General features: G+C 43.1%; 8 protein-coding genes, 1 long non-coding RNA gene, 1 other non-coding gene and 3 pseudogenes across 14 annotated transcripts; 10 read left to right on the top strand and 3 right to left on the bottom strand.

Moving 5' to 3' along the window:
- Window positions 1-3,028: 3,028 nt before the first annotated feature.
- Window positions 3,029-3,734, top strand: LOC122453397 (interferon beta-2-like). Its single transcript, XM_043487401.1, has one exon. The coding sequence runs from the start codon at window positions 3,174-3,176 to the stop codon at window positions 3,732-3,734; it is 561 nt and encodes a 186-aa protein (XP_043343336.1). The 5' UTR covers window positions 3,029-3,173.
- A 3,851-nt stretch (window positions 3,735-7,585) lies between these two features.
- On the top strand, window positions 7,586-8,291 carry LOC122453396 (interferon beta-2-like). The gene has a single exon (XM_043487400.1). It carries the CDS (start codon window positions 7,731-7,733, stop codon window positions 8,289-8,291), a length of 561 nt encoding a protein of 186 aa, XP_043343335.1. The 5' UTR covers window positions 7,586-7,730.
- Window positions 8,292-33,642: 25,351 nt separating this feature from the next.
- Window positions 33,643-35,552, top strand: LOC122453403. Its single transcript, XR_006273036.1, has 3 exons — window positions 33,643-33,704; window positions 35,115-35,201; window positions 35,518-35,552. It is a non-coding gene; the product is annotated as an uncharacterized LOC122453403 (long non-coding RNA).
- Window positions 35,553-37,448: 1,896 nt separating this feature from the next.
- LOC122452950 (interferon alpha-3-like) lies at window positions 37,449-39,210 on the top strand. Its single transcript, XM_043486761.1, is given in 4 exon segments — window positions 37,449-37,452; window positions 38,461-38,698; window positions 38,700-38,726; window positions 38,728-39,210. Coding segments are annotated over 4 exon segments (627 nt in total). The 3' UTR covers window positions 39,086-39,210.
- Window positions 39,211-45,163: 5,953 nt separating this feature from the next.
- LOC122453398 (interferon beta-2) lies at window positions 45,164-46,018 on the top strand. Its single transcript, XM_043487402.1, has one exon. The coding sequence runs from the start codon at window positions 45,264-45,266 to the stop codon at window positions 45,822-45,824; it is 561 nt and encodes a 186-aa protein (XP_043343337.1). The 5' UTR covers window positions 45,164-45,263; the 3' UTR covers window positions 45,825-46,018.
- Window positions 46,019-62,320: 16,302 nt separating this feature from the next.
- On the bottom strand, window positions 62,321-68,265 carry LOC122452949 (interferon tau-like). The gene is made up of 2 exons (XM_043486760.1): window positions 68,245-68,265; window positions 62,321-63,119 (listed from the first exon to the last, which is right to left on the bottom strand). Exons 1-2 carry the CDS (start codon window positions 68,263-68,265, stop codon window positions 62,655-62,657), a joined length of 486 nt encoding a protein of 161 aa, XP_043342695.1. The 3' UTR covers window positions 62,321-62,654.
- Window positions 68,266-68,365: 100 nt separating this feature from the next.
- On the top strand, window positions 68,366-69,043 carry LOC122452948 (annotated as a pseudogene).
- Window positions 69,044-70,523: 1,480 nt separating this feature from the next.
- Window positions 70,524-85,602, bottom strand: LOC122453393. 5 transcript variants are annotated; one of them, XM_043487396.1, is made up of 4 exons: window positions 83,273-84,143; window positions 82,718-82,774; window positions 74,975-75,022; window positions 70,524-71,145 (listed from the first exon to the last, which is right to left on the bottom strand). In XM_043487396.1, exons 1-4 carry the CDS (start codon window positions 83,437-83,439, stop codon window positions 71,091-71,093), a joined length of 327 nt encoding a protein of 108 aa, XP_043343331.1. In that variant the 5' UTR covers window positions 83,440-84,143; the 3' UTR covers window positions 70,524-71,090. The 5 variants fall into 5 exon arrangements, 3 of the variants coding, with proteins under 3 accessions (XP_043343331.1, XP_043343329.1, XP_043343330.1); XM_043487394.1 differs by lacking the exon at window positions 70,524-71,145 and adding an exon at window positions 72,865-74,860; XR_006273034.1 differs by lacking the exons at window positions 70,524-71,145; window positions 74,975-75,022; window positions 82,718-82,774 and adding exons at window positions 72,865-73,668; window positions 84,822-85,602 and having other exon boundaries at window positions 83,273-84,106.
- Window positions 76,199-76,751, top strand: LOC122453401 (annotated as a pseudogene).
- Window positions 81,527-82,087, top strand: LOC122453400 (interferon beta-2-like). The gene has a single exon (XM_043487403.1). It carries the CDS (start codon window positions 81,527-81,529, stop codon window positions 82,085-82,087), a length of 561 nt encoding a protein of 186 aa, XP_043343338.1.
- An 18,030-nt stretch (window positions 85,603-103,632) lies between the features above and the next one.
- LOC122452947 lies at window positions 103,633-104,227 on the top strand (annotated as a pseudogene).
- Window positions 104,228-115,705: 11,478 nt separating this feature from the next.
- LOC122453394 (interferon beta-2-like) lies at window positions 115,706-116,266 on the top strand. Its single transcript, XM_043487397.1, has one exon. It carries the CDS (start codon window positions 115,706-115,708, stop codon window positions 116,264-116,266), a length of 561 nt encoding a protein of 186 aa, XP_043343332.1.
- Window positions 116,267-120,601: 4,335 nt separating this feature from the next.
- On the bottom strand, window positions 120,602-120,744 carry LOC122453413. The gene has a single exon (XR_006273038.1). It is a non-coding gene; the product is annotated as a U4 spliceosomal RNA (small nuclear RNA).
- Between the last annotated feature and the right edge of the window lie 16,719 nt (window positions 120,745-137,463).

Here is a 137,463-nt window from a genome sequence, read left to right as displayed (position 1 = left end):
TGGATCGTGGTAAAGCCAATCGTCTCATCGCGGCCACTGTGTTCCACTATGTTGCAATTTGTGCGGAACTCTCTCCCATCAACTCACTGGAAATGGTCTCCTAGCCAACGCGGATTTCACCGTTTTACCAACGCCTCGCACCTCCCCACCCCCACGCGCAGTTGTGGTAAAGACAATAGTCTCATCGCGGCCACTGTGTTCCACTATGTTGCGCTTTGTGCGGACTCTCTCCCATCGACTCACTGGAAATCATCTCCTAGCCACCGTGGAATCCACCGTTTTCGCAACGCCCCGCACCTCACCCGCCCCACTCTCGACTTGGTAAAGCCAATAGTCTCATAGCGGACACTGTGTTCCACTAGCTGCAATTTGTGCGGAACTCTGGTCCATCAACTCACTGGAAATCGTCTCCTCGCATCGCGGATTCCACCGTTTTCACAAGCTGCGCACCTCCCCACCCCAACTCCAGATCCTGGTAAGGCCAATAGTAACATCGCGACCACTATGTTCCACTATGTTGCAATTTGTGCGGAACTCTCTCATCGACTCACTGGATCCTAGCCACCGCGGATATCACCGTTTTAACAACGCGTGGCACCTCCGCATCCCCACGCGCAGTTGTGGTAAAGCCAATAGTCTCATCGCGGACGCTGTGTTCCACTATGTTGTAATTTGTGCGGAACTCTGGCTCATCAACTCACTGGAAATCGTCTCCTCTCCACCGCGGATTTCACCCATTTCGCAACGCGCCTTAACTGTCCACCCCAACACCCGATCGTGGTAAAGCCAATAGTTTCATCGCGGCCACAGTGTTCCACAATTTTGCAGTTTGTGCGAAACTCTCTCCCAACAACTCACTGGAAATCGTCTGCTAGCCATCGGGGATTCCACCGTTTTTGCCAAGCCCCGCACCTCCCCACCCCCACCCGCGATTGTGGTAAAGCCAATCGTCTCATCCCGGCCACTGTGTTCGATTATGATGCAATTTGTGCAGACTCTCTCCCATCGACTCCCTGGAAATCCTCTCCTAGCCATCGCGGAATCCACCGTTTTCGGAACGCCCCGCACCTCACCCGCCCCACTCTCAACGTGGTAAAGCCAATAGCCTCATCACGGACACTGTGTTCCACTATGTTGCAATTGTGCAGAACTCTGGCCCATCAACTCACTGGAAATCGTCTCCTCTCCACCGCGGATTTCACCCATTTCGCAAGGTGCCTTAACACTCCACCCCAACCCTGGGTCGTGGTAAAGACAATAGTCTCATCGCGGCCATTGTGTTCCACAATTTTGCAATTTGTGCGGAACTCTCTATCATCGGATCACTGGAAATCGTCTGCTAGCCACCGCAGATCCCACCGTTTCCGCAATGCCACGCACCTCCCCACCACCACGCCCGATCGTGGTAAAGCCAATAGTGTCAACGCGGCCACTGTGTTCCACTCTGTTGCAATTTGTGCGGAACTCTCTCCCAAAGATTCACTGGAAATCGTTTCCTAGGCATCGCGGATTCCACCGTTTTTGCCAAGCCCCGCACCTCCCCACCCCCACCCGCGACTGTGGTAAAGCCAATAGTCTCATCGCGGCCACTCTGTTCGACTATGATGCAATTTGTGCGGACTCTCTCCCATCCACTCACTGGAAATCCTCTCCTAGTCACCGTGGATTCCACCGTTTTCACAACACCCCGCACCTCCCCACCCCCGCCCCGCTCCTGGTAAGTCCAATCGTCTCACCGCGGCCACTGTGTTCCACTATGTTCCAATTTGTGCGGAACTCTCTCTCATCGGATCACTGGAAATCGTCTGCTAGCCACCGCAGATTCTTCTGTTTTCGCAATGCCACGCACCTCCCCTCCACCACGCCCGATAGTGGTAAAGCCAATAGTCTCAACGCGGCCACTGTGTTCCACTGTGTTGCAATTTGTGCGGAACTCTCTCCCATCGACTCACTGGAAATCGTCTCCTAGCCACCGCGGATATCACCGTTTTACCAACGCCTCGCACCTCCCCATCCCCACGGCGCAGTTGTGGTAAAGCCAATAGTCTCATCGCGGCCACTAAGTTCGACTATGATGCAATTTGTGCGGACTCTCTCCCGTCGAGTCACTGGAAATCATCTCCTAGCCACCGCGGTTTCCACCGTTTTCGCAACGCCCCGCACCTCACCCGACCCACTCTCCACGTGGTAAAGCCAATAGTCTCATCGCGGCCACTGTGTTCCACTAGTTGCAATTTGTGCGGAACTCTGGTCCATCAACTCACTGGAAATCGTCTCCTCTCCACCGCGGATTTCACCTATTTCCAACGCGCCTCAACTCTCCACCGCAACCCCGAATCGTGGTAAAGCCAATCGTCTCATCGCGGCCACTGTGTTCCACTATTTTGCAACTTGTGCAGAACTCTCTCCCATCGATCACTGAAAATCGTCTCCTAGCCACCGCGGAATCAACCGTTTTCGCAAGGCCCCGCACATCCCCACCTCCAGCCCGATCCTGGGAAAGCCAATAGTCTCATCTAAGACACTGTGTTCCACTTTGGATCCAAGGCCCTTCCATGGTCGCACAGTGAATAGTCTGTGAGTCCCCGCGGGATTCCACCGTGCTCGCAACGCCCGGAACTTCTCCACCCCAATCCCCGATCGTGGTAATGCCTTAGTCTTCGCGCCCAATGTGTTCCACTCTGTTCCAATTTGTGCGCCACACGCACTGCCAACCGTCTCCTAGCCACCGCGGGATTCCACCGTGTGAGACACGCCGCAGCAGGGCCCCGCAGCGAAGAGTCTCACAGCCGCCGGGCTCCTGGTGCGCAACGCCCCCCCCGCCCCCACCGTCGCCGCACAGCCAATAGTCAGCGCGGCCGCTGTGGCTCCACTTGGTGCACAGCGCCCCCCCCCCCCCCCCCCCCCCCCCGTCGTTCCACAGCCAACAGTCTCCTAGCGCGCGGGGTTGCAGCGTGATCGCAGTGCCGGCCGCTCCCCTCCGCCCATCGTGGCGGTGCAGCCAATAGTCTCAACGCCGGTACCTTGTTTCATTTGTCAGCAACGCCCCCACATCGTCGGGTAACATATAAAAAGCCCACACTCAAGGAGGAAGGACATTCACTCTGCAAAGCGTTGAAGGCTCAGCTTCAGCATCTGCTAGCAGAATAGGTTGCCCTGTGCCTGTTTTCATCATGACCTACCGGTGCCTCCTCCAGATCGTTCTCCTGCTGTGTTTCTCCACCACAGCTCTCTCCACGAACTACAGCTTGCTTCGATTCCAGCAAAGGAGGAGCGTTGCGGTGTGTCAGAAACTCCTGCGGCAGTTACCTTCAACTCCTCAACATTGCCTCGAGGTCAGGATGGACTTCCAGGTCCCTGAGGAGATGAGGCAAGCACAGCAGTTCCGGAAGGAAGATGCCGTATTGGTCATCTATGAGATGCTCCAGCAGATCTTCGGAATTCTCACCACAGACTTCTCCAGCACTGGCTGGTCTGAGACTGTCATTGAGGACCTCCTTGTGGAACTCCAAGGGCAGATGGACCATCTGGAGCCAATCCAGAAGGAAATCATGCGGAGGAAAAACTTCACTACGGGAGACATGACCGTTCCTCACCTGAAGAACTATTACTTCAACCTCGTGCAGTACCTGACGTCCATGGAGTACAACAGCTGTGCCTGGACAATCGTGCGAGTGCAAATGCTCACGAACTTTGCTTTCCTGAAGAGCCTAACAGGGTACCTCCATGACTGAACATCTCCCCACCTGTGGCTCTGGGAATGGACAATGTGACTTTGATGTGAGACTCTTCAGCCAGCAGAGTCTCTTGAAGTAGCTGACAATGCAATGCACTGAATTTCAATGGACAGTTAACGACTGTAAGCTGTTTTAAATGATTTATGCATTATTTACTCATTTAAACGTTTATATGGGAAATAAATACTTTATGAAACAAAAGTCAACGTGGTAGTTTCAATGTCAACCTGATTTATGTGACAACACATATTAAAAATTGCAGAGACACTGTGTTCGACTATGTGGCAATTTCTGCGGACTCTCTCCCATCCACTCCCCCTGCCCCTCAACCCCTACCCTGGTAAAGCCAATATCTCATCAAGGACACTGTGTTCGACTATGTTGCAATTTGTGCGGAACTCTCTCCCAACGACTCACTGGAAATCGTTTCCTAGCCACCGCGGATTCTAACGTTTTCTCAACGCGGATTCCACCGTTTTTGCCAAACCCGCACCTCCCCAACCCCACCCGCGATTGTGGTAAAGCCAATAGTCTCATCGCGGCCACTCTGTTCGACTATGTTGCAATTTGAGCGGACTCTCTCCCAACGACTCACTGGAAATCGCCTCCTAGCCACCGCGGATTCTAACGTTTTCTCAACGCCCAGCATCTCCCCACCGACACCATGGATCGTGGTAAAGCCAATCGTCTCATCTCGGCCACTATGTTCCAATATGTTGCAATTTGTGCAGAACTCTTCCCCATCGACTCACTGGAAATCGTCTCCTAGCCACCGCGGATTCTACCGTTTTCTCAACGCCCAGCACTTCCCCGCCGCCACCATGGATCGTGGTAAAGCCAATCGTCTCATCGCGGCCACTGTGTTCCACTATGTTGCAATTTGTGCGGAACTCTCTCCCATCAACTCACTGGAAATGGTCTCCTAGCCAACGCGGATTTCACCGTTTTACCAACGCCTCGCACCTCCCCACCCCCACGCGCAGTTGTGGTAAAGACAATAGTCTCATCGCGGCCACTGTGTTCCACTATGTTGCGCTTTGTGCGGACTCTCTCCCATCGACTCACTGGAAATCATCTCCTAGCCACCGTGGAATCCACCGTTTTCGCAACGCCCCGCACCTCACCCGCCCCACTCTCGACTTGGTAAAGCCAATAGTCTCATAGCGGACACTGTGTTCCACTAGCTGCAATTTGTGCGGAACTCTGGTCCATCAACTCACTGGAAATCGTCTCCTCGCATCGCGGATTCCACCGTTTTCACAAGCTGCGCACCTCCCCACCCCAACTCCAGATCCTGGTAAGGCCAATAGTAACATCGCGACCACTATGTTCCACTATGTTGCAATTTGTGCGGAACTCTCTCATCGACTCACTGGATCCTAGCCACCGCGGATATCACCGTTTTAACAACGCGTGGCACCTCCGCATCCCCACGCGCAGTTGTGGTAAAGCCAATAGTCTCATCGCGGACGCTGTGTTCCACTATGTTGTAATTTGTGCGGAACTCTGGCTCATCAACTCACTGGAAATCGTCTCCTCTCCACCGCGGATTTCACCCATTTCGCAACGCGCCTTAACTGTCCACCCCAACACCCGATCGTGGTAAAGCCAATAGTTTCATCGCGGCCACAGTGTTCCACAATTTTGCAGTTTGTGCGAAACTCTCTCCCAACAACTCACTGGAAATCGTCTGCTAGCCATCGGGGATTCCACCGTTTTTGCCAAGCCCCGCACCTCCCCACCCCCACCCGCGATTGTGGTAAAGCCAATCGTCTCATCCCGGCCACTGTGTTCGATTATGATGCAATTTGTGCAGACTCTCTCCCATCGACTCCCTGGAAATCCTCTCCTAGCCATCGCGGAATCCACCGTTTTCGGAACGCCCCGCACCTCACCCGCCCCACTCTCAACGTGGTAAAGCCAATAGCCTCATCACGGACACTGTGTTCCACTATGTTGCAATTGTGCGGAACGCTGGCCCATCAACTCACTGGAAATCGTCTCCTCTCCACCGCGGATTTCACCCATTTCGCAAGGTGCCTTAACACTCCACCCCAACCCTGGGTCGTGGTAAAGACAATAGTCTCATCGCGGCCATTGTGTTCCACAATTTTGCAATTTGTGCGGAACTCTCTATCATCGGATCACTGGAAATCGTCTGCTAGCCACCGCAGATCCCACCGTTTCCGCAATGCCACGCACCTCCCCACCACCACGCCCGATCGTGGTAAAGCCAATAGTGTCAACGCGGCCACTGTGTTCCACTCTGTTGCAATTTGTGCGGAACTCTCTCCCAACGATTCACTGGAAATCGTTTCCTAGGCATCGCGGATTCCACCGTTTTTGCCAAGCCCCACACCTCCCCACCCCCACCCGCGACTGTGGTAAAGCCAATAGTCTCATCGCGGCCACTCTGTTCGACTATGATGCAATTTGTGCGGACTCTCTCCCATCCACTCACTGGAAATCCTCTCCTAGTCACCGTGGATTCCACCGTTTTCACAACACCCCGCCCCTCCCCCCCCCCGCCCCGCTCCTGGTAAGTCCAATCGTCTCACCGCGGCCACTGTGTTCCACTATGTTCCAATTTGTGCGGAACTCTCTCTCATCGGATCACTGGAAATCGTCTGCTAGCCACCGCAGATTCTTCTGTTTTCGCAATGCCACGCACCTCCCCTCCACCACGCCCGATAGTGGTAAAGCCAATAGTCTCAACGCGGCCACTGTGTTCCACTGTGTTGCAATTTGTGCGGAACTCTCTCCCATCGACTCACTGGAAATCGTCTCCTCGCCACCGCGGATATCACCGTTTTACCAACGCCTCGCACCTCCCCATCCCCACGGCGCAGTTGTGGTAAAGCCAATAGTCTCATCGCGGCCACTATGTTCGACTATGATGCAATTTGTGCGGACTCTCTCCCGTCGAGTCACTGGAAATCATCTCCTAGCCACCGCGGTTTCCACCGTTTTCGCAACGCCCCGCACCTCACCCGACCCACTCTCCACGTGGTAAAGCCAATAGTCTCATCGCGGCCACTGTGTTCCACTAGTTGCAATTTGTGCGGAACTCTGGTCCATCAACTCACTGGAAATCGTCTCCTCTCCACCGCGGATTTCACCTATTTCCAACGCGCCTCAACTCTCCACCGCAACCCCGAATCGTGGTAAAGCCAATCGTCTCATCGCGGCCACTGTGTTCCACTATGTTGCAACTTGTGCAGAACTCTCTCCCATCGATCACTGAAAATCGTCTCCTAGCCACCGCGGAATCAACCGTTTTCGCAAGGCCCCGCACATCCCCACCCCCAGCCCGATCCTGGGAAAGCCAATAGTCTCATCTAAGACACTGTGTTCCACTTTGGATCCAAGGCCCTTCCATGGTCGCACAGTGAATAGTCTGTGAGTCCCCGCGGGATTCCACCGTGCTCGCAACGCCCGGAACTTCTCCACCCCAATCCCCGATCGTGGTAATGCCTTAGTCTTCGCGCCCAATGTGTTCCACTCTGTTCCAATTTGTGCGCCACACGCACTGCCAACCGTCTCCTAGCCACCGCGGGATTCCACCGTGTGAGACACGCCGCAGCAGGGCCCCGCAGCGAAGAGTCTCACAGCCGCCGGGCTCCTGGTGCGCAACGCCCCCCCCGCCCCCACCGTCGCCGCACAGCCAATAGTCAGCGCGGCCGCTGTGGCTCACTTGGTGCACAGCGCCCCACCCCCCACCCCCCCCCCCCGTCGTTCCACAGCCAACAGTCTCCTAGCGCGCGGGGTTGCAGCGTGATCGCAGTGCCGGCCGCTCCCCTCCGCCCATCGTGGCGGTGCAGCCAATAGTCTCAACGCCGGTACCTTGTTTCATTTGTCAGCAACGCCCCCACATCGTCGGGTAACATATAAAAAGCCCACACTCAAGGAGGAAGGACATTCACTCTGCAAAGCGTTGAAGGCTCAGCTTCAGCATCTGCTAGCAGAATAGGTTGCCCTGTGCCTGTTTTCATCATGACCTACCGGTGCCTCCTCCAGATCGTTCTCCTGCTGTGTTTCTCCACCACAGCTCTCTCCACGAACTACAGCTTGCTTCGATTCCAGCAAAGGAGGAGCGTTGCGGTGTGTCAGAAACTCCTGCGGCAGTTACCTTCAACTCCTCAACATTGCCTCGAGGTCAGGATGGACTTCCAGGTCCCTGAGGAGATGAGGCAAGCACAGCAGTTCCGGAAGGAAGATGCCGTATTGGTCATCTATGAGATGCTCCAGCAGATCTTCGGAATTCTCACCACAGACTTCTCCAGCACTGGCTGGTCTGAGACTGTCATTGAGGACCTCCTTGTGGAACTCCAAGGGCAGATGGACCATCTGGAGCCAATCCAGAAGGAAATCATGCGGAGGAAAAACTTCACTACGGGAGACATGACCGTTCCTCACCTGAAGAACTATTACTTCAACCTCGTGCAGTACCTGACGTCCATGGAGTACAACAGCTGTGCCTGGACAATCGTGCGAGTGCAAATGCTCACGAACTTTGCTTTCCTGAAGAGCCTAACAGGGTACCTCCATGACTGAACATCTCCCCACCTGTGGCTCTGGGAATGGGCAATGTGACTTTGATGTGAGACTCTTCAGCCAGCAGAGTCTCTTGAAGTAGCTGACAATGCAATGCACTGAATTTCAATGGACAGTTAACGACTGTAAGCTGTTTTAAATGATTTATGCATTATTTACTCATTTAAACGTTTATATGGGAAATAAATACTTTATGAAACAAAAGTCAACGTGGTAGTTTCAATGTCAACCTGATTTATGTGACAACACATATTAAAAATTGCAGAGACACTGTGTTCGACTATGTGGCAATTTCTGCGGACTCTCTCCCATCCACTCCCCCTGCCCCTCAACCCCTACCCTGGTAAAGCCAATATCTCATCAAGGACACTGTGTTCGACTATGTTGCAATTTGTGCGGAACTCTCTCCCAACGACTCACTGGAAATCGTTTCCTAGCCACCGCGGATTCTAACGTTTTCTCAACGCGGATTCCACCGTTTTTGCCAAACCCGCACCTCCCCAACCCCACCCGCGCTTGTGGTACAGCCAATAGTCTCATCGCGGCCACTCTGTTCGACTATGTTGCAATTTGAGCGGACTCTCTCCCAACGACTCACTGGAAATCGCCTCCTAGCCACCGCGGATTCTAACGTTTCTCAACGCCCAGCATCTCCCCACCGACACCATGGATCGTGGTAAAGCCAATCGTCTCATCTCGGCCACTATGTTCCAATATGTTGCAATTTGTGCAGAACTCTTCCCCATCGACTCACTGGAAATCGTCTCCTAGCCACCGCGGATTCTACCGTTTTCTCAACGCCCAGCACTTCCCCCGCCGCCACCATGGATCGTGGTAAAGCCAATCGTCTCATCGCGGCCACTGTGTTCCACTATTGTTGCAATTTGTGCGGAACTCTCTCCCATCAACTCACTGGAAATGGTCTCCTAGCCAACGCGGATTTCACCGTTTTACCAACGCCTCGCACCTCCCCACCCCCACGCGCAGTTGTGGTAAAGACAATAGTCTCATCGCGGCCACTGTGTTCCACTATGTTGCGCTTTGTGCGGACTCTCTCCCATCGACTCACTGGAAATCATCTCCTAGCCACCGTGGAATCCACCGTTTTCGCAACGCCCCGCACCTCACCCGCCCCACTCTCGACTTGGTAAAGCCAATAGTCTCATAGCGGACACTGTGTTCCACTAGCTGCAATTTGTGCGGAACTCTGGTCCATCAACTCACTGGAAATCGTCTCCTCGCATCGCGGATTCCACCGTTTTCACAAGCTGCGCACCTCCCCACCCCAACTCCAGATCCTGGTAAGGCCAATAGTAACATCGCGACCACTATGTTCCACTATGTTGCAATTTGTGCGGAACTCTCTCATCGACTCACTGGATCCTAGCCACCGCGGATATCACCGTTTTAACAACGCGTGGCACCTCCGCATCCCCACGCGCAGTTGTGGTAAAGCCAATAGTCTCATCGCGGACGCTGTGTTCCACTATGTTGTAATTTGTGCGGAACTCTGGCTCATCAACTCACTGGAAATCGTCTCCTCTCCACCGCGGATTTCACCCATTTCGCAACGCGCCTTAACTGTCCACCCCAACACCCGATCGTGGTAAAGCCAATAGTTTCATCGCGGCCACAGTGTTCCACAATTTTGCAGTTTGTGCGAAACTCTCTCCCAACAACTCACTGGAAATCGTCTGCTAGCCATCGGGGATTCCACCGTTTTTGCCAAGCCCCGCACCTCCCCCCCCCCACCCGCGATTGTGGTAAAGCCAATCGTCTCATCCCGGCCACTGTGTTCGATTATGATGCAATTTGTGCAGACTCTCTCCCATCGACTCCCTGGAAATCCTCTCCTAGCCATCGCGGAATCCACCGTTTTCGGAACGCCCCGCACCTCACCCGCCCCACTCTCAACGTGGTAAAGCCAATAGCCTCATCACGGACACTGTGTTCCACTATGTTGCAATTGTGCGGAACTCTGGCCCATCAACTCACTGGAAATCGTCTCCTCTCCACCGCGGATTTCACCCATTTCGCAAGGTGCCTTAACACTCCACCCCAACCCTGGGTCGTGGTAAAGACAATAGTCTCATCGCGGCCATTGTGTTCCACAATTTTGCAATTTGTGCGGAACTCTCTATCATCGGATCACTGGAAATCGTCTGCTAGCCACCGCAGATCCCACCGTTTCCGCAATGCCACGCACCTCCCCACCCCCACGCCCGATCGTGGTAAAGCCAATAGTGTCAACGCGGCCACTGTGTTCCACTCTGTTGCAATTTGTGCGGAACTCTCTCCCAACGATTCACTGGAAATCGTTTCCTAGGCATCGCGGATTCCACCGTTTTTGCCAAGCCCCACACCTCCCCACCCCCACCCGCGACTGTGGTAAAGCCAATAGTCTCATCGCGGCCACTCTGTTCGACTATGATGCAATTTGTGCGGACTCTCTCCCATCCACTCACTGGAAATCCTCTCCTAGTCACCGTGGATTCCACCGTTTTCACAACACCCCGCACCTCCCCACCCCCGCCCCGCTCCTGGTAAGTCCAATCGTCTCACCGCGGCCACTGTGTTCCACTATGTTCCAATTTGTGCGGAACTCTCTCTCATCGGATCACTGGAAATCGTCTGCTAGCCACCGCAGATTCTTCTGTTTTCGCAATGCCACGCACCTCCCCTCCACCACGCCCGATAGTGGTAAAGCCAATAGTCTCAACGCGGCCACTGTGTTCCACTGTGTTGCAATTTGTGCGGAACTCTCTCCCATCGACTCACTGGAAATCGTCTCCTAGCCACCGCGGATATCACCGTTTTACCAACGCCTCGCACCTCCCCATCCCCACGGCGCAGTTGTGGTAAAGCCAATAGTCTCATCGCGGCCACTATGTTCGACTATGATGCAATTTGTGCGGACTCTCTCCCGTCGAGTCACTGGAAATCATCTCCTAGCCACCGCGGTTTCCACCGTTTTCGCAACGCCCCGCACCTCACCCGACCCACTCTCCACGTGGTAAAGCCAATAGTCTCATCGCGGCCACTGTGTTCCACTATGTTGCAGTTTGTGCGGAACTCTGGTCCATCAACTCACTGGAAATCGTCTCCTCTCCACCGCGGATTTCACCTATCTCGCAAGGCGCCTTAACTCTCCACCCAACCCCAGATCGTGGTAAAGCCAATAGTCTCATCGCGGCCACAGTGTTCCACAATTGTGCAATTTGTGCGGAACTCTCTATCATCGGATCACTGGAAATCGTCTGCTAGCCTCCGCGGATTCCACCGTTACCGCAACGCCACGCACCTCCCCACCACCACGCCCGATCGTGGTAAAGCCAACAGTCTCAACGCGGTCACTGTGTTCCACTATGTTGCAATTTGTGCGGAACTCTCTCCCAACGACTCACTGGAAATCGTTTCCTAGGCATCGCGGATTCCACCGTTTTTGCCAAGCCCCGCACCTCCCCACCCCCACCCGGGATTGTGGTAAAGCCAATAGTCTCATCGCAGCCACTCTGTTCGACTGTGATGCAATTTGTGTGGACTCTCTCCCATCGACTCACTGGAAATCCTCTCCTAGCCACTGCGGATTCCACAACCCCCCGCACCTCCCCACCCCCACCCGGATCCTGGTAAATCCAATTGTCTCATCAGGGCCACTGTGTTCTACTATGTTGCAATTTGTGAGGAACTCTTGCCCATCAACTCACTGGAAATCGTCTGCTAGCCACAGCGGATTCCACCGTTTTCGCAACGCCACGCACCTCCCCACCCCAACGCCCAATCCTGATAAGGCCAATAGTAAGATCGCTGCCACTGTGTTCCACTATGTTGCAATTTGTGCAGAACTCTCTCCCATCGACTCACTGGAAATCGTCTCCTAGCCACCGCGATTTCACCGTTTTCGCAACGCCCCGCACCTCACCCGCCCCACTCTCGATGTGGTAAAACCAATAGTCTTACCGCGGCCACTGTGTTCCAGTATGCTGCAATTTGTGCGGAACTCTCCCATCGACTCACTGGAAATCGTCTCCTAAGCATCGCGGATTCCACTGTTTTTGCAACGGCCGGCACCTCCCCACCCCCACCCGCGATTGTGGTAAAGCCAATAGTCTTACCGCGGCCACTGTGTTCCACTATGTTGCAATTTGTGCGGAACTCTCTCCCAGCGACTCCCTATAAACCGTCTCCTAGCCACCGCAGGATTCCAACGTGTGAGTCACGCCCCGGCAGGGCGGCGCAGCGAATAGTCTCTGAGCCGCCGCGCTCCTGGTGCGCAACGCCCCGCCCCGCCCCGCCCCCAGCGCCGCCGCACAGCCAATTGTCTGCGCGGCCGCTGCGTTTCACTAGGTGCACAGCGCCCTCCCAACGTTCCACAGCCTACAGTCTCCTAGCGCGCGGGGTTGCAGCGTGATCGCATTGCCGGTCGCTCCCGCTCCCTTGTTTCATTTGTCAGCAACGCCCCCACATCGTCGGGTAACCAATCGTTCCATGCCCACCTTCTAGTTTCACTTTGGACACAACGCTGTCCATCTTCGCATCGCGGATAATCCCCATCACCGCTGCCCGGTCCCTTTCTCTGAGGGTGGCTGCGTCGCACCGGAAACGAGCCCCAACAGTAAAATCAGCCCCAACTCGTTAGAAGCCCCGCCTGGGGGTTCTTTTCCTCAAACAGGCCTGGTTCGGGTTGACGTTTGCAAAGAAAGCTCCTTCTACTTGGTCCCTGCAAACTCGGCAATTCTCCTGGCTCTGTTGAAGCTGCTCCCTCCATCTTGAGCTGTGCTGGCCACCATGAGCCATCACCATAGAGGCCAAGTGAGCACTCGCCTAGCCCAATCTTAGCTGTGCTATGACTGCAAAAGTATGCGCCGTATTTTGAAGGAACGATGAAAAAGAGGAATGTAACTATCTCATGATTATTTTGATATTGGTATGTGTTGAAATCATAACATTTGGATATTTTGTGTTCAATAAAATACACTGTTAAAACTAACTTCACTTGTTTCTTTGTAGTCTTTTGAGGTGGCAACTAGAAAAATTTAAATTGCCTGTGTGGCTTCAATGATTTTTCTTCTCAGCTGTGCTGAATACATTCTCTGGTTATATATCAGAAAATCACAGAAAGAACAAATAATCACTATTTAGTTGCAGAAATTAAATATAATTCCTATTGAAATATTAGTATATTTCTATAAGTTTATTTTTTCCTATATAATTTTACATAGTGGCATTGTATCTACAATTTTATGCCCTGCTTTTGAATATAACTAGGTGATTTTTACCTTCTAGTGATACCAAAAAATATATTCCTTATAGAAAAAATTTTAATGTGAGAAAAGAAAGGGTAAAAATTTAGTTTGTTTAAATTCTTTGAAACTAGATTCTGAAAATACCTAAGAATCCTATCTCACAGATATTCTTTCATTGTGGGCAAAATTTCATGTTCAAACAGTTTTAAAGGCACAAAGTGAAGAGGAAAGAATTTTCCTGCTTGCTGCATCCTTACCTTAATATTCAAAATCAGATATTAGATTAGATCATTAGATTAATTGATATTACTTCATTATGTTATTAATTATAATATAATTAATCATATGAGTATAATTAATAATATTAATTATGATGATAATATTATTAATAATTAGACTATTCAAAGTATGTACAAAAGAAATATACATTGGCCCTCAGTTATGGTCAAAAGGCATTCTACAAGAGAAATCATGAACTTTAATACATGGCCTGTGTAACATTCATTTGCCTGCATCAAGATAACACTTAACCTGTACTTTGGTGTATTCTGGATAGTTTTTGCCAAATCAAGCAATAAATTAAGGTTGATAAAGATATGCAATATCTGGCTGCTTATGGTTAAGGCCTAAAAAAATTCACACAAACTTACGTCTTACAAAAAATAAATTATTTCCTACAATCATTAAACTCTTAGAAAAAAGGACCCTTTCACAAAATCTAACACTATGAAAAAAAAACAAAAGAGATCTTTTCCCAATGAAAGAACCCTGTAATAATACAGGGTCGCACCAGAAACGAGCCCCAATCTGTAAAATCAGCCCCAACTCGTTAGAAGCCCCGCCTGGGGGTTCTTTTCCTCAAACATGTCCTGGTTCAGGTTGACATTTGGAAAAAAAGCCCACTACTCAGGCGGTCTTCCCGAAAATGCAATATTTTGCCCCCCTACCCAGGAGAGCGGAAACCAGGCCTTTTCCCCAAAAGGGCTAGTGATATGCGCACCCCTGAATCAGTGCTCCTATAAAAAGCTCTCTGGAAACTTTGCGTCCTGTCTCTCCAGCAGCCCCACGCGAGTCAACTGCCAACTCTTCCCAAGACTGCCATTCGAAAGCAGAAGCGATCGAACCACAGCGAGCGCGCTCTCGCCGTCGCCTGGAGAAGCAGGCGGGCTGCGGTTCCATCTCAGCGCTGTTTGCTCGTCGTTTCGCGGTGCTCGCGCGCCCCCTCCCGCCCGTCTTCAGAATCACCGACGTTCTCTATGGCCCACATCCACTTGCTGGTGGAAGGAGTGATGCTCTGCTGCATCCCTGCTTGCTCTCTTCGCTGGAACGTGCCTGGGATCCACTGCCAGTAAAGCAAGGATATCTTCAAACGCTTGAAATAGGTACAAAGTATCCGATCCCAGTCTTCCCTTTAGGGAAGGACTCCGTCCTTTAGGACGGAGGCGACTTCAGATTCCTTGGAAAAGAGAGATCACTCCAAATCTGAAGATGACTCAAGGCCCCTGCTACATTACCTGATGCTCCAGCAGAGCTTCCTACTCTTCACCATGGAGGACAGTCGTGCTACTTGGAACAACACTCTGCTAGATAAGCTCTTCTGCAGCCCGGATCAGAGCCTGAAACAATTGGAGCAGATGGAAGGAGAAAATCTGTGCTGTTCTCATTTGGGACTTCCTGTCCGGGACTATTTCCGTGGCATCCATCTCTACCTCAGGGAGCAGGAATACAGCCACTTTGCCTGAGAGGCTGTCAGAGTGGAAATTAAAGTGCCTTTGCTTCATATAAGAGTCCTCAAGAAACCTCCACAAATAAAGATGCTTATATTTTTAACACTGGCTAATGTATTCCATTATTTTTTGCTTCTTGGTCCAGAACAATTGTACTTATAATTCTTCAGGCATTGCGAAATGTCTGAAATGAAAATCATGATTTTCCAGAAACAGGTGTGGAAAGCAGAACAGAATGCCTTTTCTGGTATAAAGATCTTTTGATCATCATTTAAAGGATCTCCTGATGTCTGAGAGACTGGTATTTTCTATACTCATCCTTCAGAATTTCCTTCTCATGGACAGGTTTTCAGGATCCTCTGTTCTTAAAGATCTTTCTCACTTAATTCTAGGTACTATAGTGAAAAAGAATAAATTGTGAGGGTTTTCATCATAACAGAAACTTACCTTTCCTTCTCTGAAGAGCACAATGCAGGCCTTCTGGATCAGGTGAATCTTTTGGTTTGCTCGCATTCAAAGAGTGATTCAGGGACATGGGTACCTTCTGTTTTGTGGCTTTTTCCATCATCAGCATGTGACTCCAAGTTTGTCTGTGGTACCCCCTCCCACCTCCCTCCCCATCCCGACCCTCCGGGTCATCCCAATGCACCAGCCCTGAGCACCCTGTCTCATGCCTCGAACCTGGACTGGCAATTCATTTCACATATGATAATTTACAATGTTTCAATGCCATTCTCCTATATCATCCCACCCTTGCCCTCTCCCACAGAGTCCAAAAGACTGTTCAATACATCTGTTGACACATTATTATACTTAGTCTATTAGTTACCACTAATAGTCACTTAGTCATAGTCTTCTTGTTATCCTGCTGATGAGGTAACATCTATGGTGCAGGGAAGTGAATAATACAGGATAAGATAGCAATTCAAGTAAACATTTGCTTTTCACCCTTTTATGTTAAAGTGGCAACACACATGTGTATACTTATTTAATATAAATTGTACAAGTGTGTGTATATACATACACCTATATTGCTGTTCAGATGCTAAGTTGTATCAGGCATTTTGCCATCCCATGAAGTACAGCATGCCAGGCTTCCCTGTCCTTCGCTATCTGCCAGAGATTACTCCTACTCATGTCCATTGAGTCAGTGAATGCCAAGCAACCATCTCATCCTCTGTTGCTCCCTTCTCCTCCTACCCTCAACCTTTCCCAGCATCAGGGTCATTTTCAATGGGTCATTTTCTTCTCAGCAGGTGGCCAACGTATTAGAGCTTCAACTTCAGCATCAGTCTTTTCAATGCATATTCAAGGTTGATTTCCTTTAGGATTGACTGGTTTGATCTCCTTGCTGGCCAAGGGACTCTCAAGAGTGTTCTCCAGCACCACAGTTCAAAAGAATCAACTCTTCAGCACTCAGCCTTCTTTCTGGTCTCACATCCATACAAGACTACTGGAAAAACCATAGCTTTGACTACATGGGCCTTTATGAGCAACATGATATCTGTTTCTTAACACACTGTCTAGGTTTGTCATAAATTTTCTTCCAAGGAGGAAGAATCTTTTAATTTAGTGGCTACAGTCACCATCCATAGTGATTTCGGACCCCAGGAAAATGAAATCTGATACTGTTTCCACTTTTTCCACATCTATTTTCCATATAGTAGTGGGACTGGATGCCATGATCATTGTTTTCAGAATGTTGACACAGATATATAAGTATATATATTTTGGGGGGTCTGGTTTAGCCATGCCTCAAACCGATTCTCTAAAAAGGTGGTTTCTTTTGACCAGGGAAACAGTAGATGTTATACAGAATCTATTATACATGATGGATGAAGATTTTCAAAATTTGAATTTTTGAAATTAATATTATAATGGAAAATTTATTTATTGAGATTGGCATATGCATTCCAAAAAATCCTCTCTGCTTTGCTTTCCATGCATACAATCTAAATTGTGACAACACAGAATGAAACATTGTAAATGCAAAAGAAATGTTTCAACAATTAGAACATTTAAATAGAATTTGTGACTACAACATTTCTGTGTTAAATCCTGATGCTTTGCTAAGTTAAAATTAATTAAACTCTAGGTGAACTTTCAATTTAACAGATGAGATGGCACTAGTGGTAAAGAATCTGCCTGCCAATGCAGGAGACAAGCGATGTGGTTTCCATCCCTAGGTTGGGAAGATCCCCTCTATGAGGAATTGACAACCCAATCCAGTATTCTTGTCTGGAGAATCCCATGGACAGAGGAGCCTGGCGGCCTACGGTCCATGGGGTCACAAAGGGACAGAAATGCCTTTTGGACTAAACAACAACCACCATACAGGAAGCCATAAAACTAAAGAAACAAAAAAGGAAAGTTTTGTGTGTGATTTTAGATGTTATTATGTTTCACATAAGAAAACAATTCACCTCTTGAAGTTCACAAGATATCCAAATGCTGGAATGTTTCAACATTTACTTAAACTGTAACAGTGAAAATGAATCTGTTTTATTTGTGTAATAAAACTTAAAAAGTTTATAATCCTACTTGGAAACCATGTTAGATCTGAAATACTATCAAGAATATAAGAAAAGTACTTTACCTTATTTTTTTAATTATACACCATTTATAACTCACCATAAACAAATATATCAGAGTCAAGTGTGTTTCATCAAGAAAAATAATAAAACAACAGAAAAATAATTAATTCACTTTATGGAAGTGAGAACAATGGATAGGTTTAATGTATGAAATTGATAAATTGGGAGAAATGATATTGTCATTAAAATGTCCATGGCTAAGGATATAAAAATAGAGAAAAATGGCAAATGTATGCAATAATGAACAATCCATTTTTTTCCATTATTGAAAACAAAGGTGAATATGTGGATCTAAGAATATACAATTCACATGACTAGAATCACTACCTATGAATGAGAATTTGTTTTCTCTTCACTTCTGTATTTGTTACTTTGTGTTTAAATTGGCAGAACAGCAAAATGTTCTTTGATTTCCAATCTCCTGCCTTCTTCCTAGGAGGTGTTCAGAGACCAATATAGCCAATCTCTAAGCCAGTGTTTGACTACAGTCCATAGATGGCAGTGTAACCCCAGTTCATGAATCATTTGTTTAGACTGCATCACTCACTAGTCAAGACTCCAAAGCTGAGGACCTGGAACACAGAGAAGGAAGGAAGTTTGTCTCAGATATTTATTCTCTCAGTACTTTAGCTTGCTCTTTCCTCCTGTCCATCACTAAGTAACAGATCCCAGAGGAAAGGCCATGAAAGACTTCTAGGAACACATGGAGAGCCTGGTGTGATGAAGTAACCCCTGCCGCCTACACTCTCTCCCCTCAGGCCTAACTTGATTCACCTGCTTTCTTGGTTAAAGCTTCTAGGGTAGCCAACAAAGTGGAAGAGCCTATGTGACCCTCAAATAGATTTCTCCATGGTTTCCTCAGTTGTACATGTACTTGGATGCGGTCTCAATAGAAGTTTTGAAGAATAGGTCAGGAGACATGATGTCTAATGATGGCAACAGTATCATCATCATTCAAAAAGATTTTGACTCCCAGGATGAGAACTGTCTTCAGAGCAGGTGTACAAGCTAGATAAGAATACGAAACTCATTGCTATATTCTCATATGCTTCACCTTAAAGTGCGAATTGTTTCATTCAAGTTGATTAGGGCTTTATTGACCACAGGACTCCAAAAAATTTACAATCATCACATTTGGAATACATGGCACTTGTCTTGCAAACTGCATCCAACTTTCCAACATTCTCAGTGCATTCAAAATTAAGGTATTTTTTATTTTCTTAAATAAACAATTTATTTTCATTTAACTTTTAGACGTTCCCCTTTGTTTATACTTGAACATAGCTTCCCATGCATCTCTATTCCTATCAAGTCTCTAGTGAACATTTACTCTGTTGATTAAAGTAACAGTCCTAGTAAGAACTAGAAGTGAATAGTCACATTAGTGGAAGTTGCTTTAAAAAGTTTCCTTCTTATTTTGACTGTGCCACGTGGCTCATGAGACCATAGTTCCCAGACTGGGGATTGAATCCAGGCCCACAGCAGACAAAGTGCTGAGTCCTAACCACAGAATGGCCAAGGAAGCCTCAAATTACTTTAAATTTTGCAGTTTTGGTTGTTCAGTTTTTCATTCAAGGATTCAGAGAAACTCTAAATTTCTTTAACATTATATATTTGCTCTAAATAAATGACTATTGGAGAACTGAAGGGAGAATGACAAGGGTCAAGAAACATGTAAAAGTCACATTAAAGGTAAAGCATAAATCCAATACACTTGAGACCTTACCTCATAAAGGTTAAAATAATAAATATTGATAGAATCTGTTCAACCTAAAAGAATCTGTTGATTGATTTAAAGCACAGACTCCACTATTACTTTGAAGAGGAAAAAAACTTAAAATCAAATAATACTAAATACTTAATACTGAAACAAGGACAACACAGAGAAGGCCAAAACAGAGCAAGAAAATACAATGAAGGAAATAATTAGAGACAGCAATGTTAATGTCACTGAGATCTCTGTCATTAATATCAATACTGATATACTTGAGAATGACAGAAATAAAGATGTTAAATTTGAGAAAGACGTTCTCAAGAACTTCTATACATAAGAAACACATTGAATTTATAGTTAAACATAAAAATGCTTGAACTAGATTTCAAATAGTATAGAACAATGAGTAAAAAGTGTCACAATATACAGCAAAGTGAACAGAAATATGGTAGCACTGAAATTTTACCTAAATGCTGTGCATACATGCTACATTGTGTCAGTCATGTCTGACTCTTTGTGACCCCATGGAGCATAGGCTGCCAGGCTCTTCTGTCCATGGGATTGTCCAGGCAAGATACTGGAGTGCATTGCCATGCCCTCCTCCAGGGGATTTTCCTGACCAGGGATCAAACTGATGTCTCCTCTTGTCTCCTGAATTGGCAGGCAAGTTCTCTACCATTAGCTCCACCTGGAAAGGCGAGTACAATGCTATTAGTCTGTAAAGAGCCATATAGAAAATTAATAAAGAGAAGCATTGAGAATATGATTAGAAGATGAAGTTGGTCGTTAAGACTCTTGAGCCCTTAACTTAGAATAGGAAATATAACTTGCTTCAAATATGTATAAATCATTCCTGAAAATTATCATATCTTAGACTTCACAGAAAATATCCATAATTCTTCCAGGGCAAAAATATTTGTATAAGTTGTGTGCTCAGATCACAATGCCTGCAATTAATTTTAAAATTATTTTAGAGCACCATTTAGAGATTTAACATCATGCCAATAAATTATATCAGGTCAAAATTAAAACATGAAATCAGAAATTTAGTAAGTTATGGAAATTAAATCACCATTCCTCAAACTTCCAGAAGCAAAGTTGCACACTGAGATGAATTCATACCCTGGAAACATGAATTAAAAATAGATTGGCCTCATTCATTAAGTCAACATGAATATTTAAATACCACCAATACAAATAGTATAAGAAAATATCTGTCAAATGTCCACCTGTGAGTAACCATAATCTCACTATGTGTCATTCTCTAGAGTAAAACTAAATGTTTTACTAGACTGGAAAACTAAAACCAGAGTGGCTAGTTTAGCTCATAACTCAAATAATTATCATTCATGTTCTTCCCCTCAGAACAATCATTTTGCATGCAGCAGAGGTGCTTGTCACATAGCATATTACAGTGACTACAAAGACTGCAACAGAGAATATTTTTTTAATGTATACTCCAAAGTTTAGATTTCATAAAATTCATCATCTTGCTGTTTCACTAATTATCTTAAGTGAAACTGTCCCTTTTTTCCATTTCAAGTATATCGTGGTTAAAAATATGACAATTACTAGGACACTGAGGTGCCACTGCTTTGATCGGCACTAAGGCACCTATATATTGCACGAATATAGAGCAATATTGCAAAGGAACCTGCAATGTTAGGTCCATGAATCAAGGCAAACTGGAAGTGGTCAAACATGAGATGGCAAGAGTAAATGTCGACATTTTAGCAATCAGCGAACTAAAATGCACTGGAATGGGTAATTTAACTCAGATGACCCTTAATATCTACTACTGTGGGCAAGAATCCCTTGGAAGAAAAGAAGTAGCCATCATAGTCAAGAAAAGAGTCCAAAATGCAGTACTTGAATGCAATCTCATGAATGACAGAATGATCTCTGTTCGTTTCCGAAACAAATCATTCAATATCATGGTAATTCAAGTCTATGCCCCAACCAGTAATGCTGAAGAAGCTGAAGTTGAACGGTTCTATGAAGACCTGCAAGACATTTTAGAACTAACACCCAAAAAAGATGCCCTTTTCTTTATAGGGTCCTGGAATGCAAAAGTAGGAAGTTAAGAAACACCTAGCTGTTGTTTCTTAGCTGTTACAGCTAAGAAACACTTAGCTGCTGCTAAGTTGCTTCAGTCATGTCCAACTCTGTGAGACCCCATGGACTGTAGCCCACCAGGCTCCCCTGTCCCTGGGATTCTCCAGGCCAGAACACTGGAATGGGTTGCCATTTGCTTCTCCAATGCATGAAAGTGAAGAGTGAAAGTAGTCTCCCAGTTGTGTCCAACTCCTAGCGACCCTATGGACTACAGCCTACCAGGCTCCTCCGTCCATGAGATTTTCCAGGCAAGAGTACTGGAGTGGGTTGCCATTGCCTTCTCTGCTAGAAACACCTACAGCAACAGGCAAATTTAACCTTGGAGTACAGACCAAAGCAGGGTAAAAGCTACTAAAGTTTTGCCAAGAGAAGGTAGTGGTCATAGCAAATACCCTCTTCCAACAACACAAGAGAAGACTCTACACATGGACATCACCAGATGGCCAATACCAATATCAGACTGGTTATATTCTTTGCAGCCAAAGATGGAGAAGATCTGTATAGTCAGCAAATACAAGACTGGGAGCAGACTGTGGCTCAGATCATGAACTACTTATTGCCAAATTCAGACTTAAATTGAAGAAAGTAGGGAAAACTACTAGACCATTTAGGTATGACCTAAATCAAATCCCTTACAATTGTACAGTGGAAGTGAGAAATAGATTTAAGGGACTGGATCCGATAGACAGAGTGCCTGAAGTACTATGGACACTGGTTTGTGACATTGTACAGGAGACAGGGAGCAAGACCATCTCCAGAAAAAGAAATGCAAAAAAGCAAAATGGCTGTGTGAGGAGGCCTTACATATAGCTGTGACAAGAAGAGAAACAAAAAGCAAAGGAGAAAAGGAAAGATATACCCATCTGAATGCAGAGTTCCAAAGAATAGCAAGAAGAGATAAGAAAACCTTCCTCAGTGATCAGTGCAACGAAATAGAGGAAAACAATAGAATGGGAAAAACTAGAGATCACTTCAAGAAAATTAGAGATACCAAGGGAATATTTCATGCAAAGATGGGCTCAATAAAGGACAGAAATGATATGATCCTAACAGAAGCAGAAGATATTAAGAAGAAGTGTCAAGAATACACAGAAAAGAAAGAAAGAAAGTAAAGTCGCTCAGTCATGTCTGACTCTTTGTGACCCTGTGGACTGTAGCCTACCAGGCTCCTCTGTCCATGGGATTCTCCAGGCCAGAATATGGAGTGGGTTATCATTTCCTTTTCCAGGGAATCTTCCTGACCCAGGGATTGAACCTGGGTCTCCCATATTGCAGGTAGATGCTTTAACCTCTGAGCCACCAGGGAAGCAGAACTATATGAAAAACATCTTCACGACCCAGATAATCACGATGGTGTGATCACTCACTTAGAGCAAGACATCCTGGAATGGGAAGTCAAGTAGGCCTTAGAAAGCAGCACTATGACCAAAGCTAGAGGAGGCGATGACATTCCTGTTGAGCTATTTCAAATCCTAAAAGATGATTCTGTGAAAGAGCTGCACTCAGCAAATTTGGAAAACTCAGCAGTGGCCACAGGACTGGAAAAGATCAGTTTTCATTCCAATCCCTAAGAAAGGCAATGCCAAAGAATGCTCAAACTGCTGCACAATTGCACTCATCTCACACGCCAGTAAAGTAATGCTCAAAATTCTCCAAGCCAGGCTTTAGCAATACAGGAACCATGAACTTCCAGATGTTCAAGCTGGTTTTAGAAAAGGCAGAGGAACCTGAGATCAAATTGCCAACATCCGCTGGCTCATCAAAACAGCAAGAGAGTTCCAGAAAACGTCTACTTCTGCTTTATTGACTACGCCAAAGCCTTTGACTGTGTGGATCACAATAAACTGTGGAAACGTCTGAAAGAGATGGGAATACCAGACTATGTGACCTGCCTCTTGAGAAATCTGTATACAGGTCAGGAAGCAACAGTTAGAACTGGACCTGGAACAACAGACTGGTTCCAAATAGGAAAAGGAGTACATCAAGGCTGTATATTGTCGCCCTGCTTATTTAACTTACATGCAGAGTACATCATGAGAAACGCTGGGCTGGAAGAAGCACAAGCTGGAATTAAGATTGCCTAGAGAAATATCAATAACCCCAGATATGCAGATGACACCACCCTTATGGCAGAAAGAGAAGAAGAACTAAAGAGCCTCTTGATGAAAGTGAAAGAGGAGAGTGAAAAAGTTGGCTTAAAGCTCAACATTCAGAAAACTAAGATCATGGCATCCGGTCCCATCACTTCATGGCAAATAGACGGGGAAACAGTGGAAACGGGCTGACTTTATTTTTCTGGGTTCCAAAATCATTGCAGATGGTGATTGCACCCATGAAATTAAAAGATGCTTACTCCTTGGAAGGAAAGTTATAAGCAACCTAGACAGCATATTAAAATGCAGAGATGTTACACTACCAACAAAGGTCAGTCTAGTCAAAGCTATGGTTTTTCCAGTAGTCATGTAAGGATGTGAGAGTTGGACTATAAAGAAAGCTGAGTACCAAAAAATTGTTGCTCCTGAACTGTGGTTTGGAGAGGACTCTTGAGAGTCCCTTGGACTGTGAGGAGATCCAACCAGTCCATCCTAATGGAGGTCAGTCCTGGGTGTTCATTGGAAAGACTGATGCTGAAGCTGAAACTCCAATATTTCATCCACCTGATGCGAAGAGCTGACTCATTTGAAAAGACCCTGCTGTTGGGAAAGATTGAAGCCAGGAGGAGAAGGGGATGACAGAGGATGAGATGGTTGGATGGCATCACCGACTCAATGGACATGAGTTTGGGTAAACTCTGGGAGTTGGTTATGGACAGGGAGGCCTGGCATGCTGTGGTCCAAGGGGTTGCAAAAAGTCAGACACGACTGAGTGATCTGAACTGAACTGAAGGCACCAGCAGTCTTAGCCAGAATTATATTTGCACCACCAGTAGAATTTGTCAATGTAGTAAAAATGACAAATAAGCCTGGATATCATTATCGTAGGAATTTTACCTCAAGAATCTCTATAGAGCATTCTAGGGATCTGCAGGGGCCCACATACTCCACTTTGAGAACCTGCTGGTTTCATGAATTTCCTTCATCTGCTCTGGTCAGAGTTGCTCTGTAGCTTTAAATTCACAAGTAATTTCCTTGGTTCTTAAGATAAAATCTAACATCCTTCAAAAGCCTATCACTGGGCCCTTTTCCATATCTCCAGAGTCATGCCATGCTGGACCCTACCTGCATCAGTACAGTCTACCGACTCTGGTCTTGCTCAAATCTGAAAATAGACCAGAGCCATTCCCGCTGCAGAGACGCTCCGTATGCTGTGCTTTGTATTGTGTTGTTTTTTCTTTATTCTGGGAAATTCCGCTCTTCATGAATTACCTGACAAATTCTTCCTCATTCTTCAAGTCTCATACTTCAGATTACTTCCCTGGGGAGACTGAAGGTGGTCTCAATGAGCTTCCCAGGATACTCCCTGCCATCAGCATCTGTTACTTCTCCTCTGGAGCCCAGGGCCCATGTGTAAATACCTAATGACCTTATACCTACTTCTTTCATGGCAATGTCCTTGCTCCAGTGTGAGCTCTGTAAGGTCAGGGCCTCTGCCTCTCATACTCAAGACTCTCTCCACAAGGCCAACAGATAAACGAATGAACTGCACGACATCTTTCTATATGTAGTTTACAGCCTTAGGACATTGGGAAAAGTGTCAAAAGGAAGAGGAAGAAACATGTCTTCAAATAAATGTCATGAGTAAAATAAAGGTACATTTGTATTAAAGAAAATTATATATTTTTATGTTATAAATAGGACATATAAATGCAAGGACCATAAAATAAGTCAATGTAAAACTGAATTACATTCATACAAAAACATGTTATTCTGTAAGATTCAGCCACAAGGCATCAGATATATTTCCCCTAATTCTAAAAGCAGTTGGATGTCGAGATGCTCAACCTTAGTGCCGATACCAAAAGTCACTAGAACTATTTCATAGCTGAGGCAGAAATCAGAGTTTTGGAAATGACTGAACATGAAGAGTCTGAGCTAGGAAATGAGTAACTGAGAATCAGGTTTTTTCTTACTTCCTGAGTTTTCTTAGGAGCCTGTTAATACAGAAAGCGCCTTGTGATTTCCACTCTGACAGTTTCCCAGGCGCAGTCACTGTATCCCTTCTTTCTCAGGTAGACATGGATGCCCTGGAAGTACCTCTACACGGCCAGTGTGGGGCCCATCCTTCCCAGGGCAGAGTCTTCCTCTCCCATCACCTGCCCCAGGCAGGCATCCAGGTCGTCCAGCTGCTGATGGAGTCCAGTGCGGAGCTGCCCCAGGAGGGTGGTGTCCCAGGCAGCAGAGGAGCGCTCTGTGTGGAAGAGGCTGAAGCTCTGCTGGAGCATCTCGTGGAGCACATGTGACCTGGGCCTCCTGGAGTTGGATGCCATGCACCTGCTCCTGAGGGAATCTGAAGACTTCCCTGTACCCCAGACAGGAAAGAGAGAGATTGTGCTTATTTGATTCAAATGGGAAGGTCTCCTGCTTTTCCAAGTCAAGGCTCTGAGGCAGTCATGGGCTCAGAGGAGGAGATGGGGTTAGAGACGAGCATCATCAGTGTCATCATTGAAGAGATGAAGAACCATTGCTCAGTACCACAAGGACACATTCCTGTTGAGATGAGCAATTGCCAGCTTTGTTTCACCTTCATTTCATCTAAAGATATCCTACAGTGTGCTTCTTAAATACTAAGCCCCCAAATTTTCATATTCTGAATTTACCCAGATCCATGTATCACCTCATTTTGGGCTTGCCTTTCACTTCAAAAGCCTGGAAAGCTGTCATGAGTTTCCACTCTTCTGTATCCTTACAGTCGAACTAAAACGTATTCATTAAAAAAGTAGATTTTCTAATTCAATGGAATGCTTGTCATCTCAACAGCTTTGAACTAATGATATATTAAGAGTTACTGAATCTTTCTTCCTGATGCTACAATTAATTTTTTAAGGAAACTTTGTTAGACTTCTTTTTAATATCTTCTTTTGCCTGCCTCTCCATATTCCTCTTGAAAGAGCTGATCAGATGTGAAAGAAACCTGAGGTTTACATACATGGACCTCAGCTTATTCTCTGTGGCAAAATTTTTAATCTGTCAAATTTGGTTTTATTTACTGTTCATAATTGAGAAAGTTACTAAAACTCATTAAGTACCAATCAATGTGCTGAATTTGTTACAGAGTCCAAGTTGCTCTGCTTGCCATAAGATAAATTAATGAATCCAAGATGAGGTATGGGGATAGGAAGGGATTTATTTGGGAACGGGGTGACAAAAGATGGAAGACTAGCACCTCAAAATAACCATCTTGTCTGGACCTGGATGTCAGATTCTTTTATGAATCAGAGGTGAGGGGGAGGTGAGGAAACAAAGCAAAAAGACCTTTACATTCCTGCAGATAACTCCCAGAATGGTAAGCAAGCCTCAGGTAGGGGGAAGTGTCAGTTGCACATCCTTATAGTCATTTCATGAGTAGTGTGAAATGGAATATCTCACGTCCTGAAAACACACAAAATGTCACACCTATCTGTGATTCTGCCCTTCCCAAATGTGAATTTCTGGGCCGCCTGGTAAGTAGCCAAGTAGACCACCTATGCTGTTGCCACACAGAGTCACAGTCCGTCACAGGTGAGCGGTGTCAGGTGATCTCCCTGAGGCAGGCCATTAGGTATGTTTACAATAACACAAAGACTTAAAGTCACAGAAGCAGATCCAGTGTAAATTCAAAACTAACCCTCCCTGCCTGGTTACACACTAAGCCTATACCAAGATGATTAATCCTCCAAAGTCACTCTCATGAAAATAAAGTATAACCACCATTCCCGTCCAAGTGTGCAAGTGGTTAGAATGTGTCTTTGCTGCTTTTTGGCAGCCTGTTTTAGCCCAGGCCATTGTCCTTGCCATGTCCAAGCAACCCACTTTTTCTCTGGTACTTTTGTATAATTTTCATATTGCTACCTCTTCTTTGTATTTCAGTTTGTAAAAGTTGTGCTAATGCTCCTGCAATCATTTCTATTTCCACTTAGAGGTTTGCTGCAAAAAAAAGGAACAGAAAACATAAATGAAAAGAGGAGGCAATGTATTTCCTCTGTGAATTTTCAAGAGATCAAAACTTTCTGCTCTCATTGAGCATTCCTGGAAAGTACAAATAAGCAGTTAAGGAAAAAGTCATGCACAAAGGTAAAAGGAAAGTAAATGATGTAATTGAAAAAACTATACTGACCTCTTCTCTGTCCAAATGACAAAATGTCACTTAACTACACAAATGGGGATGAAGAGCTTCACAGAGTGACAGATTTCAGACCAGCCCATGTGAGATTGTTTAGCTGCAGACAGAGCCAGAGGAGGGTAGCAGGCTCTAGGCAGAGTGTTACCTAAGAGGCTAGTTGTCAATTTGCTAAATCCCAGTATCTATTTATCTATCTTTATTTGTCTGTTTACATTACTCACTCCTCATGGACATTATTGGATTCTGAGGATGTAAACCTATTAACTCGTGTAAAGAGACTGGGGTACAGACTGGATGGTCATTTTATTCACATGTGAAAGGTCTGCTGTTACCTGTGTTAGGTAGTTAGAACAGGGAAAAGGAGTCCAGAATGGCGGTGGCTAAAAGACCTGGACGGGAAAAGTCCGTGAAAATAAAACAAGGAAGGTCCGAGGACTGGAGCCAGAACCTCAGGTAAAACAAACAACACTCCTGGCTGGCCCAATTTACATAAGACAGGCCCAGGGACAGAGAAACATATAAAAGAGGAGGCAAAGCCCTCTTCTCTCTCTCCCACGCGATGGGGCGCTCTTCTCTTCGCGTCTTTGGGTCGAGGTGCCCTCACGCCTCGAAGACGGATTTTCCTGCTATTATCTAAATAAATAGAGCTGTAACACTGAGCTGTAACACTAATTTATTTAAGAGCTGTAACACGGTCTGTCCAAGACCTGAGAGCTGTGACCCACCGAGGGGGCTTCAATGTCCGTCACTCCAAATTTTTGTTGTGACGAGACAAAGAACCGAGGAGCATACACTCACCTGACATCTATGGTGCCGTGACTCGGATTTAACCTGGCTGAAACAACCTCCACGCAGAAGAGGCCAAGCGCAGCAGGAGCCCAGCTCAGTGAAGCTCCGGCGGTAGAAGCAGAAAGTGAAGAAAACCCAGTGCAGGGGAAGGCCCGTCGTGCTGGAAACGGGGGCAACGAAAAATGAACTCAGCAGAAAGCCCACGCGGCTCAGCCTCAGATTCCAGAAGACCTCCGGTTAAGGTAGGAGGTCCTCGCTCCTATGGCTGGAAGGACATGCCTAACAATTACATCTCTCGCTTCTTGTTTCCTTGAACCCCCCACGAACAGGCGGGCGGCAGTGGGCGCAATTGAGGGACTCTGGAGAGGCTACTCTTCCGTATGTCCCAAAGGCACTATCTGCTGGGCCCCAGTAGCGGTTACCCAAGCTGGTGGGGGTTCTTCTGTCTCTACTCTTCTCTGCCAAGAATCAGGCCAATGAAAACTGTGAGCACCGGTCAGATATTTAGCAAATTTTCCAGCAGGCTATGAAGGGGATTCCTTGGCACATTTTTCCCACTGCTTTTTCCTCTTTTCTTTCAGCTCTTTCTCCCGGGACTCGAGCCTGACCAAAACCCAGGATGCCCGGCTCAGACTCTGAGGTCTTATTGCAAAAATTCAGTGAGAGACAAAGCGATAAGTGGGAGGTGGATTTGCTAAAATCCAAAGAGAAGCACCCATTCTACAGGGTATGGGCCGTGGAATGTGGCCTGACTAAGTTTTGCAAGCGGGGCGAATTCATATCCTAATGAGCGGGAAGATCATCCAAGCCATTGGGGAACCACCCACTCCTCTGTCTTTTGACAGTGCCTTGGAGCTGTTCTGCCACCTCTGGGTGTGTCTTTTGGCTTACAGATTGGGGATTAAGGTTTACTCAAATTTGACTTGTCATCTTGGACCCAATTGATTTTAATCGGTTTATGTTATGCCCTTGTGCTATGTCATTCTTTCAAAGATTATGCTCTGACCCTCTTTCCCTCCTGTTTCATGCTCCTTTCCTCAGCCCCATCCGGGCCCACAATGTTGCCTCTACAATCTTCTAGAGGGGTAACCAGAAAATAACTGGCCTTGGGAGGGAAGTACTGTATGATATCCAACCCCTTAGTCCTACCTAGCACTGGTCACGCTGGAGACCTTGGGGATGTCCAAACTCCAGCCCGGGGGTCCCAGGAGTTCATCACGCCTTGACCCGCCTAGGGATCTGGTCCTCGAAAGGTTGTCACGCCTCAACCTGCTTGGGGATCCGCTAGTCTCAAGGGTCCCAGGAGGTCGTCACGCCTCGACCTGCCCGGGGCCCAATCCTCGGGAGGCCGTCATGCCTTGACCTGCCCGGGGAACTGTGTCACGCCTCAGCCTGCCTGGAGATCTGCATCCTGACCCGGGGACGCCTGGCTCTCAGGTTGCGACAGTACTGGGTATGATAAGCTTCAAAAAGCCTATTAGTCTTTTTCCTTTTCCTTTTCCTCCCTGTCATGACTGTCTTTCAGATGGGAAATAACCAATCCACTTCCTGGCAGACACCCTTGAGATGTATCCTTGATAACTGGAAGCTGTTCGATCCTCTAACTCTGAGGAGGAGTTGTTTAAAATTCTTTTGTGCCACTGCATGACCACGGTATCCACTGGGGGACGAGGAACACTGGCCCGAGGATGGGACTTTAAATTACAATACCATCCTGCAATTAGAATTATTCTGCAAACGACAAGGGAAGTGGACAGAGATCCCCTATGTCCAAATTTTCTTCAGACTGAGAGATATGAAGGAACTCTGTCTTAAGTATGGGATTGTTGTACGCCCTAAAAGTGAGCCCACTAGGCAAATGGGGTTAGGCACAGGCAACCAAGAGAAGGAACCCCCCCATGAAGGCTCACCTCCCACAGCTCCCGAGTTGCCTGGTGCTTCTTCCTTGTATCCAAGCGTGCCCCCATACCCAGGAGCACCCCCTCTGCAAAAGCCAGCTCAAGTATGTCCCTTAGTTGAAACTGGAGGAGAATTCGGACCAACCCAAGTCCATAAACCCTTCTCCCTCTTAGAACTAAGACAGATCAAACAAGACCTGGGAAGCTATACAGGTGACCCAGGCAAATACATAGATACGTTCCAACATATTACCTTGGCCTTTGACTTGACATGGAAGGACATCATGGTCATATTTAGTCAAACTTTATCTGACCCTGAACATACTAGGGTCTTAAAGGAAGCCTGGAGGTATGCAACAGGGCTTCACATGTCAAGCGATAGATACCCAGTAGGGGAAACTGCAGTCCCCTCCTCCGATCCTAACTGGAATTATAATGACCCTGAGCACATCTGGGAAAGGGATCATTTTCTAATCTGTGTAAAGGCAGGACTGAAAGCAGCCCAGCAAAAAGTAATCAGCTATGCCCGGGTCTCAGCAATAACTCAGGAGTCCAATGAGAACCCCATTGCCTTTCTGGAAAGGCTAAAAGAGGCCCTCCAAAAGTTTACCAATTTGGACTTAGACTCTTACGAAGGGACAGGTGATTTTAAAGGACAAATTCCTGTCCCAATGTGCATCAGATATCAGAATAAAGTTACAACAGCTACAGCAGCAGGACCCTGCTGCCTCTTTAGATGAGATGGTCCAGACAGCCACCAATACCTTTTATAACAGAGAACAGGAGAGGGAGGCCAAGGCCCAGGAGAGGGAGAGAAGGAAAGAGACAAGGCATGCCCAGATGCTGGCCGCCCTCCAGGGAAGCCCTATGGCACACCCCAAGCCCTTGAATGACAAGGCACGAGGCAAATGCCTAATCTGTAGACAGGCGGGGCATTGGGCCAAAGAGTGTCCTAACCGTGACAAGTCTCCTAGAACGGCTTGCCACAAATGCCATCAACTGGGACACTGGGAAGCACTCTGCCCTCGGGACCCAAGAGCCTCAAGGTCAAGCGCCAAGCCTTCCCTCACGATGGTTCAAGAGAACTGAAGCGGCCCACTCCAGCCAGCCCGCCTGTCACAGATAACCATCACGGGGCTGGAGCCAAGGGTGCGACTGGATGTGGCAGGTAGGTCAGAGAATTTCTTGGTCGACACAGGGGTTACCTACTCTGTCTTGATCTCCTACTCCAGAGCCGCCTCCTCCCAAACCTGTACCATTTTGGGTGCTACAGGAAAAGCAACTACTAGAAGATTCACCCAAGCACTTCTTTGTTGCTGGGATGGACAGATATTCTCCCACCAGTTCCTGGTGGCCCCTGAGTGTCCTCCTTCCTTAATGGGAAGAGACATACTCACTAAACTGGGGACCACCCTTGTGATGGGAAGATTTTCAGCCCCTAGGGCCCTACAGCTTCTGGTTACTACTGAGGAACTCATTACACCTCCAACAGAGAGAGAACAAAGACTATGGGAGGACAAAATTAACCCCCAGGTGTGGGACCAGGGGATTCCTGGACAAACCCACCAAGCTGAACCGATCATCATTGTCCTCCGAGATCCCACTAGGTTTCCTCTGGGAAACAATATCCTCTAAAAAGAGAGGCTCAGGAGGGACTACGGCCTTTAATAAATAAATTCCTTGCTTGTGGGCTATTGGTCCCCACCAATTCTCCATATAACACCCCAATCCTCTCAGTAAAGAAAAAGGACGGAACCTGGCAAATGGTTCAAGATCTCTGGATCATAAATGAAGCTGTAGTCCCCCTCCATCCCACAGTACCTAATCCCTATGTAATCTGGGAGAAATCCCATCCAGTGCCGGTGGTTTACAGTCTTGAATCTCAAAGATGCATTTTTTTGCATACCACTGGCTAAAGAATCCCAATATCTTTTTGCCTTTGAGTGGGAGGCCCCAGGAGAAAAACACCAACAGATGACTTGGACAGGATTACCTCAGGGGTTCAGAGATAGCCCCCACTTGTTTGGACAGGCCCTTAGCTGGGATCTCCTAGATCTGGACCTGGGACCTAATGGGAAAATATTACAATATGTAGATGACCTACTAATCTGCTCTCCAGATGAGAAAAGTGCCCAACAACATGCAATTCAGGTTCTAAAGTCTCCCGTGCTGAGGCACAGATGGTCAAGACAAAGGTCACTTACCTGGGAGTTCAGATTACACAGTCTAGGAGGCTGTCCTCTGATCGGGTACAAGGAATCCTCCAGTTGCCCTCCCCCACGACTCAAAAACAATTGCGAGCTTTCCTGGGGCTAACTGGGTACTGTAGAATCTGGATACCCAACTATGGTCTATTTGCCCAGCCCTTATATAAAAGCTTAAAGGGACGAGATGATTCAATCCCACTAATGTGGGGAACTCCTCAAAAGAAGGCAGAGGCTACACTAAAACAGGCCTTAACTCAGGTACCTGCCTTGAGGTTGCCTGATCCAAAAAAAGCATTCCAACTTTATGTCCATGAAAGAGAGGGAATAGCCTTGGGTGTGTCAACTCAAAGGTTGGGATCTGAGCCCCAGCCTGTAGCTTACTTATTCAAGAGACTTTATCCGACTGCCCAAGGCTGACCCCCATGCCTTCGAAATCTTGCAGCTATTGCAATCATGATAGAAGATGCTTTAAAACTCTCCTTTGGGGGCAAACTAACTATTTTTACCAGCCACCAAGTAAAACAACTCCTAAATTGGAGAGGCCATTTATGGATGTCTGATCAGAGAATCCTCAGATATCAAGTAATACTGATGAAAAATCCAGGCCTCACTATATCCCCTTGTAAGGTTCTTAACCCAGCCACCCTCCTGCCTACCCCCGAGGGCTCTCTCCCCTTTCACTCCTGTCTAGAAACCTTGGACCACTGGACAAAACCCCAAGAGGGATTGTCAGAAGATCCTCTGACCAATCCTGAGGAAATCTGATACACTGACAGAAGCAGCTTTGTCTTGGATGGAAAAATAAGAGCCAGATATGCAGTAGTCTCCAATTTTGAGATCATAGAGGCTAAGCCTCTGCCACCAGGTACTTCAGTCCAATTAGCTGAGCTCATAGCCCTGACTCGAGTTTTAGAGCTGGGAAAAGGAAAAAGAATAGCCATTTATACTGACTCCAAGTATGCCTTTCTGGTGCTACATGCACATGCAGCTATTTAGAAAAAAAGGAGCCATTTGACCACCCGAGGGTCCCCAATCAAATATGCTGATCAAATCCTTAGACTCTTAGAGGCAGTCCATCTGCCCACTGAGGTTTCAGTCTCCCACTGTAAAGGACACCAAAAAGGGAGCATTGAAGCGGCACGAAGGAACCAAGCAGCTGAGCAGGCAGCTAAGAAAGCAGCGTTACAGACCAATGACCTAATAGGGGTTGCCACCTTAGTTCCACTGACTAATTTGCCAGAAACTCCTTCATATACTGAAGGTGAGACTCTTAAAGCTAAAAGTGAGGGCTTTCAAGAAGATCATATGGGGTGGTTCCAAAAGGAGGGGCTCCTTTTTCTGCCTGGGAACCTCCAATGGAAGTTGGTTAACTCCTTACACGCCACCACTCATTTAGGAGAAGAGGCCCTCCAAAGATTACTGGAAAGGTCTTTCAGAGGAACAGGCTTCCAAACAACCATAAGACAAGTGGTCTCCTCTTGTCCCACTTGCCAATTAAACAACCCCCAAGGAGCTTGAAGACCCCAGCTGGCCCAGCCCATCCAACGACGTGGGGCCTAACCAGGAGAGGACTGGCAGGTGGACTTCACCCAGATGACAGTTTCTCAAGGGTATAAATACCTATTAGTCATGATAGATACATTCACAGGATGGATTCAAGGCTTTCCCACCCAGACTGAGAAGGCTGAGGAGGTGGTAAAAAAACTGCTCCATGAAATCATTCCAAGGTTTGGTCTGCCCAGGTCATTACAAAGTGACAATGAGACATCATTTACTTCTAAGATCACCCAAGGAGTCTCTAAAGCATTGGGCATTACTTATTATCTCCATTGTGCCTGGAGGCCTCAGTCTTCAGGAAAAGTAGAAAGAGCCAACCAATTCTTAAAATCAGCGATAAAAAAGATAATCCAAGAGACCTCCCTGGGATGCAAGGAGGCTTTACCAATAGCACTCCTCCATACCCGTATTGCCCCTAAGGAACAGGTTGGTTTTAGTCCTTATGAGATGCTATATGGGAGACCTTTTGTTTATGTCAATGACCTCTTCCTAGATCCAGAGTTTCAGACCCTCCAGTCTTATACCATGGCCATTGGGCAATTCCAACAGGACATACGCTTGTGGGGTATGAACCAGGACCCAAAAGACTCTAAGGACTCACCACTATATGCTCCAGGGACTCAAGTCCTAACTAAAGTCTGGAAAGATGGGTCCCCAAAGGCTCAACTCCAGTCCACATGGAAGGGCCCCCACCCTGTAACACTTTCTACTCCCACAGCGGTCAAGGTGCCGGGACATGACTCCTGGATTCACTACTCATGAGTCAAGCCATGGAAGAAAACAGAAGAGGACACTCAATACACCTGTGAGCCCCTGGGAGATCTCAGATACCTATTCAGGACTAGAAATGAGTGCCATTCTAACAACCCCAAAATCTGGTCTTTGGGGATAAGATTTCTCAAGACAGCTCTAAAGAGCCAACAGAGCTTGGCAGACATTATACTACAAAACAGACAGGAGATAGATCTTCTGATCTCTGAACAAGGAGGGACTTGAACCATCCTGGTGATGTAAATTTAAAATTGGCTAATGTCCCTACTAGTCCTTGTTATGCCATACTGATGCTGCTTATGATTGTTCCATGTACTGTCAATTGTCTAACTTGTCTTGTCTCTGCCCAGGTCAAGCTATGACATGCAGTGCCAGTTCAACAAAGATGTAGAACTATAGCCAACCATGGAAAACATCAGTCACCCTTAGATGGACACCGCTATAAGGACTCTGAGGCCTGAGATTAGCAAGAGGGGGAGGCCCAACGCCCCTCGCCATCCCAGTTCAGCAGGAAGTAGCCAGAGAGACCTCGATGGCCCTATTCCCAAAGAATTGGGCCTCCCATCTCTTGAGGCGGGAATGTTAGGTAGTTAGAATACGGAAAAGGAGTCCAGAATGGCAGTGGCTAAAAGACCTGGAAGGGAAAAGCCCGCGAAAATAAAACAAGGAAGGTCCAAGGACCGGAGCGAGAACCTCAGGTAAAACAAACAACAATCCTGGCTGGCCCAATTTACATAAGACAGGCCCAGGGACAGAGAAACATATAAAAAGGGGAGGCAAAGCCCTCTTCTCTCTCTCTCTCTCCCACGCGATGGGGCGCTCTTCTCTTCCTGTCTTTGGGTCGATGTGTCCTCACACCTCGAAGATGGATTTTCCTGCTTCTATCTAAATAAAATAGAACTGTAACACTGAGCCGTAACACTGATTTATTTGAGAGCTATAACACTGGTCTGCCCAAGACCCAAGAGCTGTGACCCACTCAGAGGTCTTCAATGTCTGTCACTCCAAATTATTGTTGTGACGAGACAAAGAACTGAGGAGCATATACTCGCCTGACACCTGGAAGCTACTAGATGTAAGTGATTTGGACAGGAAGTCATGTTCACGCAAGAGATGCGATTAGATATAATAATGTTGAGCAGTGAGCTGAGAATTAAAGGAAGGGAAGCAGGTCCTCTCAATGAAATTCTATCCAGTTTCCATAGTTGGATGTTTGAATTTTCTGCCTCGTGGGAATAGCTAACAGATACTGAATGCTTATATGTCCAGACATTGTCAGAAGTACGTTACATCCTACAGTCTTCACAACTAGCCAGTGAAACAGATGTGATTATCAGTTCCATATAAAAGGAGAAAACCAGAGTGCTGAAGGTCACATAGCCAGTGCAGGCTGGAGCTGTGACATCAAACCAGACAATCGTGCCCCCATGTCCACTGTCTAAACTCTGGACTGAGCTGGCTGCTCTGACTATGTGCTTCCTGTCATGGAAGGATACTTAGAAAGTTCTTCCTCTCCAGTTCCTATTGTTGGTCACAAAAGTGCCATTCACTCATTCCAGGGACATTACAATCTTCACACTACAAATGAAGAGTACACAGGTCCCTTTGAACTTGCTAAGTTCCAGTCCTACATCTGAAATGGTGTTTGGCTGAGATGTACAGGAGGAGCCTGACTGACTATGGCAATTTAGCAACAACTTTGAGAGACTCTGTTCCCATCTGAGGCAATATTTTGAGAAATTATCCAGAAAGTTAAAAAATCCATTTAAATTACTCTTACTATCTAAGTTTTCAGAAGATTGTCATTTTCTGAAACAGTCTTCAAATACTAAGTCTACTAAAGCTTTCGTATGTATAGTTCTGTTAGAACTGGCTCTGGGACAGAACTGAAGCTCCAATACTTTGGCCACCTGATGGGAAGAGCCCACTCATTGGAAAAGACCCCGGTGCTGGGAAAGATTGAGGGCAGGAAGAGAAGGGGGCGACAGAGGATGAGATGATGGGAACGAATCACTGACTCAATGGACATGAATTTGAGCAAACTCTGACAGATAGAGAAGGACAGGGAAGCCTGGTGTGTCATAGTCCATGGGATCAAAGAGAGTCAGACATGCCTTAGTGGGACAGAGAACCCTCTGTGCACTTCCTCTGGGACAGACACCTTGCTGACACTCCACATGTCGCATTACTGCCTTTAGGGAGCTTACAGTCTCTCAGGGCAGTCAAATGTTACATAGATGGATTACTTAAGTACAATTGTATGCAGTGCAGCTAAAGGAGAATGCGTAAGGTTAATGAGAAATAACATGGAGGCAGAATAGTTTAGTGGTCAAGTACCACTTATGCAGTTAATCCTGACTGTTAGCAAGTTAAGTAATCTCTCTGAGTTTTCAGTTTCCCTATTTGCAAACATGTCAATAATTATAGTAATTATCTCATAGGGAAGCTGTGAAAATTAATGAAATTGTTTATTAACAACACTTGGCTGAGAGGCTGCCTGTAAAAACTTCTGCCATTAATATTCTTAAAAGTTATCTGTACCTTACAGAATTGGTAAAGACATGTCATTACAAGGTTTGAATATAATTGCAACCTCAGTGTCCCTGAGTGTATGAGTAGGTTATCACTTCCCAGTGAAATATCTAAGGAGATGAGATTATCTGTATTATCACACAGTGACTGAAGCAAAGTTTCCTGTGAAATATTGTCGTGGTAGAGGAGGAAGAGAAATAAACAAGGCAAACTTGAATTTTTTAGGACAATCAGCACCTAAAAAAGTGCCTTGCAGATTACAGTTGCAACATAATCAATTTTTAACAAATGATATCAGTGATACTGTTCCCTATAATGTCTCCAGTGAGCTTAAGGCCAACTCAGGTGATATCGGAAAGGTACATACACACATGAATATTTTTTAAAGAAGGGAGAAAAGGGTAAATAAAGAAAAAAATGAGAGAAATCAAAATTTTCCTCTTATAAGCTGTTTTTATACTGAATATTTCTTGGTGACCTGGAAAAGCCACCATATATATACTGTATGAATATTGCTGCCTTCTCTGACTTTGACCAAACTCTTCTCCCCAAGAACAACTAACAGGTGTGAGAAGCATAATATACGGCTGTGTGGCTATCAACTACAGTGGAAAGCATGATTTGATGTGCCCCCCCCACCAGGCACTCATGGCAAAAATGAGCATTTATAATTCATTTCATTACAAAGAGTAGAAAAAGAAAGGAATGGGCAGAATGTGGAACAACCCAGAAAAGGAAAGTTTCTCTTCTCGCTCTTTAAGAGCCGCCCATCACCCCAAGTCCTCAGAACTTGCCTACACCTCCCTCCAGGCAGCCCTGCAGAGCCCCCAGCATCCCCGTGGCCCTCCCCGTGTCGCTGGCCCTGGGGATGCTCTGCTCCAGCCCCACGTGCACCCTGGGCTGCGAGCTGCCCGCGAGTCATGGCAATCTGGAAAGCTTCACACGCTGGAGTCAGATGGAGAGAGTGTCCACTGTGTCCCGTCTGAGGGACAGGACTGACCAGATCTCCTCAGACCCTGGAGGACGGGCCAGGCTGAGGAGACAGAAGCCACAGCTGTTGAGCATGAGTTGCGCCTGCAGACCTCCCAGCTCTTCAGCACCTCAGGCTCTTCTCTGGGTCCGGACGAGAGCCTCCTGGACAGATTCCTCATTGGACTTGATCAGCAGCTGGAGGAGCTGGACACGTGTCTGAGGGAGGGAAGGTCGACGGAACACTCACCTCTAGGGAGTGAGAACTCCAGATTGGCTGGGAAGAGTTACTTCCAGCGAATCAGTGTGTATCTCAAAGAGAAAGAATACAGCCGCTGTGCCTGGGAGGTTGTCAGCGTGGAAATCAGAAGGCGCTTGGTCTTGGCCAACAAGCTCATTGGGAAACTCAGGAAATAAAGAAGACATTGAATCTGAAAACAGTTCATCTGGTCAACTACATAGCTATTTTCTAAGACTCAAAGTGCAACCTTTAACTCTATTTTTGTGTCAGATGAAATATAAGTGATAGCTAATATATGGCATTATTTAAATATATGTTAAAAGTTTTCTTACCATAACTGTTTAAAACAGATTTCAGAATCCATTTTCCATATCTTAAAAAGTTGTAATATTTATTTATTTATTTAAATTATCAGAAATATTTAGGCCCTTCATAGCATTTAAATCTTTATCATTCATAAGATATTTGTTTTGTACTATATTGTATAAGACTATTCTTGTTTCTCAGTAGAGAAAATAAAAGTAATTTGAAACAAACAAATTGACTTGCACACACCTTTGACTGAAATCTAACCCAAAGATGATCCTTGAAGATAAACCTATACTGAAGTCACCTGAATAAAGTGCGAACGGGGTTACCCACTTTTGGTGACATTTTGAGGATGGATTGAATGTGATTCTTGAGACATAGATTAGAGGATGGAGGGAGATGACTGGAGAAAAGCCCAGGTCAAGGACACAGTTGCCTGCTTGGGGCCTATAAGAACTGGAGTGCCTTCAAGGATTAATGGAAAACCACATACATCATGGGAGGTCAATCTGCATATGTGGAATCTAGGATCCTGGAGTAGGATGTGGAAGGGAGAGTAAGTTTTCCATACTTGGCCACTCCTGAGAAAACAGTCTTCCAAACTGTTGAAATGGAGGCAAGAAGAACAAGGCAGGCTGGGGATTGCAGAGACAGCTCAGAGATGTGACAACCAGCAGCTGCCATGATAAATGTGACTCTAAAGAAGAGCGTTTCTTAAGCTTATCTATATATATGAACCACACATGTCATTGTTAAACTTTTAAATAATTCACACAAAGGAATGCCTACCCTTGACATCTAAGAGGATGCACTCTAATCCTATACTGTTAACAATTTAATGGGCATCCTTCTAGACATTTCTATATGTAGTTAATAAATCTATACATATGGACATACTAATGAATATCACATAAATATCAATTTTTCATATATTTCAGTTTCTCATTTATTTATATTTACTTGCAAATAGATCTTTAAGATTTTTCTTTATTAGTACATAAAAATAGACTGCCTAGCTGTAAATTGGTGCATTATGTCTTAACTGCAAAACTAAGATACTCATAAAATCACACCATGATAATGTGGTTAAGATTAATTGTTTTAATTCATAGCACATGTTCAGAATGGTACCAGACACTTCCCAAGTGCTCCTTATGTTAACTCTTCTATTTGAATCTGGTTAGATTATTTTCTGACATTCTGGGTCTGTGGTCAGGAAGATGAGGCAGTTCCCAGAGAGCTGTTCAGAGACAGATTCCTGCAGCTCACTCACTGCACAGTGAGAGGAGAAATAGCCATTCACTGGGATGACGAGGCCAAGCCTGTTGCAACAATACCCAGAGTTCTAGACGGAAACATTCCTACGTGGCACACAGCCCAGCTGCCTACAAGGACTCACCCCCACCCTCACTGGATTCTTGGTTCTCCCTGGAGTTTAGGAGCTCAGAGTTTCAGCCAGGAAGACACAGGCGTCTGGGAGACAGTCAGGAGGATGCTCTGCCCTGTGCACTCAACCCAGCCAGGAGGCCGGGCCAGAGGGGATTCCCAGCCTGGATCCTGAAATCCCGTTTGGCAGCTTGCATTTAGTTTCCTTTTCACTTGTTGCATCAGCTTCATTGCTATTTTTGCCTTCTGGGGTTCATTATACAATCTCTGATGATGTAACAAAACTCAAGTCACTTGTCGGTTTTAAGTATGTAGATGGCTTTGCTTTGGGTTGTTTCACTTTAAAGCAGATTCCGAAACTGCTTCAGACAGGAAATTAACCCAGAACCCACACAGTGGGACTTTCTCATGTGTCAGCAGAGGGCGGACTCTGAGGCTTGTTCAGCAGCTGCGGCTAATGTGTTGTCCTTTTAACTGTTTTCTCAAACTTAGGTTGCCCTGACTCACTGAACCCCTGACAGTGATTCTGAGAACTAAAGTCCGACTCAGAGAACGGGCTACGATCTGAAGTTAATGCAGCCTTGATGCAGACGGGCATGTTCTGAAAGGGCCAGGCTGAGTGTCCAGCAGCAGCGGGTCCTGGCAGCAAACAGTGAAAACAAGTCATGAGCTGCTCCCGACTGTTCCTGGGCCATCGACCTTCTGATGGGAGCGTTCTGAGAGTGACACGGGTGCAGATGTAGGATCCTCTGGTTGGATATGTTCTGGAGGAGTTAGGAGAGCTAGGCTGAGAGGCCTTCAGCCAAGTACCTAGTTCCAGCTGCATCCTGAAGTGAGCAAAAAAAAAAAAAAAGGGGCAATGAGTCTATCCAAGGCCTGCGACAAGATGTCCAGGGTGTGAGAAAGGAGAAGAGAGATGTCTGCAACCAGGGGCACTCAGATCTCTCTGCACATTGTGCCTCTCCACACCCGGTGGGAGGCTGAGGAGGCGCGCTGGCCCCCAGCTGTCAGCTGTGAGCACAGGGCAACCCCGGCCTGGGCAGAGTCAGCCTCAGGTGCTGAGAGAGGGTGAGAGCCAGGCCGCAGCTGGAAGGTGCGAAGACACGCTCTTGCCTCAGGCTGCAGACGGACTTTCCATCGTGGTCCTGAAGCTTCACAGGCAAAATGTCTCCAGTTTAGGTTGGCCTATTTTTAAATTTTGTATACATTTATACAAATGGCATGTGTTTTCTTTTGTGTTGAGTTTCTCTTACTCACTACTATGTTTGTGCAAGCATTGTGTTTCTTACGTCGTGTTATTAACAAACCTATTATAAGCATAGATAACAACGTATATATTGACGCCATTTTAAGGGATATTTAGGTCGTTTTGTGTTTGGTACTATTATGAATAGTGCTGGTATAAATATTCTTTACTTATATCCTGAAGCATATTCACTTGATTTTTTTCCAGGGTGATTGCTGGACTTTCTAGATCATAGGCTATGCATATTTCAACTATGCTACAAAGTGTTTTTTAAAGTACAAATTTATACACCAAATAGCAGTTGCTCTATATGATCATCACACTTGACATTTTCAGTCCCTTAAAATTTTTATTTGCAGACATATACGTTTATTTAAAATTTTGAAAATCCAACGAAATACTTTTAGATATAGCGTTTGTAAAGTTATCCAGATTAAAACCCAAGATTATTTTGATATGTTTGTGTATGAAAATGCAAGGAAAACCTAGTCCATTAAAAGTAGAAAATGTAATGAAAAAACTGTTTCATTCATTCTTGCAACAACAGTAAATAATAAATATGTTGGAAAAAAACCTCAGAAAGAGTGTGAAAAATATATAATCAAGCCTGTAGCAAAACTTTATTGAGAGGCATTTTAAAAATAGTCCAATCGACCCAGAGGAATCGGGTGGAGAGGGAGGTGGGAGGGGGGATCGGGATGGGGAATACATATAACTCCATGGCTGATTCATGTCAATGTATGACAAAACCCACTGCAATGTTGTGAAGTAATTAGCCTCCAACTAATAAAAATTTAAAAAAAATTAAAAAAAAATAGTCCAATCAATTGGTAGCATTTGCTTCTTTTGTTTGCTTATGAAGTGGTTAAGAAACTTTTGCTAAATAACTATTTGCTCACTAAATGACACTGTGAGTCTCAGTAGGAGGCAGCCTTGGCAGTCTCCTATTGTAGACTCTGTATTCCCTTCTCACTGATGCTGACCACCTCATCACATGCTTACACATTTTTGCTCACTCAGAAGAATTAGTTGGACAAGTTCTTTAATCCTTATGAATGATCAAGATGAAAAAAAAGACAAGCTCAAAGTAACAGAGAAAGCTTCTATTTTGCATTAGTTTCTGCCATCTAATTTGAATCAAATTTCAATTATAGACTTGTACTTCGAGGCCAAAAGTGAAGGTAATTTGTCCTGTCAATGCTATATTAAAAAGGATTAAAGTCTAGAACGTCCCTGGTGGTCCAGTGGTTAAGAATTTGCCTGCCAATGCAGGGGACACAGCTTCCAACCCTGGTCAGGGAAGATAACATATGCTGTGAGGCAACTCAGCCTGCACACCACAACTACTGCGCCCGAGCCCTAGAGTCTGTGCTCGGCAGCGGGAGAAAGCTCCATGGTTCAAAGCCCGAGCACCTCCACTAGAGAGCAGCCCAGGCTTGCTCCAACAGAGGAAGCCCACCTGCTGCAACAAAGACCCAGGCCAGTCACAAATATTAACAAAAATTAACTAGTCTACACTTTATTAAGAACTCCCTAATGTCTCTCCTCCCCCTCCCCACACACTCTGGTTGCGGCAATTTTTTATTTATTTTCTTATTTTTGGCTGTGAGACTTGTGGGATCTTAGTTCTATGATCAGGGATGGAACTCGGGCCCCCTGCCCTGAAAGCATAGAGTCCCAACCAATAGGTCTCTGGGGAATTCCCAGATCTCCTTAGTTTTTTACCTAATGTTCTTTTTCTGTTCTGGGATGTCATTTAGCATGCCCCATTACCTTTAATGGCCACCTCTTCTTAAGCACCTCCGGCTATGACAGTTTCTCAGTAGTAGACTTTTTATGTTATTGTCAATGGTATCATTTTTTAAATGTCATCTTCCAACTTTTAATTGCTCATATAAAGAGAGGTCATTGATTTTTAATATTGATCTTGTTTTCCTACTGCTCCCTCCATCTTGAGCTGTGTTGGTCACCATGGAGCCAACAACCCATGTGGTCAACTGGGCGCTTGACTAGTCCAGCCTGAGCTGTACTATGACTGAAAGTATGTCCTGTATTTTGAAGGCACTATGGAAAAGAAGAATGTACCTATCTCATTAATAAGTTTATACTGGTTTATGTTGAAATGATAACATTTAGATATATTGTGTTAAATAAAATATACTGTTAAAATTAACTATTTTCTTTTTACTCTTTAACTAGTTTCTTTTTACTCTTCTGATGTGGCCTCCAGAAAAATTTAAATCGCACATTCATATAAAAAGAAGTGGTCTTTTAATGTCCTAGCTGCAATCACCATCTGCACTGATTTTGGAGCCCAAGAAAATAAAGTCTGTCACTGTTTCCATTGTTTCCCCATCTATTTGCCATGAAGTGATAATGAGTTTGAACAAACTCCAGTACTGAAGGACAGGGAAACCTGGCATGCTGCATTCCACGGGGTCGCAAAAAGTTGGACCCGACTTAGCGACTAAAAACAACAACAAAGTTGGTAAAGTTATGTGATGTCTTGCTGCTTATGGCTAAGGCCTCCAAAAAGTTCAGATCAACTTACTTTAACATTCTATTTTGCTTTTTATATACATTATTTTTTCTTTTTATTTAAATATATTTATTTTTAATTGAGTGATAATTGCTTTACAATACTGTGTTGGTTTCTGCTATATATTAACATGAAACAGCTAAAGGTATACGTATATCCCCTCCCTCTGGAACCTCCCCCCCCCCCACCCCTCTAGGAACATCACTTTATTTTAGATAGAAAAAAATGTGTCATTTTAAAAATCATTAACTGTATGTTTTTAATCTAAATCATGCATATAACATGTATTTAATTTTCATCGACTTAGTTTAACATTATTCTCTTATAGATAGAAAAAATAAGTGTCTTTTCTAAAATCATAAACTGCAGGTATTATTGTTTGGTAATAGCAGAATTGAGAATTAAACCTAATCTTATGAAAAAGAAAACTCTCTTACAAACAAGGCCCCCTCTCCCCAAATCTCATAATATGAAAAGAGAAAAAGAAAAATCTGTTCCAAATGAAAGAATCCTGTAATAATCTGGTTCAAAAGATTTGGCTCATATTTTTCTTTAACATTCAGCAATTCATTGAAACTTTAAAAAACATTAGAAATTCTCAGTTTGTACATCTTTCTTCCCCGTGATATATGTAAATTGAAATAGCAAGGAGATTAAAGAAAAACAGTTTTGGAGGCAACTAATAATTTAAATGACACAGGAAAACTGAAAGGGAGAATTGAAAGTGGGAAATTCCTCTCAAATAGAAAGAATGGAGGCCAATCCTGTATAAGTAGCCTACACTTAGGGAGGAAGGACATTCACTCTGCAAAGGGTTGAAGACTCAGCTTCAGCATCTACTAGCAGAACAGGTAGCCCTGTGCCTGTTTTCATCATGACCTACCGGTGCCTCCTCCAGATGGCTCTCCTGCTGTGTTTCTCCACCACAGCTCTCTCCATGAACTACAGCTTGCTGCGATTCCAACAAAGGAGGAGCATTGCGGTGTGTCAGAAACTCCTGCGGCAGTTACCTTCAACTCCTCAACATTGCCTCGAGGTCAGGATGGACTTCCAGGTCCCTGAGGAGATGAGGCAAGCACAGCAGTTCCGGAAGGAAGATGCCGTATTGGTCATCTATGAGATGCTCCAGCAGATCTTCAGTATTCTCACCAGAGACTTCTCCAGCACTGGCTGGTCTGAGACCATCGTTGAGGACCTCCTTGTGGAACTCCAAGGGCAGATGGATCATCTGGAGCCAATCCAGAAGGAAATCATGCAGAAGAAAAACTTCACTATGGGAGACATGACCATTCTTCACCTGAAGAAATATTACTTCAACCTTGGGCAGTACCTGAAGTCCATGGAGTACAACAGCTGTGCCTGGACAGTCGTGCGAGTGCAAATACTCACGAACTTTTCTTTCCTGAAGAGCCTAACAGGGTACCTCCGTGACTGAACATCTCCCACCTGTGGCTCTGGGAATGGACAATGTGACTTTGACATGAGACTCTTCAGCCAGCAGAGGCTCTTGAAGTAACTGACAATGCGAACACTGGATTTCAATGGACAGTTAAAGACTGTAAGCTATTTTTAAATTGATTTATTCATTATTTATTTATTTAACCTTTTATATGGGAAATAAATTATTTCTGAAACAAGAGTCAATGTGGCAGTTTTAATGTCAACTTGATTTATGTGACAACACATATTAAAAATTGCAGAGCACCTTGGAGACATTCATTGCAAAACAAGCCTGCAGATTGGTAGAGATTCTGGCCCCTGCCTTTGAGGAATTTAAAACAGAAGGAAGATATGTGGAATGCCCAAGGTATAAGCATACTCTCCATGTACCCATACAGTTTACCTGCTCTTGTCTCCTTCACTTCTTTAAATGCACCAAACAGCTCATGTTGTAGGGCTCCTTGATATGATGTGGTGTGTTTTACTTTCTTTTTTTTAATTGGGCAGAAATGTACATCACCTTACATTTGAGAGTCTTACGAAGTAAGCCTTCTTGATGCCAATAAAATACGGGCAGATTCCATACAGTTTATAAAATTCTTACTAAAGTAAATGAAAAATTCTGACCTTCTAAAGGTCCTTAGTTGCTTGTTGACTCCAAGCCTGATTTCCAACAATGTAGTCCTCAGAAAGAGCTTTCAGGAACATGAGTTAAAAATTACTTAAGACTATCACAGAGACACTAGAAATTGTTAAACATGGTAATTCTCTCAATTAAAAGTAAGTGAAAAGTAATCATGAAAAATATTATCAAGTTTAAATCCATTAAAACTAGAAATGTAAAAGTATATTAAATACTTGTTTTAATACAAAGAAAATTTAGTTTAAATAATGTTTATTAAAATGCTATTGTTAAACAAAATTATATTTTAAATACCTTATATATATTTATTATAAAATTGGAAACGTGAAATATTTTAAAGTAAATATATTAATTAAATATAAAATTATTTAAAAAATAAACTGCTGTGTTTTAAAAATATTCCTATTTTTCAGCTATTCAATACTCAACTCCCACACTTCAAGGCCGAATCCTTGAAAGACACTCTGAAAGTTCCAGAGCATTCCAGGAGCTACTGTTTCCTGGTCACTTGCCCAGGTGGTGGCCACACTCTGTCTCACCCCCAGGAAGTCCCCCCAAACCGTCCCATGGTTATTTTGGCCCCTGGCCACCGTTGAGTTCTCCTCTGTGGGCAACACACTCCCGGGGTCCCATAGCCTGTCCCATGGCCTTGGCTGTTTCTCACGTTGTCCAGAATGGCTCTAAGCCTATAGTCTCACCGATGCCACCTGCTCCTCTTCCTGCTCAAGGCCCTCCCATCTCCCATCGCCCATAGGCTCACCCCCACCGCCGGGTTTAACTTTGTCCACACCGCGGTTCTATGGTCCCATCGCCAGTATTCTCACCGCCTCCGCTGTTTTCCACTTGTCTGCGACGCCCTCTGACTTCCCAGCGCAGACACTCACAGTGTCATCCCACCGCAGGTTCTGCTGTGCGCGCATCGCCTTCGCGCCGACCCATTCCCTACAGGCTCATCGCCGCCGCCAGGTTACACTTTCTTTCAATGCAGTCCCAGTCTCCCATCGCCCAAGGTCTCCTCCCACCGCCGTGTTTCACTTTCTGCACAACGCCTTCCCATCGTGGCTTAGCCAAGCGTCTGTCTCCTCGCCAGTGCCAGGTTCCCCTTTGTGCGCACCGCGCTCGCATCGTCCAGCTGCCAATTGTCTCATCGCGGCCACAGTGTTTCCCACTGCGCGCAACGCCCTCTCAGCGTCCCATGGACAAATGTCTCATCGCCGGTGCTGGCTTTCACTTTGTCCGCACCGCCGTCCACTCTTCTCAAAGCCCAAAGTCTCAAAGCCACCGCCGATTACCCCTTTGTGTCCAGCTCCCGCCCACGGTCTCATCGCCTCTAGGCTCACGGCCGCTGGTTTTCCCTTCATGCACAACAACGCTGTCCTGTCTTCCCATCGCCAGTAGTCCCGACTCCACCGTGGTCTTTCACTTTTCTTCAAAGCTGTGCCACACTCCCACCGCCCAAGGTCTCATCACCACAGCCGGGTTTACCTTGGAGCTCTGCTCTTTCCCACTGTCCCCTAGCAAAGTCTCATTGCAACGGCGGGTCCTCCTGTGCGCGCATCCCCTCCCGTCGGTCCATAAACAACTGTCTCCTCGCTGATCCCCGCGCTCACTTTGTCCTCACGCTGTCAAAGGTCACATGGGCTGTACTCCCATCGCCAGTGCCGGGTATCGCCCTCCCATCGCCAGTGCCGGGTATCGCCCTCCCATCGGCCCAGAGCGGACAGTGTCATCGCGGCCACCACGTTCCACTTTGTGCCCAACGCCCTCCCACAGTCCCACAGCGAATAGTCTCATAGCGACCACTGTGTTCCACTTTGTTCTGCAAACGCTCTCCCATCACCCCACAGCAAATCATCTCCTAGCCCTCGCGGGATTCGACCCATGAGCAACGCTCCAGCAGGGCCCACAGTCAATAGTCTTTTAGCAACCGCGGTCCTTCTGCTCAACGCCCGCCTCCATCGCAGCAGAGCCATAGTGTCATGGCTGCCTCTGTGTTTCACTTGGTGCGCAACGCCCTCCCATTGTTCCACAGCCGATAGTCTCCTGGCCACCACTGGACTCCGCCTTGATTGCAAACGCACGCAGCCACCACCCCCCACCGACCCCACCCCACCCCACCCGATCCCCCGCCCCCAAATCATTAGAGACAGCCAGTACTCTCATGGAGGCACAGCCAATAGTCTCATGGCGGCTACAACCTTTCACTTTGTCAGCAACGCCCCCCACATCCTCCTGTAACCAATTGTCTTCTGCCCGCCCTCTAGAATTCAAAAGTATGAAGTCAAGAGATACGTGGAATAACAGGCAAATTTGGCCTTGGAGTACAAAATGAAGCAGGGCAAACGCTAACAGGGTTTTGCCAAAAGAACGCACTGGTCATAGCAAACACCCTTTGCCAACAACACAAGACAAGACTCTACACATGGACATAACCAGATGGTCAATATTGAAATCAGTTTGATTATATTCTTTGCAGTCAAAGATGGAGAAGCTCTACACAGTCAGCAAAAACAAGACCAGGAGCAGACAGTGGCTCAGATCATGAACTCCTTATTGCCAAAGTGAAGTGTAGTGAAGTCACTCAACCGTGTCCGACTCTTTACCACCGGATATAAATGTAGCCTACCAGGCTCCTCTGTCCATGGAATTTTCCAGATAGGAGTACTGGAGTGGGTTGCCATTTCCTCCTCCAAGGGATCTTCCTGATCCGAGCATCAAACTCAGTCTCCCCCATGGCAGGCAGACACTTTATCATCTGAGCCACCTGGGAAGCCCCAAATTCACCCTTAACATGAAGAAAGTAGGCGAAAATACTAGGTCATTCTGGTATGACCTAAATCAAATCCCTTGCGATTGCACAGTGGAAATGACAAATAGATACAAGGGATTAAATCTGATAGGCAGAGTGCCTGAAGAACGATGGATGGGAAGTTCATGACATTGTACAGCAGGCTGGGATCAAGACCATCCTGAAGAGAAAGAAATGCAAAAAGGCAAAATGGTTGTCTGAAGAGGCCTTACAAATAGCTGAGAAAAGAGAGAATTGAAAGGCAAAGGAGAAAAGGAAAGATATACCCATTGGAATGCAGAGTTCCAAAGGATAGCCAGGACAGAAAAGAAAGCCTTCATCAGAGATCAATGCAAAGAAATAGAGGAAAACAGTAGAATGGGAACCACTAGAGATCTCTTCAAGAATCTTGGTATCTCAGAGATACCAAGGGAACATTTCATGCAGAGATGGGCACAAAAAAGGACAGAAATGGTATGACCCAACAGAAACACAAGATATTAAGAGGTGGCAAAAATACATAGAAGAACTATACAAAAAAGATCTTCATGACCCAGACAACCAGGACAGTATGATCACTCATCTAGAGCCAGACATCCTGGAATGCGAAGTCAAGTGGGCCTTAGGAAGCATCACTACGAACAAAGCTAGTGGATGTGATGGAATTCCAGTTGAGCTATTTAAAATCCTAAAAGATGCTGCTGCTGAAAGAGCCACACTCAATATGCCAGCATATTTGGAAAACTGAGCAGTGGCCACAGGACTGGAAAAGGTCAGTTTTCATTCCAGTCCCAAAGAAAGGCAATGCCAAAGCATGCTCAAACGACTGCACAATTGCACTCATCTCACATGCTAGCAAAATAATGCTCAAAATTCTCCAAGCCAGGCTTCAACGGTACGTGAACCATGAACTTCCAGATGTTCAAGCTGCATCTAGAAAAGGCAGAAGAACCAGAATGGCCAACATTTTTGGATCACAGAAAAGCAAGAGAATTCCAGTAAAACGTGTACTTCTGCTTTATTGATTATGCCAAAGCTATTGACTGTGAAGATCACAACAAACTGTGGAAAATTCTTCAAGAGTTGGGAATACCAGATCACCTGAGAAATCTGTATGCAGGTCAAGAAGAAACAGTTAGAACTGGACATAGAACAATGGACTGGTTCCAAACTGGGAAAAGGAGTACAGCAAGGCTGTATATTGTCACCTGCTTATTTAACTTATATGCAGATTACATCATGTGAAATACTGGGTTGTATGAAGCACAAGCTGGAATCAAGAATGCCAGGAGAAATATTAATAACCTCAGATATGCAGGTGATAACACCCTTATGCAGAAAGTGAAGAAGAATTAAAGAGTCTCTTGATGAACCTGAAAGAGGAGAGTGAAAAAGCTGGCTTAAAACTCAACATTCAAAAAACTAAGATCATGGCATCTCATCCCAAGAGTTCATAGAAAACAGATGGGGAGCAATGGAAACAGTGACAGACTTTATTTTCTTAGACTCCAAAATCACTGCAGATGCTGAGTACAGCCATGAAATTCAAAGACACTTGCTCCTTGGAAGAAAAGCTATGACCAAACTAGACAGTATATTAAAAAGCAAAGACATTACTTTGCCAACAAAGGTCTGTCTAGTCAAAGCAATGGTGTTTCTAGTAGTCGTTCATGGATGTGAGAGTTGACTATAAAGAAACCTGAGTGCCGAAGAACGATTCTTTTGAACTGTGGTGTTGGAGACGACCTTTGAGAGTTCCTTGGACTGCAAGGAGATCGAATCAGTCAATCCTAAAGGAAATCAGTCCTGAATATTCATTGGAGGGACTGATGCTGAAGCCGAAATGCCAGTAATTTGGCCACCCAATGTGAAGAACTGACTCACTGGAAAAGACCCTGATGCTGGGATAGATTGAAGGCAGGAGGAGAAGGGGTGACAGAGGATGAGATGGTTGTATGGCATCACTGACTCGATGGACATGAGTTTGAGCACGCTGTGGGAGTTGGTGATGGACCACGGGAAGCCACGGGTGCTGCAGTCCATGGGGTTGCAAGAAGTCGGACATGACTGAACAACTGAAATGAATGACTGAACGGGGACACAGGTACCTTTTGTTCAGTGGCCTTTTCCATCATCAACATGTGACTCCAAATTGAATGTGGTACTTGAATTACTACACTCGCCAATAAAAGGATGAAGGCTGGGGGCTCACAGGGGATGTTTCCAAATGCCAGGACTACACAGGGCTAGAGCACTTCCTCTCACATTCCATGGCCTGGCTTTATCCTCATGGGAATCTCATTGCAATCAAGTTGTGAAATTATTGGGTGATTAATGCATGAAAGAATACACAGAAGAACTGTACAAAAAAGATCTTCATGACCCAGATAATCACAATGGTGTGATCACTCAACTAGAGCCAAACATCCTGGAATGTGAAGTCAAGTGGGCCTTAGAAAGCATCACTATGAACAAAGCTAGTGGATGTGATGGAATTCCAGTTGAGCTATTTCAAATCCTGAAAGATGATGCTGTGAAAGTGCTGCACTCAATATGTCAGCAAATTTGGAAAACTCAGCAGTGGCCACAGGACTGGAAAAGGTCAGTTTTCATTCCAGTCCCTAAGAAAGGCAATCCCAAAGAATGCTCCAACTACCCCACAATTGCACTCATCTCACACGCTAGTAAAGTAATGCTCACAATTCTCCAATCAGCAATACGTGAACCAAGAACTTCCAGATGTTCAAGCTGGTTTTAGAAAAGGCAGAGGAACCAGAGATCAAATTGCCAATATCCGCTGGATCATCAAAAAAGCAAGAGAGTTCCAGAAAATCATCTATTTCTGCTTTATTGACTACGCCAAAGCCTTTGACGTGTGGATCACAATAAACTGTGGAAAATTCTGAAGGAGAGGGGAATACCAGACCACCTGACCTGCCTCTTGAGAAACCTGTATGCAGGTCAGGAAACAACAGTTAGAACTGGACAGGAAACAACAGACTGGTTCCAAATAGGAAAAGGAATACGTCAAGGCTGTATATTGTCACCCTGCTTATTTAACTTATATGCAGAGTACATCATGAGAAATGCTGGGCTGGAAGAAGCACAAGCTGGAAACAAGATTGCTGGGAGAAATATCGTAACCTCAGATATGCAGATGACACCACCCTTATGGCAGAGAGTGAAGAGGAACTGAAAAGCCTCTTGATGAAAGTGAAAGAGGAGAGTGAAAAAGTTGGCTTAAAGCTTAACATTCAGAAAACTAAGATCATGGCATCTGGTCCCATCACCTCATGGGAAATAGATGGTGAGACAGTGGAAACAGTGTCAGATTTATTTTTTTGGGCTCCAAAATCACTATGGATGGTGACTGCAGCCATGAAATTAAAAGGCGCTTACTCCTTGGAAGGAAAGTTATGACCAACCTAGATAAAATATTAAAAAGCAGAGACACTACTTTGCCAAGAAAGGTCCATCTGGTCAAGGGTATGGTTTTTCCAGTGGTCAGGTATGGATGTGTGAGTTGGACTATGAAGAAAGCTGAGCACTGAAAAATTGATGCTTTTGAACTGTGGTGTTGGAGAAGACTCTTGAGAGACCCTTGGACTGCAAGGAGATCCAACCAGTCCATCCTAAAGGAGATCAGTCCTGGGTGTTCATTGGAAGGACTGATGCTGAAGCTGAAACTCCAATACTTTGGCCACCTCATGCGAAGAGTTGACTCATTGGAAAAGACCCTGATGCTGGGAGTGATTGGGGGCAGGAGAAGAAGGGGGCGACAGAGGATGAGATGGCTGAATGGCATCCCGACTCAATGGGCATGCGTTTGAGTGAACTCAGGGAGTCGGTGATGGACAGGGAGGCCTGGCCTGCTGTGTGATTCATGGGGTCTCAAAGAGTCGGACACGACTGAGCAACCGAACTGAACTGAACTGAATGCATGAAAAATAAAGTCACGGTGTTGACTTTCAAAAATGCACAACATGAAAGTAGAAAGTTTTTTGGGGGGCAAAAATGAGGACTGTAGCCCAGGAGACAGCACATAAGATAGCTCTGAGAAGCTGTTCCAAAGAGGCACATATGTGATTTTGGTGAAGGGAGAGTACATGTAATCCTGTACCTATTTTTTGCAGAAGTTTTCTGCTAGTGTCATGAAGGTTTCTTGGAGTCACAAGAAGCAGTCATCACCATGAAGGATTTTCGTGCTTTTCTAGATATGAGGAGATAGAATAATTGGGTTCATAAAATGGGCTCCTGAAAACATCTAACCCTCTGAAGACTTGTTCTGCCAGTTTTCCCTGCTCACATCATGCCTCACTTCTGCCTTCCACACTGCGTTCCTTTCCAGGGGTGTTAAAAATCAGCAGCTGCAATAGCACATGATTTAATCCTTATAGGTAGATGACAAGTGCCAATGGCACGTACTAGTTTGTACTTGGCAGGGCATGAGGCCACGTTTCACGTTTGCACTATTTGTCCAAATGAAGTTCTGGGTAGAGGTCGAGGGGAACAAGTAATATTCTTGCTTGCACACACTTCATTAAAATACAATCTGACCCAAATGCTTTTCCTCCAAGTTCAGCCTTGGGGATAACGAGAAGAATGCCAGTCATAGTTCACAGTATCATCACCTGTTTGACAAAAACATCCAAGCTGATCCCCAAAGACAATGCCTACAGGAAAATATCCACAATGTAGACAGGTTACTTGCTGTTTCCTTACTACCCGAAGGAGAGAAGAAAAGAATCATCAGGCAATTCCTTGCAAGTACTTGAGGATGACTAAAGAAAAACTGATTAGTGTGTCTTCCATTTGGGTCCACAATCACGAGTCTCATTTGATCTAAATATAGCAAATGGAAAGTTGAACTCAGTCTTCCTGAAAATGATCTTCAAAAAATATCACACACAATTATAAATATATATGCACCCAACATAGGAGCACCACAATATGTAAGGCAAATGCTAACAAGAATGAAGGGGGAAATTAACAATAACACAATAATAGTGGGAGACTTTAATACCCCACTCACACCTATGGACAGATCAACTAAACAGAAAATTAACAAGGAAACAGAAACTTTAAATGACACAATGGTCCAGCTAGATCTAATTGATATCTATAGGACATTTCACCCCAAAACAATCAACTTCACCTTTTTCTCAAGTGCACATGGAACCGTCTCCAGAATAGATCACATCCTGGGCCATAAATCTAGCCTTGGTAAATTAAAAAAATTGAAATCATTCCAGTCATCTTTTCTGACCACAGTGCAGTAAGAATAGATCTCAATTACAGGAAAAAAACTATTAAAAATTCCAACATATGGAGGCTAAATACCATGCTTCTGAATAACGAACAAATCATAGAAGAAATCAAAAAAGAAATCAAAATATGCATAGAAATGAATGAAAATGAAAACACAACAACCCAAAACCTATGGGACACTGTAAAAGCAGTGCTAAGGGGAAGGTTCATAGCAATACAGGCTTACCTCAAGAGACAAGAAAAAAGTCAAATAAATAACCTAACTCTACACCTAAAGCAACTAGAGAAGAAAGAAATGAAGAACCCCAGGGTTAGTAGAAGGAAAGAAATCTTAAAAATTAGGGCAGAAATAAATGCAAAAGAAACAAAAGAGACCATAGCAAAAATCAACAAAGCTAAAAGTTGGTTTTTTGAAAAGGTAAATAAAATTGACATGGCGTTAGCCAGACTCATCAAGAAACAAAAGGAGAGGAACCAAATCAACAAAATTAGAAATGGAAATGGAGAGATCACAACAGACAACGCTGAAATACAAAGGATCATAAGAGACTACTACCAGCAGCTCTATGCCAATAAAATGGACAACTTGGAAGAAATGGACAAATTCTTAGAGAAGCATAACTTTCCAGAACTGAACCAGGAAGAAATACAAGATCTTAACAGACCCATCACAAGCATGGAAATCGACACTGTAATCAGAAATCTTCGAGTAAACAAAAGCCCAGGACCAGATGGCTTCACAGCTGAATTCTACCAAAAATTTAGAGAAGAGCTAACACTTATCTTACTCAAACTCTTCCAGAAAATTGCAGAAGGCAAACTTCCAAACTCATTCTATGTGGCCAGCATCACCCTAATACCAAAAGCAGACAAGGATGCCACAAAAAAAGAAAACTACAGGCCAATATCACTGATGAACATAGATGCAAAAATCCTTAACAAAATTCTAGCAAACAGAATCCAACAACATATTAAAAAGATCATACATCATGACCAAGTGGGCTTTATCCAGGAATGCAAGGATTCTTTAATATCCACAAATCAATCAATGTAATACACCACATTAACAAATTGAAAGATAAAAACCATATGATTATCTCAATAGATGCAGAAAAAGCCTTTGACAAAATTCAACATCCATTTATGATCAAAACTCTCCAGAAAGTAGACATAGAAGGAACATACCTCAACATAATAAAAGCTATATATGACAAACCCACAGCAAACATCATCCTCAAAGGTGAAAAATTGAAAGCAGTTCCCTTAAAGTCAGGAACAAGACAAGGGTGTCCACTCTCACCACTACTATTCAACATAGTTTTGGAAGTGTTGGCCATGGCAATCAGAGCAGAAAAAGAAATAAAAGGAATCCAGATAGGAAAAGAAGAAGTAAAACTCTCACTGTTTGCAGACAATATGATCCTCTACATAGAAAACCCTAAAGACTCTACCAGAAAATTACTAGAGCTAATCAATGAATACAGTAATGTTGCAGGACATAAAATTAACACACAGAAATCCCTTGCATTCCTACATGCTAACAATGAGAAAACAGAAAGAGAAATTAAGGAAACAATACCATTCACCACTGCAACAAAAAGAATAAAATACTTAGGAGTATATCCACCTAAAGAAATGAAAGACCTATATATAGAAAACTATAAAACACTGATGAAAGAAATCAAAGAGGACACAAATAGATGGAGAAATATACCATGTTCATGGATTGGAAGACTCAATATTGTGAAAATGGCTATACTACCCAAAGCCATCTATAGATGCAATGCAATCCCTATCAAGCTACAACAGTATTTTTTTTTAACAGAACTAGAACAAATAATTTCACAATTTGTATGGAAATACAAAAAACCTCAAATAGCCAAAGCAATCTTGAGAAAGAAGTATGGAACTGGAGGAATCAACCTGCCTGACTTCAGGCTCTACTACAAAGCCACAGTCATCAAGACACAAAGACAGAAATATAGATCAATGGAACAGAATAGAAAGCCCAGAGATAGATCCACGTACCTATGGACATCTTATCTTCGACAAAGGAGGCAAGGATATACAATGGAAAAAAGACAACCTCTTTAACAAGTGGTGCTGGGAAAACTGGTCAACCACTTGTAAAAGAATGAAACTAGAACACCTTCTAACACCATACACAAAAATAAACTCAAAATGGATTAAAGATCTAAATGTCAGACCAGAAACTATAAAACTCCTAGAGGAGAACATAGGCAAAACACTCTCTGACATAAATCACAGCAGGATCCTCTATGACCCACCTCCCAGAATATGGGAAATAAAAGCAAAAATAAACAAATGGGACCTAATTAAACTTAAAAGCTTTTACACAACAAAGGAAACGATAAGCAAGGTGAAAAGACAGCCCTCAGAATGGGAGAAAATAACAGCAAACGAAGCAACAGACAAAGGATTAATCTCAAAAATATACAAGCAACTCCTGCAGCTCAATTCCAGAAAAAATAAATGACCCAGTCAAAAAATGGGCCAAAGAACTAAACAGACACTTCTCCAAAGAAGACATACAGATGGCTAACAAACACATGAAAAGATGCTCAACATCACTCATTATCAGAGATATGCAAATCAAAACCACAACGAGGTACCATTACACACCAGTCAGGATGGCTGCTTTCCAAAAGTCTACAAGCAATAAACGCTGGAGAGGGTGTGGAGAAAAGGGAACCCTCTTACACTGTTGGTGGGAATGCAAACTAGTACAGCCACTATGGAGAACAGTGTGGAGATTCCTTAAAAAACTGGACCCATATGACTCATTGCCCCATTGCAATGACCCATATGACCCATTGCCATATGACCCAGCAATCCCACTCCTGGGCATACACACTGAGGAAACTAGATCTGAAAGAGACAGGTGCACCCCAATGTTCATCACAGCACTGTTTATAATTGCCAGGACATGGAAGCAACTTAGATGCCCAACAGCAGACGAATGGATAAGGAAGCTATGGTACATATACACAATGGAATATTACTCAGCCATTAAAAAGAATTCATTTGAATCAGTTCTAATGAGGTGGATGAAACTGGAGCCTATTTTACAGAGTGAAGTAAGCCAGAAAGATAAACACCAATACAGTATACTAACGCATATATATGGAATTTTAAAAGATGGTAACGATAATCCAATATGCAAAACAGAAAAAGAGACACAGATGTAAAGAACAGACTTTGGGACTCAGTGGGAGAAGGCGAGGGTGGGATGTTCTGAGAGAATAGCATTGAAACAAGTATACTATCAAGGGTGAAACAGATCACCAGCCCAGGTTGGATGCATGAGACAAGTGCTCAGGGCTCGTGCACTGTGAAGACCCAGAGGGATGGGATGGGGAGGGAGGCGGGAGGGGGGATCGAGATGGGGAACACATGTAAATCCATGGCTGATTCATGTCAGTGTATGGCAAAAACCACTACAATATTGTAAAGTAATTAGCCTCTAACTAATAAAAATAAATAAAAAAAAAAAAAAAAAAAAAAAAAAAAAAAAAAAAAAAAAAAAAAAAAAAAAAACGAATATCACACACATGCTATGGGCAAGGACCAAAAAAGACTAAAACAAAATTTTTGTATCAATGAAGAGTTAACAGTTAACACTAATTGCAACTTATGAAACACTATATAAAATATGTGACAGATTATTACACTTAGTCTATTAATTACCACTAACAGTCACTTAATTAGTTTTCCTGTTATCCTGCTGATGAGGTAGCATTTATGTTGCAGGAAGTTAAATAATACAGGGTAAGATAGCATTTCAAGTAAACATCTGCTTTTCATCCTTTTATGTTAAAGTGACAACGCCCAGTGTATTCTTATTTAATATAAATTGTACGTGTGTGTATATATATACACGCATATGTTGTTCAGTTGCTAAGTTGTATCCGAGTCTTTGTGACACCATGAACTGCAGTAAGCCAGGCTTCCCTGTCCTTCACCATCTCCCGGACCTTGCTCAAACTCATGTCCATTGAGTCAGTGATGCCAAGCAACCATCTCATCCTCTGTCACCCCCTTCTCCTGCCCTCAGTCTTTCCTAGCATCAGAGTCTTTTTCAATGAATTGCTTTCTTCATGGCAGGTAGCCAAACAATTAAAGCTTCAGCACCAGTCTTTCCAACGAATATTCAGGGTTGATTTCCTTTAGGATTGACTGAATTTATCTCCTTGCTGTCCAAGAGACTCTCAAGAGTGTTCTCCAGCACCACAGTTTGAAAGCACCAATTCTTCAGCACTCAACCCTCTTTATGGTCCAACTCTCACATGCATACAACTACTGGGAAGCCTTCCAGGATCAGATGGAGAGCGTGGTGTGATGAAGTAACCCCTGCCACTTAAATTCTCCTCTCAGAGCTAACTTGGGTCAGCTGCTTTCTTGGTTAAAGCTCCTGGGGCAGCCAACAAAGTAGAAGAGTCTATGTGACACTCAACACAGATTTTCCCGTTGTTTCCTTAGTTGTACATGTACCTGGTTGTAGTTTCAATGTCTTGACAAATAGGTGGAGGAGACATGATGTCAAATGATGGCAATAGCATCATCATCATTCAAAAAGATTTCGACTCCCAGGATGAGAACTGTCTTCAGAGCAAGTTGACAAGCTAGATAAGAATAACAGACGCATTGCTATATCCTCATATGCTTCACCTTAAAGTGAGAATTGTTTAATTCAAGTTGACTAGGGCCTTATTGAACACAGGACTCCAAAACTTTTCAAGTCATCACATTTGGAATACATGGCACTCATTTTGCAAACTGCATCCAACTTACCATCATTCTCAGTGCTTTCACAATTAACATATTTTTATTTTCTTGAATAAGGAGTCAGTTTATTTTCATTTAACTTTTAGACATTCCCCTCTGTTTATACTTGAACATAACTTCACAAGCATCTCTATTCTTACCATGTGTCTTCTGAACCTTTACTATGTTGACTGAAAGCAACAGTCCTAATAAGAACTAGAAGTGAACTGTCACATCCGTGGAGGTTTGTAAGCTTTCCTATTTTTTTGGCTGTGACAGCCACATGGCTTATGAGACCTTTATTCCCTGACTGGGGATTGAACCCAGACCCACGGCAGTGAAAGTACTGAATCCTAACCATTGAATGGACAAGGAAGTCTCAAATCAAATTTTGCAGTTTTAGGTTTTCAGTTTTTCACTCAAGTATTCAGAGAAACTCTAAATTGCTTTAACATTATATATTTGTTCTAAATAAATGACTGTTGGAGAACTGAAGGGAATATGACAAGGGTCAAGAAACATGTAAATGTCACTTTAAAAGTAACACATAAATCCAATACATTTGAGACCCAAACTGATAAAGGTTAAAATAATAAATATTAATAGAATCTGCTTAAACATAAAAGAAACTGTTGATTTATTTAAAACACAAACTTCACAATAACTTGCAAGAGGAAAAAATCCTAAAATCTAATAATACTAAATACTTAAAACCAAAATTGGACAACACAGAGGCAGGCCAAAAAAGCAAGAGAGTATAATGAAGAAAATAATTAGAGGTAGCAATTTAATGTAAACCAGATCTTTGTCATTAATATAATATTGATATCCTTGAGAAATTTAAAAAACCACATTAAATGTGAGAAAGTAGGTCAATATATATAAGAAACAAATTGAATTTATAGTTAAATATAAAAACATTTGAACTAAATTTCAATAGTATAAAACAATGAGTAAAGAACATAACATTATATAGCAGTGTGAACAGAAATATGGTAGCACTGAAATTTTACCTAAACGCTGTGCTTGCGAGCTAAGCTGCTTCAGTCATGTCTGACTCTCTGTGACTCTATGGACCATAGGCTGCCAGGCTCTTCTGTCCATGGAGATTCTCCAGGTAAGAATACTGGAGTGGGTTGCCATGCCCTCCTCCAGGGGATCTTCCTGACCCAGGGATCAAACTGGTGTCTTCTCTGTCTCCTGCATTGGCAGGCAGGTTCTCTACCATTAGTGCTGCCTGGGAAGCCCAGTATGATGCTATTAGTCTGTAAAAGCCCATATAGAAAAGTAATAAAGAGAAGATTTCAAAATATGATTTAGAAGAGGAAATTAGTGATCAACACTCTTGAGCCCTTAACCTAGATTAGGAAATATAATTGTTACAAATATTTATGAAAATTATCATACATTAGACTTACACAGAAAATATCCATAATTCTTTTAGGGCAAAAATATGTGTATAAGTTGTGTGCTCAGATCACAATGCCTGCAATCAAAGTAATTTAAATAATAATTTAAAATAATTTTAAAGTATCATTTAGAGATCTAACATCATCCTGATAAATTATGACAAGTTAAAATTAAAACATAAAATGAGAAATTTAGTAAGAAATGGAAATTAAATCACTATTCTTCAAATTTGCAGGAAAAAAGTTGCACACTGAGATGAATTCATATCCTTGAAACATGAATTGGAAATAGATTGGCCTCATTTATTAAAGTTAACAAGAATATTCATATAACATTAATAGAACTAGTATAAGAAAATACCTGTCAAATGCCCACTTCTGAATCACCATGATTTGACTGTCATTCTCTAGAATAAAATTAGATTTTGTAAAAACAGTGGCTAATTTTAGTTCATAACTCAAATAATCATCATCCAAGTGCTTCTCCTCAGAGCAATCACCATGCACGCAGCAGATGTGCTTATCACACAGCATATTAAAAGGACTACAACAGAGAATATTTTAACAATATATACTAAAAAGGTTAAGATTTCATAAAATTCATCTTGCTGTTTCACTAAGGATCTTCTTAAGTGAAACGGTAGTGTTTTCAAACTTCAAGCAAATTATACATAAAAACATGGCAATTAAACAGTGTCATAAAAACATGACACTGAGGTGCCAGTGCTTTGATCAACACTAAGGCACCAGCACTCATACCCAGCATTGTATTTGCACCACCAATAGTTGTTAATGCGGTGAAAATGACAAAGAAGGTCTGGCTATCATTACAGTAACCATTTTACCTCACGAATCCCTGTAGAGTGTCCCGGGGATCTGCAGGGGCCCACAGGCTGCACTTTGAGAACTGCTGGTTTCATGAATTTCCCTGCACCTGCTCTGGTCAGAGTTGCTCTGCAGCTTTAAAATCTTCAGTAATTTCCTTGGTTCTTAAGATAAAATCTAACATCATTCAAAAGTCTGTCACTGGGCCCTTTTCCGTACCTCCAGGGTCATTCCCGGCCATACTCTCCATGCATCAGTACAGTCTACCGACTCTGGTCTTGTTCACTTCTTTAAAAGTTCCCAGAGCCATTCCTGCTGCAGGGACCCTCTGTACACTCTGCTTTGTTTTGTACTTTTAAGTTATGTTTTGTTTTTTTTTTTTCTGGGAAAGTTTGCTCTTCACGAGATACTGAACAGATTGCTACTCACTCTTCAAGTCTCATACTTCAGATTACTTCCCTGGGGAGACTGAAGGTGGTCTGAATGAGCATCCCAGGAAAGTCATTGCCATCAGCCCCTTTTACTTCTCCTGTGGAGCCCAAGGCCCAAATGTAAATACCTAATTATAACAACTTCTTTCATGGCAATGTTCTCACTCCAGTGTAGCTCTGTAAGGTCAGGGCCTCTGCCTCTCATACTCAAGACTCCCTCCACAAGGCCAACAAGTAAGGAATTAACTGCACAACATTCTTCTCCACATATTTTGCATCATTAGGACTTTAGGAAAGGTTTCAAAAGAAACAGAAAGAAACATGTCTTCAAATAAATTTCATGAGTCAAAAAAGGTAGATTTTTATTAAAGAAAATTATATATTCTTACATTATAAATAGAACATATAACTGCAAATACCATAAAAATTAATTACTATAAATAAATGAATTTACATTCACACAAAAACATGTTATTGCATAAGATTCAGCCACAGGGTATCAGATATAGTTCCTCTAATTCTAAAAGCAATTGGATATCAATATTCCCAATATTAGTGCTGATACCAAACGTCACTCAAACTAATTCATAGCAAAGGCAGAAATCACAGTTCTGGAAATGACTGAACAATGAAGAATCTGAGCGAGAACACGAGTCACTGAGAATTAGCTTCCTTCTTACTTCCTGAGTTTTCTTAGGAACTTGTTAACACAGAGAAATTGGCTCGTGATTTCCACTCTGACGATTTCCCAGGTGGAGTCGCTGTATTCCTTCTCTTGCAGGTAGACATGGATGCCCTGGAAGTACCTCTTCACGGCCAGTGTGGGGCCCGTCCTTCCCAGAGCAGAGTCTTCCTCTCCCATCACCTGCCCCAGGCAGGCATCCAGGTCATCCAGCTGCTGAAGGAGTCCAGTGAGGAGCTGCTCCAGGAGGATGGTGTCCCAGGCAGCAGAGGAGCGCTCTGTGTGGAAGAGGTTGAAGCTCTGCTGGAGCATCTCCTGGAGCACAGAGAAGGCCTGGGCCTCCTGGAGCTGGCCACCACTCTTCTGCTCCTGAGGGAAGCTGAAGTCTATCCTGTACCCCAGGCAGGAAAGAGAGAGATTGCCCTTATTTGATCTACATGTTGAAGGTCTCCTGCTTTTCTAAGTAAGGCTCTGAGGCAGGTCATGGACTCAGAGGCGGAGATGTGGTTAGAGATGAGTATCGTCAGTGTCATCATTGAGGAGATGAAGAACCATTGGTCAGTTCCACAAGGAAGCGTTCCAGTTGAGATGAGCGATTGCAAACTTGGTTTCACCTCCATTTCATTGAAGGATCGCCTCTTATATATTAAATCCCCAAATTTTCATATCCTAAATTTTCCCAGATCTGTGTACTACCTGATTTGGGGCTTCCCTGTCACTTCAAGAGCCTGGAAAGCTGTCATGAGTTTCCACTCTTCTGTATCCTTACAGTTAAAGGAAAATGTATTCATTAAAAAAGTAGATGTTCTAATTCAACAGAATGCTTATCATCTCAGTAACTTTGAACTAATGATATATTAATAGTTATTGGATCTCTCTTCCTGATGCTAAGATCAACTTTTAAGGAAACTTTTTTAGATTTCCTTTTTAAATTTTCTTTTGCCTGCCTCTTCATATTCCTCTTGAAAGAGCCCATCAGATGCGAAAAACACCGGAGCTTTACATGTGTGGACCTACCTTATTCTGTGCAGCAGAACTTTTAATTTGTCAAAGTTGGTTTTATTTACTCTCCATAATTGATAAAATTACTAAACATTAAGTACCAAAAATTTGCTGAGTTTGTTACAGAGTCCAAGTTGTTCTGCTTGCTGCAACGTAAATCAATGAATCCAAGACGAGGTGTGGGGATCTGGACGGGACTTTATTCCGGTCTGGCTGACTGAGAAGATGGAAGGCTAATGCCTCAAAATAACCATTTTGTCCGGACCTGAATGTCAGATTCTTTTATGAATGAGAGATTGGGGGGAGGTGAAGAAACAAAGAAAAGGACCTTTTAATTCCTGTAAATATCTCCCAGAATGTTTAGTAAGCCTCAGGTAGGGGCATATGTTAATTGAACTTCCTTACAATCATTTCATGGGTGTGTGAAATGGAATATCTCATGTCATGTCAGCAAACAAAGATGTCACACCTATCTGTGATTCTGCCCTTCCCAAATGTGAATTTCTGGGCCGCCTGGTAAGTAGCCAAGTAGGGCGCCTGTGCCCTTGCCACACCCAGAGTCACAGTCCCACAGTCCGTCACAGGTGAGCGGTGTCAGGTGATCTCCCTGAGGCAGGCCACTATGGCTGTTTCAGTTCAGTTCGGTTCAGTTCAGTCACTCAGTCATGTCCGACTCTGCGACCCCATGGACTGTAGCACGCCAGGCCTCCCTGTCCATCACCAACTCCTGGAATCTACCCAAACTTATGTCCTTTGAGTCAGTGATGCCTTCCAACCATCTCATCCTCTGTCGTCCCCTTCTCCTCCTACCCTCAATCTTTCCCAGCATCAGGGTCTTTTCAAAGGAGAAGGCTCTTCGCATCAGGTGGCCAAAGTATTGGAGTTTCAGCTTCAACATCAGTCCATCCAATGAACACTTAGGACTGATCTCCTTTTAGATGGATTGGTTGGATCTCCTTGCAGTCCAAGGGACTCTCAAAAGTCTTCTCCAATAACACAAAGAGTTAAAGTCATAGAAGCAGATCCAGTGTAAATTCAAAGTTAACCCTTCCCAGTTACAAGCTCAGACTATACCAGGTGATTCATTTCACTTCAGTTCAGTTCAGTTGCTCAGTCATGTCCGACTCTTTGCAACCCCATGGACTGCAGCACCCCAGGCCTCCCTGTCCATCACCAACTCCCGGAGTTTATTCAGACTCATGTCCATTGAGTCAGGGATGCCATCCAGCCATCTCATCCTCTGTCACCCCCTTCTCCTCCCACTTTCAATCTTTCCCAGCATCAGGGTCTTTTCCAATGAGTCAGTTCTTTGCATCAGGTGGCCAAAGTATTGGAGTTTCAGCTTAGGCATCAGTCCTTTCAATGAATAATCAGGACTGATTTCCTTTAAGAAGGACTGGTTGGATATCCTTGCTGTCCAAGGGACTCTAAGAGGCTTCTCCAATCCCACAGTTCAAAAGCATCAATTTTTTGGCACTCAGCTTTCTTTATAGTCCAACTCTCGCATCACACATGACTGCTAGAGAAACCATCGCTTTGACTAGACAGACCTTTGTTGGCAAATTAATGTCTTTGCTTTTAATATGCTGTCTAGGTTGGTCATAACTCTCCTTCCAAGGAGCAAGTGTCTTTTAATTTCATGGCTGCAGTCCACATCTGCACTGATTTTGGAGCCCCCCAAAATAAAGTCTGTCACTGTTTCTCCATCTATTTGCCATGAAGTGATGGGACCAAATGCCATGATCTTAGTTTTCTGAATGTTGAGTTTTATGCCAACGTTTTCACTGTCCTCTTTCAGATGATCAATCCTCCAAAATTCACTTTCAAGAAAATAAAGTGTAACCACCGCTCCCTCCAAGTGCTCAGGTGTTTAGGGTGTGTCTTTGCTGCTTTTCGGCAGTGTAAGTCTAGTCAGAGATAAAGAGAGAGAGTTAGGCAGTCAGGCAGGAAAAGGGAAATTTACTAGAGGGAAAGGAGAGGGTGACTGGCCCTTTTGGAGAACCAGCTTCCTCCCTTTCTGGCAATATCCTACTTATACCCCAGCAATGAAAAAATTTTCTGAAGGGATGGTTAATTTTTCACCTGTAGTTGAGTCCTGTGGTCATGTAGCTGGAGGTCTAGAATCTGGTGGTCTTGTAGCTTTGAGGAGATAGGCACCAGTGAGAAAAAAGAATGCCATTTGGGCAATTTGGTCAGTCTCACAGATCACTGTGATTTTATTCTCTGTTTGCAAGGTTGACATAATGAGCCATCTCATCAATGAGACCCCATGTCGGCCCTATCAGGCAGCCTCTCTGTATTAGTCCAGGTAATTGTCCTTGCTATGTCTAAGCAACCCACTTTTCTTTGCCACTTTTATGTAATATTCATATTGTTACTTCTTCTTTGTCATTTGTATTTCACTTTGTAAAAGCTGTCCTAATGCTTCTGCAATTTTTTATATTTCAATTTTGAGGTTTGTTGCAAAAATAAAGAAAGAGAAAATGTAAGTGAAAAGAAGAAGAAATGTATTTCTTCTGTGATTTTTCAAGATATCAAAGCTTTCCACTCTCATTGTACATTCTTAGAAAGTAAAAGTAAGCAGTGAATGAAAAAGTAATGCACAAAGGTAAAAGGAAAGTAAACAATGTAATTGAAAACAACTATAGTGACATCTTCTCTGTTTAAATGACAAAATGTCCCCTAACTACAAAAATGGGGATGAAGAGTTCTACAGAGTGACAGATTTCAGACCACCCCATGTGAGACTGCTTAGCCGCAGACAGAGCCAGAGGACAGTAGCAGGCTCTTAGGCAGACTGTTACCTAAGAGGCTAGTTATCAGCTTTGCTAAATCCCAGTATCTATTTATTTATTTTAATTTGTCTGTTTACATTTCTCACTCTTCATGGATGTTATCTGATTCTGAGGATATAGACCTATTAACTCACCATGAAAGAGACTGAGTTACAGATTGGACAATCATTTTATTCATATGTGAGAGGTCAGCTGGTACCTGGAAGCTACTAGGTAGAAGTGATTTGGACAGGACATCATGTTCACAAAAGAGATGAGATTAGATGTAATAATGTTGACCAGTGAGCTGAGAATTAAAGGAAGGGAAGCAGGTCATCTCAGGGAAATTCGATCCAGTTTCCATAGCTGGACGTGGGAATTTTCCCCCTCATGGGAACGGCTAACAGATACTGAATGCTTATATACTTTGTCCAGGCATGGTCAGAAGCACGCTACATCATTCAAGCTTCACAACAATCCAGGGAAACAAATATGATTATCATTTCCACACAAGAGGAAAACCAGGGTGCTGAAGGTCACATAGCCAGTGCAGGATGGAGCTGGGACATCAACCTAGGCAATTTTTCCCCCGTGTCCACTGTCTCAAGCACTGGACCGAGCTGTCTGCTCTGACAAAGTGCTTCCTATCTTAGAGGAATTTAGTAAGCTCTTCCTCTCCAGTTCCTATTCTTCTTTGTCACAAAAGTGTCGTTTGTTCATTCCAGGAACATTATAATCATTACACTACAATTGAAGAGGACACAGTTCCCATTGCACTTGCTAACTTCCAGTTCCATGGACAGAGGAGCCTTGTAGGCTATAGTCCATGGGGTCGCAAAGAGTCGAAGGACAGGCACCTTCCTGGATACTCCACATGTACCGTTACTGCGTTTAGGGAGCTTACAATCAATCAGGGCAGTCAAATGTTACATAATTAGATGGATTCCTTAATTACAAGATACACAGGGTAGCTAAAGGAGACTGCTTAAGGTTAATGAGGAATAACATGGAGGCTGAAAAGTACAGTGGTCAAGTACCACTTGTGCAGTTAATCCTGACTGTTAGCAAGTTAAGTAATCTGAGTTTTCAGTTTCCTTATTTGCAAACATGTCAGTAACTATAGTAATGATCTCATAGGGAAGTTGAGAAAATTAATGTAATGTTTACTAAAAACACTTTGCTGAGAGGATGCATGTAAAATTTTCTGTCATTAACATTATTAAAAATTATCTGTACCTTACAGAATTGGTAAAGACAGGTCATTACAAGGGTTGAATGTAATTGCAACCTCAGTATCCCTGAGTGTATGGTAGGTTATCACTTCCCAGTGAAATATTTAAGGGGATGAGATTATCTGGACTATCACACAATGACTGAGGCAAAGTTTCCTGTGAAATATTGTAGTGGTAGAGGAGAAAGAGAAATAAACAAAGGCAAAATTGAATTTTTTAGGACAACTGGCACCTAAAAAATTGCCTTGTGGATTATAGTTGCAACATAATTCATTTTTAACAAGTAATATCAGTGATATTGTTCCCTATAATGTCTCCAGTGAGATTAAGGCCTATTCAGGTGATATCATAAAGGTACATACACAACTGAATTTTTTTTTAAGAAGGGAGAAAAGGGTAAATAAGGAAAAACTGAGAAAAATCAAAAGCTTCTTTTATAAGCTCTTTTTATGCTGAATATCTTAGTGACTTAGAAAAGCCACCATATATATATTATATGAATATTTCTGCCTTCTCTGAATTTCACCAGACTCTTCTCCTAGGAATAACTAAGGAGGCATGAGAAGCAGGCTATACAGCTGTGTAGATATCAACCATAGCGGCACGCATGATGTGCCCACTCCAGGCAATCATGGCAAAAATGAGCATTTATAATTCATTTCATTACAAAGGTTAGAAAAAGAAAGGAAAGGGGGAAATGTGGAAAAGCCCAGAAAAGGAAAGCTTCTCTGCTCACTCTTTAAGAGCCACCCATCACCCCAAGTCCTCAGAACGTGCCTACACCTCCCTCCAGGCAGCCCTGCAGAGCCCCCAGCGTCCCCATGGCCCTCCCCGTGTCTCTGTGCTGCTGGCCCTGGGGATGCTCTGCTCTAGCCCCGCGTGCTCTCTGGGCTGCGAGCTGCGTGCAAGTCATGGCAATCTGGAAAGCTTCACACGTTGGAGTCAGATGGAGAGAGTGTCCATCGTGTCCCGTCTGAGGGACAGGACTGACCAGATCTCCTCAGACCCTGGAGGACGGGCTAGGCTGAGGAGACAGAAGCCACAGCTGCTGTGCACGGGTTGCTCCAGCTGACCTTCCAGCTCTTCAGCACCTCGGGCTCCTCTGCAGGTCGGGACGAGAGCCTCCTGGACAGATTCCTCGCGGGACTTGATCAGCAGCTGGAGGAGGTGGACATGTCTCTCAGGGAGGGAAGGATGACGGAACACTCACCTCTAGGGAGTGAGAACTCCAGATTAGCTGTGAAGAGTAACTTCCGGTGAATCACTGCATCTCAAAGAGAAAGAATACAGCCTCCTTGCCTGGGAGTTTGTCAGCCTAGAAATCAGAAGATGCTTGGTCTTGGTCAACAAGCTCATTGGAAAACTCAGGAAATAAAGATGTTGAATCTGAAAACTGTTCATCTGGTCAACTAAATGGCTATTTTCTAAGACTCAAAGTGCAACCTTTAACTATTTTTGTGTCAGATGAAAAATATGTGATGGCTAACATATGGATTTATTTAAATGTATATTAAATGTTATGTTATAATAACTGTTTAAAACAGTGTTTAGAATCCATTTTCCATATCTTAAAAAGTTGTAATATTTATTTATTTAAATTATTTGAAATATTTCGGCTGGTCATAGCATTTCAATCTTTATCGTTCATAAGGTAGTTCTTTTGTATTATACTTTGTAGAAGACTATTATTTGTTTTTAAGTAGTGGAAATAAAAGTAATTTTAAAAAGGCAGACTGACTTGCACACATCTTTGAATAAAATCTAACCCAAAGACTGATCCTGCAAGATAAACCTACGCTGAAGTCACCTGAATAAGACGGAACAGGGTTACCCACCCTGGGCCATAGAAGGAACAAGGGACAATTTGAGCAGGGACTGGATGTGATTCTTGAAACATTGATTAGAGGATGGAGGGAGTTAAGTGAAGAAAAGCCCAGGTCATGGACACAGTTGCCCGTTTGGGGCCTATAGGAACTGGGGTGCCTTCAAGGATTAGTGGGGAACCACATACATCATGGGAGGTCAATCTGCATATGTGGAATCTAGGATCCTGGAGTAGGATGAGGAAGGGAGAGCAAGTTTTCTACACTTGGCCACTCCCGAGAAAAGAGTCTTCCTAAAAACTGTTCCAACGGAGGCAAGAAGAACAAGGCAGGCTGCGGATTGCAGAGACAGCTAAGAGATGTGAGAACCAGCAGCTGCCATGATAAATGTGACTCAAAAGAAGTAAAGAGGGTTTCTTATGCTTATTTATATATATTAAACACACACATCATTGCTAAACTTTTAAATAATTCACACAAAGGAATGCCTACCCTTGACATCTAGGAGGATGCACCCTAATCTTATACTGTTAACAATTTAATGGGTGTCCTTCTAGACATTTTAATATGTAGTTGATAAACCTACACATATGGACATACTAACGTATATCACATAAATATAAATTTCTCATATACTCCAGTTTTTCATTTATTTATATTTACTTGCAAATAGATCTTCAAGATTTTTCTTCATTAGTACATAAAAATAGATTGCCTAGTTATAAACTGCTGCATTATGTCTTAACTGCAAAACTAAGATAATCATAAAATCTTATCTTGAAAGTATGGTAAGACTATTGCTTTAATTTGTAGCACATGCTCAGAATGGTACTAGACACTTCCCAAGTGCTCCTTATGTTAACTCTTCTATTTGAATCTGGTTAGAAGATTATTTCCTGACGTTCTGGGTCTGTGGTCAGGAAGATGAGGCAGTTCCCAGAGAGCTGTTCAGAGACAGATTGCTGCAGCTCACCCACTGCACAGCAAGAGGAGAAATAGCCATTCACGGTGATGACGAGGCCAAGCCTGTTGCAACAACACCCAGAGTTTAGATGGAAACATTCCTACCTGGCACACAGCCCAGCTGCCTACAAGGACTCACCCCCACCCTCACTGGATTCTTGGTTTTCTCTGGAGTTTAGGAGCTCAGAGTTTCAGCCAGGAGGACACAAGCGTCTGGGAGGCAGTCAGGAGGATGCTCTGCGCTGTGCACTCAACCCAGCCAGGAGGCCAGGCCAGAGGGGATTCCCAGCCTGGATCCTGAAATCCCTTTTGGCAGCTTGCATGTAGTTTCCTTTTCACTTGTTACATCAGCTTTGTTGCTATTTTTGCCTTCTGGGGTTCATTACACAATCTCTGATGATGTAACAAAACTCAAGTCACTGGTCAGCTTTAAGTATGTAGACGGCTTTGCCTTGGGCTGTTTCACCTTAAAGAAGATTCGGAAACTGCCTCAGAGACAGGAAACTCACCCAGAACTCACACAGTGAGATGTGCCCTCACGTCAGCTGGGTGGGGCAGGGGGCTGCTGAGGCTTGTTCAGCAGCTGCAGCCAATGTGTTGTCCTTTTCACTTTTCCCAACCTTAGGTTGGCCTGACTCAATGCACCCTTGATAGTGATTCTGAGAATTCAGAGTCCAGCTCAGAGAACAACCTGGAATCAGAAGGCAAAAGTAAATGCAGGCTTGATGCAGACGGGCATGTTCTGAAAGGGCCAGTCTGAGTTAGCAGCAGCAGCGGGTCCGGGCAGCAAACACTGAAAACAAGGCATGGGCTGCTCCTGCCTGTTCCTGGGCCATCGACCCTCTGATGGGAGCGTTCTGAGAGTCACAGGGGTGCAGAGTGTAGGATGCTCTGGTTGGGTACCTCCTAGAGGAGTTAGGAGAGTTAGCCAAGGCCCGGACCTAACTACCTAGTCCCAGCTGCATCTGAAGTGAGCAGGAGACACACTGGGGGATGAGTATTGTCCACGGCCTGTGAATGATGACCTCAGTGTGAGGAAAGGGAGGAGAGAAGAGGCTGCGACCCGGGGCACTTAGATCTCTCTGCACATTGTCCATCTCCACACCCGGTGGGAGGCCTGAGGAGGGGCGCTGGCCCCAAGCTTTCGGCTGTGAGCACAGGGCAACCCGGGCCCGGGCAGAGTCAGCCTCAGGTCCTGCGAGAGGGCGAGAGCCAGGCCGCAGCTGGAAGCTGGGAAGACACGCTCTTCCCTCAAGCTGGAGACGGACTTTCCATCGTGGTCCTCAATCTTCACAGGAGCTCTCTAGGTTGCCGAGCAAAATGTCTCCAGTCTAGTTTGGGCTATCTTTAAATTTACATAAGTAGTATACATTTTCTTCTGGGGTGAGTATCTTTCAATCACTGCTATATTTGTGTATTTAGTTGTGGTTCTTACTTTTTATTGTTATTACTAACCCTATGATCAGGATAGATAAAGTATTTATGCAATTTTAACGGCTATTTGGGCTGCAACTAGTTTGGGACTCTTATGAATATTGCTGATCTGAATTTTCTTTACTTCTATACTGATGCATATTTACATGATTCTTTCCTAGGGTAACTGCTATGAGTGGACTTACCGGGTCACGTTGTTGTTCAGTCGCTCACTCATGTCTGATTCTTTGTGACCCCAGTGATCTGCAACAGGACTTCCCAGTCCTTCACCGTCTCCCAGAGCTTGCTCAAACTCATGTCCATTGAACGTCATCCAACCATCGTGTCCTCTGTTGTCCCACTCTCCTTCTGCCTTCAGTCCTTCCCAGCATCAGGGTCTTTTCTAATGAGTCAGCTCATGAGAGGACTGCAGTTTCAGTTTCAGCATCAGTCCTTCTAATGAAGTTCTGGGTTGATTTCCTTTAGGATTGACTGGTTTGATCTCCCTGCAGTTCAAGGGACTCTCCAGAGTCTTCTTCAACACCACAGTTCAAAAGCATCAATTCTTCAGTGTTCAACCTTCTTTATGGTCCAGCTCTTACATCCATATATGACTGGGTCATAGACCATAGGTTAATATTTTCAGCTTGGCTAGGTAATGTCTTTGAAAGTAGTTGTACAAATATACACAACAAACAGGAGTTGCTCCATACGGTCATCACATTGCTATTATCAGACCTTATTTTTTTAATTTGCAGGCAATGTATTTGTTTATCTAGAAATTTGAAAAATCAACCAAACTTTTATATAGTGTTTGCAAAGCGATCGGAGAAAAAAACCAAAATTAGTCATTCTCATAAGCATGTGTGTATGAAAATGCAAGGAAAACTTAGTTTATTAAAAATTAGCAAATGTCATGAAAAGATTTCATTCATACTTGCAACAATAAGAAAGCATAAATATATTGCAATGAATCTCAGAGAGAATGTGCAAGACATATAAGCCAGAACCAAAAATTTATTGAGAGATAGTTTGAAAATAGTCCAAGAAAATGGCAATATTTGTTTTACTTTATGATGTGTTGAGGACATGTTTGCTAAGTAAATGTTTGTTCACTAAATGACTGTGTTTCTCAGGAGGAGGTGGCCTTGACAGTCTCCTATTGCACGCTCTGATTTCCCTTCTCACTGAGACTTACTACCTCATCACACGCTTACATGTCCCTTGCTCACTTACAAAGACAGAAGTTACTTAACCTCATTAACGATCAAGATTTAAAACATCCTGTCTCAATGTTAGAGAAAGAAACTGTTATTTTTTCTGGCCATCTAATTTGAGTCAAAAGTACAATTATAGACTTGTACTTAGAGGTCAGAGGTAAAGAGAAATTGTCCTGTCAAAGCTATTTTTTAAAAAAAAACTTAAATCTACACTTTATTCAGATGTCCTTATTCCTGTACCCACCCACCCAGCCCCACTGGTTGCAGGAATTTCATTTTTATTTATTTATGGCTGTGAGACTTGTGACATCTTATTAAATAGTTCCCCAACCAGGGATCCAAGCAGGACCCTGCAGTGAAAGCATGGAGTCCCAGTCAGTGAAACTCAAGGGTATTCCCAGATCACCTTAGTTTTTACCCAAAATTGTTCTTCTGTCCAGGGATGCCATTTAGAATGGCACATTACCTTTAATTTCCATGTTGCCTTAGGCAGCTCCAGGCTCTGACAATTTCTTAGTAGTAGACATTTTATCTTCTTATCAGTGGTATCATTTTGAAATGGCAATTTCCAATTTTTATTGCTATTGTAAAAAGATGTGATTGATTTTAATACTGATCTTTTTTTCAGTGACATTGTTAAATTTATTTTAAAATTTCAATAGTTTCTACGTCCTTTTGTATTTTGTATGTACACAATTACATCATCTTTAGATTAAAAAAAAAAACATTATCTGAGACAGTCAGCAAGGGATTTGGACAGGCCCCTCACAAAGGAAACATCCAAATGGTCAATAAACATGAAGATGCGCTGAATCTTATTAATAACTAGGCAATATGAATTAAAACTCAAATAAGATATCACTACGATTCACTAGAAGGGCTAAAACTAAGAAGACTGGCCATACCTGGTGTTGAAAAGAAAGTAATGCAACTGACATCCCATACTCTTCATAGTGAGAATATAAATGGGTGTAAACTATCAAAAATATGTTTATCATTAGCTACTACATCTGAACATATGCACATTCTATTACCCAGTTACTTCATCCTAGGCCATATACCCAACAGAAGGCTATACAAAAGTGCACCAAAGGATACAAACAAGGATTTTCATAGCATAATTAATTACACTGACAAAAATCAATATAAACTCCATGAAGGCATTTGAAAGAGACCGATTAGGAAACAGCTCATGATGACAATAGCAGGAACTGGGAGGAGGACAAAGGGAAGAAAGCAGAAGGAATTCTTGTTTACAATTCCGCACCCGCCCCCTTCTTCCAGTTCCTCACTCTGGTCTTTACTTCCAGTCTCTACAGCCACGAGAGCACCTGGGCAGGACTTCTCCCTGCTTCAGTTCCCAACAATATCTGGGCCCATTCTTCTGTCCAGGGCACAACCTAGCGCCCTGTCTGCCTGAAGACTTCTCAAATTAAGTACAAAGCCACACTCTGGCATTCAAAAGCATCCCGAATACATCTTGAGCTGATTTTCCCACCATTGATCCCCTTGGATCTTGGAACATAACTCGTCCACAATTTGAAGTTCCTTCTACGTGGTCCCCTCAGACTCAGGAATTCTCCTGGCTCTGTGGAAGCTGCTCCCTCCATCTTGAGCTGTGCTGCCCACCATGACATCAACCACAAGAGGCCAAGTGAGCACTTGACTAGCCCAATCTTAGCTGTACTATGACCGCCAAAGGATGCACCGTATTTTGAAGGAATGATGAAAAAGAGGAATGTAACCATGTCATTATTAATTTTATATTGGTATGTGTTGAAATGATAACATTTGGATGTTTTGTGCTCAATAAAATACACTGTTAAAATTAACTTCACCTGTTTCTTTTTAATCTTTTCATGTGGACACTAGAAAAATTTAAATTGCCTGTATGGCTCCCATGATATTTCTTCTGAGCAGTGCTGAATGCATTCTCTGGTAGCATATCGGAAAATCACAGAAAGAACAAATAATCACTATTTAGTTGCACAAATTAAATATAATTCCTACTGAAATGCTAGTATATTTCCTTTAGTTTACTTTTTTTCCTATATACTTTTACATACTTGCATTGTATCTACAATTGTATGCCCTGCGTTTGAAGACAACTAGGTGCCTTTTATTTTCTCATGATGCCAAAAAATATATTCCTTATAGAAAAAATTTTAATGTGAGAAAAGAAAGGGTAAAAAATTAGTAACATTGTTTAAATTCTTTGAAACTAAATTATGAAAATACCTAAGAATCCTATCTCACAGATATTCTTTCATTATGGGGAAAATTTCATGTACAAACAGTTCTAAAGGTACAAACTGAAGAGGAAAGCATTTTCCTGATGCTGCATCCTTACCTTAGTATGCAGAATCAGATATTTAGATTATTCGGAGTATGCACAAAATAAATATACATTGGCCCTCAGTAATGGTCACAAGGGCATCCTACAAGAGAAATCATAAACTTTTATGCATGGCCTGTGTAACAGACATTTGCCTGCCTAGAGATATGACTTAGTCTTTACCTTGGTATATTCTGGATAGTTTGAGATTGCCAAATCAAGCAATATATTAAGGTTGGTAAAGAATGCAATGTCTTCCTGCTTATGGTTAAGGCCTAAAAAACATTCACACAAACTTAGATTATACAAAAAGTAATTTTTTTTCTAAAATTGTAAACTCTTAGAAATAAAGACTCCTTCACAAAATCTAACAATGTGAAAAAAGAACAAGAAAGACCTTTTCCCAGTGAAAGAGCCCTCTAATAATCAGTTCAAATTGACTAGGCATTTCTTTTTTAGCATTTAGCAATTCACTGAAAATCTACAAAAATATTAGAAATTCTCCCAGACTGTATATCTTTCCCCCTAAAAAATATAGAATCTAAAAGGAAGGAGCTAAAAAGAAAAAGAGTTTTAGAGGTCACTAATCATTTAAACAACATAAGAGAACTAAAAGGGAGACTGGAAGTTGGGATTCCTCTCAAATAGAAAGAATGAAGGGCCATCCTGTCTAAGTAGCCCACACTCAGGGAGGAAGGACATTCACTCTGCAAAGGGCTGAAGACTCAGCTTCAGCATCTACTAGCAGAACAGGTAGCCCTGTGCCTGTTTTCATCATGACCTACCGGTGCCTCCTCCAGATGGTTCTCCTGCTGTTTCTCCACCACAGCTCTCTCCATGAACTACAGCTTGCTTCGATTCCAACAAAGGAGGAGCATTGCGGTGTGTCAGAAACTCCTGCGGCAGTTACCTTCAACTCCTCAACATTGCCTGGAGGTCAGGATGGACTTCCAGGTCCCTGAGGAGATGAGGCAAGCACAGCAGTTCCGGAAGGAAGATGCCGTATTGGTCATCTATGAGATGCTCCAGCAGATCTTCGGTATTCTCACCAGAGACTTCTCCAGCACTGGCTGGTCTGAGACTGTCATTGAGGACCTCCTTGTGGAACTCCAAGGGCAGATGGATCATCTGGAGCCAATCCAGAAGGAAATCATGCAGAAGAAAACCTTCACTATGGGAGACATGACCGTTCTTCACCTGAAGAAATACAACCTCGTGCAGTACCTGACGTCCATGGAGTACAACAGCTGTGCCTGGACAGTTGTGAGAGCACAAATGCTCAAGAACTTTTCTTTCCTGAAGAGCCTAACAGGATACCTCCAAGACTGAACATCTCCCACCTGTGGCTCTGGCAGTGGACAATGTGATGTTGACGTGAGACTCTTCAGCCAGCAGAGGCTCTTGAGATAACTGACAATGCAATGCACTGGATTTCAATGGACAGGTAAAGACTGTAAGCTATTTTAAAATTGATTTATGCATTATCTATTTCTTTAAACTTTTATATGGGAAATACATTATTTATAAAACAAAAGTCAACCTGACAGTTTCCATGTCAACTTGATTTATGTGACAACACATATGAAAAATTGCAGAGCACCCTGGAGACATTTACTGCAAAACAAGGCTGCAGAATACTAGTTTTCTGGCCCTTGCCTTTGAGGAATTTAAAACAGAAGGAAGACATGCGGAATGTCGACGTTATAGGAATACGCTCCATGTATCCATACAGTTTACCTGCTCTTGTCTCCTCCACTTCTTTAAATGTAACAGACAGCCCATGCTGTAGGGTCATTAAAAACTCTCAGATGTGGTAAGCCCTCAATAAAAAACAAGTGAAAAGTCATCTTGAAAATACTAACAAGTTTACATCCATTAAAGACAGAAAAGTAAAACAATATTAAATACTTGTTTTAGTACAAAGAACATATAGTTTAAATAAAACTTAATAAAATGCTATTTGAAATATAAAACATATTACAATATTCTACACTTAATATTTAAAAAGCATTATATAAATTTATTATGAAGTTGAAAACGTGAACTATTCAATTTAAAACAAGTATATTAATTAAATATAAAACTAATTTAAAAAGAAAGCGATGTGTTTTTAAAAATATTCCTACTTTTCAGCTATTCAATACTTACTCACCCACTTCATGGCCGAATACTTAAAAGACACCTGAAAATTCTAGAGCATTCCAGCGGCGCCAGTTCGCTGGTCCCGTCTTACCCCCAGGAAGTGCCCCAAACCGTCCCACGGTTATTTGTCCCCTGACCGCCGTTGACTTCTCTGTCTGCTACGCACTCCCAGGGTCCCATCGCCTTGGCTGTTTCTCCCCTTGTCCAAAAAGGCTCCCCCTGGTCCCCTTGGTGCTCAAGGCCCTCGCATCTTCCATCTCTCACAGTCTCACGCCCATCGCCGGCTTTAACTATGACCACACCGCGGTTCCACCGTCCCAAGCCCATTGTCTCATCGCCTAGACCCGCTTTCACTGTGTCCGCAACGCCGTCCCACTAACTCTAACCGAAGGTCACATCGCTGCCATCGTGTCTCACTGGGCACAACGCCTTTCCATCTTGCCACAGTGAATGGTCTCGTCGCCGCTGTCAGGGTCCCCTGTGCGGACCACACCGTCCACCGTCCGATCGCCCATGGTCTCCTCCTCCCGCCAGTTTAACTCTGCCCTCGAAGCTGTCCACCGTCCCACCGCCAGTAGCTTTTCCGCTGCCGCCATCTTCCATCTTCCACTTTGTTCGCAGCGCTCTCCCAACGTCTCAAAACCAAGTCCAGTGAGAAACGGCCTTGTGTGAGAAACGCCCTCCCGTCGCCCACAGCCAATAGTCTCAGCGCTGTCAGAGTTTCACTTTGAGCACAACGCCCTCCCATCGCCCCACAGCGAAGTCTTAACCACCGCGGCACCCACAGCGCAACACCGCCCCCTCGGCCCCATCTCCTATTGTCCCAGCGCGGACGCCAGCTTTCACTTTGCCCGCAACACTTTTCCACCTTCTCGTTCGCAACAGCCTCAACCCACCGCCGGATTTCAGGTTGTGCACGACGCTGTCCCAGCGTCCCATTGCCAATAATCCCATCCCCACCGCGGTCTTTCACTTTTCCTCAGCTCTTCCATACTCCCAACGCCCAGGGCCTCATCCCCACCACCGGGTGTAACTTTGACCCACTCTGTCCCATCGGCCCCGCAGGTCTTCCCGTGCGCGCATCGCCCTCCCGTCGGCCCATAAACAATTGTGCCCTCGCCGATCCCCGCGCTCACTTTGTCCTCAACGCTGTCGTCAAGTCACATCAGCTGTGTCTCATCGCCACCGTCCGGTATCGTCCTCCCATCGCCCCAAATCGGATTGTCTCGTCGCGGCCACTGTGTTCCAGTTTGGATCCAACGCCCGCCCACAGTCACACAGCGAATAGTCTCTGAGCCCCCGCGGGATTCCACCCTGTTCGCACCGCCCCGCACCTCCCCACCCCCACCCCGATCGTGGGAAAGCCAATAGTCTCATCGCGGCCACTGTGTTCCACTAGGTTCCAATTTGTGCGGAACTCTCTCCCATCCACTCACTACAAACCGTCTCCTAGCCACCGCGGGATTCGATCGTCTGAGCCACGCCCCGGCAGGGCCCCGCAGCGAAGAGTCTCTGAGCCGCCGCGCTCCTGGTGCGCACCGCCCCCCCGCCCCCACCGTCGCCGCACAGCCAATAGTCAGCGCGGCCGCTGTGTTTCCTTTGGTGCCAAACGCCCTCCCATCGTTCTCCTAGCGCGCGGGATTGCAGCGTGATCGCAGTGCCGGTCGCTCCCCGCGTCCCATCATGGTAGTACAGCCAACAGTCTCATCGCGGCCACTGTGTTCTACTACGTTCCAATTTGTGCGGGACTCTCTCCCAGCGACTCACTGCAAACTCTCCTAGCCACCGCGGGAAGCAATCGTGTGAGCCACGCCCCGGCAGGTCCCCGCAGTGAATAGTCTCACAGCCGCCGCGCTCCTGGTGCGCAACGCCCCCCCGCGCCCCCAGCGCCGCCGCACAGCCAATAGTCAGCGCGGCCGCTGTGGTTCACTCGGTGCACAGCACCCTCCCATCGTTCCACAGCCAACAGTTTCCTAGCGTGCGGGATTGCAGCGTGATCGCAGTGCCGGCCGCTCCCTTGTTTCATTTGTCAGCAACGCCCCCACATCAATCGTTCCATGCCCACCTTCTAGTTTCACTTTGGACACAACGCTGTCCATCCTCGCATCGCCAATAATCCCCATCAACGCTGCCTGGTCCCTTTCTCTGAGTGTGGCTGCGTCGCACCGGAAACGAGCCCCAACAGTAAAATCAGCCCCAACTCATTAGAAGCCCCGCCTGGGGGTTCTTTTCCTCAAACATGGCCTGGTCCAGGTTGACGTTTGCAAAGAAAGCTCCTTCTACGTGGTCCCTGCAAACTCGGCAATTCTCCCGGCTCTGTGCACGCTGCTCCCTCTATCTTGAGCTGTGCTGGCCACCATGAGCCATCACCATAGAGGCCAAGTGAGCACTTGCCTAGCCCAATCTTAGCTATACTATGACTGCAAAAGTATGCACCGTATTTTGAAGGAACGATGAAAAAGAGGAATGTAACTATCTCATGATTAATTTTATATTGGTGTGTGTTGAAATCATAACATTAGGATATTTTGTGTTTAATAAAATACACTGTTAAAATTAACTTCACTTGTCTCTTTATAATCTTTTGATGTGGCAACTAGAAAAATTTAAACTGCCTGTATGGCTCCAGTGATTTTTTCTTCTCAGCAGTGCTGAATACATTCTCTGGTAGTATATGGGAAAATCACAGAAAGAACAAATAATCACTATTCAGTTGCACAAATTAAATATAATTCCTATTGAAATGTTAGTATATTTCCTTTAGTTTATTTTTTTCCTATATACTTTTACATAGTGGCATTGTATCTACAATTTTATGCCCTGCTTTTGAATATAACTAGGTGATTTTCATCTTCTAATGATATCAAAAATATATTCCTTACAGAAAAAATTTTAATGTGAGAAAAGAAAGGGTAAAAATTTAGTAACATTGTTTAAATTCTTTGAAACTAGATTACGAAAATACTTAAGAATCCTATCTCACAAATATTCTTTCATTATGGGAAAAATTTCATGTACAAACAGTACTAAAGGCACACAGTGAAGAGGAAGGAATTTTTTCCTGCTTGCTGCATCCTTACCTTAGTATTCAAAATCAGATTTTAGATTATTAGATTAATTAATATTAATTACATTATATTCTTAATTATAGTATAATTAATCATATAATAAGTATAATCGACAATATTAATTTTATTAATTATGTTGCTTGTATTAATTGTAATAAATAGACTATTCAAACGATATACAAAATAAATATACATTGGCCATCAGTTATGGTCATAAGGCATCCTACAAAACATATCATGAACTTTAATAAGTGGCTTGTGTAAAATTCATTTGCCTGCATCGAGATAAGACTTAACCTCTACTTTGCTATATCTGGACAGTTTGAGATTCCCAAATCAAGCAATAAATTAAGGTTGATAAAGATATGCAATCTCTTGCTGCTTATGGTTAAGGCCAAAAAACATTCACACAAACTTAGCTTATACAAAAAATAATTTCCTACAATCATTAAACTCTTAGAAATAAGGACCCTTTCACAAAATCTAACAATATTAAAAAAAGAACAAGAAAGATCTTTTGCCAATTAAAGAACCCTATAATAATTCAGTTCAAATTTGTTAGCCATTTTTTTTTTTTTGCATTTAGCAATTCACTGAAAACTTACAGAAACATTAGAAATTCTCCCAGACTGTATATCTTTTCCCCTAACACATATAAAATAAGAAAGAAGCTAAAAAGAAAAAGAGTTTTAGTGGAAACTAATCATTTTACCAACACAAGAGAACTAAAAGGGAGACTGGAAAGTGGGAAATTCCCCTCAAATAGAAAGACTGGAGGGCCACCCTATTTAAGTAGTCCACACTCAAGGAGGAAGGACATTCACTCTGCAAAGGGCTGAAGACTCAGCTTCAGCATCTACTAGCAGAACAGGTAGCCCTGTGCCTGTTTTCATCATGACCTACTGGTGCCTCCTCCAGATGGTTCTCCTGCTGTGTTTCTCCACCACAGCTCTCTCCATGAACTACAGCTTGCTTCGATTCCAGCAAAGGAGGAGTGACACGGTGTGTCAGAAACTCCTGCGGCAGTTACCTTCAACTCCTCAAAATTGCCTCGAGGTCAGGATGGACTTCCAGGTCCCTGAGGAGATGAGGCAAGCACAGCAGTTCCGGAAGGAAGATGCCGTATTGGTCATCTATGAGATGCTCCAGCAGATCTTCGGTATTCTCACCAGAGACTTCTCCAGCACTGGCTGGTCTGAGACCATCGTTGAGGACCTCCTTGTGGAACTCCAAGGGCAGATGGATCATCTGGAGCCAATCCAGAAGGAAATCATGCAGAAGAAAAACTTCACTATGGGAGACATGACCGTTCCTCACCTGAAGAAATATTATTTCAACCTCGTGGAGTACCTGAAGTCCAAGGACTACAACAGCTGTGCCTGGGCAGTCGTGAGAGCGGAAATGCTCAGGAACTTTTCTTTCCTCAAGAGCCTAACAGGGTACCTCCGTGACTGAACATCTCCCCACCTGTGGCTCCTGAATGGGCAATGTGAGCTTTATATAAGACTCTTCAACCAGCAGAGACTCTTGAAGTAACTGACAATGCAATGTACTGGATTTCAATGGACAGTTCAAGACTGTAAGCTATTTTAAATTGATTTATGTATTATTTATTAATTTTAAACTTTTATATGGGAAATACATTATTTATGAAACAAAAGTCAATGTGGCAGTTTCCATGTCAACTTGCTTTATGTGACAACACATATGAAAAATTGCAGAGCACCCTGGAGACATTTACTGCAAAACAAGCCTGCAGAATACTAGTTTTCTGGCCCCTGCCTTTGAGGAATTTAAAACAGAAGGAAGACACGTGCAATGTCCAAGTTATAGGAATACGCTCCATATATCCGTACAGTTTACCTGCTCTTGTCTCCTTCACTTATTTAAAGATATCAGACAGCTCATGCTGTAGGTCCCCGATATATAATGTGGGGTTCTTTTGTCTTTTTTTCAACTGGGGGAAAATAGACACCACCTTACATTTGAGAGTCTTACAAAGTAAGCCTTCTGGATGCCAATAAATTTTGGGCAAATTCCATTCCGTTTATAAAATTCTTACTACGGAAAATGAAAAATTCTGACCTTCTACATGTCCTTAGTTTCTTGTACACTTCAACCCTCATTTCCAACAATGTAGTCCTGGGAAAAGGTTTCAGGAACATGAGTTAAACATTACTTATGACCATCACCGAGTCATTAAAAACTGTCAGATATGGTAATCCCTGAATTAAAAATAAGTGAAAAGTAATCTCGAAAATATTAACAACTTTCCATCCATTAAAGATAGAAAAGTAAAACTATATTAAATACTTGTTTTAGTACAAAGAACATATAGTTTAAACAAAAATAAAATGCTATTGTTAAATATAAAACATATTTCAATATTCTACACTTAATACTTAAGAAGCATTATATAAATTTATTATAAAGTTGAAAACATGAACTATTCAATTTAAAATAAATATATTAATGAAATATAAAACTAATTTAAAAAGTAAAGGGCTGTGTTTTTTAAAAAATATTCCTACTTTTCAGTTATTCAATACTTACTCCCCCACTTCATGGCCGAATACTTAAAAGAAACCCTGAAAATTCCAGAGCATTCCAGGGGCCCACAGTTCCCTGGTCCCATCTTACCCCCAGGAAGTGCCCCAAACCGTCCCACGGTTATTTGTCCCCTGACCGCCGCTGACTTCTCTGTCTGCAACGCACTCCCAGGGTCCCTTCGCCTTGGCTGTTTCTCCTCTTGTCCAAAAAGGCTCCCCCTGGTCCCCTTGGTGCTCAAGGCCCTCGCATCTTCCCATCTCTCACAGTCTCACGCCCATCGCCGGCTTTAACTATGACCACACCGCGGTTCCACCGTCCCAAGCCCATTGTCTCATCGCCTAGACCCGCTTTCACTGTGTCCGCAACGCCGTCCCACTAACTCTAACCGAAGGTCACATCGCTGCCATCGTGTCTCACTGGGTACAACGCCTTTCCATCTTGCCACAGTGAATGGTCTCGTCGCCGCTGTCAGGGGCCCCTGTGCGGACCACACCGTCCACCGTCCGATCGCCCATGGTCTCCTCCCCCCGCCGGGTTTAACTCTGCCCTCGAAGCTGTCCACCGTCCCACCGCCAGTAGCTTTTCTGCTGCCGCCATCTTCCACTTTGTTCGCAGCGCTCTCCCAACGTCTCAAAGCCAAGTCCAGTGAGAAACGGCCTTGTGTGAGAAACGCCCTCCCGTCGCCCACAGCCAATAGTCTCAGCGCTGTCAGAGTTTCACTTTGAGCACAACGCCCTCCCATCGCCCCACAGCGAAGTCTTAACCACCGCGGCACCCACAGCGCAACACCGCCCCCTCGGCCCCATCTCCTATTGTCCCAGCGCGGACGCCAGCTTTCACTTTGCCCGCAACACTTTTCCACCTTCTCGTTCGCAACAGCCTCAACCCACCGCCGGATTTCAGGTTGTGCACGACGCTGTCCCAGCGTCCCATTGCCAATAATCCCATCCCCACCGCGGTCTTTCACTATTCTTCAGCTCTTCCATACTCCCAACGCCCCGGGTCTCATCCCCGCCACCGGGTTTAACTTTGACCCACTCTGTCCCATTGTCGCCTAGCAAACAGTCTCATCGCCCCCGCAGGTCTTCCTATGCGCGCATCGCCCTCCCGTCGGCCCATAAACAATTGTCTCCTCGCCGATCTCCGCGCTCAGTTTGTCCTCAACGCTGTCGTCAAGTCACATCAGCTGTGTCTCATCGCCACCGCCCGGTATCGCCCTCCCATCGCCCCAGAGCGGATAGCGTCATCGCGGCCGCTGTGTTCCACTTTGGACCCAACGCCCGCCCACAGTCCCACAGCGAATAGTCTCTGAGCCCCCGCGGGATTCCACCCTGCTCGCACCGCCCCGCACCTCCCCACCCCCACCCCGATCGTGGGAAAGCCAATAGTCTCATCGCGGCCACTGTGTTCCACTAGGTTCCAATTTGTGCGGAACTCTCTCCCATCCACTCACTACAAACCGTCTCCTAGCCACCGCGGGATTCGATCGTCTGAGCCACGCCCCGGCAGGGCCCCGCAGCGAATAGTCTCTGAGCCGCCGCGCTCCTTGTGCGCGCAACGCCCACCCGCCCCCACCGTCGCCGCACAGCCAATAGTCTGCGCGGCCGCTGTGTCTCCTGGGGTGCACAGCGCCCTCCCATCGTTCTCCTAGCGCGCGGGATTGCAGCGGGATTGCAGCGTGATCGCAGTGCCGGTCGATCCCCGCTCCATCACGGTGGTGCAGCCAATAGTCTCATCGCAGGTACCTTGTTTCATTTGTCAGCAACGCCCCCACAGCGTCCAGTAACCAATCGTCCCATGCCCACTTCTGGTTTCACTTGGGGCACAACGCTGTCCATCCTCGCATCGCCAATAAACCCATCACCGCTGCCCGGCCCATTTCTGTTGAGTGTGGCTGCATCGCGCCGGAAACGAGCCCCACTCTGTAATCAGCCTCATCTCGCTCAGAACCCCCGCCTTGGGGTTTCTTTTCCTCAAACATGGCCTGCTTCATGTTGACCTTTGCAAAAAAAGCCCACTACTCGGGCGATGTTTCCAAAAATGCAACATTCTGGCTCCTTACTCAGGACAGCAGAAACCAGGCCTTTTCCAAAAGGGCTAGTGATATGCGCACCTCTGAATCAGTGCTTCTAGAAAAAGCTCTCTGGAAACTTTGCGTCCTGTCTCTCCAGCAGCCCCACGCGAGTCAACTGCCAACTCTTCCCAAGACTGCGATTCGAAAGCAGAAGCGATCGAATCACAGCGAGCGCGCTCTCGCCGTCGCCTGGAGAAGCAGGCGGGCTGCGGTTCCATCTCAGCGCTGTTTGCTCGTCGTTTCGCGGTGCTCGCGCGCCCCCTCCCGGCCGTCTGCAGAATCACTGACATTCTCTATGGCCCACATCCACTTGCTGGTGGAAGGAGTGATGCTCTGCTGCATCCCTGCTTGCTCTTTTCGCTGGAACGGGTCTGGGATCCACTGCCAGGAAAAACAAGGATATCTTCAAACACTTGAAAGAAATACAAAGGATCCGTTCTCAGTCAAGCCTAATGGACAGAGCCAACTTCAGATTTCCTTGGAAAAGAGAGATCACTCCACTGCTGAAGATGACTCAAGGCCCCTGCTACCACTATCTGATGCTCCAGCAGAGCTTCCAACTAACTCTTCAACCGCGGAGCACAGCCGTGCTACTTGGAACAACACTCTGCTGGATAAACTCCTCTCCAGCCCGGATCAGAGCCTGAAACAATTGGAGCAGGTGGAAGGAGACCATCTGTGCTGTTCTCATTTGGGACTTCCTGCCTGGGGCTATTTCCATGGCATCCGTCTCTACCTCAGGGAACAGGAATACAGCCACTTTGCCTGAGAGGTTGTCAGAATGGAAATTAAAAGTGCCTTTCCCTCATATAAGAATCCTCAAGAAACCTCCACAAATAAAGATGTTTATATTTATAACACTCGCTAATGTATTCCATTATTTTTTGCTTCTTCCTCCAGAGTAATTGTACTCATAATTCTTCAGGCATTGAGTAATGTCTGAAATGAAAATCATGATTTTCCGGAAACAGGTGTGGAGAGCAGAACAGAATGTCTTTTCTTGTATAAAGATCTTTAGATCATCATTTAAAAGATCTCTTGATGTCTGAGAGGCTGGTATTTTCTATACTCAGCCTTCAGAGTTTCTTTCTCATGGACAGGTTTTCAGGATCCTCAGTTCTTTTTTGTTGTTGTTGTTTGTTTGATCCTAAGTTCTTAAAGATCTTTCTCACTTAATTCGAGGTGCTATAGAGAAAAAGAATAAACTGTGTGGATTTTCATCATAATAGAAACTTATCTTTCCTTCTCTGAAGACCACAACGCAGTCCTTCTGGATCAGGTGAATCTTCTGGTTTGCTCACATTCAAAGAGTGATTCAGGGACACGGGTACCTTCTGTTTTGTGGCTTTTTCCATCATCACCATGTGACTCCAAGTTTGTCTGTGGTACTTGAAGCTACTACACTCAGCAGTAAAGGGATGAAGGCTGTGGCTCCCAGGGGATGCTTCCAAGGGCCAGGACTCCACAGGGCAAGAGCACTTCCTCTCACGTTCCATGGCCTGGATATATCCTCATGGGAATCTCATTGAAACAAGTTGGGAACTTATTGGGTGATGAATGGATGAAGAGATAAGTTCAGGGTTGCTGACTTTCAACAATGCACAACACGAAAGTTGCAGGTTAAGTTTTTGGGGGGCAACATGTGGGCTGCAGCCCTGGAGACAGCACATCAGATAGCTCTGAGAAGCTGTTCCAAAGAGGCACAGGGGAATATATGCGATTTTGGTGAAGGGAGAGTACATGTAATCATGTACCTATTTTTTGTAGAAGTTCTCTGCTAGTGTTATGAAGGTTTCTTGGAGTCACAAGAAGCAGTCATCACCATGAAGGATTTTCCTGCTTTTCTAGATATGAGGAGTCAGAAGAATTGGGTTCATCAAATGGGCTCCTGAAAGCATCTAACCTTCTGAAGACTTGTTCTGCCAGTTTTCCCTGCTCACAGCACGCCTCACTTCTGCTTTCCATCCTGAGTTCCTTTCCAGGGGTGTTAAAAAGCAGCAGCTGCAATAGCACATGATTTAATCCTTGTAGGTAGATGACAAGTGCCAATGGCACGTGCTAGTTTGTCCTTAACAGGGCATGAGACCACGTTTCACGTTTGCACTCTTTGTCCAAGTGAAGATCTGCATAGGGATTGCGGGGAACAAGTAATGTTCTTGCTTGCACACACTTTTTTAAAATAGAATTTGACCCAAACCCTTTTTCTCCAAGTTCAGTTTTGGGTAAAATGACAAGAATGCCAGTCATAGTTGACAGTATCATTGACTGTTTGAAAGAAACATTCAAGCTGATCCCGAAAGGCATTGCCTACAGGAAAATATCCAATCTAGACACATTACAGGTTGTTTCTTTACTACCCAAGGGAGACAAGAAAAGAATAATCAGGCAATTCCTTGCAAGTACTTGAGGATGACTGAAGAAAAATTGATAAGTGAGTGTTCCATTTGGGTCCAGGCCTGAGAATCTTATCTTGATCTTCTAAATACTGGAAATGGAAAGTTGAAGCCAGTCTTCCTAAAAATGATTTTCAAAAACTATCTCACACATGCTGTGTGTGTAGACCAAAAAAACCCCCGCATTTTGTATCAATAGAGAGTTAAGAGTTAAAATTCATTGCAACTGATGAAACAGTATATAAAATATTTCACACATTTAAAAAATTAATTTATTTATTATTTCACTTTACAATGTTGTATTGGTTTGGCCATACATTGACTTGAATCCTCCATGGGTGTACATGTGTTCCCCATCCTGAACCCCACCTCCCACCTCCCTCTCCATCCCATCCCTCCGGGTCATCCCAATGCACCAGCCCTGAGCACCCTGTCTCATGCATCGAACCTGGACTGGTGATTTGTTTCACACATGATAATTTACATGTTTCAATGCCAATCTCCCATGTCATCTCACCCATCCCACTCTCTCCCACAGAGTCCAAGAGACTGTTCAATACATCTGTTGACACATTATTATACTTAGTCTATTACTTACCACTAATAGTAACTAAATTAGTCTTCATGTTATCTTGCTGATGAGGTAACATCTATGGTCAAGGAAAGTGAATAATACGGGATAAGATAGCAATTCAAGTAAATATTTGCTTTTCACCCTTTTATGATAAAGTGGCAACCCACATGCGTATACTTATTTAACATATATTGTACAAGTGTGTGTATATACATACATATATTGTTGTTCGGATGCTAAGTTATATCTGACACTTTGCCATCCCATGAAGTGTAGCATGCCAGGCTTCCCTGTCCTTCACTATCTCCCAGATTTTATTCCTCCTCACATCCATTGAGTCAGTGAATGCCAAGCAACCATCTATCCTCTGTTGACCCCTTCTCCTCCTACCCTCAACTTTTCCCAGCATCAGGGTCATTGTCAATGGGTCGTTTTCTACTCAGTAGGTGGCCAAAGTATTAGAGCTTCAGCTTCAGCACCAGTATTTTCAATGCATATTCAGGGTTGACTTCCTTTAGGATTGACTGGTTTGATCTCCTTGCTGGCCAAGGGACTCTCAAGAGTGTTCTCCAGCACCACAGTTCGAAAGAATCAACTCTTCAGCACTCAGCCTCCTTTCTGGTCCTTCTTTATGGTCTCACATCCATACACAACTACTGGAAAAACCATAGCTTTGACTACATGGACCTTTATTGGCAACATGATATCTCTGTTTTTTAACACACTGTCTAGGTTTGTCATCAATTTTCTTCCAAGGAGAAAGAATCTTTTAATTTAGTGGCTGCAGTCACTATCCATAGTGATTTCGGACCCCAAGAAAATGAAATCTGACATCGTTTCCACTTTTCCCACATCTATTTTCCATATAGCAATGGGACTGGATGCCATGATCATTGTTTTTGGGATGTTGATACAGATGTATATGTATATATATTTTGGGGGGTCTGGTTTAGCCATGCCTCAAATTGGTTCTCTAAAAAGGTGGTTACTTTTGAGCAGGGAAACTGTAGATATTATAGAGAATCTATTTTACAGGATGGATGAAGATTTTAAAAATCTGAATTTCTGAAATTAATATTATAATGGAAAATTTATTTATTGAGATTGGCATATTCATTCCAAAAACTCCTCTCTGCTTTGCTTTCCATGCATATAATCTAAATTGTGATAACACAGAATGAAACATTGTAAATGCAAGAGAAATATTTCAACAATTAGAACATTTAAACAGAATTTGTGACTACAACATTTCCGTGTTAAATCCTGATGCTTTGCTAAGTTAAAATTAATTAAACTCTAGGAGAACTTTCAGTTTAACAGATGAGATGGCACTAGTGGTAAAGAATCTGCCTGCCAATGCAGGAGACAAGCGACGCGGTTTCCATCCCTAGGTTGGGAAGATCCCCTCTATGAGGAATTGACAACCCAACCCAGTATTCTTGTCTGGAGAATTCCATGGACAGAGGAGCCTGGCGGCCTATGGTCCATCGGGTCACAAAGGGACAGAAATGCCTTATGGACTAAACAACAACAACCATGCAGAAAGCTATGAAACTAAAGAAACAAAAAAGAAATTTGTGTGTGTGATTTTAGATGTTCTTATGTTTCACATAAGAAAACAATTCACCTCTTGGAGTTTACAAGATATCCCAATGCTGGGATGTTTCTACATTTACTTAAACTATGACAGTGAAAATTAATCTGTGTCTTATTTGTGTAGTAAAACTTAAAAAGTTTGTAATCCTATTTGGAAACCATGATAGATCTGAAATACTATCAAGAACATAAGAAAAGTACTTTGCCTTATTCTTTTAATTATACACCATTTGTAGCTCATCTTGAACAAATATATCAGAGTCAAATGTGTGTTGTCAAAAAAAAAACAGAAAAATAATTAATTCACTTTATGGAAGTGAAAAAATGGATAGGATTAATGTATGAAATTGATAAATTGGAAAAAATGATATTGTCATTAAAATGTCCATGGCTAAGGATGTAAAAATAGAGAAAAAAGGCAAATGTATGCAATAATGAACAATACACTTTTTTTCCATTATTGAAAAAGGTGAATATGTGGATCTAAGAGCATACATTTCACATGACTAGAATCACTACCTATGAATGATCATTTGTTTTCTCTTCATTTCTGTATTTGTTACTTTGTGTTTAAATTGGCAGAACAGCAATATATTCTTTGATTTCCCATCTCCTGCCTTCTTCCCAGCAGGAGTTCAGTTCAGTTCAGTCACTCAGTCTTGTCCGACTCTTTGCGACCCCAAGAATCGCAGCACGCCAGGCTTCCCTGTCCATCACCAACTTCCAGAGTTTACTCAAACCCATGTCCATAAACAGACTGGTTCCAAATAGGAAAAGGAGTACATCAAGGCTGTATATTGTCATCCTACTTATTTAAACTATATGCAGAGTACATCATGAGAAACGCTGGGCTGGAAGAAGCACAAGCTGGAATCAAGATTGCTGGGAGAAATATCAATAACCTCAGACATGCAGATGATACCACCCTTCTGGCAGAAAGTGAAGAGGGACCAAAAATTCTCTTGATGAAAGAGAAAGAGGAAAGTGAAAACGTTGGCTTAAAGCTCAACATTCAGAAAACTAAGATCATGGCATCTGGTCCCATCACTTCATGGGAACTAGATGGGGAGACAGTGGAAACAGTGTCAGACTTTATTTTGGGGGGCTCCAAAATCACTGCAGATGGTGATTGCAGACTTGAAATTAAAAGACGCTTACTCCTTGGAAGGAAACTTAGGACTAACCTAGATAGCATATTAAAAAGCAGAGACATTACTTTGCCAACAAAGGTCCGTCTAGTCAAGGCTATGGTTTTTCCAGTGGTCATGTATGGATGTGAGAGTTGGACTGTGAAGAAAGCTGAGCACCAAAAAACTGACGCTTTTGAAGTATGGTGTTGGAGAAGACTCTTGAGAGTCCCTTGGACTGCAAGGAGATCCAACCAGTCCATTCTAATGGAGATCAGTCCTGGGTGTTCATTGGAAGGACTGATGCTGAAGCTGAAACTCCAATACTTTGGCCACCTCATGCGAAGAGTTGACTCATTGGAAAAGACCCTGATGCTGGGAGGGATTAGGGGCAGGAGGAGAAAGGGATGACAGAGGATGAGATGGCTGGATGGCGTCACCGACTCCATGGACAGAGGAGACCAATATAGCCAATCTCTAAGCCAACATTTGACTACAGCCCATAGACGGCAGTGTAACCCCAGTTCATGAATCATTTGTTTAGACTGCATCACTCACTAGTCAAGACTCCAAAGGTGAGGACCTGGAACACAGAGAAGGAAGGAAGCTTGCCTCAGATATTTATTCTCTCAGTACTTTAGCTTGCTCTTTCCTCCTGTCCATCACTAAGTAACAGATCCCAGAGGAAAGGCCATGAAAGACTTCCAGGAACACATGGAGAGCCTGGTGTGATGAAGTAACCCCTGCCGCCTACACTCTCTCCCCTCAGGCCTAACTTGATTCACCTGCTTTCTTGGTTAAAGCTTCTAGGGTAGCCAACAAAGTGGAAGAGCCTATGTGACCCTCAAATAGATTTCTCCATGGTTTCCTCAGTTGTACATGTACTTGGATGCGGTCTCAATAGAAGTTTTGAAGAATAGGTCAGGAGACATGATGTCTAATGATGGCAACAGTATCATCATCATTCAAAAAGATTTTGACTCCCAGGATGAGAACTGCCTTCAGAGCAGGTGTACAAGCTAGATAAGAATACGAAACTCATTGCTATATTCTCATATGCTTCACCTTAAATTGAGAATTGTTTCATTCAAGTTGATTAGGGCCTTATTGATCACAGGACTCCAAAAAATTTGCAGTCATCACATTTGGAATACATGGCACTCGTTTTGCAAACTGCATCCAACTTTCCAACATTCTCAGTGCATTCAAAATTAAGGTATCTTTATTTTCTTAAATAAGCAATTTATTTGCATTTAACTTTTAGACATTCCCCTTTGTTTATACTTGAACATAGCTTCACATGCAATTCTATTCCTATCAAGTCTCTTGTGAACATTTACTCTGTTGATTAAAGCAACAGTCCTAGTAAGTCCTAGAAGTGAATAGTCACATACATGGAAGTTGCTTTAAAAAGTTTCTTCTTATTTTGGCTGTGCCACGTGGCCTATGAGACCTTAGTTCCCGGACTGGGGATTGAACACAGGCCCATAGCAGTCAAATTGCTGAGTCCTAACCCCTGAATGGCCAAGGAAGTGTCAAATTACTTTAAAATTTGCAGTTTTAGTTGTTCAGTTTTTCATTCAAGGATTCAGAGAAACTCTAAATTGCTTTAACATTGTATATTTGCTCTAAATAAATGACTATTGGAGAACTGAAGGGAGAATGACAAGGGTCAGGAAACATGTAAAAGTCACATTAAAGGTAAAGCATAAATCCAATACATTTGAGACCTTACCTCATAAAGGTTAAAATAATACATAGTAATAGAATCTGTTAAACTTAAAAGAATCTCTTGATTGATTTAAAGCACAGACTCCACTGTTACTTTGGAGAGGAAAAAAACTTAAAATCAAATAATACTAAATACTTAATACCAAAACAAAGACAACACAGAGAAGGCCAAAATAGAGCAAGAAAATACAATGAAGGAAATAATTAGAGGTGGCAATGTTAAAGTCACCGAGATCTCTGTCATTAATATCAATATTGATATACTTAAGAATTATAGAAATAAAGACGTTAAATTTGAGAAAGAAGTTCAGTATGCATAAGAAACACATTGAATTTATAATTAAATATAAAAACGCTTGAGCTAAATTTCAAATAGTATAAAACAATGAGTAAAAGGTGTCACAATATATAGCAAAGTGAACAGAAATATGGTAGCACTGAAATTTTACCTAAATGCTGTGCATGCATGCTACGTTGCGTCAGTCATGTCTGACTCTTTGTGACCCCATGGAGCATGGGCTGCCAGGCTCTTCTGTCCATGGGATTGTCCAGGCAAGAATAATGGAGTGGCTGCTATGCCCTCCTCCAGGGGATTTTCCTGACACCAGGGATCAAACTGGTGTCTCCTGAATGGCAGGCAAGTTCTCTACCATTAGCTCCACCTGGGAAGCCCAGTACAATGCTATTAGTCTATAAAAAGCCATATAGAAAATTAACAAAGTGAAGAAGCATTGAAAATATGATTAGAAGATGAAGTTAGTGGTTAAGACTCTTGAGACCTTTAGAATAGGAAATATAACTTGTTTCAAATATGTATAAATCATTCATGAAAATTATCATACCTTAGACTTCACAGAAAATATCCATAATTCTTCCAGGGTAAAAATATGTGTATAAGTTGTGTGCTCAGATCACAATGCCTGCAATTAATTTTAAATTTATTTTAGAGTATCATTTAGAGATTTAACATCATGCCAATAAATTATACAAGGTCAAAATTAAAACATAAAATCAGAAATTTAGTAAGTTATGGAAATTAAATCACTATTCCTCAAACTTCCAGAAACAAAGGTGCACACTGAGATGAATTCATATCCTGGAAACATGAATTGAAAGTAGATTGGCCTCATTCATTAAGTCAGCATGAATATTTAAATACCATTAATAGTAATAAGTAATAGTATAGTAATAAGTAATAGTAATAAGAAATAGTATAAGAAAATATCTGTCAAATGCCTACCTGTGAATAACCATAATCTGACTATGTGTCATTCTCCTGAGTAAAACCAGATGTTATAAAGAGAGTGGCTAGTTTAGCTCAGAACTCAAATGATCATCACCCATGTTCTTCCCCTCAGAACAATCATTGTGCATGCAGCAGAGGTGCTTGTCACATAGCATATTACAGAGAATACAAGACTACAACAGAGAATATGTTTAAAATGTACACTCTAAAGTTCAGATTTCATAAAATTCATCATGCTGTTTCACTAAGGATCTTCTTAGGTGAAACTGTCCTTTTTTTCAACTTCAAGTATATTATGGGTAAAAATATGACAATTACTAGGACATTGAGGTGCCACAGCTTTGATTGACAATAAGGCACCAGCAATATTGCTCTATGTTAGAGCAATATCGCTCTATGTTAGAGCAATATCTATATTAGAGCAATATTGCATAGGAACCTGGAATGTTAGGTCCATGAATCAAGGCAAATTGGAAGTGCTCAAACAGGAGATGGCAAGAGTGAATGTCGACATTTTAGGAATCATCGACATTTAGGAACTAAAATGCACTGGAATGGGTGAATTTAACTCAGAGGACCATTATATCTACCACCGTGGGCAAGAATCCCTTACAAGAAATGGAGTAGCCATCATAGTCAAGAAAAGAGTCCAAAATGCAGTACTTGGATGCAATCTCATGAATGACAGAATGATCTCTGTTCGTTTCCAAAACAAATCATTCAATATCATGGTAATTCAAGTCTACGCCCCAACCAGTAATGCTGAAGAAGCTGAAGTTGAATGGTTCTATGAAGACCTGCAAGACCTTTTAGAACTAACACCCAAAAAAGATGCCCTTTTCTTTATAGGTCCTGGAATGCAAAAGTAGGAAGTCAAGAAACACCTAGCTGCTGCTGCTGCTAAGTTGCTTCAGTGGTGTCCGACTCTGTGCGACCCAATGGACTGCAGCCCACCAGGCTCCCCTGTCCCTGGGATTCTCCAGGCAAGAACACTGGAGTGGGTTGCCATTTGCTTCTCCAATGCATGAAAGTGAAAAGTGAAATTGAAGTCTCCCAGTCGTGTCCAACTCCTAGCGACCCCATGGACTGCAGCCTACCAGCTCCTTCATCCATGGGATTTTCCAGGCAAGAGTACTGGAGTGGGTTGCCATTGCCTTCTCCACTAGAAACACCTAGAGTAACGGGCAAATTTGGCCTTGGAGTACAGAACGAGGCAGTGTAAAGGCTAATAGAGTTTTGCCAAGAGAATGCACTGGTCATAGAAAATATCCTCTTCCAACAACACAAGAGAAGACTCTACACATGGACATCACCAGATGGCCAATACCAATATCAGACTGGTTATATTCTTTGCAGCCAAAGATGGAGAAGATCTATATAGTCAGCAAAAACAAGACTGGGAGTGGACTGTGGCTCAGATCATGAACTCCTTATTGCCAAATTCAGACTTAAATTGAAGAAAGTAGGGAAAACCATTAGGCCATTCAGGTATGACCTAAATCAAATCCCTTACCCATTGTACAGTGGAAGTGAGAAATAGATTTAAGGGACTGGATCCGATAGACAGAGTGCCTGAAGTACTATGGACACTGGTTTGTGACATGGTACAGGAGACAGGGAGCAAGACCATCTCCAGAAAAAGAAATGCAAAAAAGCAAAATGGCTGTGTGAGGAGGCCTTACAAATAGCTGTGACAAGAAGAGAAGCGAAAAGCAAAGGAGAAAAGGGAAGATATACCCATCTGAATGCAGAGTTCCAAAGAATAGCAAGGAGAGATAAGAAAGCCTTTCTCAGTGATCAGTGCAAAGAAATAGAGGAAACCAATAGAATGGGAAAAACTAGAGATCTCTTCAAGAATATTAGAGATACCAAGGGAACATTTCATGCAAAGAGGGGCTCAATAAAGGACAGAAATGGTATGACCCTAACAGAAGCAGAAGATATTAAGAAGTGTCAAGAATACACAGAAAAGAAAGATAGAGAGTGAAGTCGCTCAGTTGTGTCCAACTCTTTTTGACCCTGTGGACTGTAGCCTACCAGGCTCCTCTGTCCATGGGATTCTCCAGGCAAGACTATGGAGTGGGTTGCCATTTCCTTTTCCAGGGAATCTTCCTGACCCAGGGATTGAACCTGGGTCTCCTGCATTGCAGGTAGATGCTTTAACCTCTGAGCCACCAGGGAAGCAGAACTACACAAAGAAGAACTTCATGACCCAGATAATCACAATGGTGTGACCACTCACCTAGAGCCAGACATCCCGGAACGTGAAGTCAAGTAGGCCTTCGAAAGCATCACTATGACCAAAGCTAGTGAAGCCGATGGCAATCCCATTGAGCTATTTCAAATCCTTAAAGATGATTCTGTAAAAGAGCTGCACTCAGTATGCCAGCAAATTTGGAAAACTCAGCAGTGGCCACAGGACTGGAAAAGATCAGTTTTCATTCCAATCCTTAAGACAGGTAATGCCAAAGAATGCTCAAACTACTGCACAATTGCACTCATCTCACACGCCAGTAAAGTAATGCTCAAAATTCTCCAAGCCAGGCTTTAGCGATACAGGAACCATGAACTTCCAGATGTTCAAGCTGGTTTTAGAAAAGGCAGAAGAACCAGAGATCTAATTGCCAACATCTGCTGGATCATCAAACAGCAAGAGAGTTCCAGAAAAACGTCTACTTCTGCTTTATTGACTATGCCAAAGCCTTTGACTGTGTGGATCACAATAAACTGTGGAAACATCTGAAAGAGATGGGAATACCAGACTACCTGACCTGCCTCTTGAGAAACCTGTATGCAGGTCAGGAAGCAACCGTTAGAACTGGACATGGAACAACAGACTGGTTCCAAATAGGAAAAGGAGTACATCAAGGCTGTATATTGTCGCCCTGCTTATTTAACTTACATGCAGAGTACATCATGAGAAACGCTGGGCTGGAAGAAGCACAAGCTGGAATTAAGATTGCCTAGAGAAATATCAATAACCCCAGATATGCAGATGACACCACCCTTATGGCAGAAAGAGAAGAAGAGCTAAAGAGCCTTGTGATGAAAGTGAAAGAGGAGACTGAAAAAGTTGGCTTAAAGCTCAACATTCAGAAAACTAAGATCATGGCATCCGGTCCCATCACTTCATTGCAAATAGATGGGGAAACAGTAGAAACAGGGGCTGACTTTATTTTTCTGGGCTCCAAAATGACTGCAGATGGTGATTGCAGCCATGAAATTAAAAGATGCTTACTCTCTGGAAGGAAAGTTATAAGCAACCTAGACAGCATATTAAAATGCAGAGATGTCACACTACCAACAAAGGTCAGTCTAGTCAAAGCTATGGTTTTTCCAGTAGTCATGTAAGGATGTGAGAGTTGGACTATAAAGAAAGCTGAGCACCAAAAAATTGTTGCTCCTGAACTGTGGTTTGGAGAGGGCTCTTGAGAGTCCCTTGGACTGCAAGGAGATCCAACCAGTCCATCCTAAAGGAGATCAGTCTTGGGTGTTCATTGGAAAGACTGATGTTGAAGCTGAAAGTCCAATATTTCATCCACCTGATGCGAAGAGCTGACTCATTTGAAAAGACCCTGCTGTTGGGAAAGATTGAAGCCAGGAGGAGAAGGGGATGACAGGGGATGAGATGGTTGGATGGCATCACTGACTCAATGGACATGAGTTTGGGTAAACTCTGGGAGTTGGTTATGGACAGGGAGGCCTGGCATGCTGTGGTCCAAGGGGCTGCAAAAAGTTGGGCACGACTGAGTGATCTGAACTGAACTGAAGGCACCAGCAGTCTTAGCCAGAATTATATTTGCACCACCAGTAGAATTTGTCAATGTAGTAAAAATGACAAATAAGCCTGGATATCATTATCATAGGAATTTTACCTCATGAATCTCTATAGAGCATCCTAGGGATCTGCAGGGGCCCACATACTCCACTTTGAGAACCTGCTGGTTTCATGAATTTCCTTCACCTGCTCTGGTCAGAGTTGCTCTGTAGCTTTAAATTCACAAGTAATTTCCTTGGTTCTTAAGATAAAATCTAACATCCTTCAAAAGCCTATCACTGGGCCCTTTTCCATATCTCCAGAGTCATGCCATGCTGGACCCTACCTGCATCAGTACAGTCTACCGACTCTGGTCTTGCTCAAATCTGAAAATAGACCAGAGCCATTCCCGCTGCAGAGACGCTCTGTATGCTGTGCTTTGTATTGTGTTGTTTTTTCCTTATTCTGCTCTTCGTGAGTTACTTGACAAATTCCTCCTCATTCTTCATGTCTCATACTTCAGATTACTTCCCTGGGGAGACTGAAGGTGGTCTCAATGAGCTTCCCAGGATACTCCCTGCCATCAGCATCTGTTACTTCTCCTCTGGAGCCCAGGGCCCATGTGTAAATACCTAATGACCTTATACCTACTTCTTTCATGGCAATGTCCTTGCTCCAGCGTGAGCTCTGTAAGGTCAGGGCCTCTGCCTCTCATACTCAAGACTCTCTCCACAAGGCCAACAGATAAACGAATGAACTGCATGACATCTTTCTATATGTAGTTTACAGCGTTAGGACATTGGGAAAAGTGTCAAAAGGAAGAGGGAGAAACATGTCCTCAAATAAATGTCATGAGTAAAATAAAGGTACATTTGTATTAAAGAAAATGATATATCTTTATGTTATAAATAGGACATATAAATGCAAGGACCATAAAATAAGTCAATGTAAAACTGAATTACATTCATACAAAAACATGTTATTCTGTAAGATTCAGCCACAAGGCATCAGATATATTTCCTCTAATTCTAAAAGCAGTTGGATGTCGAGATGCTCAACCTTAGTGCCGATACCAAAAGTCACTCAAACTATTTCATAGCTGAGGTAGAAATCAGAGTTTTGGAAATGAGTGAACAATGAAGACTCTGAGCTAGGATACGAGTCACTGAGAATCAGGCTTTTTCTTACTTCCTGAGTTTTCTTAGGAGCCTGTTAACACAGAAAGCGCCTTGTGATTTCCACTCTGACAGTTTCCCAGGCATAGTCACTGTATCCCTTCTTTCTCAGGTAGACATGGATGCCCTGGAAGTACCTCTTCACCGCCAGCGTGGGGCCCGTCCGTCCCAGGGCAGAGTCTTCCTCTCCCATCACCTGCCCCAGGCAGGCGTCCAGGTCGTCCAGCTGCTGATGGAGTCCAGTGCGGAGCTGCTCCAGGAGGGTGGTGTCCCAGGCAGCAGAGGAGCGCTCTGTGTGGAAGAGGGTGAAGCTCTGATGGAGCATCTCGTGGAGCATAGAGATGGCCTGGGCCTCCTGGAGTTGGAAGCCGTGCACCTGCTCCTGAGGGAATCTGAAGACTTCCCTGTACCCCAGACAGGAAAGAGAGAGATTGTGCTTATTTGATTCAAGTGGGAAGGTCTCCTGCTTTTCCAAGTCAAGGCTCTGAGGCAGTCATGGACTCAGAGGAGGAGATGGGGTTAGAGACGAGCATCATCAGTGTCATCATTGAAGAGATGAAGAACCATTGCTCAGTACCACAGGGAAGCATTCCAGTTGAGTAGATCGATTGCGAGCTTTGTTTCACCTTCATCTAAAGATATCCTTTTGTGTGCTTCTTAAATACTAAGCCCCCAAATTTTCATATTCTGAATTTACCCAGATCCATGTATCACCTCATTTTGGGCTTGCCTTTCACTTCAAAGGCCTGGAAAGCTGTCATGAGTTTCCACTCTTCTGTATCCTTACAGTCAAAGTAAAATGTATTCATTAAAAAAGTAGATTTTCTAATTCAATGGAATGCTTGTCATCTCAACAGCTTTGAACTAATGATATATTAAGAGTTACTGGATCTTTCTTCCTGATGCTACAATTAATTTTTAAGGAAACTTTGTTAGACTTCTTTTTAATATCTTCTTTTGCCTGCCTCTCCATATTCCTCTTGAAAGAGCTGATCAGATGTGAAAGAAACCTGAGATTTACATGCATGGACCTCAGCTTATTCTCTGTGGCAAAACTTTTAATCTGTCAAATTTGGTTTTATTTACTCTCCATAATTGAGAAAATTACTAAGCACTCATTAAGTACAAATCAATGTGCTGGACTTGTTACAGAGTCCAAGTTGCTCTGCTTGCCACAAGATAAATTAATGAATCCAAGATGAGGTATGGGGATAAGAAGGGACTTTATTCAGGAATGGGCGGACCGAAAAGATGGAAGACTAGAGCCTCAAAAAAACCGTCTTGTCTGGACCTGGATGTCAGATTCTTTTATGAATCAGAGGTGAGGGGAGGTGAGGAAACAAAGCAAAAAGACCTTTACATTCCTGCAGATAACTCCCAGAATGGTAAGCAAGCCTCAGGTAGTGGGAAGTGTCAGTTGCACATCCTTATAGTCATTTCATGGGTAGTGTGAAATGGAATATCTCATGTCATGAAAACACACAAAATGTCACACCTATCTGTGATTCTGCCCTTCCCAAATGTGAATTTCTGGGCCGCCTGGTAAGTAGCCAAGTAGACCGCCTATGCTGTTGCCACACAGAGTCACAGTCCGTCACAGGTGAGCGGTGTCAGGTGATCTCCCTGAGGCAGGCCATTAGGTATGTTTACAATAACACAAAGACTTAAAGTCACAGAAGCAGATCCAGTGTAAATTCAAAACTAACCCTCCCTGCCTGGTTACACACTAAGCCTATACCAAGATGATTAATCCTCCAAAGTCACTCTCATGAAAATAAAGTATAACCACCACTCCCGTCCAGGTGTTCAAGTGGTTAGAATGTGTCTTTGCTGCTGTTCGGCAGCCTGTTTTAGCCCAGGCCATTGTCCTTGCCATGTCCAAGCAACCCACTTTTTCTCTGGTACTTTTGTATAATTTTCATATTGCTACCTCTTCTTTGTATTTCAGTTTGTAAAAGCTGTGCTAATGCTCCTGCAATCATTTCTATTTCCACTTTGAGGTTTGCTGCAAAAAAAAAGGAACAGAAAACATAAATGAAAAGAAGAGGCAATGTATTTCCTCTGTGAATTTTCAAGAGATCAAAACTTTCCGCTCTCATCGAGCATTCCTGGAAAGTACAAATAAGCAGTTAAGGAAAAAGTCATGCACAAAGGTAAAAGGAAAGTAAACGATGTAATTGAAAAAACTATACTGACCTCTTCTCTGTCCAAATGACAAAATGTCACTTAACTACACAAATGGGGATGAAGAGTTCCACAGAGTGACAGATTTCAGACCAGCCCATGTGAGATTGTTTAGCTGCAGACAGAGCCAGAGGAGGGTAGCAGGCTCTAGGCAGAGTGTTACCTAAGAGGCTAGTTGTCAATTTGCTAAATCCCAGTATCTATTTATCTATCTTTATTTGTCTGTTTACATTACTCACTCTTCATGGACGTTATTGGATTCTGAGGATGTAAACCTATTAACTCGTGAAAAGAGACTGGGTTAAGACTGGATGGTCATTTTATTCCCATGTGAGAGGTCAGCTGTTACCTAGAAGCTACTAGATGTAAGTGATTTGGACAGGAAGTCATGTTCACACAAGAGATGAGATTAGATATAATAATGTTGAGCAGTGAGCTGAGAATTAAGGGATGGGAAGCAGGTCCTCTCAATGAAATTCTATCCAGTTTCCATAGTTGGATGTGTGAATTTTCTGCCTCGTGGGAACAGCTAACAGATACTGAATGCTTATATGTCCAGGCATTGTCAGAAGTACGTTACATCCTACAGTCTTCACAACTAGCCAGTGAAACAGACATGATTATCAGGACCATATAAAAGGAGAAAACCGGAGTGCTGAAGGTCACATAGCCAGTGCAGGCTGGAGCTGTGACATCAAACCAGACAATCTTGCCCCCATGTCCACTGTCTAAAGCTCTGGACTGAGCTGGCTGCTCTGACTATGTGCTTCCTACCATGGAAGGATACTTAGAAAGTTCTTCCTCTCCAATTCCTATTCTTTGTCACAGAAGTGCCATTCACTCATTCCAGGGACATTACAATCTTCACACTACAAATGAAGAGTACACAGTTCCCTTTGAACTTGCTGAGTTCCAGTCCTACATCTGAAATGGTGTTTGGTTGAGATCTATGGTAGGAACCTGACTGACTATGGCAATTTAGCAACAATTTTGAGAGGCCCTGTTCCCATCTGAGGCAATATTTTGAGAAATTATCTAGAAAGTTAAAAAAATCCATTTAAATTACTCTTACTATCTATGTTTTCAGAAGATTATCATTTTCCCAGTCTTCAAATACTAAGTCTACTAAAACTTTCGTGTGTATAGTTCTGTTAGAGCTGGCTCTGGGACAGAACTGAAGCTCCAATACTTTGGCCACCTGATGGGAAGAGCCCACTCATTGGAAAAGACCCCGGTGCTGGGAAAGATTGAGGGCAAGAAGAGAAGGGGGCGACAGAGGATGAGATGATGGGATCGCATCACTGACTGAATGGACATGAATTTGAGCAAGCTCTGACCGATAGAGAAGGACAGGGAAGCCTGGTGTGCCATAGTCCATGGGATCAAAGAGAGGTGGACATGCCTTAGTGGGACAGAGAACCCTCCCTCTGTGCACTTCCTCTGAGACAGACATCTTGCTGGATACTCCACATGTGGCTCCTTTAGGGAGCTTACAGTCTCTCAGGGCAGTCAAACGTTACATAGTTAGATGGATTACTTAATTACAATTGTATGCAGTGTAGCTAAAGGAGAATGTGTAAGGTTAATGAAGAATAACATGGAGGCAGAGTAGTTTAGTGGTCAAGTACCACTTATGCAGTTAATCCTGACTGTTAGCAAGTTAAGTAATCTCTCTGAGTTTTCAGTTTCCTTATTTGCAAACATGTCAGTAATTATAGTAATTATCTCATAGGGAAGCTGTGAAAATTAATGAAATGTTTATTAACAACACTTGGCTGAGAGGCTGCCTGTAAAAACTTCTGCCATTAATATTCTTAAAAATTATCTGTACCTTACAGAATTGGTAAAGACATGTCATTACAAGGTTTGAATATAATTGCAACCTCAGTGTCCCTGAGTGTATGAGTAGGTTATCACTTCCCAGTGAAATATCTAAGGAGATGAGATTATCTGTATTATCACACAGTGACTGAAGCAAAGTTTCCTGTGAAATATTGTTGTGGTAGAGGAGGAAGAGAAATAAAATAGGAAAACTTGAATTTTTAGGACAGTCAGCACCTTAAAAAGTGCCTTGCAGATTATAGTTGCCACATAATTCATTTTTAACAAATGATATCAGTGATACTGTTCCCTATAATGTCTCCAGTGAGCTTAAGGCCAACTCAGGTAATATCGGAAAGGTACATACACACATTTTTTAAAGAAGGGAGAAGTGGGTAAATGAAAAAAAATGAGAGAAATCAAAATTTTCCTCTTATAAGCTCTTTTTATACTGAATATTTCTTGGTGACCTGGAAAAGCCACCATATATATATTGTATGAATATTTCTACCTTCTCTGACTTTGACCAGACTCTTCTCCCAGGAACAACTAACAGGTGTGAGAAGCATGATATACGGCTGTGTAGCTATCAACCACAGTGGCACGAATGATTTGGTGTCCCCCCCGAGGCACTCATGGCAAAAATGAGCATTTATGATTCATTACAAAGAGTAGAAAAAGAAAGGAATGGGCAAAATGCGGAAAAACCCAGAAAAGGCAAGTTTCTTTGCTCACTCTTTAAGAGCCACCCATCACCCCAAGTCCTCAGAACATGCCTACACCTCCCTCCAGGCAGCCCTGCAGAGCCCCCAGCGTCCCCGTGGCCCTCCCCGTGTCTCTGCTGCTGGCCCTGGGGATGCTCTGCTCCAGCCCCGCGTGCTCTCTGGGCTGCGAGCTGCCTGCGAGCCGCGGCAATCTGGAAAGCTTCACGTGTTGGAGTCAGATGGAGAGAGTGTCCATCGTGTCCTGTCTGAGGGACAGGACTGACCAGATCTCCTCAGACCCTGGAGGACGGGCCAGGCTGAGGAGACAGAAGCCGCAGCTGCTGTGCACGGGTTGCTCCAGCTGACCTCCCAGCTCTTCAGCACCTCGGGCTCCTCTGCAGGTCGGGACGAGAGCCTCCTGGACAGATTCCTCGCGGGACTTGATCAGCAGCTGGAGGAGCTGGACTGAGGGAGGGAAGGTCGACGGAACACTCACCTTGAGGGAGTGAGAACTCCAGATTGGCTGTGAAGAGTTACTTCCAGTGAATCAGTATGTATCTCAAAGAGAAAGAATACAGCCTCTGTGCCTGGGAGGTTGTCAGCTTGGAAATCAGAAGGAGCTTGGTCTTGGTCATCAAGCTCATTGGAAAACTCAGGAAATAAAGAAGACGTTGAATCTGAAAACAGTTCATCTGGTCAACTACATGGCTATTTTCTAAGACTCAAAGTGCAACCTTTAACTCTATTTTTGTGTCAGATGAAAAATAAGTGATGGCTAATATATGGGATTATTTAAATGTATATTAAATGTTATGCTACAATAACTTTAAAACAGGATTTAGAATCCATTTTCCATATCTTAAGAAGTTGTTATATTTATTTAAGTTATTGGAAATATATAGGCTGTTTATAGCATTTAAATCTTTATCATTCATAAGATATTTGTTTTGTATTATATTTTGTAGAAGACTATTCTTTTTTTCAGTAGAAAAAATAAAAGTAATTTTAAAAAACCAAATTGGTTTGCACATACCCTTGAATAAAATCTAACCCAAAGCCTAATTCCCCCAATAAACCTATACTGGAACCTCCGGAATATAGAGGGAATGGGGTTACCCACCCTGGGTCATAGAAGTAACAAGGGATAATTTGAGGAGGGATTGAATGTGATTCTTGAGATATAGATTAGAGGTGGGAGGGAGATGAGTGGAGAAAAGCCCAGGTAATGGACACATTTCCTGCTTGGGGCCTATAAAAACCAGAACACCTTCGAGGATTAGTGGAGAACCACATACATCATGGGAGGTCAATCTGCATATGTGGAATCTAGGATCCTGGAGTAGGATGTGGAAGGGAGAGTAAGTTTTCTACATTTGGCCACTCTTGCCAAAAGAGTCTTCCTGAACTGTTCAGTTCAGCTCAGTTCAGTCGCTCAGTCATGTCCAACTCTTTGCAACCCCATGAATTGCAGCATTCCAGGCCTCCCTGTCCATCACCAACTCCCGGAGTTTACTCAAACCCATGTCCATCGAGTCGATGATGCCAACCAACCCTCTCATCCTCTGTCATCCCCTTCTCCTCCTGCCCCCAATCCCTCCCAGCATCAGGGTCTTTTCCAATGAGTCAACTCTTCACATGAGGTGGCCAAAGTACTGGAGTTTCAGCTTCGGCATTAGTCCTTCCAATGAACACCCAGGACTGATCTCCTTTAGGATGGACTGGTTGGATCTCCTTGTAGTCCAAGGGACTCTCAAGAGTCTTCTCCAACACCATGGTTCAAAAGCATCGATTTTTCGGCACTCAGCTTTCTTCACAGTCCAACTCTCACATCCATACACGCCCTGAACTGTTCAAAATGAGGCAAAAAGAGCAAGGCAGGCTGGGGATTGCAGAGACAGATAAGAAATGTGGGAACCAGTAGCTGCCATGATAAATGTGACTCTAAAGAAGTAAAGAGGGTTACGTAAGCATATTTATATTTATAAAACACACATGTCATTGCTAAACTTTTAAATAATTCATACAAAGAAATTATTTTTGGTCAATTACCCTTGACCTCTAGGAGCATGCACCCTAATCCTATACTGTTAATAATTTAATGGGTATCCTTCGAGACATTTTCAATGTAGTTAATAAGTCTATACATATGGACATATTAAAGTATATCACAAAAAATATCATTTTTATAGACTTCAGTTTCTCATTTATATTTACCCGCTAATAGATCTTTGAAATTTTTCTTCATTAGTATTTAAAATTAGATTGCCTAGTTATAAATTCCTGCATTGTGACTTAACTGCAATAACTAACTGCAATAACCATCTTAACTAAGATAATCATAAAAGCTCCTCTTGAAAGTATGGTAAGATTAATTGCTTTAATTTATAGAACATGCTCAGAATGCTACCAGACACTTCCCAAGTGCTCCTAACGTATTAACTCTTTGGATTTGAATCTGGTTAGAAGATTATTTCCTGACGTTCTGGGTCTGTGGTCAGGAAGATGAGGCAGTTCCCAGAGAGCTTTTCAGAGACAGATTCCTGCAGCTCACCCACTGCACAGTGAGAGGAGAAATAGCCATTCACTGGGATGATGAGGCCAAGCCTGTTGCACAATACCCAGAGTTCTAGACGGAAACATTCTTACCTGGCCCACAGCCCAGCTGCCCAGAAGGACTCACCCCTACCCTCAGTGGATTCTTGGTTCTCCCTGGAGTTTAGGAGCTCAGAGTTTCAGCCAGGAAGACACAGGCGTCTGGGAGGCAGTCAGGAGGATGCTCTGCGCTGTGCACTCAACCCAGCCAGGAGGCCAGGCCAGAGGGGATTCCCAGCCTGGATCCTGAAATCCCTTTTGGCAGCTTGCATGTAGTTTCCTTTTCACTTGTTACATCAGCTTTGTTGCTATTTTTGCCTTCTGGGGTTCATTACACAATCTCTGATGATGTAACAAAACTCAAGTCACTTGTCGGTTTTAAGTATGTAGAGGGCTTTGCTTTGGGCTGTTTCACTTTAAGGAAGATTCAGAAACTGCCTCAGAGACAGGAAATTAACCCAGAACCCACACAGAGGGACTTGCTCATGTGTCAGCAGAGGGCGGCCTCTGAGGCTTGTTCAGCAGCTGCAGCCAATGTGTTGTCCTTTTAACTGTTTTCTCAACTTTAGGTTGCCCTGACTCACTGAACCCCTGATAGTGATTTTGAAAATTAAAGTCCAGCTCAGAGTACGTCCTGGGATCTGAAGGGGTAAACGAAGGCTTGATGCAGATGGGCATGTTCTGAAAGGGCCAGTCTGAGTGTCCAGCAGCAGTGGGTCCTGGCAGCAAACACTGAAAACAAGGCATGGGCTGCTCCCGACTGTTCCTGGGCCATCGACCTTCTGATGGGAGCGTTCTGAGAGTGACAGGGGTGCAGATGTAGGATCCTCTGGTTGGGTATGTTCTGGAGGAGTTAGGAGAGCTAGGCTGAGAGGCCTTCAGCCAAGTACATAGCTCCAGCTGCATCCTGAAGTGAGCAAGAGAAAAATTGGGAAACGAGTCTATCCAGGGCCTGTGACAAGATGTCCAGGGTGTGAGGAAGGAGAAGAGAGACGACTGCAACCAGGGGCACTTAGATCTCTCTGCCCATTGTCCATCCCCACACCCGGTGGGAGGCTGAGGAGGGGCGCTGGCCCCCAGCTGTCGGCTGTGAGAACAGGGCAACCCCGGCCTGGGCAGAGTCAGCCTCAGGTGCTGAGAGAGGGTGAGAGCCAGGCCACAGCTGGAAGGTGCGAAGACACGCTCTTCCCTCAAGCTGGAGACGGACTTTCCATCGTGGTCCTGAAGCTACACAGGGGCTCTCTAGGTTGCTGAGCAAAATATCTCCAATCTAGTTTGGCCTATTTTTAAATTTATACAAATTTATACATAGACGTTTATACAAATGGTCTATGTTTGAGTTGAGTTTCTCTTACTCACTTCTATGTTTGTGTCTTTATTGTGTTTCTTACATCTTGTTATTAACAAACCTATTATAAGCATAGATAACAACTTGCTTATGCCATTTTAAGGGATATTTAGGTCATTTTGTGTTTGGTACTATTATCAATAGTGCTGGTATAAATATTTTTTACTTATATCCTGAAGTATATTCACTTGATTTTTTTTCCAGGGTGATTGCTGGACTTACTAGTTGATAGGCTACGCATATTTCATCTGTGCTACAAAATGTTTTTTAAAGTACAAATTCATATTCCAAATAGCAGTTGCTCTATATGATCATCACACTTAGCATCTTCAATCCTTTAAAATTTTTACTTGCAGACAATATATTTGTTTATTAACAAATTTGAAAATCCAACCAAATACTTTTAGATATAGCATTTGTAAATTTAGCCAGATTAAAAACCAAAATTATTTTGTAATATGTTTGTATATGAAAATGCAAGGAAAACCTAGTCCATTAAATGGTAGAAAAATGCAATGAAAAAAGTGTTTCATTCATTCTTGCAACAGCAATAAATAATCAATATGTTGGAAAAAACCTCAGAAAGAATGTGAAAAATATATGATCAAACCAGTAGTAAAACTTCATTGAGAGACATTTTAAAAATAGTTCAATAAATTGGCAGTGTTTGCTTCTTTTGTTTGCTTATGAAGTGGTTAAGAAACTTTTGCTAAATAACTATTTGCTCACTAAATGACACTGAGTCTCAGTAGGAGGCGGCCTTGGCAGTCGCCTATTGTAGACTCTGTATTCCCTTCTCACTGATGCTGACCACCTCATCATATGCTTACATGTTTTTTGCTCACTCAGAAGAAGAATTCGTTGGACAAGTTGCTTAATCCTTCTTGATGATCAAGAGGAAAAAATAGACAATCTCAATGTAATAGAAAATACTTCTATTTTTCATTAGTTTCTGGACATCTAATTTGAATCAAATTTCAATTATAGACTTGTACTTCGAGGCCAAAAGTGAAGGTAATTTGTCCTGTCAATGCTACATTAAAAAGGATTAAAGTCTAGGACTTCCCTGGTGGTCCAGTGGTTAAGAATCCGCCTTCCAATGCAGGGGACATGGCTTCCATCCCTGGTCAGGGAAGATGACATATGCTGTGAGGCAACTCAGCCTGTGCACCCCAACTACTGCGCCCAAGCCCTAGAGTCTGTGCTTGGCAGCGGGAGAAAGCTCCACGGTGCGGAGCCTGAGCACCTCCGCCAGAGAGTAGCCCAGGCTTGCTCCAACAGAGGAAGCCCACCTGCTGCAACAAAGACCCAGCCCAGTCACAAATATTAATAAAAATTAACTAGTCTACACTTTATTAAGAATTCCCTAATGTCTCTTCCCCACCCCCCCACACACACTCTGGTTGCAGTAACTTTTTATTTATTTTCTTATTTTTGGCTGTGAGACTTGTGGGATCTTAGTTCTCTGACCAGCAAACAAACTCAGGCCACCTACCCTGAAAGCAAAGAGTCCCAACCACTAGATCTCTGGGGAATTCCCAGATCTCCTTAGTTTTTAACCTAATGTTCTTTTTCTGTTCTGGGATGTCATTTAGGATGCCCCATTACCTTTAATGGCCACATCTTAGGCACCTCCGGCTATGACAACTTCTCAATAGTAGACTTTATGTTATTGTCAATGGTATCATTTTTAAATGTCACTTTCTAACTTTTTATTGATCATATAAAAAGAAGTGGTCGATTTTTAATATTGATCTTGTTTTCCTATTGCTCCCTCCATCTTGAGCTGTGTTGGTCACCATGGAGCCAACAACCCCATGTGGTCAACTGGGCGCTTGACTAGTCCAGCCTGAGCTGTGCTATGACTGAAAGTATGTCCTGTATTTTGAAGGCACTATGGAAAAGAAGAATGTACCTATCTCATTAATAAGTTTATATTGGCTTATGTTGAAATGATAACATTTAGATATATTGTGTTAAATAAAACATACTGTTAAAATTAACTTGTTTTTTTTATTCTTTTGATGTGGTTACCAGAAAAGTTTAAATTGCATAGGTTTGGCTTGCATTATATTTATTCTGGTCAGTGCTGATTTGAATGAAATTAATAAACTGAAAAATGCTGCATTTATTAACCCAGATTAATTAATAATGAAAGAATAGATTCACTGGTGGAAAGTTGGAAACCTTATAAGAAAAAAAAAATCACCCTTTACTTTCACTAATTAAACATAATCACTATTAAAATACTGGTATATTTCCTTTAATTAATTTTTTTCTCCACATGCTTTTACATAGTTGCACTGTATGTATAATTTTAGCCCTGATTTTGAATATAAATAAGTGCTTTTTATTTTGTAATCACACAATATGTGTTCATTATAGGAAAAAGTTTAAAAGTGAGAAAAGAAAGCTAAACATTTAGTAACGTTTATTTTATTCTTTCATGCAGATAAAGTGCACTAAGTGATAAAAATGCCTAAGAATCCTATCTCCCTGATATTCTCTTTTTATGGGAAAAAATCTATGTACAAACAGTTCTAAAGGCACAAAGTGGAAGAATTTTCCTCCTTGTTGCATTCTTATTCTAGGATATCTACTACCAATAGATGAGTGAAAAGTGCCCAGTGATTAAAAAAAATTGCATGCATATATCAGCATACATATGTGTATCTTTAATAATTTATAAAGTTAATAATAATATCATGTCCATTAAGTTCAGTTCAGTTGCTCAGTTGTGTCCAGCTCTTTGCGACCGCATGGACTGCAGCACCCCTGGCTTCCCTGTCCATCACAAACTCCTGGAGCTTGCTCAAACTCATGTCCATCAAGTCGGTGATGCTGTCCAACCATCTCATCCTCTGTCACCCCCTTCTCCTCCCACTTTCAATCTTTCCCAGCATCAGGGTCTTTTCCAATAAGTCAGTTCTTTGTATCAGGTGGCCAAAGTATTGGGGTTTCAGCTTCAACATCAGTCCTTCCAATGAATATTCAGGACTGATTTCCTTTAGGATGGATTGGTTGGATCTCCTTGCAGTCCAAGGGACCCTCAAGAGTCTACGCCAACACCATAGTTCAAGAGCATCAATTCTTCAGTGCTCAGCTTTCTTTATAGTCCAACTCTCACATCCATACATGACTACTGGAAAAACCATAGCTTTGACTAGATGGACCTTTGTTGGCAAAGTAATGTCTCTGCTTTTTAATATGCTGTCTAGATTGGTCATAACTTTTCTTCCAAGAAGCAAGCGACTTTTAATTTCCTGGCTGCAGTCACCATTTGCAGTGATTTTGGAGCCCCAAAAAATAAAGCCTCTCAGTCTTTCCATAGTTTCCCCATCTATTTGCCATGAAGTGATAGGACTAGATGCCTTGATCTTTGTTTTTTGAAAGTTGAGCTTTGAGCCAGCTTTTTCACTTTCTTTCTCTTTCATCAAAAGGCTCTTTAGTTTTTCTTCACTTCTGCAATAAGTGTGGTGTCATCTGCATATCTGAGGCTATTGATATTTCTCCTGTCAATCTTGATTCCAGCTTGTGCTTCATCCTGCCCAGCATTTCGTGTGATATTGCTCTTTTTGTTAAATATATCTTGAATGTGTCTATTTATCACCTGACCTTCCTTTTTAATGGCTATAAAGTATTCCATTTTGGTCTGTATGATAATATTACTTTGTCAATTCCCTACTGATGGATATTTAATTTGTCTTTTTTACTGTGAATCATATAATATAGACATCCTCAGTTTCCTAAAAGTAATTCCCCTTGATCAATATATGATATTTTTATATGCTGTTGGATTTATTTGCTAATATTTTCCATATTAAAACTTTTCTCAATTAACAGATTTTTCCAAAACTGCTTATCTTGTGACTGTCTTATTCAACAAAATTTAGAGTTTTTTCCTTTATTTCTAGTGATTTCCTGTCTATATAGTACTTCATTTCTTCATTTGTCTAATATTGTTTATGTTCTTTTATATAATTTTTAAATATTTAATATTTTAAATATTTAAATACTCCTCTGGTAACACTAATTCAATCTGTTTTGTTTGCATGTATTCCTGGTATATTTTCATTATCTGTAGAGCTATTAGTCCGGCACCTTATTCTCTTTTTTCTAACAATAACCCATTTGAAATTTAATCTTAATAATACTATTCTGTTGCTTGATTTTACGAGAGTTTATATTTCCTCAGTTTCTACAATAGAAGAAGTAGTTCAGGGTGACTTTTCTAGTTATAAAGAGTTCCCCCTTCTGCTGCTTCTGTAAAATGTTCAAAACTATGGCTGCTTGCTTTCTGAGTTTCCCACCTCTCACCCTGGTCTGGTCTTCTCTTTCCTTGTCTCTCCTGTTTACATCCTGCTAAAATTTGATCCCGTTGTTAGCACTTACTCCTCAGTGTAGATCCATTTCCAAAACGGAGCTGTACCTGCTTGATTTGAACATTGCTGGTCTCCTAGACTATTTCATTGCCTTTCAGAATTTGCCAAGGTATCATCACAACTCAACAGCTCTAACACTGAGCCAAACCCCTTCTGGTTTCACCTGCTGTTTTCAGATCAGCCCGGATGGCTTTCCAATAAATACCTTTGAGCTGCTTTGGGGTTCTTAGATCCATTCCTTTCCTTTGCTTTCTCCCACGTGGATGCTCCTCTCAGCCTGGTTCTGTGGCAACTGGTGATTTGTCCTCATCTGCTTGCATTTTTTGTGGCTCGTGTCAACAAGTTCCACGCTCAGTGGGGTTTTGTTTCTATCTGCTGGCAATGTCTGTTTCTTTGTGAGAACTCATAGAAATTTAAAATTACACCACCTCCACTGTCATCTTCCCAGAATCATTTTTTGGATTGGTTGCCTTATCTTTTCCATTCTTAGTACTCTTCACTCATTTGAGTGAATGACACAGGCATCTTTCCCACTCACCCAGTTTAGAAGGAAAGATGAATTGCTTCCTCTCTACTCCATATTGCCTCAGCACAGCTCAAGCACAAGTAGTTTCTTAGGAATACCTTGGCCATCACCAATAGATAGTCCTCTCTGGGAGATTTGGAAGATGTAGTTTGTTCAGCAAATTGTAAAGATCAGAAGACAGCAGATCTATAGATGATGAGAAACCTGGAGGTCAGGATTATACATTTACCCAGATACTTCCAGCCTCTACTTCAGTTTGGTACAATAGAAGTCATGTTCCTGTACACTAAGTATACAGTAAAATTATAATAACCAATAGTACTGGTATAACTGTAAAATGATGGAGAATTTCTTCAGCTTCTGGTCCTGTCAGGAAATGAGAGATTTCACAGAAATGAATTCATTCTTCTCTACCACTAGCGCCTAGGCCTACAATTAGGTAAATCTCTTAACTAGTCTGCCTGCACTCATTCTGTTCTTTGTTCTTTACTTATTGCTTCCTGTAGAGAGATTATTTTTTTCCCCCTCAAATCTAATAACATTACTTAGCCCCACCAAAACCTTTCCATAGCTTCTACTGTTCTTAGGATAAAGAAAAACTTCTTACATGGTCTCACGATCTGTGTGCTGTCTGGCTTCTTGCCTGCCTTCTGGCCTCATCTCAGATCATTCACTGACCACTTTCTGACTTAAGAGTCACAGTGGCCTTCAGTCCAGTGCTTTACACTGACATGTGTGCGCCCACCACAAGGCCCTGGCACATGCAGTCCCATCCGACCTTCCTTCTGATTTTAGCTCCAGTGTCCTTACCTCGGGACAGTCTTCTTTGATTTCTTCTACTACAGTATGTCCTCACATCATAGGTGCCCACAGTTACCATTGTATTTTTGTGGTCTGCTCAGTTGCTCAGTCATGTCCAGCTCTTTGCCACCCCATGGACTGTAGCGCACCAGTCTCCTCTGTCCACAGAATTTTCCAGGCAAGAATACTGGAGTGGGTTGTTCCTTCTGCAGGGGACCTTCCTAACTCAGGGATCAAACCCGCATCTCCTGTGTCTCCCTTACTGGATTCTTTACCTCTGAGCCACTGGGGAAGCCCATTGCATTTTTACTTTTGTGTATTTCTTTGATTAATGTTCTTTTCTCCTGCTTAAGTATATAACCCAGGAGAGTGAGGATCACAGTCTGCATCTCATACTACAATTGCATATTCTGTAAATTTAGTAAATTCAGGCAGAAAGATAAGGCAAGTATTGCTAAAAACTGAAAATTATTAATTATTAAATAGCATAATTATAAGAACTTATTTTTATATTGAAATCTTTAAAAATGTACTGTATATCTCCCCATCTATATAAGCCAGACATGAAAATCATAATTTGATTTTTTTTTCCTGATCCTTTCTTATCAGCATCAGTACCTACACATAAACACCTACAGTACCTACACAAAACAGTCTCAGAAATATTTGAACTAGAACCTCTTGTCTCAATCCCTTGATTGCTTAATATTTTTTCCTCCATTTTCCTTCTATATCTCCTCTTAAAGGTGGTATATATTTGCATGAGAATGGAAAATCAGACTAGATTGTTAGAAGTATGTACAAAATTTTTTTAAAAAAAGAAGTATGTACAAAATAAAAATTCACTGACCCTCAATAATGGTCATAAATGCCAACTACAAGAGGAACCATGGACTTTTATGCATGGCCTGTGTAACATTTATTTTGCCTGCTTAGAAATATTACTTAGTCTTTAGTTTTCAGTTATATTCTGGATAGTTGAGATAAAGCAATATTTTCTTGGGCTCTGAAATCACTGCAGCCATGAAATTAAAGCTACTTGGAAGAAAACCAATGACAAGCCTAGACAGCATATTAAAAAGCAGAGACATCACTTTGACAACAAAGGTCTGTCTAGTAATGTATGGATGTGAGAATTGGACCATAAAAACAGCTGAGCACCAAAGAATTGATGTTTTCAAACTGTAGTGTTGAAGACTCTTGAGAGTCCCTTGGACTTCAAGGACATCAAACCAGTCCATCCTAAAGGAAATCAGTCCTGAATATTCATTGGAAGAACTGATACTGAAGCTGAAGCTCCAATGCTTTGACCAACTGATGCAAAGAGCTGACTCATTAGAAAACACCCTGATGCTGGGAAAGATTGAGGGCAAGAGGGAAAGGGGGTGACAGAAGATCAGATGGTTGGAAGGCATCACTGACTCAATGGACATGAGTTTGAACAAACTCTGGGAGGTACTGAAGGACAGGGAAGGCTGGTGTGCTGCATTCCATGGGGTCGCAAAAAGTCGGACCCGACTTAGTGACTGAAAAACAACAAGGTTGATAAAGTTATGTGATGTCTTCCTGCTTACAGCTAAGGCCTCCAAAAAATTCAGATCAACTTAGTTTAGCATCATTCTATTTTGTTTTTTATATACATTATTTTTTCTTTTTATTTATATTTATTTATTTTTAATTGAATGATAATTGCTTTACAATATTGTGTTGGTTTCTGCCATATATCAACATGAATCAGCCATAGGTATACCTATATCCCCTCCCTCTGAAACCTCTCTCCCCACTCCTACGCCATCCCACCCCTCTAGGAACATCACTCTATTTTAGATAGAAAAAAATGTGTCTTTTTTAAAATCATAAACAGCATATATTTAATTTAATCACACATATATCATGTATTTATTGTTTATCAGCTTAGTTTAACATTATTCTCTTTTAGATAGAAAAAATAGGTGTCTCTTTTAAAATCATACACTGCAAGTATTATTGTTTGGTAATAGCAGAATTGAGAATTAAACCTCATTTTTATGAAAAAGAAAACTCTGTTACAAACAAGGCCCCCTCTCCTCAAATCTCATAATATGAAAAGAGATAAACAAAAAGAAAAATCTTTTCCAAATGAAAGAATCCTGTAATAATCTGGTTCAAAAGATTTGGCTTATATTTTTCTTTAACATTCAGCAATTCATTGAAACTTTAAAAAACAGTAGAAATTCTCAGTTTGTGTATCTTTCTTCCCCGTGGTATATGTAAATTGAAATAGCAAGGAGCTTAAAGAAAAAGAGTTTTAGAGGCAACTAATAATTTAAATGACACAGGAAAACTGAAAGGGAGAACTGAAAGTGGGAAATTCCTCTCAAATAGAAAGAATGGAGGCCAATCCTGTATAAGTAGCCCACACTCAGGGAGGAAGGACATTCACTCTGCAAAGGGTTGAAGGCTCAGCTTCAGCATCTACTAGCAGAACAGGTAGCCCTGTGCCTGTTTTCATCATGACCTACCGGTGCCTCCTCCAGATGGCTCTCCTGCTGTGTTTCTCCACCACAGCTCTCTCCATGAACTACAGCTTGCTTCGATTCCAGCAAAGGAGGAGCATTGCTGTGTGTCAGAAGCTCCTGCGGCAGTTACCTTCAACTCCTCAAAATTGCCTCGGGGTCAGGATGGACTTCGAGGTCCCTGAGGAGATGAGGCAAGCACAGCAGTTCCGGAAGGAAGATGCCGTATTGGTCATCTATGAGATGCTCCAGCAGATCTTCGGTATTCTCACCAGAGACTTCTCCAGCACTGGCTGGTCTGAGACCATCGTTGAGGACCTCCTTGTGGAACTCCAAGGGCAGATGGATCATCTGGAGCCAATCCAGAAGGAAATCATGCAGAGGAAAAACTTCACTATGGGAGACATGACCGTTCTTCACCTGAAGAAATATTACTTCAACCTCATGAAGTACCTGAAGTCCATGGAGTACAACAGCTGTGCCTGGACAGTTGTTCGAGTGCAAATACTCATGAACTTTTCTTTCCTGAAGAGGCTAACAGTTTACCTCCATGACTGAACATCTCCCCACCTGTGGCTCTGGGAATGGACAATGTGATGTTGACGTGAGACTCTTCAGCCAGCAGAGGCTCTTTGAAGTAACTGACAATGCAATGCACTGGATTTCAATGGACAGTTAAAGACTGTAAGCTATTTTTAAATTGATTTATGCATTATTTATTTATTTAAACTTTTATATGGGAAATAAATTATTTATGAAACAAAAGTCAACGTGGCAGTTTTAATGTCAACTTGATTTATGTGACAACACATTATTAAAAATTGCAGAGCACCTAGGAGACATTCTTTATAGAATGAACCTGCCGAGTTGTAGAGTTTCTGGCCCCTGCCCTCGATGAATTTAAAATGAAAGGAAGTCATGTGGAATATACAAGGTAAAAGATGATAAGGGAAGTGATTTTTAGGAGACATGTGGCCTGAGCCTCTACAGAATTAAAATGTAGACACAAGTAGATGACTGTGGCCTTAGAAGCAGAGGCGCCTAGGAGTCACTGGGAGGCACTGTGCCCCAGGCTCTTTGGCCCTCAATGTAGAATTTGACTGGCTGTCAGGGTAACTGGAGGAATATTTCAGCTCCTGTGTTTGCCCTTAATTCATCCCTGTTATCTGTGGGATGCCCTGCTTTCCTTTCCACATCCCCCCTCCATAGGATTTTAAAATGTTTATGTCCCTCCCCATCCCCCAACCATGCCCAAGGGTAAGAAGTTCCCTGGCACTTCTGTGACACTGTTAAGGAGCAGTCCCTTTATTGCACTCTTCATGAAATAGCCAAAGTGTATGGTTGTCTTAGGAGAGCTGGGGTCTCTGTATGCTTCCGGGGCATAGATGCCAGAGGGAAAAAAGCCTCTGCTTGATACCCCTGCCATCTAACTAGTTTTTTTCCTCATTTCTCCCCCCCAGAAAAGCGAGTCTGCTCCTGGTTCCCCCTTCCTTGTTCATACAGGACTATCCTACCTGCTTTTCCTGCTGCTCTGCATCTCTGAAGCCACCTACTCTCTAAAGCCAAATCCAAAACAGGTGTAACAGATGTAGTGGTTTCAGGCCAAGGGAAAAACCAGAAAGCAGGGAAGAAAGGGAAGTTCAGGTGGGAAGAGGGGGTGCTCACTTATCCTAGGGCTTACCCTGGGAAAATACAGTTTCCCTAGGAGCACTTTGGGCGCCTGGGCAGCATGGCTGGGACACTGTCTTTGTACTGAACCCTTCGAGAACCTGAATCGGTGACTATTCCTTCATCAGCTGCTTCCATCCATGCATTGTGCTGAGCATTTTCTCCTGGAGCAAATGCCTAGGAGTCTGCCTTGCCACTAAGGGATTCAGCCTTGAAAAGAAATGTTAGGCAAGTTACTGCGCAGACAATGAGCTCGGAGCTCCCCCTTCTGACGGAAGTTGGGTAAGACATCAGCTGTGGGACCGAGAAGCACGTCTGTCGCTAGGTCCCAAGCCAGTCAAGGACCCCGGAACACAATAAACTTTCCCTCCCCCTCCAGCTCCTCACAGTCTGCGACTCCACAGCCCAGCTCTGCCAAAAGCCCTTCTGCACCCATGCTTCCTTTCTCCTAGGAGTCAAAAATAAGTCAGGACCTCGAAAGGCCGCGTGATAGGGCTGTCTAGAGCAGTCAAGAGGATGCCAAAATTCGCCTGGGCCGAAAGGCTAAACCGGCTGAGAAAGCCAGAGGTTTGGGCAGCCTGGGAAAGGTCTACTCTGGGTGTGTGTGCAGGCGACCAGCCGATAGAGGAGAGGCTTCTTCTGCAGAATAATAAATAACTGTGCCACAGCTGAGCCTGCGGGTCCATCCAGAATATCAGGAGTATGTCCGTGAGACTTCCACTGGTGCGCCAGTGGTTAACCATCTGCTTTCCAACCTACTGTATAGCACAGTGAACCCTGCTCAATGTTATGTGGTGGTCTGATGGAAGGGGAATTTGGGGGAAATGGATGCATGTATATGTATGTATGGCTGAGCCCCTTCGCTGTATACAGCAACTATCACAACATTCTTAATTGGCTGTACCCCAATACAAAATAAAAAGTTTAAGAGCGCGGGCTCAGGTGGAGAGGGAAGTGGGAGGGGGGATCGGGATGGGGAACACATGTAAATCCATGGCTGATTCATGTCAATGTATGACAAAAACCACTACAATATTGTAAAGTAATTAGCCTCCAACTAATAAAAATAAATGGAAAAAAAAAAAAAGAATTAAGAAGGCATTAATGCATTAAGAATGGGAGGAAATACTCCAAAATTTTAGTAGCAGTATCTCTGAATCACACAAAATAAATAAATAAATAAAAAGTTTAAAAAAAAAAGAAAAAGGATCTGCCTTCCAGTGCAGGGGACAGACTTTCTATCCTCGGTTGGGGAACTAAGATCCAGCATGCTGTGGGACAACTAAGCCTGTGTGCTGCAATTACTGAGCCCACGTACTCTACAGCCTGTGTGCGGCAAGTAGAGAAGTCCTCCCCCCACAATGAAAAGACCGTGTGCAGCAACAAAGACCCAGTGCAGCCAAAATAAGTTTTTTTAAACAGTATCTCTATCATCGTAGAGGATAAATGATAAATTAATATTAATTCTAATAAGAATGAGAGAGGCTAACCCCACACTGCATCTGTACTTGCATATGCTAAACAGCTATGCCACATATAAGGCAGCGTGTCTTCATAGACAGCTACATATGAGAAGGGAAGTAATTATTTTAGCTGGCACCAGAAAACCTCACTAGGAAAGTGCTGGTTGTTGGGAAAAATACCGAATGGGCCTCTTGTGAAACAACGTGAGACTTTGAGGTTGTGCATATGGCAACACAAAAGACATTGCAACACCAATCGCATGCTTTGGGGCATCTGTTTTTGAGGAGGGAAGAGAAAGAAACACTTGGAGCTGTGATGCTCATTGGAATAAGGCAGCAGTGAAAAATTTCTAGCGAGGGCAAATAAAGTTGCCTCACAGGCAACCTGAAATCATGTGCATTGATGTGAGGAAATCGTCTCCTCCATCCTCTTCAAACCTTCAGTAGAGAAGGCTGCCCACACAAAGGCCTCACTTGTTCAGGGGTGAAATCGGATGGCAAGCAAGCAGAGGGTGTCAAGACGTCTTTACATGAACCAAATCAGCGGGGACAGAATGCAGAGCCGCTTCCCACTCCCACTTCTCTACCTCCCAAGGAAATCACGCAGAAGACATGGATTAAAGGGTCAAGGAGGTAGGAGGCCCTGGCAAACACCTCAGTTAACATGAGTACTTAAATATTGCCTAACCAAATGGACACGTAGATACGGCGTAATATGAGTGTACATTTGTATGGTAGTTTTTGCACTTAACAAAGCTGGTGTTTAGGAATTTTGGGTGTTGTTAGGCACTTTTAGGTCCCAGATCTATCTGATGCAGTGACTTGTTCATAAAGTACTCTTAAGAAAATGAAAAGAGCATGCCACAACCTGGGAGACACTGTTTACAAGTCACATATCTGATAAAGGACTTGTGTCCAGAGTATATTAAAAATACTCTCACAACTCAACAATGAGAAAATAACCCAATAAAAAATGGGTGATATATTTGAATGAATACCACACCAAAGAGATAAATGAATAGCAAATAAGTACAAGGAAACAGGAAAGCCTGCTTCATGCTGTGTGTGGGAGGTGGGGAGGCTTAGATCAGATAATGAATGTGAAATGGTTTTTGATTACACAGGAACCCATTTGATTACATGAGGACCTGCTATAGCCACTACCCTTCCTGCAGAAAGTCCACTAGCCTTCCTGGTGCAGTTCTACAAGTGACACATTTGAGGTCTGTCCAGCCATAGGCAAGGCCCTCACTGAAAAGGACTTCTGTTTTGACTGGTCTGAGGCATACACAGAGAGTCAGCAGCTGGTAGTGCAGCTGGAAGATGAAGGGCACCCAGAATCAGGTCTTGCTAATCACAAACATTTTCTCTAAATCTCTTGCACTGATGCTTATTGAGCTTGAAAAAGTAACAGTTTATGGATTTATCCTTTTTTCTTAACATAGATTGTTGCTTTATGAACCTCAGTTTAATTGTCTAAAATCTCTTAGAATAGTTAGTTTAAAACAATCAAACTCTAAGATTGGACTAGAATTGCCAGCACAGAAATATACTCTTTTAATTTAGCAGGACCAAGTTAATCACTTACCTTGTTAATTGACTTGATGGATAATACTCCAGAAACAATTGTTCCCATCAAACAATTATCAGTAAATTTGGTTTCAATTGGCATTCTGTTTCAAAATTTCAGCTTTGGTTTATAATTCCTTGTGTAGTATGTTCTTAGGAAACTCAAACTTCATTATTAGCCTAGGAGTAAGAAAAAAAGGAGCTCCCTTCAAAAGTTTCCTTCCTTCTTAAGGAAATGAAAAGATCTATGGCAGACTGGGAGACATATTTTTCAATTAGCAATAATCGCACCTCGGATAAACCTCACTGGCTATGATACTGCCACTGCGCAAAGCTGGGAGATATATTTTTAAGACACATATATGGTAAAGGATTTTTCAATGGATAAAGAACTCTCAAATCTCAGGAACAGTAAAACAACCCAATAAAAGATGGACAAAGACTTGAATTCATGTCACAAAAGACTGGGTTGGCCAAAACGTTTGTTTGGGTTTTTCTGTAACATCTTATGGAAAGACCTGAGTGAACTTTTGGGCCAACCCAATAAGTTGGCTAATAGGACAGAAAAAGATGATTGATCAAAATCATTAGTCATTAAGGAAATGCAAATTAAAGCCACAATGAGACATCACTGCACGCTTATTAGAAGGCTAAAGACTGAATTGATCAATCACTGGCAAGGATATAGAACAACTGGAACTCTCATTACACTGCTGGTAGAAGTAAAACATGGCAGAATCACTTTGGAAAACCATTCTGTAGTTTCTTTAAAAGGTAAACATACACCTACTATATGACCCAGCCGTTCCACTCAGTTATTCACCAAAGAGAAAGGAAAGCATCTTTCTATGCATACACTTGTATATGAAAGTTTGTAGGAACTTCACTTCTAATATCCCCAAATTAGAAACAACTCAAATGCCCATCACAAATGAATGATTAAAGAAATGATTGTAGTATATCCAGATAATACTCAGCAATTAAAAAGGATGTATCTTTGATATACACACTAGCTTGGATAAATCTCAAAATTATGCTGAGTATAAGACAGACAAATAATACATTCTGTATTGTCCCATTCATACAAAGTTCTAGAAAGGAAAACTATAATGACAAAAAGCAGATCAATGGTGACCTGAGGATGGGTGTGGTGGGACTGAGGAACCAGATGGAGGCAGGAATTACAAACAGACATGAGGAAACTTTTAGAAGGATGTGAATATGTTTTCTGTGTTGGTATCCATGATTTCAGGAGTGTGCATATGTGTCAAAACCAAATGTTCACTTTAAATATGGAGTTTATTGGATATCAACTATGCTTCATTAAAGTTCTTAAAAACAGATAAGAAGGAAGAAAAATAAAATGAAGCCACAGTATCTTGTGTCCCTTTTTCAGAATCAGCATACATTGTTTGATGGCCTAATGTCTCTTAATAAGATTCCAAGATAAGATTAAATCAATAGGCCCTTGTGATGTGTGTTTAGTCACTAAGTCATATCCGACTCCTTTGTGACCCCATGGACTGTAGCCTGCTAGGCTCATCTGTCCGTGGGATTTCCTAGGCAAGAATACTGGAGTGGGTTGCCATTTCCTTCGCCAAGGGATCTTCCCAACCCAGGGATTGAACCCATGTCTCCTGCATTGGCAGGAGGATTCTTTATCACTGAGCCTCCAGGGAAGCCCCAATAGGCCCTTACAGTCGAAGTTCAACATTGTCAGCAGTTAGATTGTAAGAGGTTTTTATGTCACATTGCAATAGTCTCTCATATTTTAAAAGATTGCCCAAGAAGTTGATCCTCTCCTCCTAAAACTCTGGAAAAAAGCCTAGAGCACTTTCTACATTACATGCCTGCACCAACTGCATTTCAAGTTGCAGAAAACAAAGACCAAACTATTTTTTCTTTCATTGTGGTAAAATATACACAAAATATAAAATCCACCATTTTAGCCATTTCTAAGTGTACAGTTTTATAGCACTAAATACATTTCCACAGTTGTGTAACCATCACCGCAAAACTTCAGAGTTTTTTTTTTATCTTTTCCAGCTGAGACTCTATACCCACTAAATACTAGTTCTCTATTTCCCCTCCTCCCAAGCATGGCAATCACCATTTTATTTTCTATCTCTATGAATTCGAATGGGGCTTCCCAGGTAGCTCGGTGGTAAACAATCCACCTGCAATGCCGGAGACATGATTCAATCTCAGGGTTGGGAAGATCCTCTGGAGAAGGAAATGGCAACCCACTCCAGTATTCTTGCCTGGGAAATTCCTTGGATAGAGGAGCCTGACAGGTTACATTCCAAGGGACTGAAAGAGAACTGGACATGACTTAGCACCTAAATAACAACAATGAATTTGAACCTTCTAGGTACCCCATATAAGTGGACTCATAGTCTTTATTTCATTTGTGACTGACTTATTTCACTTATAATGTCTTCAAGTTTCAGCTACGTTGTAGCATGTATCAAAATTTCCTTCATTTTAATGGATGAACAATATTCTATTGTAAGTGTATATCTCATTTTGTTTATTCATTCCTTCATTGATGGACATTTGAATTGCTTCCAACTTTTGGTTATTTTCATTAATGCTGCTATAAATGTGAGTGTACAAATATCTATTTGAGCCTCAGGAATTTGTATTTTTTTCTAAATCTTTGAGTATGATAACCTGAATTTATTGCATTAGTGATCTCTTAGACCTCAAGAGCTAAGTGGCTGGGGGTGATTTACATAAAGACGCAAGTTTAATCAGAAGTGGAATTGCTAGATCATATGGTACTTCCGTATTTAATTTTTGAGGAATCATCAAGGTAACTATATTTATGCCTTTATAATGTGAATATCTGCTATAATAGCATAATGCAAACACAACAATAACAACTACATTTCTTAAGGACATTTGTTCTGCAAGGGACTCTGCTAAACGTGTTATAAATGTATACCATCTTATTTAATGCTTCCAAGAACCCTAAAGGAAACTATTACTGTCTTCTTTCTACATATAAGAAAACCAAGACTCAGTAAGATTAAGTAACTTACCCAAGTCTACAGTTGGTAAGAATGGAGACATATTTGGAACCAGAAACCATGCTTTCAACTCCCTGTAATCATCTGTGTGTGTGTGTGTGTGTGTGTGCTCAGTCATGTCCAATTCTTTGCGACCCGATGGACTGTAGCCCACCAGTCTCCTTTGTCCATGGGATCTCCCAGGCAAGAATACTGGAGTGGGTTGCCATTTCCTCCTTCAGGAGATCTTCCCAACCCAGGGATCAAACCTGTGTCTTCTGCATTGGCAGGTAGATTCTTTTACCACTGAACTACCTGCGAGCTACCTGTCAAACTGGTCAAACTGTTAACGTTAATCCAACATCATAGCACTGATCTTGTGGTTTAAAGAGAGCACAAGGATGTCTATGGTCCACAGGCTCCAGCTCCTGGCTTTGCTCCAAGGGCTTGTCAGGACCTTTTGCAGAAGGGCTGCTCCCTGCTGTCAAGAAGTTTGTCTCCCTTCCAGCCCCACCCATTCAGAAAACGACTTTCTCTCCCTTGCTCTATGGAGATTAGCAGGAAATTCCCAGCTGCTCTTCACCAGTCTCTACAGAGAATATATTCTCTTCAGGTGTCTGGAGGCAGTTGTCTGAAGGGTGAGTCACAGTTTCCCCTGGTGAGGCTGCATTTCCTTCTCTTGACCACTATGTTTTAATCCTTGTTGTAGCAAGAGGGCTCTGCATGCAGTTTCCTTTTCGTCTCACACCAGTGGCTTTCGTTATCTCACAGGCATGTGTAAGAAAAATGGCCCGTGCTCTGTTGTTTAATGGAAATACACAACAAAGTTTCTCTTTCCTTTTACCTTTTAACTTCTTGGCTCCTTCTCTTTCTTTCTTTCATTTTTTTCAGGAAAACCCAGAGGTAAAATAAATAGTTTTCAAGGCAGAAAATGCTTTATTAATCCAGAAAAGAATGAAGTGGCAATCTGTGAATTTAAAAATCCAAATATTAAAAAAAAAAAGCTTATTGTAGTGAAAAAAGCACAGGTTTTATAGACCTGAGAGCTAATGAGGGTTCTGATACTTTCTAACTGTATCATCTTTGGCAAGTTATGCAAATGGGGGATAGTCATATCTCAAACTTTTGAGGAATAAATGTCCAGGATGTATGATTTAGTTTAGCACATGGCCTTGCTTGTGGAAGGTGCCCAATGTTTAACTTAATTACACATGAATAAAAATGGTAGAAATTTCCCTTTTGTAAAAGATATTTTTGGATGTGGGCCAATTTTAAAGTCTTTACTGAATTTGCTACAATACTGCTTCTGCTTTATGTTTTGGTTTTTTGGCTGTGAGGCATATGGGATCTTAGCTCCCCAACCAGGGACTGAGCCTAGATCCTCTGCTTGGAAGGTGAAGTCTTAACCTCTGGACTGCCAGCTAAGTCCCCCAGATTGTAGAAATTTCTCACATAAAATTAAGTGAGCTTAAGGAGCAGCCTTCCCCAAGTCTCACACAAAAGGCAAGTCCTTTGGGATAATAAATGAATGTCATTTTTACCAAAGTCATATGTACAGTGGAAAGGAACATTCAGCATCTCTGATTACAAAATATAAATAAGACACTCCTAAAATTCCAACTTTCAACATTCTGTAAGTGGCCTTTGCAAAGTTACTTAAGAAACAAGACCAATTGTTCTACAAATGTTTGAAATGTCAAGGAAAGAGATGGGTAGAAGACTATAGGAAAGGTTGAATAGGAAGAAGAGCCAGCCTTTGTCAGTCTCCTGTGATGGCCTGAACTGTGCTCAGCCATTACACTGGGCATCTATTATGGCCCACCTGGCGTCTAGGACCACCACGGACAGCTGTGAGTTGGGGCCATGCCCAGCTGCGTGAATGGGCCTCTGACCCAGGCTGGGGCGCTGAGAGCACAGGCATCGTCATGGCCACAGAGACTGGTGAGGAGGAGCTAAGTGACACAAGCTGAGGCCATGAGAGTGACAAGGAGAAGTCCAGCTGGAATGCTGAGGAAAAAGGAGCCTCTGTCTATGGCAGCGGGTGCCTGGTTCACTGTACGCTTGGAACCAGGACTGCCACTTCTGGCTGCACAACTTACATTCTGCACACCTTTAGATGGTGCCCTTCTCTGGTGAGTCTGACACGACCCACACTGGAAGAAACGCTGGGGAATAAAACCAACTCAGAGGAGAGCAGAAGGGAGAGATAGATGATGACACCTTCCTGAATATATTGTTTCAGCCATGCCTGAAGCCAGGTGAACCTTCTTAAGTGTTTCTTATCTGAGCCTTGAAATAGGGGTCTGGTTAAGAAACCAGAAACCCACCCACTCCCTCATTGATCTCCCCTGATTTTGGAAGTATCCCCGTCTATACATTAGCTTCACTCTAACTTTCATGAAGTTCTGCAGGCAGGCCTGCCCATCCTTAGAAGTGAGGAGAGGTGCTTACCTGGCTGACCTTTTCCTTGTGCGTCGGGTGTGAGCTGCTGTTTACACACTAATCAAGTCAATGATTTATAAGACTTCCTACAACCTCACCCCTCCAGACACTGCTAATCACTGGGCTTACCGCCACAAACAAGGTACAGGTGTTATCCTCAAGAAGCTCATTTTCAAGGAAAGAAACAGGTCATTATATGACTAAAATTGATAGCAAGATGATAAATGTCATTTTAATGCAATGAACAGGTTCTTATAGAAGCCAAGATGTGTTCTGTCTGACAGGACTTGAGGAGCGTTCACAGAGAAACTGTTCAAACTTGGATTTGAAGACACGGTAGCATTTAAAAATAAAAAGAATGGGAGAGAGAACATTTCAGAAAAGAGCAATCTGAACAAAAGAAGAATCATGAAACAAGTGACCTGTTCAGGGAATGTCACGAATGACAGAGCAACTAGATGACAGGAATTGGGTAAGAGTGAGAAGGGACTGAAGCTGGAATTCAAATTGGTATAGATGCCGAGGGCCTGGAGTATTTAAGGAGAGGAGTGGCCTGGTCACAACTTTTTATGCCAGGAGACTCTGGTCACGGCTGGAAGAGGTGGATTAGAGCTGGTTGGGGCTGGAAGCCGAGAGGCTACCGAGAGTCTGAGCATGGGGAGATGGTAGCTGAACTAGGACTGAGAAAGGGTCAGTTTATAGACACCTATGATGGAAAGAGACTTCCCTGGTGGCTCAGACGGTAAAGCGTCGGCCTACAATGTGAGAGACCTGGGTTCGATCCCTGGGTTGGGAAGATCTTCTGGAGAAGGAAGTAGCACCCCATTCCAGTACTCTTGCCTGGAAAATCCCATGGATGGAAGAGCCTGGTAGGCTACAGTCCATGGGGTCGCAAAGAGTCGGACACAACTGAGTGATTTCACCTCACCTTACCTTATGATGGAAATCAGTTTTGTAGAAGCCTCTCAGCCTTAATATGCTCTTTTCATGCTGGGACCAGCCGGCAAAGAGAGCAAGTCCCGATCGCAACAGCACGGAAGCCTGAGAAAAAAGCCGATAGTAAAGAATGGGGTCGAGAGGGCTGAATGCTCTTTAGGCAAGTCAGTGATTTTATTGAGTAAAACAGCTACCTTTATACTAGTACAAGCAGAAAACATAGTTCATAAAAATGCTATCTGGTGTTTGTCACATCAATACAATTCTTTGTCTTAAGTGATTGCAGAAGCTTACATCTTGTTTTTGGCATTCCAAGATAAACTACTACGTGAAGGTCACTACTATGTTTTTCTCAAGGAAGAACAAAGGAGACCCGGCAAGTGTTTTACTACTTTATCATGGGGTGGCGGGACAGGGAATGGCCTCTTTCAAGGCTTTCCCAGGGCCTTTTTGGGCCTTGAGCAGGCCGGCTCCCCGCATTTTCATATTCACAACTTCACTCCAATGTCGCCAGCATCACAGGAATTAAACTTTGAAATGACTGAAATTATAATTCTCAATCAGACTGAGAAGCAACAGTTAGTGTTATTAATAAAACACCCCTGTAATCCTAGAATTACTTCCCTGGTGGCTCAGACTGTAAAGCATCTGCCTACAATGTGAGAGACCTGAGTTCGATCGCTGGATCAGGAATATCCCCTGGAGAAGGAAATGGCAACCCACTCCAGTACTCTTGCCAGGAATATCCCATGTACAGAGGAGCCTGGTAGGCTACAGTCCACGGGGTCACAAAGCATTGAACACGACTGACTGACTTGACTTTCACTTTTACTTTCATGATCCTAGAACCTCTTCTCAGCTCACCACAAAGTTAATGAGGGGTCTCTAAAGCCGGAACTGTGCATGACTGGCTACACGCAGGGCGCCACCTGAAGAGATCACCACCCTCTATATATGTACTGGGTATAAACCTATCTCTATACAACACACAGTAGGGATTTCCCTGGTGGTCCAGTGGCTAAGACTCCACATAAGAATTCCTTGCATAAGAACATGCAAGGGGCTCAGGTTCAAGCCCTGGCAGGGGACTAAGGTCCCACATGCCGTGCAGTGCAGCCAAGGAAAAAAAAAAAGTGTTGTTCTTGTCTGATTGCATTTCAACTGCTGTTCTTAGGGGCACCGAGAAGCCTTTCCTATTCAGTGGCAGGTTTTGCCACGCCTTCAACTGATGGTATAGGACATATAGTCTGCTCTTTGGCTCATCCAACAAGGCTATGATAGTTCTCTTTAATGTCCCCTCTCTCACCTACAGATGACATTCTCTTAACCCTGGTGAGATTCAGAGTTTGGTGGCAGGTTGTATTCATTTGCTAAGGCTGCCATAACAAAGTACTGCAAGTTGGGTAGCTTAGAATTACAGAAATCTACTGTCTCAGTTTGAAGGCTTGAAGTTCAAAATCAGGTGTTGGCTTAGGGCTGTTAAGGAGAATCTTAGCCCCATGCCTCTCTCCTAACTTCTGGTGGTTTGTTGAAATCTTTGGCATTCCTGAGTTTCTGCTGCATCATCCTGATCTCTGCCTTTATCTCTATCTGGTGTTCCCTCTGTGTGCATGTCTATATTTAAGTTTTCACTTTTTATAAGGACATCAGTCTTATTGGATTAGGGGTCCCACCCTAGTCCAGTAAGTGACTTCATTCCCACTTAGTTAATTACATCTGCAATGACTCTATTTCCAAATAAGTTCACCTTCTCAGGTATTGTGAGTTAAGATTTCAACATTTAAATTTAGGGGAAAGTGAAAGTGTCAGTCACTCAGTTGTGTCTGACACTTTGCAAACCCATGTGCTATATCCTGCCAGGTTCTTCTGTCCATGGAAATCTCCAGGCAAGAACACTTGTGGGTTGCCATTTCCTTCTCCAAGGGATCTTCCTGACCCAGGGACCAAACCCGGGTTTCCTGTATTGCAGGCAGATTCCTTACCATCTGAGCCACCAGGGACACATATCAACACATAATACAGAAGATAAAGTACCTCTGTGTCTTCTCCCCTACTGTCTTAGGTACTTCTTTGTGTGGGGCAGAAGGAAGTTTATCAATTTTTCTATTGGATCTTGCCTTTGAAAGAGGGTCCCTTATCCCTCACCTCAGCTTCCTCTAGCTGCAATAGACAGGGGCACAGACAACGTCAACTTTCCTTGAAATGCTGCTAGTAAGCCAAGAGGAAAAATGGTCAACTAAAATGCCATAAAAATCTTCAAAGGCTGTTAATATCATCCCTTCCATCATATATGCTGTAAACTTTACAGTATAAAAGACCAGAATATATTTGAGGAATGGGCCTCAGACCAATTGGCCTCTGTCTGAATCTTAGCAACTGTTGAGGAAGGGGAACCACACGTGGGGAGGGGGCTAACATTCAATATTAGCTTCTTTACCTCGGTCTGCAACTTGAACCCTCCTAAAATCCAACATAGTTGAATCCCATGGATTGATTTCCTACTCTACACCCTACCCCTGAAATGATAAATGTGTTCTGCATGAAAGATATTTTCTTTCTATTTACTTTGTTCTTATTTCTTAGGGCTAATAACCTTGGATTTATTAGGCCAAGATTAAGCTCAGCCTTTCTGAGCTACATTATAATATTTTCTGTGATGATCAACAAAGAGGTTTCCATTTTTAAGCTGCTTCATCTGAAAACTTTGGTTTCACCCCAGGGTTAGTCCTGGGGAGGCAGGCGTGAAGGGGGTGTGGTGGACTATTGCATTCTGCATCGCTATTTGTGTAGGACCCGTTGAGCACAAATAAGAGCTTTAAAGATGGAAGCTTTTTTTCTCTTTACTGACTGTTACCATCTGTCTTTCCTTGCTGAAGCATGGGAGCCTTTATTACAAAGCACCACCATCTTTATGCCAAAATGGAATTTCATAAAATTTGCATAAAGTCCCAGATAGTTCAATTACTCTCTTCTATGTCAGTAAAATCAACAGCGTGGTTGGTTGGCCACTAAGACAGAACTTAGCATGAAGTCATGACAGTCTCAAATGTATTTTTAGAAAGAAAAATTGGGCTGGACTTGTCTTATTCTGACTCCTCGTGCCATAAACTTTCTGTCTTTCATCATACAATTTCACAGACATTGTTGCCTGAACCCAGCCTCCTACTGGAAATCACTTTAGGTTTGGTGCCCCATACGGGACTTTCAGGCTGACTCTCACTCCCCATTCCCTGATAGCACAGCCAAATAAATACCACAATGAAAAAGATGATAGAGACAGCATTCCATTTTTACATATCTTGTCAGAGGGAGCTGTTACCAGTTCCTAATGAGCCTCTCTTCTCTTTTCTATTTTGCTTCGCTCTCTGATCATCACTTGGGAATAGAAAAACACAGGCAGCCCACAGGCTGAGTGATTAGGAAAACACTGTGCAATGTGTGTGTGCTAAGTCGCTTCAGTTGTGTCTGACTCTTTGTGACCCTATGGACTGTAGCCTGCCAGTCTCCTCTGTCCATGGGGATTCTCCAGGCAAGAATATGGAGTGGATTTTTATGGCCTCCTCCAGGGGATCTTCCCAACCCAGGGATCAAACCCACATCTCTTACATCTCCTGCATTGGCAGGTGGGTTCTTTTCCACTCTTGCCACCTGTGAAGCCCTAGGGAACACTGAGATGTGACCAAAAAGGCTTTTGAAGGTTCTGAGCAAGGATGATGGACTATTAAGCTGTGATAACTTCCAAGGAGACTTCATCTCACTCATCGGTGACACATTTTTCATCAACAGGTCTAAAAATTCCTGACTTTTTCTTCTTATTCTTTTTTTTCTTTTGATTGACTGAAAGTGATAAATGATAATAACTCAGAGAAAACCGCAGTGGAGGGAAACAATGGGAGAACAGTTTACAATTCTGATTTGTTGATCTTAATAAACTTGTCCTGATCAACTTGGAGAAGATATCCCCTGTGGAACCCATTGTCCAAATGCACCTGGCTGTGACACTAAGAAGTCACCTACCCGGCTATGTGTGAAGCACATCTTGCCTCCAGTAGAAGACGACCTATCAGAGATCTTGCCCACCATTAACAGCCAAAATAGGAGAAAAACATATTTTTATAGGCTTTTCCCCAGGTCCAATCATGTAGTAACAAGGTTTGCAGGGGCTCTAAAATACCCGATGATCCTTAAGTAGTTGTAATACTGTTTCCCTCCTGGCCAAAATAATCATGTAATTCCAAAGCCCTCTGCATGTATCACATCTTTCTCAATACAGCATGTTATAATAATTTTAAAAAAACAGGCTCAAAAAAGAGCAGATTAGAGATCTGAACACTCCAGACTTCAGTAGTTAAGTCAAGTGGTTAATAAGTAGTAGCGGCAAGATTCAAAGACCTACAAAACTTTAAGGGGCTCAGACAACAGTATTATTCAGTAATTCTTCATTTCTTTTTTCAAATTTATTTTTATTTACTTATTGTTTAGGCTGTGCTGGGTCTTTGTTGTTGCTCAAGGACTTTTTCTAGTTGGGGCGAGTGGCAGCTACTCTCTAGTTGTGCAAACAGGCTTCTCCACTGCTCTTGTTGCGGAGCATGGGCTCCAGGGTGCATGGGCTTCTATAGTCGTGATGCACGGGCATAGTTCCTCCACAGTATGTGGGATCTTACAGGACCAGTAATCAAATTGGTGTCCCTTGAATTGCAAGGCAAATTCTTAATCACTGGGCCATCAGGAAAGCCCCAAATTCTTTATTTCCTATCAGGGAGATGGGACTGTATTTCAGTTCAGTTCAGTTGCTCAGTCGTGTCCGACTCTTTGTGACCCCATGAACCGCAGCACGACAGGCCTCCCTGTCCATCACCAACTCCCGGAGTCTACCCAAACCCATGTCCATTGAGTCAGTGATGCCATCCAACCATCTCATCCTCTGTCATTCCCTTCTTCTCCTGCCCTCAATCTTTCCCAGCATCAGGGTTTTTTTCAAATGAGTCAGCTCTTTGCATCAGGTGGCCAAAGTATTAGAGTTTCAGCTTCAACATGAGTCCTTCCAATGAACACCCAGGACTGATCTCCTTTAGGATGGACTGGTTGGATCTCCTTGCAGTCCAAGGGACTCTCAAGAGTCTTCTCTTTTGAACCACAGTTCAAAAGCATCAATTCTTCGATGCTCAGCTTTCTTTATAGTTCAACTCTCACATTCATACATGATTACTGAAAAAACCACACTGAGAATACCAGACCACCTGACCTGCCTCTTGAGAAACCTGTATGCAGGTCAGGAAGCAACAGTTAGAACCGGACATGGAACAAGACTGGTTCCTAATAGAAAAAGGAGTACGTCAAGGCTGTATATTGTCACCCTGCTTATTTAACTTACATGCAGAGTACATCATGAGAAAAGCTGGGCTGGATGAAGCACAAGCTGGAATCAAGATTGCCGGGAGAAATATCAATAACCGCAGATATGCAAATGACACCACCCTTATGGCAGAAAGTGAAGAAGAACTAAAGAGCCTCTTGATGAAAGAGAAAGAGGAGAGTGAAAAAGTAGGCTTAAAGCTCAACATTCAGAAAACTAAGATCATGGCATCCGGTCCCATCACTTCATGGCAAATAGATGGGGAAACAGTGGAAACAGTGGCTGACTTTATTTTGGGGGGCTCCAAAGTCACTGCAGATGGTAATTGCAGCCATGAAATTATAAGATGCTTACTCCTTGGAAGGAAAGTTATGATCAACCTAGACAGCATACTAAAAAGCAGAGACAAAAAATAAATAAATAAAAAAGAAAAGAAAAAAAGAGCAGAGACATTACTTTGCCAACAAAGGGACTGTATTTAGTACACATTTTGGCGGGGGGGATTCCCTTGTGGTTCAGCAGTAAAGAATCCATGTGCCAATGCAGGAGATGTGATTTGATCTCTGGGTTGGGAAGATCCCCTGGAGAAGGAAATGGCAACCCACTCCAGTATTCTTGGCTGGGGAAATCCCATGGATAGAAGAGCCTGGCGGGCTACACTCCAAGGGGTCACAAAAAGAACTGGACCTGACTTAGCAATGAAACAACAACAACAATTGTAAATGTGTATTTGAAACAAAAGCATCACTTTTTCCCCCTTTCTTCCTTCTTCCCCTTTCTTCCTCCCTCCCTCTCCCCTTCCTTCCTTAGTTTCTTTCTAGACATAGAATAATTTGTAAGGCTGAAAATTCAGAGATAGTGATTTGCAATCATATTTCTAATTGTGGTCTTTGCGGACCTACTAAGGTTCATCTTTATGGTGGAAGAGCCCAATTGAGCGACATGGCCATATCTCTCAAAGCGGTTGTGAGAGGCCCCAAATGTAAACAGAAAACCTTTACATTAAAAATATAAAATGACATCAGGATCCTAAACTAAGCAATCCTAACTGCTTCATTCACAGTCAGCACCTGCTTCATTCATGGTGAATGAAACGGGAGCTTCCATCTCTTTGTATTTTTACTGTCTGCCCTCCACATTATGTGGAACGTGTGCCTGCCTTTGCTTAACTAGCAGTGGAAAACCACTTCCCCTCTCTGTGGCCTTCAAAATGACAACCAGATGTTGTTCCAGTCTTTTCTCTGTTTTATTTTTCAGGTCTAAACTCATGATTGCCCTCTGGGTTTCCACGATGGTAAGGGAATGTTTTCAATTGAAACAAGAATTCCTGCCAAAATTAAAGAACATGAAAACATGATTCCTCATCACATATTTGGTAAATCCCCTGCTGTCCATTTGAAAATCAGAATTTGGGGTTTAAGTTACAAGAGCACTTTCAAGTGCTGCTTAAAAAAACAGCTGTCTATCTCAAATCACAGGCAATTTTTGTATGAGCCTAAGTACTAAAACCGTTTAGATGCAATTTATTGAGGAAGACTTTTGCATGGAACCATTTATTTATCCATTAAAGAATGTACTGAAATAAACACTGTAATTAAGTCATTGTTTAACTACTATCATGAAATGAGTTGATTTCATTAGAGCATTGAAAGTTTTGGTTGCTGTTACATATTTTAAACCAAATTCTTTTTTTTTTTAAATTAATTAATTAATTTATTTTTTCAGTGGGTTTTGTCATACATTGACATGAATCAGCAATAGATTTACACGTATTCCCCATCCTGATCCCCCCTCCCACCTCCCTCTCCACCCGATTCCTCTGGGTCTTCCCAGTGCACCAGGCCCGAGCACTTGTAGAGACAGCTTTCAGATAGCTATAAGAAACTTCTCTGAGGAGGCGAGGGCAGGAGCTAGGATATATAAGAATTTTGCATCAAAGGACAGGTATTTGGGAGCACCAAAATATTACTGTTAATTAAAGAAACCAGATACACCAAGTTAAGGAATTTAGAGCTTTTCTATGTAAGGAAAGATGCAAGAATCCGAGCTCACTGAAATTACTCTTTTGATATGCACCGCAGCAACCTGGTGCCAATATCCTGTATTTTCCTACCTTGAGATTTCTCTGGGCTCAGCATAGGGAGTGGCTGCTGTCTGATGGCTGCTCTGTTCACTTCAGTAGCTCAGTTGTGTCCGACTCTTTGCGACCCCATGAATCGCAACACGCCAGGCCTCCCTGTCCATCACCAACTCTCGGAGTCCATGATGGCTGCTAGATGGCAGGTATTCTTTTCAGCCCCATGTTTCCTCAGGGCTCACCAGCTCACAATAGAAGGCTGCAATCACTGATGACCAAGACATCTTTTGTGTACTGATATGGCAGGAAACATTGCATTTCTCACTGTTATTTCATAGGAGGAGAACAAAGGAAAGCATGGGAATGAGAAGATAATGGTGGATAAGGAGAAGTGAAGTAAAAGGAGAAGGGGGCAAAAGAGGATGAAAAATAGCAACAACTTCAGATATGCAGATGATACCACTCTAATGGCAGAAAGTGAAGAGGAACTAAAGAGCCTATGGATGAGGGTGAAAGAGGAGAATCAAAAAGTTGGCTTAAAACTCAATTTTCAAAAAACTAAGATCATGGCATCTGGTTCCCACCACTTTATGGCAAATAGAAGGGGTAAGAGTGGAAGCAGTGACTGACTTTATTTTCTTGGGCTCCAAAATCACTGTGGATGGTGACTGCAGCCATGAAATTAAAAGACACTTGCTCCTTGGAAGGAAAGCTTTGACAAGCCTATATAGTGTGTTAAAAAGCAGAGACATCACTTTGCTGACAAAGGTTCATATAGTCAAAGCTATGGTTTTTCCAGTAGTCATGTGCCAATGTGAGAGTTGGACCATAAAGAAGACTGAGTGCCAAAGAATTGATGCTTTTGAGCTGTGGTGCTGAAGACTCTTGAGAATCCCTTCAACAGTAAGGACATCAAACCAGTCAATCCTAAAGGAAATCAACCCTGAAATTTCATTGGAAGGACTAGTGCTGAAGCTGAAGCTCCAATACTTTGGCCACCTGACGCGAAGAGTTGACTCACTGGAAAAGACCCTGATGCTGGGAGAGATTGAGGCCAGGAGGAGAAGGGGATAACAGAGGATGAGATGGTTGAAAAGCATCACCAACTTAATGGACATGAGTTTGAGCAAACTCTGGGAGATGGTAAAGGACAGAGAAGCCTGGTGTGCTGCAGGCCATTGACTCACAAAGAGGCAGATATGACTTAGTGACTGAACAACACAACAACAACACGTGGCATGTGATAGCATTCCAATTTTATTTTCTTCTCAATTAATCAGGTATATGTGAGCCTTTTCTCATGGAACTGAAATTTCAGCTTTGTCAAACATTAAATTCCTACATATGTTGAAATCCATTCCTGGAATTTTGATTGTCTTCCATTGTTCAATTTGTTTGTTCCTATACCAGTACAGTATCTTATACTTTATTGTCTGGCAATGCATATCCTCCTCACTATTTCTCTTAATTAATTTTTTGGCTATTATTATAAATTCGTTTCCCTGTATGACTTTAAGATTATTTTCTCCAATAAAAAACTTTTCTTGTGATTCTAACTATAATTGATTGCTTTCCATTGATAGATTAATTAGAGAAAATTTAAATTTGGGGGATATTAAGGATTCCATTCAAGAAGATGGTATAATTTCCAATGTTTCATTTTTTTAGTCTTCTACAATAAGATTTTATAACTTCCTTCTTAAAGAATATGTATCTTTCTTCTTTATATTAAGTATCTTTAGTTTTGTTACTAAAGATACATTTAGTTGTGAATGAGATTATAATTCTATTTTGTTTTAAACTGATTATTGCTTTTATAAAGAAAGGATTTAAAATTTTTTTTAATTAAGGCTCATATCTGGACTTTCGGAAATGTGGGACGAGATTACCCAGCCCTGTAAAGGCAAGCCTGAGCTAACAAAATAATCAGTTAGGATTAATGAAGTTCAGTCCCAAATTTTGTTCTAAATTTCTGTCTCCCAGTAGCTCCCTTACCTGTTTATTCTCTTATTTGGACAATTATTTTGCAGCTCTTTTTTGTTTTTCCTTGACTGAATTCTACTTGTCATCATTCAATGCCACACTTGCCCCTCCAGCTAGCCTGAAAGGATGCCACTTCTTTTTTTTTTTTTTTTTTTAGGATGCTACTTCTTAAGGGCTGTGATCCAGTAGAGGACCAGATTCACCCTATTTCACAGGTAATCTGATAGACATTACTCATGTGATCTCAGCTATTATGGAATAAGACTTTTATACCAGTGATGTAAAACAATTAACTATCTCTACAATAGTCTTAAAAGTTATCTATCCCGTAAAGATTATTTCTAATAGTAGATAAGAAATCATTATAAACTCTAAGGATGGCCATTTAAATGTGGTTAGATTTGGCTCATAAACCTTATAAATTAACAGCTAAATCTCAATGCAAGATTAGCCTTCAACAATAATGTTAAGTAAGGGAAGTTTCCTTTATCTTCTCTTGACTCTGATATCTAATACGATAATAATGCAATTTAGCCATCTTGTCTTCCCCCAACTGCTACCCCCTGCAAAGGTCCAATCTCTACTACTCCAATACCCTCAACCAGACACAGAAAAATCAGACTTCTGTCTGAACAACAGGCAAACACAAGCACATCTGACATGACAGCTCCCTGCTTCTGTGTAGACAGTTCTCATTTAGAAAACCAACACTTCATATTGAGTTTAATTTGGCTTTTTGACCTGGCTCACAATGGAACTCTCTACTTCTGAGTTGATCTCCCCTCCTCCTCTCAATCCTCCTACCCCCTAACCCCCATCCCACCAATACACTTACTATGACCTCTTCTATAACTTGCTCCCAATCCAGAACATACACTGAATATTTTATTGCTGGAAGTCTAACTCGAATTTCATTTAGGATGATAATTCCTTTTAATTCCTTTGTCTACCACAGCTTGGGGCTTCCCTGGTGGCTCAGATGGTAAAGACTCTGATTGTAATGCAGGGGACCAGGAGAAGGGAACGGCTACCCGCTCTAGTTGGGTTGGATGGCATCACTGACTCAAAGGACTTGAGTTTGAGCAAACTCTGGGAGATGGTGAAGGACAGGGAAGCCTGGAGTGTTGCAGTCCATGGGGTTGCAAACAGTCAGATACAACTGAGCTACTAACACTTTCACCATAGCTTGACTCCTCTCCAACCATCACAACTGTCCCTGCTCCAGCCCCTTGTTCTGTCTTCCCCAGGTT

This window comes from Cervus canadensis, chromosome 14, assembly GCF_019320065.1.
Source record: "Cervus canadensis isolate Bull #8, Minnesota chromosome 14, ASM1932006v1, whole genome shotgun sequence".
Taxonomy (NCBI): Eukaryota; Metazoa; Chordata; class Mammalia; order Artiodactyla; family Cervidae; genus Cervus; species Cervus canadensis.
The sequence above is the reverse complement of the archived record's forward strand: the minus strand, read 5'-3'. Positions and strand labels throughout refer to the sequence as shown.

Excerpts from the sequence above, each read along its gene's own strand:
- LOC122453393 (XM_043487394.1), bottom strand. The coding sequence starts at position 83,439 with ATGGGAAGATGCGAGGGCCTTGAGCACCAAGGGGACCAGGGGGAGCCT. Across the intron at positions 82,775-83,272 it reads GTTTGGGGCACTTCCTGGGG|GACTACATTGTTGGAAATGA; the intron begins GTAAGATGGGAC and ends ACCTTTTCCCAG. Across the intron at positions 75,023-82,717 it reads AAACTAAGGACATGTAGAAG|AGAATGCATTCAGCACTGCT; the intron begins GTCAGAATTTTT and ends ATATGCTACCAG.
- LOC122453394 (XM_043487397.1), top strand. The coding sequence starts at position 115,706 with ATGACCTACCGGTGCCTCCTCCAGATGGCTCTCCTGCTGTGTTTCTCC.
- LOC122453400 (XM_043487403.1), top strand. The coding sequence starts at position 81,527 with ATGACCTACTGGTGCCTCCTCCAGATGGTTCTCCTGCTGTGTTTCTCC.
- LOC122453396 (XM_043487400.1), top strand. The coding sequence starts at position 7,731 with ATGACCTACCGGTGCCTCCTCCAGATCGTTCTCCTGCTGTGTTTCTCC.
- LOC122452949 (XM_043486760.1), bottom strand. The coding sequence starts at position 68,265 with ATGGTTGATATCTACACAGCT. Across the intron at positions 63,120-68,244 it reads TGGTTGATATCTACACAGCT|AAAAGCAGGAGACCTTCAAC; the intron begins GTATAGCCTGCT and ends AGCCTTACTTAG.
- LOC122453398 (XM_043487402.1), top strand. The coding sequence starts at position 45,264 with ATGACCTACCGGTGCCTCCTCCAGATGGCTCTCCTGCTGTGTTTCTCC.
- LOC122453397 (XM_043487401.1), top strand. The coding sequence starts at position 3,174 with ATGACCTACCGGTGCCTCCTCCAGATCGTTCTCCTGCTGTGTTTCTCC.